A 143,262-nucleotide genomic window follows, 5' to 3' on the forward strand; every position below is an offset into this window, starting at 1 on the left:
TGGAAAAGAAGTTCACTGACAGAGCCTTGGTTTCTTCCAATATTTATAGGTCAGAGAGATGAGAAGGAATCAGCAAGAACATAGACACGTAGCAGCCAGGAAGGCAGGTAGATAACTAGGCCAGTCACAGGTCCTGGGAGCCATGTGGAGAGAGGGCTCAGAGCCAGAGAGAGCCATCAACTGTGTCCAACACTGCCGATGGGTCAGTGAGATGATGATGGAGAATTGACCTGTGGGTTTAGCAACAGGGAAGCTGTCACTATCCTTGACACAAATATATTCTGTGCAGTCGTGGGGTAAAAGCATTAACAGAGGGGATTCAGAAAAGAATAAGAGGAGAGAGATTTGCAAGTGTAGGCAATTCTTACCAAAGTTTTGCTCAGAAATGAAGGAGAGAAATGGGCTATAGCCCAAGGAGGAAGTGACATCAAGACATATTTTTTTCAAATATGGGATAAAATATAATAAGTTTGAATGCTGATGAGAAAGATCCAGGACAGAGAAGAAACTGAGATGCAGCAGAGATGGGGGTGTGATGACAGCGGTTCATCCATTATGCCAGGGAGGAGGTTGAGGGTTTGGGTTTACAGGCAAGTGGGCAGATAGGGTAGGGGCCCTTGGGGACATTCTCTTCCAGTTGCATCAATTTTCTCAATGAAACAGGAAGCCAGGTCATCATCAAAGGGTGAGTAGGTGGAAGGTGAAGAAGAAACTATGACAGTCACCTAGGAGAGCTGAAGAATGAGTGGACCGAGGGTGTGTAGCTTGCATGCTGTCCAGCAGTGACTGTCCTGAGCACTTCATATTTGCTATCTACTAAAGCCTCACAGCAGCCCTATGAAGTGGGCCCTACTATTTGCTCCCTTCCCATAGGAGAAAATTGAAGCACAGAGTAGTCAAGAAACTTGTCCAAAGTCACACAGCAAAATGGTAGAGCCGGGATTTGAATGCAGTCAATCTGGTTTCAGGGCCCAAATGCTGAATCGCTAGGTTAGGTTGACCAAGTTAAACATATGAAAGTCTGTCACAGAACTGAACTAAATAGAATAAGGGTTGAATTAACGTTGTGGTGAAGCCACTGTGTCAAGCTCTGTTCTAGATTCCTTTGCAAAAACTCTGTGAGTCATGATTACTGTCAACCCCATTTTACTGATGAGGACATGAGGCCCGGGAAGAATCAGTTGCTTGCTGAAAGTTGCAGAGCTAGGAAATGGCAGAACTGAGTTTTGAAGCCATGTTGGTTTGATTCTAAAGCGCACACCCTGCACACAGTACCAAAGAACCCTCACGTGGGCAGACCCTGCGTGGGTCAGCCCAGCTGAAGCTGATTTAGCTAAGGATGTCAAAACCCTCCTTACCTCAGGCTGGGATCACTTGCAACCTTTATCCTGAGCAAGCAGAGAACTTGCTATGTGGTCCTGATGGCAGGAAGAACTTAAAGGAAGGTGACTTTGGGGCAATGCTGGCTGTCGTTCTGACATCTGCATCTGTGGATGCTTGTTGATCTGTTAGGTGAGGAGGAGGAGAGCTTAGATTGATGTACATGGTGGGAGTCTTAGAATTTTCTTTTTCTTTTAATTAAAACTATAGCCTTTTATAACAAAAGCACTCATTCCAGTTTCACAAGCATTTCCAAAAACCATTTTCTCAAGAAAGAGTGTTCATAATGCATCATCTTCACTGAACAGCCACCCACTTCCTCAAATGCAAGGAAGCAGAAACAGTTAAGAAAAAAAAAAAAAAAAAAAAAAGCCAGAGGCGGCAGTTGTTTATCACGACCTTGCCTCAGCGAGGCCTGAGATTCTTTCAAATAGGAGCTTTGCTTCCCATCACGCAGAGGGAAGTATCAACCGGGATATTTCTGGTAAAACTGAAAGCAAGAAAAGCCAGTGCCAGCCCCCTGGGGGACCGTGGGGCTGGGGCAGCTTGGGTGCCATCCCCCAAGTGACAGATGGATGGACCTTTCAACTGAGAGAAAGGAGGAGACACGTTGGCAAATCAACCTCACACCTAAAATTGCTTGTGAAGCAATCGTAAGGGGGAACAAAAACAGACACCAGCTCGAAAAGACAAGAAGGGCGCAAACTTTGCCAGGCTCGCCACTTCACCAACTGCTCACCCAAACCAGAAGCAAAATGTCCTTGAAATTGCCAAGGAACTGGGATTTCAACCTGAAAGTGGAGGCTGCGAAAATAGGTATGGTCAGCGTTTTTCCATTGCCTCTGGGGTTCTCGTACTTCAGCACCCACCATTTGCATGTTGGTCTGCAGGGAGCACAGTCTACTTAAAAATGGATCTCCCAGCAAATCTGAGTTTGGGGGAAAATTTGCATTCAAACTGATGTGTTGGCTCAAAGTTCTAACAGGCTGGGAGGAGGGTCTCCTTCATTTGGAGGTGGCATTGGAATGGAGTTCCTTGGTGTGCGGGATCTGGGGTACGTCGGATGGTCTAAGGCTACAGAGCACACACAAAACTGTGAGTTTTTTTGCCACATGTCATGGAAGAGTCATTTCCCTCCTGTTTGGAAATTCATCCATGTTTTGAATGGTTTTCAACAGGAGCACAAAGACTGGAGTCTTTTGAAGTGCTCGATCTGTAAGTAAACTCAATGGGTATTCTGTTTAGTGAGCCCAGGCGGGGTCAAGGTGGGGCTACTTGTTGCAAAGAATAGACAGTGAGGACAAGACAGGAACAGAGAGACGGTTGAAGATATAATAAAGACAATTTTAAAGGAAAAGAATGGGAGAGAATTCTTAGAAGAGTTGGAAAAGAGATGCATTTTTGATTAATTATCTTAATACTAATTAAGATACTCTGGCCTTTAATCCACACCCTTTCCTTCTAATGATGGTGCTGACACATTCAGTTTAATCTGTTATACAATTGTTAGCATGAGGTTCTTTATGTAGATTTTTTTCTGCTGTTAAATTGATCGTAGTAATTTAGGGTAGAGCAATTGGGCTGAAAGTGATTGCCTATGTTTTATACAAATCTCACCCATATAATGAGATGACTTCCTCGATATTAGACATAGTTAAGTGTTAGGTGTTTCTAACAGCTTGGTGGAGTTTTACTTAGAATGAGGTCTAGATTTCAATCTCTAATGGTGGTTTGTGTGCTACTAAAGCAAGTGCCCACAAACAGGGAGTGTTAATGATGTAGGTCTGAGAAAGGATTTGAAAGAAAACTGGGTAATCAGAGAAGCCATTTATCTTGGTAATCAGAGGGGATTATTAATCCCTGGTTATCATTCCCTAACCAAGCTATTGTGTGCTGAGGTCAGTTCAGAGAAAAGGTAGTGTTCATATTTCTTACAGAAGCAAGACATTTTTCTCGTAACTACCATTGATATAAATGTACGCAGCTAATGCTCAATCTAGGTCATAAAAATTTCTTACAAGGAAAACTTCCGTGGTTTTATTCCTTTGAAAGTGTCGTGCTTCTACTTACATAAGGTCATTCTGCCCTCTCACCATCTGTGTTTCGACAGGTGTCAGAATGTTACTCTCTTAGGGTTTAAAAATTGGAAACTTGAGACAGTTGATAGTTAAATGATTTTTTTTCCAGGATGTAGGAAGTTACTACATTAGAGCTCAAGTCTACAAATGCTCAGCCTGAGGACTAAACTGGGTGGATTTCATGATTTTTAGCAGGGTCTCCTGAAGCGTGGTCCCATGGATAGCCTGCATCTGAGTGACCACAAGTGCTGGCTGAAAGTACATATTTCTGGGCATCATCCTTACAAAATCAGAATCTCTGGAGGTTGGCCCAGGATTCTGCACTTTAACAAGAACCCTCCCCTTCCACCCCCACCTGATGAAGAACTCCTGCTGTAGGTGCTGTGGTCTGAGTTCACTGGCCTCAGAGAGTTAGCATCCATCTAGCACAGAGCACAGCGCCTGGACTTACCGGGCACACAATAAATATTTGCTGGCTGAATGACTGTTTGCCTACAAGCAGATAATATTATTTAGTATTATTTAATATGAAAAAAGTAATAGTGTCATGATGAAATATAGAGGATCCTTTGTCGTTATCTATGCCAGCTACAAGTTTGTCACCCTGAGGGACTGAACTTCTGTAGAACACGTTTGTGAGTGTCACGTAAACTAGAATTCAGATTGTGAGCTGAGTACTCTGAGGGGGGAGAGTCATTGACTCAGTCACAGGACTTCTGGTCCCCTCTCCAGCGTCCTGTATCCAGATGCAACTGTAGGAACTGGCTGAACAATACATCAAAGAGGCTCACCTATTAGAAAGAAGTGTGGAACTGGAGTCATGTCAGGAAAGCCAGTGATCTGTGGGTTTTTTCAGCCCAGATAGTAAGGAGTAGATCAGGTTTTCTCAATCTGGACACCACTGGCATTTTGGCAATGGATACATCTTTGTTGCAGGAACTTATCCTGTGCATTACAGCATGTTTAGTGGCATCCTTGGCCTCTACCCACTAGATGATGATCCCACCTTCATAATACCACTAGTTGTGCCAACTAAAAATGTCCCCAGATATTGCCAAGTGTTCCCTGGGGGTAAGAGTGAGGGTAATATCTTCCTTAGTTGAGAACCACAGTAGTAGATGATCACTTAAAGGATGGATTTATAAGGTCATTGGGATGAGAACCCAAATATTAACTCAAGTTTCACTCTCTAGCTCAATTTTTAGGAGCTTCTTTTTGAGATATGACCTCAGAGGGATGGTCCATAACTTGGGAAGGACATCAGGATGGACATTTGCTAGGGAAATAGCAAGGCACTGACTCACAATGTGGCCCAGGAAGGGGACCCAGCTTTTTCTTTGTGAGCTGCACTTCTAGGTTCCCCTAAATCCTTTGGGTGCTGAGCCAGGGCTGATATGAAAGTGAAAGTCTCTGAGAGTAAGGGGAGGGACTCTCCACTGTACTTCCATCTCAGAGCTGAGGGGTCCTTGCTGGATGACAGGACTGACCCGAGACCACCACCATGGGCCTGCCAGCTCTTTGTGCTATGATGGGAGAACGTGACACAGACCATCTTGCATCTGAGCTATTGATCCTGGGCAGGGGTGGGGAGGGAGCAGGGGTTGGAACAAAAAGGGAATGCAGAGCAGAGTCTTGACTTGAGATGGGGCTAGGAGCACACACCTCTTCCTTTGATCCTTTACATCTTCAATTGTAGTCCATCAATTGAACAGTGACACCTTTTCACTGCATTCATGAACTATTACTCAAATATTTTACTCTTTCTGAATTGTCATCACAGGAGGGCAGTTTCTAGGACACAGCATCTTTTCTTGCATGCTCCCCGGGGGTCTGGCACACCTAGACCCTTGCATGCAGGTGGGCCATTGAGAGGGCAGTGACCATCCAAGGGGAGCGCCCTCTGCCCTGGGGTTTGGGGGCCTTTAGTTGGAAGATGATGGAGTGAATTGCAGGACCACCCATACTGCAAACCCATTTTTACTCAGTCTCCCTAAGACAAAATAGGGGAGAGGTAGGCTTAGTGGGTGTATGATTCTGACATACATAATGAAAGTGACTATGGAGGGGTAGTTGTTTTCAACTTTTTTCCTCCCTGAAATTTAACATTGAAAAAAAACCTATTCAGAAACAAAAATTCATTTATTATAGTCTTCAAGTAATGCCAATAGTGAGGGATTTTTACCACTTGATATATTTCCATTTGACCCTAACCTAATCATTATTTGGCCAACATGGGGTCTAGTTTTGCCTTTTAGAAAATTGGAGTAAGAAGAATGAAAACATTTGCTACTTAAGACTTTCCTAACTAGACCAACTTATAAAACCATAAGGCTTTATGCAATGTAGGTTATTATTCTTATAAAAAGAAGGAATTCGAGACCAGTCTGGGCAACATAGTGAGACCTGGTCTCTACAGATTTTTTTTTTTAAAAATTAGCCAGGCATGGTGGCATGTGCCTGTAGTCTCAGCTACTTTGGAAGCTGAGGTGGGAGGATTGCTTCAGCCCAGGGGTTTGAGGTTACAATGAGCTTTGACTGTGCTACTGCACTCCAGCTTGTGTGGAAGAGTGAGACCCTGTCTCTAAAAAAGAAAAAAAGAAAGATAGATAGATAGATTTGTAGGAAGATATATAGATACATAGAAATAGAATTGAATGTATAAAGAAATCCTACAAATTATTAAAAATTATTTTTTAAATAATTTTTTTTAAATGAGCAAAAGCCTGAATAGACATTTTACAGAACAGAAATAATACCTGGCCAATAAACGTATGACCGTATACTTAATCGCAAGAATCAGGGAATGCAAATTAAAAGCACAACAACATATTTGCTCTCACCCACCAAATTGGCTGAAATACCAAGTGTTTTCAAGGATGTGGATAGGCTTTCTCACGCTGGGAATACAACCATTTGGGAAGAGAATTCGGCATTGCCTAGTGAAGCTGATGCGGCACGAACTCTGCAAGCAGCTCTTCCACTCCTGTACCGTCCCCAGAGAACCGCCCCCCCCCCCCGCCCCCTGTGCATGTGAACCAGAATAAATGCACAGAATTTTCATGGCAGTATTGTTTGTAATGACAGGAGACAGGGAACAACTCGAACATCCATCAGTAACAGAATGGAAAGATAAACTGTAGCAACTTTATAAAATGGAATGTTACACAAGAGCAGGGAGTAATTAATTAGAGTTATATATTTAAATGAGATTAAACAGGTAAAACTTCATATTGAGCAAAAAAAGGAAGTCCCAGAAAAATAGAATGATATTCATTTATGTTAAGGTTAAAAATTATGTATGTATGCCTATATGGGAAAACTATAAAGAAAAGCAAGGAATTGACTGATGCAAAATTCAGGGTTGCTGATATTTCTGAAGGGGGAAGGAAGGCAAATGCATTTGGGAAGCTTCAAAGATACTTAACCTTAGTAGTAGGTACATGAAAGTTTATTTTAGTACTGTATGTCAAATGAGCAAAGAAACAAACATATAAGTAAGCCCTCAAAAATCTGGAGGGATATAAACCATTTGTTAATAGTTGTTAACTATGGGTGAAGGATTTATGGGTGAGACATACCGAAACATATGTATTATTATTTTGTGAGTATTTTCTAGGTTTTCTATAATGAGTAAGTATTGACTGTGTTATTAAAAATACCCAGAGCTAAGACACATTCCAAAGTGCAGGCCAGGCCTGGTGGCCTAGGGTTTTATAGAGGGCACGCACTCTTTGGTGACCCAGCAGCCAGCTCCGGAACCCTTGTCTGGCTGAAGAGATTCTAACAAGCCAGGCCCACACCTGGTCTTCAGGAGACTTTCTGGACCTCCCGTCCCGGGGCACAGGGCTTTCTTGAAAGAGCTACATGGCTTCCCAGTGACCAGGCCAGCCTGCTCGAGCCTATTTTGCACATAATCTGAACACGGAAGTACTGGTTCCCCAGGTTGGGAATCCCAAAACCATGTAGCCTGTGCTGAGCTGGTCTGTGTTTGGTGTTCAGCTTTGGTAAAAGTTTTCTTTACAACTCATTGCCAAACTTACTGTGTGCTAATCCAGACCATCCTGGGTTCTGGACTGAGCATAGTCTATTGGTTGTGGCCGAAACCTTTGCACTCCCTGAGTAGCTCCCAGTCCCTGATGGACAAAGATTCCCATACAAGCCTTCCTTAGACAGTGTGCACTGGCACAAGGGGGTGCTCCTTCCAAGGCCCACAGCTGACTTTATGCAAAGGTGAATAATTTCCTTGTTCCAGTAAAAATGTCTGTCCCTATGTTGTCATTGACTTAACCTTCAGGTTTAAATTAAATTCTTTCCACAAGGTGCATGCCCAGGTTGACAGCCTCCTGGCCACCTGGGGAACAAGGATTGATGTCATCTCTGGGCCTTCTGTGGCAGCAGCAGAGTGAGGACCAATCTAAGTGGTGATGGGAAGACAGAACCTGGTTTTATGCCCATTCATGCACAGAGGATCCCCTGCAGACACTAGGCGAGGTTGGCTTAGATTCTGTGCTTTGTGTTAGCCTGGGAGCCAAGTGCACTGGGATGGGCAGAGGCCAGCTCAGGTGGCTCTCGGTGCCTGTGTCTCTGAAAGTGGGTCTGGACTGAGTTGCCCTGTGGCCTGGCATGAGTGTACATCACCATACGCAGCTTACAGTAATGGTGGTGCCACCACCTCCCAGTCTCACCCACACAGTTTATAAAGCGTCTTCACAGACGGTCCGATGGGAAGACTCTATGGAGACTCCCCAGAGCTGCAGTGTGGTCCTTTGAGTAAGGAGTGCCCACTACGGGGGCATAGAAAGATCCTAGGAATAAGTTGGTGACAATGGTCCTTCACACACAAGACAGCTTGAAAGAAAAGACTCTTGCATGAGGCAGGACGCAAAGGGAGTTCAAAGGGAGATGGGAGGGTATAGAGAGCTGAAGCAAAGCCTCAGCTGCAGCCACAGCAATTGAAACCAACCCTGGTGAGACGCAGGGAGCCTGAGGCAGAGCCCCTCGGGCGAGGCACAGGCCGGCCACAGGGATTGCACCACAGCAGGGCATGGAAGTTTTGTAGAGTCCCCAGACAGGAACTGAGATACGAAACTTACAAAGAGGGATAATTTACATTTCTTGTCTTATGCTTTACTCATCATCATTTTTCCCTTTGAAATCTCGTTTAGAAACTAAAACTCATTTTACAAAAAAAAAAAAAAAATGATACCTGTAGGTCTGGCAGCCAAATGTAAAGACAGCCCTGCAGAGCCTGCAGGCAGGTGGGGGCACAGAAAGGACTGCAATGCAGGGACAGAAGTGCTGTTAGGGGAACGGCTATGGGAGCCCCAGGGGGGGCCTGTGAGGAGGAATTATGGTCCCGCCACCCTGTCCCCATCACTGTCATTCCCTTTCTTTAAGATACCGGTGTGTATATTCCTCAGTGAGTCCCAGACTTGCCATTTCTCTTACGCTGACTTTCCTGCACAGTCTCTGCTTCTTTGGAGAGGCAGAAAGCTTTATAATTTTGTACAGCTTCTCCTCTTGAAGGGATTAAATGGAAAGTCCTTATGATCCGGCCCTGCTCACCTGTCCTGTCTCTTGCCACGCCCCCTGTGAACACACACACACACACACACAAACACACACACGCACACACACACCGAGACTTGAGCCACATTGCACCTTCTGCAGCTCCCTGCTCTTTCTCATCTGCCTGGAGCCTTCTCCCACCCGCGGCTCCCTGACCACCACCTAATTCCTGCCCATGCTGTGGTCACAGTGCAGACAATTTGTCACTGGGAGTCTCTAAGTCCACTAAGCACTGGAAAGAGAGAATAATAATCCTTTCCCAAGCCACTTAAACGGAGACATTTACAGCTCTGGAAGATTTTGGACTCCATTAGAGGTGAGAGCTGTGAAGTGCTGCTGAATGTCCATGATCTGAGGCAACCTACCAACAAACTGATCCTTTAGGCTTTGAGCGAAAGGATGTGTCCTTAATAAAACATGTGACGCCGGCACTGTAGACCCTCACTGGAGAGAATAACCTTGATGTGTCTGACAAAAGTGGCGCTGGCAGAAGATTGCCTAAGGGCTGACTTGTGCATTGTGACTTCTGGACAGGAGTGGTGGAGGCAGGAAGGTGCGTGGTCCAGGAAAGACTGCGTGAGTCTGGGACCCTGGCTAAGCAGCCATGAACCTGGGGCAAGTGGCTCAGCTTCTACAAATAAGATTAACAGCACATGTGCTGAGAGGAAGAAAATACTTCACGCACACGGCGTATGTTGGGTGCTCAGCAAACATCTGTTTCCTTTCTTTGTAGATGATCTTATTTCCAACCTCAGATCAGACTAGAGGCTGTCCTTGGATGACATTATCTTGGTGCCCTCACAAAACAGGGCTCACTGAGCTGCGCTTTAACGTTACATCCTCGGTTTTTGTCTTTCTTGCAAGCAACAATTTCATGAAATCTCCGCTCCTAATTGTGTTGGAAAAATGAGAAGGAGGAGTGGACAATGCCAGTGACTCCTGTGTCTAACTCTCCGTGAGAAAGTTATTCAAGAATTCAGTGCTCAGAAATAACTTTGTTTTCTTGGAGGAACTGCTATGCTTCCTCAAAGACAGTAATTCAACTTACTGTGTTCCCCTCTTTGGCTGCCAGGAAGCTGAGCTAAATTGGAAGCTTAATCACAACTACCTCTGCCCATTGGATTAGCATACATATATTCTTTGTCTTTGATAAGAGTTTGTGTTAATGGCAATTAATTTTCTATTTCAATATGAAAGCCTCATTAAGTCTTTTCTTTGAAGAAGAGAGAATAAGTATATCAATACACAACGTATCAATACACAATGCCTCAGATATCCTGTGGGTAGACTTCATACTTTTTAGTAGCAACTGAACATTACAATTTTTTGATGAAAGTTTCAAAGAACATCAAAGTGCTGCGGATCATTTCTTTTATTTAAAAGTTCATAAATGAAAACACAATTCTGTGGTCACTCATATTCTTCCCCTGGATTACATACAATTATGGTATCTTCAGTACATTCAAACCAGTCATTTCATTTCATTCATTCATTCCTAAAACGTTTATTTGCCCACCTCTATGTGATAGGTACTTTTTAAGGATCATTCTGCTGTGCTTCCCATGTTGAGACCACCCCCTCACCCACACATCCAACTTTCAACTTTGCAATCACCACATATTCTCCATAAGCTGTGATGTGTCTGTCACCAGGACTGTGACTGACTCAGGTGACAGCTGCTTCACTCTTGCCCTTCAGCTCCACACTACCCACAATGTGCACACACAGATCTTACTTCTAGATGGGGCTGGCTGTTCTCTGCCGCTGGAGTTCTTGTGTATGTCTGCCGAACACTTGTGTGCTTCCTTCTGGTTTGGAGTATCAAAGTGAAAGAGGAAGCATACAGGATAGAGTTTCTGAGTCTGATGTGAATAACTGTTAATATTTTAAAATAATTTTATAATGCTTACAAAAAGAATTTTCTAACAAAGTCTAAACTAACTATAATGGAATGAGCTAGCTATAGTACAGTGGTTAGAAAGCTGGCTTTGGAGTCAGATTGCCTGAATTTGAATTCCAGTACTCTAACTGCCAGCTATGTGACCTTGGTCCTCAGGTTTTTCAACTGTAAAATGGGTGTAATCATAGTGCTAACTCGTGCGGCTACTGTGAAGATTAGATGAGATGATCTATGTAAAACCCTTACCATAATAGCTGGTGCATGGTAGGTGCTTCATAAACACTAGCTGGAATTATTACTGTCACGGGCAGTACTATAATCGAGGTCTGATATCAACTCCTTCAAATCAAGTCGTTGGTGAAAACCACGGCCAGCAGTGCTTGGGTTTTGTTTGTCGTGGTCAAGTTTAGTTCTTTCTTTTCTTTACACACACAGCCTCTACAACATCTGCAGACCCCCTTTCCTACCCCATGTCCATCCCTGGCTCACAGCAAACACACGGGTCTGTAGTTGGCTGGCCGTGTTTTGTTTCTTACCCTTTATACCTCCAATTGCCATGTGTTCAGTCCTTCCTTAATTCACGTGAATTTTATCTGTCATGCTTGCATAGCTATGCTTGTTTTCTTGTTTTGGGTTTAGTTTTGTTTGCCTGGTTTTGCCAGTTGTCTCCAAATCAACAAAATGCCAGAGTTGTGACTTTCCAATAAGGATAATGACAGCTTCTGATAAGTTTCCTGCAGACCCTGCTGAAGAAGTGTCATGGTCTCTGTGCTGTTATAGCAGGAGCAGCGCCTCAAACTACTTTCCTTACTTTGGGCAGGAAAACGGGGACTCTGGGTTGTACACTCCTCAGAAGACCTTCCTCCATGACTTAGGAGCCGCTTCCCCAGACTTGCTGACCCCTTTCCTACTGTCACGTGTCCTCTGGCTAGGAAGGGAGGCTGAAACTTGTTTGTTTGGGCCTCACTGGGGCTCAGTGGTTAACTGTTTGCGATCACTTCCATGTGGGTGGCAGCAGTAGCAGAGTAGGGTTTCCTGTTTGCTGTAAGAATCCTGCACCTGGCCTACGTTCAGATCATTATTTGTAGGGAATTGTGAAGGAACAACAGGACCTTTGAAATGAGGCTCGTGTCTTTCTTGCCCTCAATTCTGCTGTTGCTACCCAAGGATTCTTGTGTGCTCTTTCCCTCTAACTACTGTTCTACATTTTATCTCATGCACCTGGTCACTTTGCTAATAGGCAGGGAATCTTATGAACACAAGTCAGAGTTATGATGATAACAGATATTGAGTTGTCACCTCCAGTCTATTCTCAGCCCAGGCCCTTTGTGTGCTGCCATGAGACCAACCTCTTTGATATGCATTTTGGCGCTGATCTGTTCCCTCTGAGCAATCCAAATTCTCCCTCCCAGCTGGGGGAACGAGCTGGGAGGATTGGCCTGAGACTCAGGGAGCTCCTGGGACATGGAGCTCTCAGCGTGAAACTCAGAAAACTCACCCTAGAATCAGCTCTCAAGGCCTGAGAAAACAACATATTTTGAGAAAACAAATACCACAATGGTGATAGGTGCTCTGTATATTTCTTGAATTGAATTTTCCATGAGGTCACACAGTTTATAGGGTAAAAATTCAGTTGTAAGAAAACATTTTCAAACCCAGCCATGTTGTTCTTTCTTTCTAGTGCCCATGGTTCAAAGTCCTTCCAAATTCATTTTTGAGCCTACTTGAAGCTACCATTCTGGCTTCCTCCATCAGTTCTCCTGTGGAATCTTTTATTTGTGCTCACACTTTCTCCGGAAGGATTGGGGGCCACAGTTGTCAGTCAGCAGATTGCGGGGTACTTGCCAGAATCACACAGAAATTCTTGCCCTCGTGGATCCTATATCTCACTCCTAAGTTTGCATTCTACTTTCTGCATTTTATTTTTCAACTCTACCCCTCTCTCCCCATCCCCATGGCCACAACTCATTTCCTCCTGGGAAGCCTTTCTGAATCGCCCAGGTAGGATTAGCTGTTCCTTCTTCTGTGAAATTGTACTACTTTGTTTATTTTTCTTCTATTCTGATTGATGCATATTTATTGGACACCTACTAGGTACTGAGCACTGTAGAAGGCTCTAGATGTAAGAAGATTAAAAAAAGATTAAAATTCTGACCGTTTCATTAGAGACATTTTGAGGAAGCAGGGCTTTCCTGCTAAAGAGATAGACAATGCAGTGTAACCGATCATGACATTGAAAAAGCTGACAGAGGGTTTGTTCTATAACTAATGGGTTCCTTATTCCTCTTGAACCATAGCCCTTAAATATCTACAAGGGACAAGTTTTTGCATGTTAATTCAAGTCCCTGTGCTCCTTCCGAAAATCCACAAATCAAGTTTCCAATCCCAGGTTGCTATTCTAATTTACAGCCGGTAGAGTGCCCGCAGACAATGTAGTTGCACTGCCAATGATAAACGTGGTCTGTTTCAATTATTTCTCCCCAAAAGCCCTGAATTTAACCAATTCTCTGGTCAGTGCAAAATTATCCTCATATCACATCCTTCTGTGGCCTGAAATGCCCAGCATTATAAGGAAAGTGATTGATAACGTAGTCACCTTTGTGTCTTCACACATAAAAAGTAAGGGTCCAGAAAAAAAGTGTTTCTTGAAAGAACAAAAAAGGACTCTCGACTTAACTAAGAGGCTAGACCTGAGTATAGTGAGGAGATCATTGAGAAGGGGCCCTTGCAGGCAGATAAGCCTGGGTTTGATTTCCAGCTCAGCCTTTTACCACCCCTTTGACTTTGGACAAGTCACATTAATGCCTCTGTGCCTCAGTTTTCTCATCCGAAAAATGGAGGCAGTAGTTCTGCCTGCTTTACAGAGCTGTTAGGTAATGCGTGCCCCAATCAGCTCAGACACTCACAGTCATGAGTAAACTATGTCATCCCCTGTCACTGTAACATCTCTGAAATCTCACTTTCAGACATCCCACTCTGTGCCCACCACATCCTATGTGCCCAGCTCACCCACTCCAGCAATTCTCTGACATGATCTCAGTGAGCGACATTCCACTGGTCCTATTACTTTTTCACTATTAATCACCCCACTATGTCCTTCTTAACATAGATTCCTAAATCTAGCATTAAATCCACTGCTGAATAAGCACCCTTAAATCCTCTTGTCCTCTTTCCTCGTCACAACCACGTGGAAAACCCCTAACCCTGTTTAAACCCAACAATCCGCCTTCTCAGTGCCTGCATCTGGGCAGCTGGACATCACTGGAGAAAATCAGACCCCTGAGCTTCCTGGATTTACTTAAAATTTATGACCAATCACCTTAGATGGGCACTCAACAGAGCCCAACAAGCCTACTACATCTACTATCATAGTCCATTTGTGCTGCTATAACAAAATACCTAAGACTGGATAATTTATAAAGAGCAGAGATTTATTTTTTACAATTCTGGAGGGTGGGAAGCCCAGGATCAAAGCACCAGCAGGTTTGGTATCTGGTGCAGGCCCATGCCTCATAGACAGTGCCGTCTAGGGGACCTCGCATGGCAAAAGGTACGGAAGAAAGAAAGGGGATGGGCGCTGTGACCTCACATGGTGGAAGAGAGGAAAGGGGTGGACCCCATCCCTCAAGCCCTTTTATAAAAGTCTTAATGCCATCTGTGACTTGATGGCTTCACAAAGGCCAAACCTCTTAATATTGTTGCATTGGGAATAAAGTTTCAACATGAATTTTGGAAAGGACACCATCATTCAAACCATAGCACCTACTTAGTAAATTTACTTTCCTTTTCCCCAAAACTCTTATGCCTACACTTTTTCTCTTTTCAAGGCCTTAACACCTCCTCCTGTCATCACTCTCACTTACGTGTTTCATAGAGAAAACCATGTGCCACCAAGTGAGAATGACTTATTTTCCTCCCACCAAAGGCTTTTGTCTGTTCACTTCTTTACCTCCAGTACTCCCTGAGACATGGACAACAGGGTCCCCCATCTGGAGACCCGTATTTTAGAGGCTTCTGCTCTGGTCTTGCTCCAGATGTACTCCTCCCCATAGGCAGAGTCTGGCCAAGGGGACATGTCCACATAGACCCTGTGCCCTGCCTGCCCCCTAGACCAACTGTGATTGTGAAATACCTTACACAGATGGCCAGGGGCTGCACAAAAGCTTTCCTGAGTCCTCCCAATTTTTGTTCCCAGGATGGTCGATTGCAGAGAGGCCCAGAGTTTGGACATCTGCACTGGGGTGTCCACGTGCATTTGTGTGCAGCCCTCACTGTGAGAAATGGAGCTGGGGGTGGGAAGAGAAGGGACATGGACTTTAAGACAGGGACCTCCACGTGTTTTCTTGCCACAGGTTCTCAATGATCAGCGATGAACCTGATCACTTCTCATGCAGCAGCAGTAAAACTAATTAAGCATCAGCACATGCTCCTCCCCCAGGAAGGGTCTAATCAAAGTCATCAGTACGTCATCTCTTGCCAAGCCAAGGGTGAATCTTCCATGCTCATCTCACTCAGCTATCCTGTGGCATTGGACGCAGTCAGACATTTTCTCTTTGAAATGATTTCTTTTCAGACTTCCTTGACACCACACCCCGGCTTTCCCTCACCCCATTAGCTGCTCTCTCATGAAGTCTCCTTCACTACCAGAACTCTTAACAGGGAAGTGTCCCAGGCAGGACTGGCTACATCATTTGTGAGGCCTAGTGTGAAATGAAATTGTGGGGTCTCTTGTTAAAAATTTATTGGGAGTTTCAAGATGGTGATAGCAGAACATTAAACCAAGTAGGGGACCATCTAAGCCAGGGCCTCCGTATGTAGCCGGCCCTGGTCCCAGGGTTCAATCTCCAAATGCTCTTCTCTTCTCTTTATCCAACCTCAAAACCTAGGTGATCTCAGCCCTTAAATTCCACTTGCACTTCTGTACTTCGGCCTCCGCCCCTTTCTGGCTTCTGGACAGCTCAGCATGTCCACTCTGCTGTCCCCCAGGCTGCTCTCCCCGGTGTGGCCAGCACAGAGCCCTGCATCACCTCTCTTCCCACTCCTCCACCCTGGTTCCCTGACCTTAGTAAAAGGCTCTCCATTCACCAAGTGGCTCAGGCTAAGGTTTAAATAAGACCACAGCTTTTTTTTTTTTTTCCTTCCCTGTCCTTATAAGGATTGAGTAAGGGCTTGATCCAGAGATATTTCTGACTTTCTTATGGAGAGGGAAGTAGGACTCTCGGTTTCTGAAGCTGACTTGGAACAGCACGTGATGACTGAACATTGAGCTATTCCGGAGGGCAGTCAGGGCTGAACAGGGTCACAAGGGTACTTCTTCCTCCTCCCGTAGTCAAAGTCTTCTTTATGACTGAGACTGAAGCGTGGGCAACGAAGTCCTCAGACACAGGGGCGGGGCCGTCTCGCTGGCCCGCCTGCCTCCCTCCACCTGCCTCCCTCCACCTGCCCTCTCTGACCGAACGTCCGTTCTCTCCTTTACATCAGGGAGCTCCTAACTCAGGCACGTGCACATTTCCATACTGAGGGCTACAGGTAAAGTGAGAAATTTAATGTAGGGTTTTTTTTCCTCCTTATCCAACTCACATTTACTAAGAAGCATGAGAAAGGCAGCTCCAGGCAGAATGCAGACATGAAAGTGAAGCCTCGGTTTTGTACCGTGGGCAGTTAGGCTCCGTGGGTAGCTGTGATGCAGGTGGGGCTGGGTGAGGGGGGAGAAACTGACGGACGGAGAGGGCAAGCGAGAGACACCAGCCGTGCACGGGGCTTGTGGAGCAAAGGCAGAGGGAGGAGACACGGAGGAGGAGAGAGGGCAGAGTGATCGGTGGGGTGGGCGCAGGGAGGCGCCTCCAGGCGGTTCTGCTGTCGGGAGGACACCGTCTATAGCCCCGCAAGTACCCAGACCGAGCTTGTCACCTGCTCACTCAGAAAGTGATGCCACTGGTCGTCACTGGCTGATGAAACATGGTCTGTGTTCGTTACTCCGGACTTCAGTAGATCTCCATGCCACCTTCTCTCTACGTGGAGAGGTTGGAAAGCTAAAAATGAAACTTCTCAGTGGCTCAAAGCATCTTCCTGTAACTCCCTTCTGACGGCTGCTGCAGGTGAGCGAGGCCAGAGCACAGGAGGCTTCCCGGGAGCAAAGCCCCAGCGTCCAGTCTCCGTCATCCTGGGCACGAGGGCAGTGGCAGCAGCCTCTGTGGCGACGCCTTCCTTGTGGAATTTCCCCAGTTGTGGCCTCCAACGGGGTCGTTCCCTCAAAGAATCAGTCCTGTATGGCTTTGGGAGGTGTTGTAGAGCCTGCTCCTTCAGCCCCCTCAAATATTTTATAAGCACCTAAATCCCTGGGAGGTTGTTCCTAGTTCTTGCACTGAGCTCCGGCTGATATACTGGCTTATGTCATCATTGCAAAGTTTGCACATAACTTTGTTATCTCCACACAGATCAGCCCATTTCATAGACTCATCCACCAAATATTTCTCCAGAGTTTCTGATATCATCAACAGCCAGTTAGTGTCTGAGCAAACCACAGGCCTCAGGGACACACTTCTGTCATTCAAATATTCTACAGGAAGTTCACTGACTCGTGGGAAAATCTCCTGCAATAATCCCAGCTAGTGCTTCTGTGGGTCCTTCACTGACACAGAAGTCATCAGTCCGGTGGCCTTCCGTTTCCGGTCACCTCTCCACGCACCCCCTCTATCGTCCACTCCCCCTTGCTCTGTCTAGTGACCAAGCTCCCATTCTCAGGGCTGGCTGCGTGAATTTGCAACCTGTGCACAGCTTCACAGGGCCCCGCATTCAAAAGGGCTCCACGCTGAACTTAATGTTTTATTGTCACCAACTTGAAATTCTTAATGATTTTTGAACAAGGAGCTCCACGTTTTCATTTTGCACTGGGCTCTGCAAATTATGCAGCTGATCCTGCCGTTCTTCCACCTTGTATTGCAGGAACTAGGTCTTCTTTGAGCCAGCCTCAGGACCTCTTCACATCCCGACTAGTGCACCATCAGTCCTATCTACCTCCTGCCTGTATCTCAGATCCATCCACTTCTCTTATCTCAGGTTCAGGCCTAGATTACACTGCAAGCCTCTTCCCCATCCTCCAGTGTCCACGGCCTTTAATTTATTCTCTGCAAGCTCCCCAGTGCCTGCACATGTTGGTAGCGTCATTGATCAGAGGAGTCAACCCCAGGCTCAAGGGAATCACACAGAGGCAGCATCAGCTCTTGAGCTGAACATTCTCTGCCCCTCCTCTAATTCATTGGCTTTCAAACTTGGCTGTCCTGGGATGTTTGGAAAGAATTCTACTGCCTGTGTTCTACTCTGGAGATACTGATTGAAGTGGCAAGGGCTGTGGTTTAGGTACTTGGATTTTTATAAGCTCCCAAGGGACCAGATATGCAGCAAAGTTTGGGATCCACTTCTGCAATTGCTGCTAAGACCCAGAGCCACGGCACGAGGGCAACACCTATGTCAGATTGGAAGGGGGATCTGGAGCAGTGGTTCCAGAATTGCTTGGAATTGTGTTACTTTATCATGGTGGGTTTGAGTTTTGAAAATTTTTCTTTTCTAAATATGTACATTAAAACATTATTTAAGGTTCCAGTGTATAGCTTGGAGTGAGATATAATAGTTCATGAGATAAAAGTGATATTTTAGGGGGTTGCCAAAAACAAAGGTGAAAATTTTTTACTTATAATATCTGTGTGTGAGACAGGCACTAATAATAGTTATTGATGCCGTTTGTCAACAGACCCATGGAAAAGAGGACATTACATCTTTTTCTCCCAGCAAGTCCACCTGACATTTATTTCTCCTGCTGTAAGCATGAATTGCCTGTGAAGTATCCAAGAAGGACTTGCTTTTAGAATAACATTGCAGACTCCAAAAGTTGTATGCCACTCTGACTCTTTCACTGTTTCCCACCTGTACACAGTGTCTCATTCCATCCCCAAAGGGACTGAGGGACGCTGTCCTCATTCGGGGCCCAGAGAGAGTGCAGGACTCACTCCCTCGCTGGGGACATCAGGCTGCTGGCCTAATCCAGCCAGTCTTCTCAAACCTCACTGCTGGCCTGCCAGGGACTTTGGATGGAAACCAGAGGGGAGTGGGAAGGGCCAGGAAGAACTCAGGTGTGCAAAACAGGGAACCCATGTGCAAGGTGAAAAGACAAGATGGAGCATACACAGCTTGTATAGATGTGGCTGAAGAGCCATGGGCATTTGGCACATTTTAGAGGATGGTAAGACCTTGTTGTCCTCTGATTAGCAGTAGCTAGCCTCTTTCTTTTCTCGTGCTATTTCCCTTTTCTGTTCCAAACGGCTTCAAAGTGGCTTACAATTATGCCCAACTAACATCTCTGTGAGGCCTGCATTCCATGTCTTCCCCTTTGTGTTCATGGATTGGCTTCAGTAAACCCACAACTCTCCTGAAATTGTATTAAAAATATGTGTCCGTGCAGATTCTCAAAGGGGTCTGCAATCTTACAAAGGTTAAAATCACTGCTTTATATTTCCAACTACAGAAAACCCCTCAATAAGGAATCCTGTAATAATTAGTCCAGAAAGGACGTGATAGGCAAATGGCTTCCATCCTCTGCCCTGCCTGTTCTAAGCAAGGTGTTTCCTGGGTTTTGTGCACAGAGAGAAGTGGAGGAAAAGTTTAGGCCAGCTGAGAAACACAACGTGGGTCCCCTAGTTCACAGTCTTTCCCTGATTTAGGCCAATCTGAGAGTGACAACTAACTGGGAAATTCTTAGAATTGCTTCTTGCTGTGGCAGCCACAGGCTCTCAAGTGCTGCTCATCGATGTGCAAGCTGAAGCGGACAATGGCCACCAGATGGCAGCAAACTCAGCCAGGTTTGGGATGGATTTTGGTTGGAGCTGACCACTGACAAGATGTGCAGGTTCATGGCAGCCATTTCATTAGCTTCAAAAATAACGTGACCATGGGCAGTAGACAATTAGAATATAAACCCCACTTAAAACACTTTTGGACCCCACTTACTGTGTTGGGCAGCGATTTACTGTCATTTCAATTATCTCACTTGGCTCTTATATTAGCAAGGGCAGGCAGCAAAATTACCCTCTGCGTCCTGACATCGCTAAGCGGGTAAAACTTGGGACTACCATAAATGAGACTTGTTAAAGTTAATGAAATCAGCTATGCAAACGGTGGCACATGAGTAATGGTTCCGTTTGTTCTGCTGCAGTGCAAAAACCCTATATATATCAGGGTTTCCCAACCTCAACACTATTTTGAGCCAGATAATTCTTTGTTGCTGGGGGCAATTTTACGCATTGTAGGTTATGAGAAATGCCCCCAGATTTAACCCAATTGATAGCAGCAGCAGCCCTCCCAGTTGTGACAACTGAAAATATCTCCATACATTGCCAAATGTCCACTGGGGGTGGGTGACAGAACCATCCCCAGCTCAGAACTGTTATCTGTTTACCTAGATTAAACCAACTTAATTCAGTGTCTGTTTCTTGCAGCCACAAAACTGTTCACTAAGACACTGAAAAAATAAAGACATAGAGAAATTGTGTGAAATGCTCAAATACAAACACAGCAAGTTAGTGGAAGAACCAGGACTAATCAGATCTCTTGAACACCAGTGGGCTTTCTGCTACTTTCCCCAAGAGGACTCCTTTGCAGGGTCTTTAACCACATCAACTTGCCTAACATTTCACTTTCCTTTGTACTAAAACCCAGTACTACTTGAATTAGAGATTGTGTTCATGAAAGGAGACACTGCTGGCTACAGTCCCTTATCTGTCTGGGACACCGAAATGAATAATGTGGGTGAGGATCACAGGTGGAATTTCTTCGCAGGAAGCTAAAGCCGTGTGGGCTTATTGCTGAGGATGGCATTGCCATTGGCTTCCCCAGCACCTGTTACGGGGACTCGCTAAATGCAGGAGCACTATTGGCTGATTCTGAGCTCTGACTGAGATCACTGGGCTAAATTCAGCTTGATATTTATCTTGAATGTGGTCTTCTCACATTCCCTTGGTTCTGAGGTCACTTGCTTCACCCATGTCACGGGGAAATAGTAAACATCACTTATGTTTTTCTTTCAGAATTTGCATTAGCTATGGAAACATTTGAAGGTCAGGAGGAAGTGAGAACACCAGCTCTGTGTAACAAGTGTGAGCAGATGAAAAAATATTTATTTTAAAATTGTCATGCAGTAAAATTTATTCATTTTGATCGGCAATTAGATGAGTTTTGACAAATGCATAGAGTCATGTCACAACCACCACAATCAAGATACAGAAAGAGTTCCATCACTGTAAAAAATTTCCTCCTACTATCCATCTCTAATCAATTCCTCTTACCTCAACCTGTTCTCTGTTCCTATAGTTTTGCTTTTTCCAAAGCGTCATATAAATGGAATCATATAGTGCATAGTCTTTGGAGACTGGTTTCTTTTATGCAGCCTAATGCATTTGAGATTCATCCATGTTGTTGCTTGTGTTGATAGTTTTGTCCTTTTTATTGTTGAATAGTATTCCATCATATGGACATACCCATTCATCAGGTGAATGATATTGGGGTTGTTTCTAGTTTTTGGAAATTATGAATAAACTGCTGTAAATATTTGCTTATAGATTTGTGTGAACATAGTGTTTCATTTCTCTTGGGTAAATTTGAGGCATGTAACTGCGGGGTCATATGGTAGGTGTATATTTAACTTTATAAGAAACTGCCAAATTGTTTTCCAAAGTGGCTGTATCATTTTGTGTTCCCACCAGCCATGTGTGAAAGTTCCAGTTGCTTCTCATCCTTACCAATCCTGGATATTGTTAGTTTTTTTAAATTTATTTTAGTTATTCTAATATGTTTATAGTTGTATCTCATTGTGGTTTTTACTTTACATTTTTCTTATGATGAAAAATTTAGCATCTTTTCATTCAGTCAAGTTTCAGTTCAAATATTTTGCTCATTTTAAAAATTGGCTTGTTTGTTTTCTTACTGTTGAGTTTTGGGAGTTCTTTGTCTATTCTGAGTCCAACTCCTTTGTCAGATATATGATTGGCAAATATTTTCTCCCAATCTGTGGCTTGCTTTTCATTCTCTTAGTGTCTTTTATAGAGAAAAAGCTTTTAATTTTGATGAAGCCCAATATTAAGTTTTTCTTTTATGGATTATTCTTTTGGTGTCAAGAGTTATTTTTGATAATCCCAAACCAGGATATTCTGTGGCTATCAAATATGTTTCATAAATAATATAAACTCCTTGAGTCTTTCATTCAACTCCTGCTTGCAATGGTCTGCAAACATTTTCTTTCATTTTTTACCTCCAGCACTGCCCACATGAACACACCCACACACTTAAGCTTTACAAACACAGATTTCCTGTGTCACTGTGAACCCTCAGCCCTTCCTTTCCAGGCCTCCTCCCAAAGATCATAAAAGCCACATTTTCCAAAGTATATTTTATCACTCAGAGGAAAGTGCTGTAAGATTGGAGTTGCCAGCACTATTTTTATGGCAGAACACTCTGAAATGTCATTCTGGATGCTCTTTCTCAAAATTATGAAAGTTAACTGAGATGGAATTTTGAAAACTCTTCCCCCCAAAATACATCTGCCCCTGGTATGACAAAACTCATGCTATATATTAATGGAATTTAATGTTCAAGTCAATTAATTAGCTGTGTTTATCTATGTGTGTTTCGAAACATTTTCCTATATATTAAAAGGAATAGATGTTTTGGTGGCTTTTCTTTTTCTATTTTCAACTCCCTCTTACTTCTTTTTGGTCTGATGTGAAATTGGCTCATTTCACAGTTGATACAGTAAGGAAATGCCAAAAAAGAAAAGAAGGGAGGGGAATGGTTGAGTTGAAGGAGGAAAAATATGATTCCTTCTTGAGTACATGAAGTAATCTTTTTCTTCTTTCATTTTTTGAATTATATATTAAAATATTTATTATTTCTCTTATAAATGTACCATATGTCAGCTTATTATAAAATAGGTGGGTTATTTTATGTTTGATGAATCTCTATTTGGTGCATGCAATACAATTTAATGAAATTGTACTCTTAAACATAGCTCATAGACGATTCTGGGAAAACAGCAAAGTAGGAAGCATCAGAAATCTATCTCCCCACCTAGATAAAAATTGCCATTTCAGAGTCTGTCTGATATGAGTATTTTAGAACTCTGATGTTAGATGGAAGCTTGCAAATTCCAAGGGAAGGCTTAAGTTTGGTGAATTTCATCTCTTAGCACAACAGAAGTTAACCAGCCCCCACCACCAGCCCTGTAGCAGGCAGTGTGTGCTCAGCTTGCAGGAGCCAGGGTGGGCAAAATGAACCCTGTCCTCCGAATAATAGGGATCTATTCTGTGATCACTGATTGTTGCTTCTGATCACAAAGGTAAAAACAAAGAAATGGCAACCATAGTTGTTGCACCTCTCCCTATTTTTGTAAGCCCCCTCCCCTGCCAGCTGGATCAACTTCCAGGGGATTTAAAGGGCTAATGTTTTTCCCCCCATCTCTTTCATTTTTCTCCTTTTCTCCTTTTGGGAGTCAGACATTGAAGACTAAGACATTAAAACCAACCACATATATGGGGTAAATTAGAAAGACATTGAGCATACCCAGGGGAAGATGCAGCCTCAGAAAAGAGCCTAAGAAGACCTTAAGTTTATATCTCACTCTGATGCTTGGCATGGAGACAGCCTACAACAATCACAACAAACAAACAAAAAACAACAAACACTGGGGGAAGGGGGAGATTTTCATTTCCAGCATTATCACATCATTAGATTCAGATATCTAGTTTTTAGTAAAAAAATCACATGGCATGCAAAGAAACAGAAAAGTATAGTTCATTCAAAGGGAAAAAAAGACCAGCAGAAATTGTCTTTGAGAAAGACCTGATGGTAGCCCTACTAGACAAAGACTTTAAAAGAATGATCTTAAAGATGCTCCAAGAACTAAGGAAAGATATGGAGAAAGTCAAGAAAATGATATATGAGCAAAATGGAAATATCAATAAAAAGATAGAAAATCTGAAAAGAAACCAAAAGAAACTCTGGAGCTGAAAAATACAATAACCGAAATGAAATTTTCACTAGAGGGGTTTAAAGGCAGATTTGGGCAGGCAGAAGAAAGAATAAGCAAACTTGAACATAGAACAATGAAAATTATTGAGTATGAGGCAAAGAAAGAAAAATCATTGAAGAAAAGTGATCAGAACCTAAGAGACATGAGGGGCACCATTAAGTGGGCCAACTTACTCATTGTGGGAGTTCCAGAAGGAGAAGAGAGACAGAGAAAGGGGCAGAGAGAATATTTGAAGAAATAGTGACTGAAATCTTCCCAATTTGATGAAAGACATAAATATAAACATCCAAGAAGGTCAATGAATGCCAAGTCTGGCAAAGAGACTCACCCTGAGACAACATTATAATCAAACCGTGAAAAGCCAGAGATAAACAGAGAATTTTGAAAGCAACAGGAGAGACGTAATTTGTCACATACAAGGGATTCTCAACAAGATTATGAGCAAATTTCCCATCAAAAACTCTGGAGACCAGAGGCAGTGGTCAGACATATTCAAAGTACTAAAAATAATTTCCTTTTAAAAAAGCTGTCAACTAAGAATTTTATACCCAGCAAAGTTATCCTTCAAAAGTGAGGGAGAAAGTTGAGGGAGTTTATTACATGTTCTTGCAAGAAATGCTAAAGGGAGTCCTCCAGGTTGACATGAAAGGACCCTAAACAGTAACTTGAAGTCATATGAAGAAATAAAGATCTCAGTAAAGGTAAATACATATACAATTATAAAAGACAGAATTATTATAACTGTAGTATATAACTCCACCTTTTGTTTTCTGCATGATTTAAGAGACTAATACATTAAAAAACAATTATTAGTGTAGAATAGTATTATCGTAATTTTGGTTTGTAACTTTACATTTTTTATATAATTTAAGAGGCTAATACATTAAAAATTATTAATTATTTAATTGGACACACAACATATTAAGAAGTAATTTTTGACAAATACTTACAGATGAATGAAAATGAAAATGCAACATATCAAAACTATGGGGCATAAAGGCCAGGTGCGGTGGCTCACGCCTGTAATCCTAGCACTCTGGGAGGCTGAGGCGGGTGGATCGCTTGAGGTCAGGAGTTCGAGACCAGCCTCAGCAAAAGCGAGATCCCGTCTCTACTAAAAAAAATAGAAATTATCTGGCCAACTAAAATATATATAGAAAAAATTAGCCAGGCATGGTGGCACATGCCTGTAGTCCCAGCTACTCGGGAGGCTGAGGCAGTAGGATTGCTTAAGCCCAGGAGTTTGAGGTTGCTGTGAGCTAGGCTGATGCCATGGCACTCACTCTAGCCAGGGCAACAAAGCGACACTCTGTCTCAAAAAAAAAAAAAACAAAAAAAAAAAAAAAAACTATGGGGCATATAGAAAGCAGTACTAAGGGAGAAACTGATAGTCATAAATGCTTGCTTTAAAAGTGAAAAAGATCTCAAGTCAACAACCAAACTTTACAATTAAGGAACTTGAAAAAAAGGACAAATTAAACCCAAAGCCAGCAGAAGGAAAGAAATAATAAATATTAGAACAAAGATAAATGAAATAGAATAGAAAAATAATAGAGAAAACCACAAAACCAAAAGTTGGCTCTTCAAAAAGATGAGCAAAATTGACAAAATTTTAGCTAAAAGGTTTTTCATGGCTTATAAGAAAAGCAAAGAAGATTCAAATTACTAAATCAGAAATGAAAGTGGGGACATTACTACATATTCCACAGAAATATAAAGAATTTTAAGAGTACTTTGAGGAAATTTAGACCAACAAATATGCTAACCTAGATTAAATGGAAAAATTATTAGAAACACAAAACCTACCAAGGCTAAACCACAAAGAAATAGAATATATGAATATACATACCTACAATTAAGGATATTGAATCAATAATCAAAAATCTCCTGGTAAAGGAAAGACTTGATGGCTTCACCAGTGAATTCTATCAAGCATTTAAAGAATTAATACAAATCCTTTTCAAACTTTGGCAAAAAAATTAAAGAGAAGGAAAACTCCCTAACACATTCCACAAGATAGCATCATATCATCACTTTGCTATTAAAGCCAGACAAAAACACTACAAGAAAACTATAAACCAATATCCCTTATAACATCGATGCAAAAATCCTCAACAAAATTCTAGAAAATTAAATTCAACAGCACCTTAAAAGATTATACATTATGACCAAATAAGTTTTATTTCTAGAATACAAGGATGATTCAACATACAAAAATCAATCAACTTAATACACATCACTAACAAAATGAAGGGAAAAAAAACCACATATGGAGAAATTGGAATCTTACTATACTGTTGGTGGAATATAAAATTTTACAGCTGCTGTGGGAAACAGTATGGCAGCTCCTCAAAAAAATAAAAATAGAATTACTATATGATCTAGCAATTTCACTTCTGAATATATACTCACAGAATTTGAAAGCAGAGTCTTGGAGAGAGATTTGTACACCATGTTCATAACAGCATTATTCATAACAGCTAAAACATGGCAGCGACCCAAGTGTCCATCGACAAATGAATGGATAAAAAAAATGTGGTATACATTCAATAGAATATTATTCAGCCTCAAAAAGGAAGAAAATTCTGCAATATGCTACAGCATGAATGAACCTTGAGGGCATTAGGCTAAGTGAAATAAAGTAGTACAAATACTATATGATTCCACTCATATGAGGTACCTAGAGTAGACAAATTCATAGAGACAGAAAGTAGAATGGTAGTTACCAGGGAATGGAGGAAGGAGGATTGGGGACTTACCATTTAATGGGTACAGAGTGTCAGTTTTGCAAGATGTAAAAAGAGTTCTGGAAATGGTTGATGGTGATGGTTGCACTATATGACTGTACTTAACACTACTGAAATGTACACTTAAAAATGGTAGTAATTGATCAACACTTACATGCACATATGGAAGTAACATTCACTGGGTGTCAGGCAGGTGGGAGTGGGGATGAGGGGATGGGTAAATTCACACCTAACAGGTGCGATGCGCACCATCTGGGGGATGGGCATGCTTGTAGCTCTGACTTGGATGGGGCAAAGGCAATATATGTAACCAAAGTGCTTGTACCCCCCATAATAATCTGAAATTAAAAAGTCACATAATAAAAAAAATTTACTGCCAGCCTTGGAAAAAAAAAAAAGATAGTGACTTTTACGTTATGCATGTTTTACCACAACAAAAAATAATTGGGAAAAAAAAACCAAATCAAACATTACAAGCTATTTTTCACCCTAAAAAGATCTCTATTAAGATATCTACTAAATATGTGGAGCCAGAGGGATTCGGAATTGGGAGTGCATCCTGGGTGTTCTGACGTCAGCCTGCTGAGTCACTCGCTCATGCTTCACCTTCTTCCTCTTCCTGTTTGTCCATCATGGTTCTTGCCGCTTCAGCCTCAGCACCCACTCCTTCAAAGCTTAGTACGTCTTTCAACGATCATTGGCTAAAAACAAACAAAACGGATAAAGAAAAAAGAATGAAGCCAGATACAGAGGCTCACGCCTGTAATCTCAACACCTTGGGAGGCCAAAGCAGGAGGATTACTTGAGGCCAGGAGTTTGAGACCAGCCTGAACCACATAGCAAGACCTCATCTCTACAAAATATCACACAACTAGCCAGACACAGTGGCATGTGTCTGTAGTCTCAGCTACACGGGAGGCAGGAGGATGGCTTGAACCTAGTCGTTTGAGGCTGCAGCGAGCTATGATGGCTCCCCTGCTTTCCAGCCTGGGTGACAGAGCAAGACCTTGTCTCTAAAAAATACAAACTAAAAAAAAAAAATTTTTAAAGAAAGAAGAATGGTGTTCCTCTAGTCTTCTATAAGAACCATGAAGGAGTGTCCAGCCACAAAGACACATATCAGGGCAAGGGCCAGTGTGTGAGCACTAAGAAAGCCCAGGCCAGACAGAGGCACCAGGGCTGCTCACAGATGCATACAAAATAAGCCCTGACATTTTTGTGAGGACCTTGGACGATAAAAGGGAAACCCCCTAAAGCATTTTTCAGACAGCTGATAATGTTTGACAGCTTTGAAGAGGAAACAGAGCTGCCGGATGTCAGCGGCAGAATCACAGGGAAAATTCTGCATTCTGCAAAGCCTCACTCAAGTACTGTGAAGCATAGCTTGAAATTGATAGAAATGCTGGTAATTGACATAATTTTATGTAAAAGTAAAACCTCAATAACTTTTCACAAGTCAGTAGCTCTAAGCAAGGCTTTGACATTGTTTTTTTTTTTTGGTATTTGATTATCTTTCATGAATTTTAGAATGATTTCTTCTGTTAAATGCTAAAAAATTTTTTAACAGAATTGCAAAATGTAACAGCAGTGGAAATTTTTACATACTCTACAGCCTTCAATTATATGACACAGTAGAAGTGTCAGGAAGTTTCTGCTGTGTCATTTTCTGTTTCTTTGAGAAGTCTCACCTGTACTTCACTTTTCCCCTATACAGCTAAAACACCAAGAGAATACTTGGCCAGAGTCCTAAGAATTTACAATTCTTCCAATTTTCAGTAGTTGAATTTTCAGCAACATAAAGCATTCTTTCAATTTGCTTCAATTTTTTATTTGAGATAGATATTCTTTAACATCTAAGACTATAGCCTTCTAGTCTTGATAATTAACATTTCTAATACTTACGTTGCTTTTATCAAATGAAAGTTCACAATCTTTTGAAAACATATGGCTTTTTTTACTTATTGATAGGATAAACTATGTATTAGTTTTCCTAATAGTGAAACATCCTTGCATTCCTGGAATATACCAGACATTTGGGATGGAAGAGTGACAAAACAGGCAAAAGTCTCCAACTTCGTAGAGTTGATGGTCTATTTAACTTCATAAAATGTGTTGGAAATGATTCCCTTTTCAATGCAGAGAATATTTTGCTCCTCACTGTTTCTATTGTGGGATTTTTGTGTGTATGGTAACTATATATATTTATTTAGTGCTTGATCTTTCTTCTTAGAGCTTTATTTGGGTATAATTTATATACCTTAAATTCCCTCACTGTTAGTATACCAGTCAATGATTTTTAGTAAATTGATGGAGTTGTGTAACAATCACCATAAACCAGTTTTAGAACACTTTCATCAGCCCAGAAAGTTCTCTCCAGTCCATTTGCAACCAATCCCTGCCCTCACCCTCAGCCCAGGTAACCCTTGCTCTTATTTCCATCTCTATAGAGTTGCCTTTTCTGGATATTTCCTATCTAAGGAATCATATAATATGTTGTCTTTTGCATTTGGCTTCCTTCACTTAGCATACTATTTTTGAGGTTCATTATGTAGCATGCATTAGTCTTTCATTCCTTTTTACTACTCAGTAGTATTGCTTTGTTTGGTTACCCTGCATTTTGTTTAGCCAGTTATCTGTTTATGGCTTGTTTTCAGTTTTCACCATCATGAACAATGCTGCCAGGAACATTCACATACAAGGAATTTTGTGGACATGTGCTTTCACGTCTCCTGAGTGGATTCCCAGGAGTGGAATTTCTGGGTGGTATGGTAAGCTTACGGGTAACTTTTTAAGAAGAAGCCAGTTAAGGGAAGGTAGCTCTCCCTCTGTTTGCGGAGAGTTTCTTTTTCTTCTTGTCTTTCTCCTTGTGGTACCTCCAGGTTAGTTGGAAAAGTGTCCCCTGTTCTCACTGATATAGTGACTCAACTTAGGAGCCAGCAAGATAGGGCTGCCACTTTTTGTCTGGCCTAACTTTGGGCACTCAGAGTAAATTGGAAATAAAGTGCCCAAACAGCCCCCGTTCTGCACACACTTTGGGTTTCCGTCTGTTCCCTGCCTCCCATGCGCTGTTCTTCTCTGGGAGTTGCAGATTCTTCCTGGAGCTCTCTCCACTCCCTCAGGGGCGGGCTGTTGGCCATATGCATTGAGTTGGGGTTGGTTGGCTCTTTTCAGTTAGCCTTGCCTATCCTGTATCTTAAATCACCAAATGACATGCAGATAGTATCCTTCTTTAATTTTACTTTCATTTCAGATTTCCCCTTAATATTACTAAGATAGTCCTTTGGGCATGTCAGTGGAAGTTTGGAAATGGGAGCTGTTGCCATGAGGTGGGACCACCTAGAATTCCAGGCGGTCATTCCTTCCTGGGCTCCCTCAGAGGCCTCCCTCGGGTCCCTGCACCCTTTCTCCCTCTCCACCGTGAAGTGCTGGAGTACAATTTGACTTTACAGGAAATTCTATCCATACTGGAAGCATCAGGAGTCCCTTGTTTTTTCCCACTCATTAACTAACAAAATGACAGCGCAGGGGAGGGTGGGGCGGGTCGTCTGGAAGCGAATGCCTACATGTGTGGTATAACATCTGTGCAGTGTCATTCTGCGGAGTGACTAACAGGTCTGGAAATGCAGGCCTGGGAAAACAGGCAAGTTGAAGTTCAGGGCAATAGCTGATGTGTGAAAAAAAAAATATGCCTAATAGAATTTATTTTCTTAAGCCTAATAGAATCTGGAAAAGATTTTTTATTATACAAATGTTTCAAACATCAACATAGAAAGTATAATGAACCCCCATCTAGACTCATTACTGAAATGCAACAATTATCAAGATTTTGTCATATTTGCTTTATCTATCCCTTTGTGTTTCTTCCTCCACTCCTTTTCTTTGCTGAGATATTTTTAAAACAAATCCCAGACATGGCATATATTTTTTCCTCATGGTTAAGTGTGCATCTTTAAAAATATGGAAATTTTATTTCCTAACCACATTGCCCTGATCATGCCTAACAAAACCAATCAATAATTTATTGGTATCATTTATCTTATAGCTGTAATAAACTTGCCTCAATTGTTAATGGATTTTTTTAATCAGGTTGTAGACTAAGAAATACATATTATGACTTGGACCCTGGGCCCACCCTACTGCTAGCATTGTTCATTGTTCACGGTCTCAGTAGAGTTAGAGGCTACAATCACTATTCCCAAAGACCAGTGAAGGCTCCAGGAACTGACCGGAGTAGTGTCTGTTGGAATGGGCAATAGTTTGTGGCCTTCTCAAGGCCAGTGCTTGATCGTAGTTGCCAGTCCTTGAGCATTGCTCAGGCAGGATTCCTGCTGTGAAATACTGGGGCCATAGAGTCCATTCGTGCTTACTCAGTACAAATACTTCAACCACCCTGACGCACATGTTTATTTACGAATGCTGGTGACCAATGAAGCAAAACTTCTTACCTAAAATGAATAACTAGCTTTGACAATGGAAGAGTTAATACTTCTAATACTCTTCTTAATTTAACACACCACGAGTATGCCAGGCATAGCTTACTGTGCCAGGTATCCCACAGTCCTACATGATGAGAATTGTTCTTCCTAACATTCATGCCTGGGAAAGCAGGTAGCTTCCATAGGCAGTTTACCAGCCGCGCGGTCAACCCAGTGTAAGCTTACCATCTGATTGCCAAATCTCCACTTCACCTTGTGCTGAGGAAGAGGCAGCTCCAGGGCACAGTTTAGTAGGAAGCATTCACAATTCTGCAAGCTTCTTGTTATTACACGTGGCTTCCTGTTATGCAAAGATAGGCGGAGAAGGCCTGGTAAGCTGTTGCAACTGATGGAGACACAGGCAGACCTACAAGAGGCAACTAACTACACTCTAAATTCCTAAGAAACACAAAAGCCCCAAAATATGAACAACAGAGGGGTGGCCCTGGAGAGGCACCCTAGGCCAAGTGAATTTGCTAGATGAAGTGAAAAAAACTTGAAAGACTTATTGCTAGCTCAGGTTTCCAGATCTCTCTCTCTCTCTCTCTCATACACACACAGAATTTCTCTTTCTTTCTCTCCTGTTGCTACTCAGACAGCACCTTTACCTCCTCCTGCAGAAGACATAGCTATCTATGCTAAGCCCCTTTCCAAAGCAGAATTTATTCTGTTAGATTAAAATATTCACTTGTCAAACAATGAAGGTTGTTTCTAGAAGCTGCAGAACATGAGAAAATTAAACCTGCTCAATTCCTGGGGATTGAGGCAGGCATTTAGGGAATAACTTTTAGATATTTCTATGAATTAGGTTATGTAAATTTGTCTCGAGGGTGAGCATCCTGGGAAGGCCATGTGGTCTAATTTTAGGGTACAGAGAGAAAGCTCCTTTGCTGTCATCAGTCTCACAGTTTGTTGCCTTTTGAAGGAGCAATGTTTTTCATACCAAAGTTAAAACTGAAACTGAGAATAACAACAACAAAAGAAAATCCAGCAGAGAGAGTAATCACGGGATAAATTTGTCCTAAAGTCTCAATGCCCTGTTTTAAAAGTGGAAAAGTGGTAAAAGTCCTGCTAACCCCCTGTATGCTGGGTGCTTTGAAATGGAGGGCAGTTTGCTCTGGAGACAGAAAAGGGATAAAGAGAGTGAGCCCGGAGGTTCTGAAGCCAAATGTTCTAATTTTCTTCTGGGTGGAAACCGAAGGCTGTCATCCCACAGTCTGCTAGGTCGGCCTGTGCATGCGCGCGCGGAGGGACACTGCACGTGTGCGCATGTGCAGCGTGTGGGCAAGGGCAGTAGGAACTTGTTTGTCACTATCAGGAGGCAGTGATGGGGCTCTGTGTTTCAGAGGGCTCCCCAGCGGCCGCCTTCTCTGCTGTGGTGTGGGCCTGAGCGCTGGGCCCATGCTCGTTAGCTCAGTCTTGCTTCTTCCCATGCCTCGGCCACACTGGGTTTTGGCCAGAATCCTTAGGTCTCTTCAGATGGGCTCGGGTAGCGCGAGCTGGTCAGACGTGGCAGGATTACCTAATATGCCCACTTTGCAGTCGCGGCGTCAGCACAGCCTCGGTGGTGGCTTGAGGTTTCAGTGCTATTTCTCCGTCACTGTTTTCTCAAGGCCTGCTGAGCCTTGCAGAGCATACACTGGGCGGAAATGATAGCACCAAGTTGTTTATGCACGATAGCGAGGCAAAATGGGTGGGGCTGGGGCAGGTGCTTGGTGTGATGGGTTAGGAATTGTGGCTTTGTTCCCTGCCCAGAGGAAGGGTGGAGCCCTCTCTCCTGTCCGCTTCGCCCGCACTCTCTAACCTTGTGAATTACTGCACATCCATTCGATTCCCGGTGCAGACGCTGCTTTTTACCGCGAGAACACAGGCTCCTTTCTGGACTGTGTGGATACTGGACTTTGAAGTATGACTTCTAGCCGTTCATTGGAGCAAATCATTTCACCTCTGTGAGCTTCAGTTCCCTGTCTGAAACATGGGGGTGTTTACCATAAAGAGCATGAACATTAAATGAGAGTAGCCATGCAAAGCTTGCACTGTGGCTGGCGCATGGTAAGTACTCAATAAAAAAACACCAATGTGCATTATTACTAGATCAGGGATCATGTCTTACACCAGCCACCCTGCTTGAGTGGCCACAGTGAACATTTCTAGAAATCCCACAAATAGGTACATTTGTTAGTATTTGTTGCAAATACAAAATGCCTGGATGGTGGTTCACATATTATTCTAAAATATTTATATTCTTCACTCAACGAATATAAATAGCATCCTTTTCTGCCTTACATCTAGGTTTATCTCCATAGCCCCAAGTTACAGAGGCTTCCCTCAGTGCTAGCTTCCTCTTGTTTAGTTTCTGAATGTCTATGACGTCACTCTTCTGACCTGAGATTTTCATGTCACTGAAGTCTCCTGGCTTTCGCATGAACCTCTCCCCCACCCCATCTCTTTCTTAATCTATACATTTTACCCGTCAAAACCAGACTTCTGGGGAAACCTGAGGCCCTCAGTCCACCCTCACACTTCATCGTGTCCAGACCTGGGCTCACTTGCATGTTCACATGGGCCTTGTTCTCTGATTTCCTTCCCTGCTTCCACGAGTGGGTGTCCCCGGTCTCTCGGGGCTGTGTCTGGCTGACCCTACATGCCCAGGACCCTGTGTGGTGCCTGGAGGAGGCTGCCTCACCTGAGCCACTCAAACTGCAAAGATTGTGACAGTCTTTGGCACCTGCTCTTGCTCGTTCAGCCAGTCACCAAGGCCTGTCAGTCTGTCTCAGCGCTACCTCGAGTGTTCTTTCCTTTTCCGTAAGCACCGCCCTGGGGTATCATGCGCTGTCCTGCTGGTCTTCCTTTATTCCTCCTCTCTCCCTTCCTTCATCCCTCTCCTGCTTAATATCTTTTTCTTTTCTCTCTTTAACATATCATTGAGTCCATGCTATAATAATAATGTGAGGAATAATAGCTTCCATTTAATGCCCATGTTGTAAGAGGCAGGCTCTGGCTGGGACCTGTCCACTTATCGTACTCATCCTCTCAGATTAATCACCCCACAAAGTACATGAAATTATCACCATTTCACAGAGGAGGAAGCTGGTGCTCAGGGATAGAGCATGGCCTACCCAAGGCTGCACATGTAGGTGTCTGTGCACCTCTGCTGCTCTGTCCTGCCTTCTCTGTGCCAGGCACCGTGGCAGGTGCTGGGACATAAGGGTGAACAAGGCTGAACGTGAAGGCGGCAGTCTGTCTTCTTAGAGCACACGCGGAGAGGGAAGGTAGGGTACAAGAGCAGTGGGGATGAGGGCTACAACGCACGTGTACCCCTGATGAGGGGACAGGGCCAGGGAGCAGCTGCGTCTGGCTGGGCTGGGAAGGCTTCTCACAGGAGGTGTGGCCTGAAGTGAGTCTTGAAGGATGAATGAGAGTTTTCCACAAGGTTGAATTGGGTGTGGGTGGGCACAGAGTGGGGACAACATCGAAGCAGAGGGATGGCATATTGTCATGGGTAAGGTACAGGATGGGTATGGAGGAACAGCAGGAAATGAAGTAGGAAAAGCCATAAAGGACTCGAACTCCATGGCAGGGGGTTTAGCCTTCATATTTTAGGAGGGAAGTATTGGGGGCCATGGGAGGCTTTTAGGCAGGAGAGTAACATGATCAGATTTGTGTCATAAGTAATGTTGTCCGTGCTGGCTGCAAGATTGGGCCACTTTCTGTTTGGGTGGGTTTGCTGGGAGAGTGTCACTCACAGCACATCAGAGAGACCCGTGGAGGTAAAGCAGGTTTCAGAGTTTTTTGTCAGTGCAAGGCGGGAGAATGGCAGAAGGCCAGAAGGGGAAGGTGGTAAGTTTATTTAGCAACACTGTGAGCTCGAGATTCCCGTGGAAGTGCATCAGGCAGCTGGATCCACGGGTCTGCAGCTCAGGAGAGGGGCTGGGGGAAGCCGTGTAAATTCTACTCCCTTTTCAAATCCGTTTAAATGTGGTTCCCAAACTAATGCACTGCTCATCTCAAATATGGAGAAAACACCTGCAATAGTTCCCCCAGCTTTGAACGAACTACCCATACTTCACCCACACATTCACGGCCATCTAAAACAGAATCTACACGGAGGCAGAATTGAGAGCAGACAGAATCGAAGGTAGACCCTAGGAGATTTTGTGATTATACTGTGTGTTAGGGGTCAGAAGATGGGAAGATAAAGAAAGGAAGTGATAATGTTTCTCAGCTGACTTCTCCGTTTGTACTTCCTTCTTTAATTTTCTCTTGTTCCAACTTGGGGTAGAAAGTAGCTAACTTCTATTGCAGAAACCACATCCCTGGCAATGTGGTATTTCTTCCATTTCTCTTCTTTCCCTTCTAGAACCCTCCCTGAGCTGCAGACTAAAATTCAGCATAAACAGTCAAACTACATAACTTACCTATTTTTTATCGCAGTCCTCCCTTGCTCAAGAACATGAAATGGCTCCCTATTTCCTCTCAGACCAAGTTTGTATGCCTCACTCTGTGACCTAAAGCCTCTTCTTCTCTGGGCCCTCCAGCTTGATTTCTCTGTTTGATGAAATGCTGCCCCACCGTTATGGCCCATGTCATCCCATGCTTTGTATTGAGTTCACTCAGGTTCCAAGAAGTGGCAACCGATAGAGCTTTTTGTGATGATGGAACTGTACTCTATCTGTGTTGTCCAATACTGTAGCCACAAGCCACAGGGGACTACTAAGCACTTGAAATGTAGCTGGTATGACTGAGGAACTGAATTTTAATTTAATTTAATTCATTTAAATATACACAGCCACTCACAGCTGGTGGCTCCTGTACTGACAGTGCAGTGCTAGGACCTAATTCTTTCTCTCTCTGCCAGAGTGAGGGGGGTTTCTGACCTCACTGAGACCCTCATTTCCCACTCGCCCCAGAGTGTTCCGTAAACACTGAGCAACGGCCTTCCCGCCTTGCCTCCCTGATCCGCCTGCAGCCCCGTCTCCGGCCCACGGCCTGCTTCAGACCCCTCCCCGGAGGGCTGGGAACGTGCACTCAGTGCACAATGCCTGGCTCGTAAGCAAAGCTTATCACGGTTATTATTTTCATTATGAGAAACAGCTCCATTAATAGTAACAGATCTCTCTGTTTACTTTATCCGGAACAAGTCACACCCACAAAGAGAGGCAGTTCAAAGAAACTAACAAGGAAAGTTAGTCAAAACCAAGGCAGACTCAAGGCCCCCAGACTTTCTTCTCTGATATTTGAATCATCTCGTGCTAGGCCTGGGTGGGAGAGCGCTTTACAGATAGGACAGAAAGTGAAGCCCCTGCCTGATCACTGGCTCATCTGAGCCCCCAGCTGTCACCACTCCCCTCCCCCGTGTTTGGGCCTAATTCCAGAAGAGTGGAGATGGGTGCCGACTCCCCACTCCCCCACTTGTAAGGATGGCTCAGGGGCCACGGTCACATCAGCTCTGGTGGGATGATAACAGGCACTAAAGAAACACTGGTTGGATGTACAGTGAGTGGTTTGATTTATGGAATATGAAGTGCAGTCAGTCAAAGCCTTGATCAAATGTGGGCAAACTAGGTGGTTGTCCTCCTGCCACAGCGCCTCAAAACCCCTCCTGGCCAGGTCTGAGGGTGTAAGATCTTCACACCTACTCCTGCCTTTGCCAGGCCATTCTGCAGGGCATGGATGCTTCTAAGGGCATGTTTACGGTTTTTGTTTGTTTTCTTGTTGTTGTTTCTGCCATGATGAAGTGTGAAAAATTTCGCAGAATTAAGCACAAAATAATAGCCACTGTGAGTTCTTCCACGCTGAGCGAATTCTCTTCAATCCGCAGTATCCTTTTAGCTCCTGCGGGTGCCAGCCCATTCTTCAGTGCTGTGGGAGACCTCCAGTTTCTCCTGTCTTCCACAGGGGTCCTAACAGTGTCTGTGGGCCTCTGGGGGGGGCCCAGGAGGCCTAGGTCCTTATAGCCACCCTGTGGCACCTGCCTGACTTATGCTTCTCCTGAGTTGGTGGCATCGCTCCTGAAGTGAAGGTTTCTCATTGCACTGCTGCCAGGAAGAGGCCTTCTCTCTCATGCCTGATGTTTCTTCTGGGGGATGGTCACAAAAGTCACCCTGTGGTGGACCACACAGAGGCTGTTGAGGTGGGGAGAATGCCCCTTCCTTCACCAGAATGCCTCACTCTTCCATTTTCTCCAAAACTTTTGTATGTAAACCATCCTCTTCATTTCTGCCTACTCTCAGCCCTCTTTCTAGGACAGATAAGTGTCCTTGCAAGGTCCAGTCTCTGAGCTAGAGAGACACAGGGATACACACAGTCCTTCAAATTCCCTCCTTCCCACTGCCTTCCGCCAACACCCTTCCCTGGTTCCTGTGGATCATTTACACAGCCTTAGCCTTAGAGCAAGTGAATTTGAGTTATTCTCTTCTATCTACTTTGAAATGTACAATCGATCAATCAATTAATGTGACTGTAGTCACCTTACTTACCTATCAAACGTCAGGTATTATTTCTTCTAAGTGTATATTTGTACCCATTACATTTTGAAGTGAAGAGAGAAGTTGAAGAAGGTCTTGAAAATGGTCCCCTTCCTTGTAGTAGGAAGTAAACTCATCTGTTGATAAAAGTAATGAGTAATGTATGCTTACCTTTGACCAGGGACTGTGCTAAGGGGTTTGTATATGTTAGTTTGTTTGATCTCCACAACAATTCCATATAGCTGGGACCGTTATTATCATAGTTTAAGAAGCAAGGAAACTAAAGCTCAGGGAAGAGGCATAATTTATCCAAGGACAAAGAGCCAGGAAAGGAAGAACTAGTCTTCGGTCAGGTGAGACGGAACGGGGCTAGCGAGGCGTTGACAGCTTGGTTCAGCCATGTCCTGAAGGTTCTCGGACTGACAAAAGCTGACGGAAGGCCGGGCGCGGTGGCTCACGCCTGTAATCCTAGCTCTGGGAGGCCGAGGCGGGTGGATCGCTCGAGGTCAGGAGTTCGAGACCAGCCTGAGCAAGAGTGAGACCCCGTCTCTACTAAAAATAGAAAGAAATTATCTGGCCAACTAAAAATATATATACAAAAAAATTAGCCGGGCATGGTGGCTCATGCCTGTAGTCCCAGCTACTAGGGAGGCTGAGGCAGTAGGATCGCTTAAGCCCAGGAGTCTGAGGTTGCTGTGAGCTAGGCTGATGCCACGGCACTCACTCTAGCCCGGGCAACAAAGTGACACTCTGTCTCAAAAAAAAAAAAAAAAAAAAAAAAAAAAAAAAAAAGCTGACGGAAGGCAGTGGAAGATGGAGACCTTCTCCAGCAACACTTGGCAGAAAGAAAGGAATGCAGACACTGAGTACTAGCAACGGTGGAGGGTGGCACAAGGCCAAGGGGACAAGGAGTTCTAACGTGGGTTTAAGGTCACTGTTGAACTGGCTGGCAAAGTAGGAAGGTGAGGCTCAGAAGGAAGTGTGGAATAGGGACAGGATGACCAATGGAGCCCTGTAGGGGCAAGGAAAGGAGACAGTTGTCCTGGGTGGGAGTTACCATGGAGACAAGGTGTGGACGCACAGGCCTAGGTCTAATCCAATGACAGGCAGAACTTGTGTCTGACAACAAAAGCCATTTCCTGCAGGGGGCTGAGAGGTCTTGCTTCAAATGCTGCTTCTGAATTCTGTGGGCAGCAACGACCTGCCTAGAAAGGTAATGGGAAGTCCTTATCCAACATAAAGTGCTGTAAGCACTCTCAGCAAACAGGGGACAGGATGGCACTCGATGGCACTCGGCAGGAAAATTCAGGAGGTACTGACTCCCTGCAGGCTGGTCATGGGGCTGGGGAACAGGGTTTAGTGGGGTCTGTTTAGGACTCAATTCGACAGCAAGGTCAGAGCTAACACAACCAGCTCCTCCTCAGACGCGGCCGCTGTGGAAGAATGCCCAGGCCACTTCCGGCGGCCTCTGCAGCTGCGTGGGACTCACCCTGAACCCTCAGAGCAAGGCATTATTTTCTCCTCTCTCTTGTCAGATGCTGACTCCCACGCAGGAAAAAGGAAGCACCTTGTGTCAGATGCTGCGGCCACTTCCTCTTCAGAAGGCTCCAGCCAACCTTTCGCTTTGCAGAATGAGAGGGCAGCCTGCAGCGCTGGACCGCGTGGGCACGGGGCCGCTGGCGTCCCCCTCGCTTGGGGTCTTGGCCCGGCCCTGACCGGGAGCTGACCCCTGGCTGCCTCTCTGGCTCTCGGGGGATTCTCTCTGATACAGATCTGCACCCCTGAACTGGACCTGGCTGTGGCCTCACCCGCCTCTCGGCCCCCCCGGGGCTTCCCCTGTCGTCTCTCCACCCACTCTGTGCTTGCTGCCCCATGTCCCTCAGTCAGGCTGCCTGTCTGTTCCTCTCTACAGCTCGGTCAAGGAGCGTGATGACCGGCGAGCAGATGGCCGCCTCTCACCTGTCGTCCACTCCCAACCCGCTGGAGAGGCCCATCAAGATGGGCTGGCTGAAGAAGCAGAGATCCATTGTGAAAAACTGGCAGCAGAGGTACTTTGTGCTGAGGGCGCAGCAACTCTACTACTACAAGGATGAAGAGGACGTGAAGCCACAGGTACCAGCCTGGCTGTTTGTCCCCATTGATAATAAGGCTGTCCCTCTCCAGGCACGGAGGAGGCGGCCGCGAAGCCCACTCAGACTGCATTTAAACTCGCATGGGCCTTCTCAATAGGACTAGACACATCCAATGGAGAGAGGCCACTTTTGCCTTTTCACGATTTTCTAGCTAGATAAATGGAGTTGCAGAGATGACAGACTGGCCCTCCAGGAAGCGCGAGATGGGCACTGGGGAGTGTCTTGCCGGCAGCTCTAGTTCAAGGCTCCTGGCACGGCAGTGATGGTGGTGATCTGGCTGCAGGAAAATTGACTTGGTGGCTCATTGATTTGTTTGTTCAAAAATATTTATAGAGCATTTACTACATGTCGGTACTGTTCTATGTACTTGAAATAAGTCAGTGAGGAAAATAGATAAAAATCTCTGCCGTGTGGAGCTTAGTATATGGGGGAAAAGACAGAAAATAAGCATGATAAATAAGGGAAGTACGTGGTTTGTTAGAAAAAGATTAGAGCTATGAGGGAAAAAATAGAATGAGTTAAGGGGGGATCAAGAATTTGGGGAGGTGTTGCAGCTTTAAATAGGGCGGTCCAGGTGACCTGAGGAAGAGGATGACATCGGAGCCAAGACTAAAGCAGAGAAGGAATTAGCCAGGAGGATCCCTAGGAAAGAGAGTTCCAGGCAGAGGGACCAGCCAGTGCAAAGGCCCCAAGGGCAGCACGTCTGGCCTGTGAGGGGAGCCGCAAGGAGATCAGTGGTGGGAGCAGAGCTAGAGAGTTTGAGGATCAGAGGGGATGAGGTCAGAGAAGTGAAGGGGGTGTCAAGGCGCAGGGGCCAGATTGCCAGGGGCATTGTTGGCCCCTGTAAGGGCTTGAGCATTTACACTAAGGACCACAGAAAGGCATTGCAGGGTTCCAAGCAGAGAGGGGACGCTCTTTGGCTTATATCATAAAAAGATGGCTCTGGCTACTGTGCTCAAAAGCAGACCAGGGCTGGCGGGGGGTGATGCAGGGGTAAGCTAGGCAAGGAGTATGATGTTTAGAATCTCAGTGGGAGCAGTGGGCTGCAGCAAAATGGTCAGCTTCCAGATAGACTTTGAAAGTAGAGCAAGCAGGACTTCCTGAGGCAGTGCATGAGGCTGTGAGAGCTGGGCCCAGGTCTCTTCTCCCCACCTCGCTGATTCTCCACAGCCACTGTGGAGAGTGAAAGAGGGCACTATGAACAATTACCCTGGGACACCAGGTATAAACCGGAAGTCTCAGGTCAGCCAGCACAGCTGGTCACCTACCTGGGCTCACATCTGTGGAGATGGAAAGGTGGGCTGGGCCAGAAGGAATTTATTAAAGAAGACAGATTCTGGTGAGGATAAGAAGTATATGGGTGTTAGGGGTGGATGGGCAGGTGGGAGGAACTCACATGAAATGGTCATTTTGGAAGAGGACAGTTTAAGGGCAGGCTTGAGGGTCTGTTACATGGCAGCAGCACTGGGTTAGACAGGTCCTCCATTTGAGGGTTCTGAGTGTCTTCACTGCAGAGGGAAGGACCACAGAGACCCCACCAGTGTCCTGTGCGTGGTAACCCGACTTCCTTCTCTTTTTGAACAACCCAGTCCTTATCAGAGCCGTTTCAAGCAGTTTCAGGCTACGGCAGTACTGGTTGGTGCATGACATCTGTAGAGGGTAAGGGAGATGGCAATGAGGCTTTGCCCATCCCGAATCTACGGAAAGGGCAGCTGGGCTGTGTTTGTTTCCATGAAGTATAGAGGGTGACAGGTACTTGAGATCAAAGATCATGTTCTTTTCCTGGCTCTGCCACTGTCTGGCCATATAATTATTTAATTTTTCTGAACTCCTCTTTCTTCTTTTATAAAATGAGGCAATACTACCTGGCCTGAACTTGTCACAGGATCAAATGATAGGAAGCATGTGTAAAAAACTGCTTTGTAAAAACAAACTAATGTCAAAGGGTGAAATAAATATTTGAAGGGCTTTGCTTCTACCCCGTACTTCTGGGAAGAAGAAACTCAAGGCCTTCTCAGGATTAAATTAGCCTGGGATAATTAGGTAAAGCTTCTTCTAGGATGACAAGGATAGTTTATTTTTAGCACATCTATTAATGTCACACATCAGATCAGTAGGTCAAATAAGAAAAAACACACAACCCTCAACAGATAACTGAAAAAAGCGTTTGATAAAATTCAATTATCATTTCAGATATAAAAAATCAATCTTTTAGGAATAAGATGATAATTAATTATAAACAATAAGCATATTTTACTGTATGTTGATATGTAAATATCGATTACAAAAAAAGCTGTACCTGTGAATGGTAGGAAATTTGGAAGATGCAGAAAAGCACATAGTAGAAAATAAAAATTATTTACATTTCCCTCAGCAAGAAATTGCCACCTAAATCCCCACCCCTTCCACCCTTCCATATACATATATATTTAGAAATTCATCTATTGCAAGTGAAAATTTTGTATAATAACATTATTTAATTAAAAAATTAACAATATGTCAAGAATATTGCCCCTTAGCAGTAAATATGATTCTACAATATAATTCTTAATGGTGATAAAATAAACTATTGTGTGTACAGTCTATAATTTATTTAATTAATTTTCTACTGTTAGAAATTTGAGCTGATATTTATGTATTATTATCACAAATAAGAATTAAGTGGACAGCCTTATAGATTTTTCCTACACTCATAATTATTTAATTAAGATAAAGGAAAATCTATTTAAAATAAAATACTGTTATTATACCATAATTTAACCTTGTTGGGGAATTCCTAGACATTGCAAATATCTAGAAATAAAATGAAAGTTACAGACATGAGCTAAATTCTTGGGAAAGAGTAAAGGTACATTTATACATTACATTTTACACCATTCATTATTCTGGTTGGATTAAATACTTAAATGTAAAAAGTGAATTCATAAAAATACTAGAAGAAAATGTAGACATCTGCATGATCTCTGGGAAGTGGAATTAAGCATAACAACAAAGGTAGCACAAAGGAAAGATTAATTTAATTTCATAAATAAAAATGTACTTTAAAAACCAATATAATAAACTAAAAGGCAAATAATAAACAGAAAAAAATTGTGTATGTTCATATAGTGAACAAGTATTCTTAATGTTTAAAGTAGTCTTTCAAATCCTTAAGAAATGTTCAAACAGCTCAATAGAAAAGTAAACTATGATACAAATGAGCAATTTATCAAAGAAATGTAATGGCCAATAAGCATATAAAACAAAGTTCAATCTCAGTTATAATTAAGGAATACAGTATGAGCTAATGAGACATCATTGTCCCCTTATCAAATGGCAAACGTTTTCTAGAAATTTTGGTGGGTGAGGACTAGGAAACAGGAATTCTCGTGCACAGCTGGTGGAAATGAAAATTCATACAACCTTTCTGGAGGGCAATAATGCCTTTTTAAAAATACAAACCCATATTTCTAATTCTAGGAATTTTACCTAAGTGGATGGTTAAGGATGATGTAGATAATGGGTTTACACCACAGCATTGTCTGTATTAGTGATATGAAAACAATGCCCAGTAGTCGGGGTGAACTTCTATTAGGGTACATTCTATATCTATGCAATAGAATACAATTCAGACATTGATGTTCTAAATTAATACTTCTTGAAATGGAAAGATGTCCATAATATTATTGTCTTTTAAAAAAAACGTTTACAACAGAAGATGTTGTATATATTAATCCCATTCTTGAAAAAAATTATGAATCTGTATTATGGAAAAAGGCCTGGAAAGAAATACACAGAGATGTTAACTGGTTATCTTTGAGTATCGGGGTTATATATACAATTTTTAATTTTCTTCTTTTTTGTTTATTTTCTAATATTTTTACGATTATAATACTTTGTAAATTTAAAAAGAACACACACACATCCTATCCCTCAAGAAACCAAAAAACAGAAATATGCCAATAATCTTGGAGCAATCAGATGAAGAGAGCCCTCGCATACACTTACAATGTGTGTGTAAGTTGGTACAACCTTTCTAGAAAGTCAATTGGCCAGATTTGCTAAGAGCCAAATAGTTATCATACCGTTTGACTCAGTCATTCTGGTTCTAAGGTGCTATCCAAAAGAAATAGTAAGAGATATGCACTGCTATTTATGACAAGAAACCCTGGAACTAGTGTCCCACAAAGGAGAATGACTAAACAAATTATGGAATCCTACATTATAGACTTTTCTGTATGTGCTTTTAGGGAATCTTGTGGCTCTCTTTATAGAAAGCAATCTGTGCATTTTTTTCTCCAAGTTCTCAGAAAGATTCTATCTAGCTCTAATGGTATAATGCTCTGTAACTCTGTGAACTAGTTTTATATAACCCAGTCCACAAGGTTCTTTGTCAGGGAAGTTGTTTAAAATAGAATCTCAGAAAATTGCCCTCAAGTTTCTGCTATAATAACAGTTTCAGACAATCCTAGCTTAGTAGGGTAAACCCACTGTCCCACTATCTCATCTCCCTGCTTTCTGAAAAGTTACCCCAGGTGGTTGTCTACCAGTGTGCTGTGCTGATAAATGTTTAACAACCAGCTCTCTGGTGGGAGAGCTGATTCAAGTGCAGCATTTGCTAATTTCTGCAGTGCAGATACTCCATTGTGGCTGACGCAAAGCTACCAATGTCCTGTCACTGAACCCAGAGCTGAGAAGAGATGCGAAATAGCACAACATGATACAAAATTTCCACCACACGTACAGAATAAATGTAAATAACCACAACAGCAGAAGTAATAGGAAAATGTAGTAAGTAATTAGGAAGTTATACATTTTGAGTATCATTACCTTTCCAAATATAAAATATTTGATCATAAGTTTATAGAATTTAAATTTTAGCAATGGCCATGTGAAACAACTGGCTCACAGAGCTCCCAAAAATGTAAAAGTTAGTTCTCACAAGCCAATATATGCATTCTGAAAAACGCTTTAATTAGGAGCTGGGCTGTAACTGAGTTCTAGAGGAACTTATAATTGGATTTGAAAGTTGTATCTAGAGAATTCTAGATATTCCAGCACACCACTGCCATGGGTGCCTCCCCTGCTCTGTTGCTGTAGCACTCGTGGCCTCCAGTGTAAACCTCTCTCTCCTTCCGTCTTTACACAGAACCCACCCTTGTCAACCTGCGAAGTGGATGGAAGTGGCTCTGAGCAACTTGGGCCCTTCCCTTTCTGGGACAATTCTTCCTTCCCTGTCAGCATCCCCATCCTCACTCTGACTGGTGTCTGTTCCTCTCACCTCCCTTCCTTTATTCATTTATGAAGTTCAAGGCTCTCACAGTCAATGCGAGGAAAGTGCCTGCAGCTAGTCATGTATGCCTTGGTGTGAATAAGTTTAACTCTGACTGTTACTTCTTCCAGCAAGTGGGACTTGTCAGTCAAGCCCTTATTTGTAATTCTGGAATCACACTGACTGAGGTTTGAATCATAGCTTTCCTAATAGTTAATAACTAGCTTTGTGATGTTGGGTCAGCTAATTCACCTCTCTGAGCCTTACTTCCTCATCTCTCCAATGGCAAAAATAACAGTCCTTCTCTCATAGAGTTTTTAGGAAGATTAGATATGCTGGTACATTCAGGGCAATTAGCATGGAGTCTGACACCCAGTAACTGCTCAATAAATGGCATATATATATATATGTATATATATATAGTATTTTATTTTTACTACCTTCTGATGAAATGATTTGGGGTCTCAAATGGCAGTTTAGAGAAATACTTAGGGGAAGCAGGCACCTTGGAAATTACACCTTCCTTCTCTTCCTATGAGGTAGCTCTCCTTCCTGTCTGAAAGTAACATGGCCTTTGATTCTGGTGCCACAGCTCATCCAAAGTAGCTTAGCAGCACAAACCCAGAATCATTTCTTCTGAAGGCATTGATGTGATTTACTAAAGATGGTGAGGACCATGCAGGTAAATGGTATCTTTAAGTAATAAAATTAGAGGGATATAAAGGAATTCCAGAATGCCGTTTCTTAGGTTCTTTTTTTTCCTTCTCTTCTTGTTTTCCTCCTTTCCCCTCCCCTTCTCTCCATCCCCACCTTTCTCCTCATCCTCATTCTCCTCCTCCTTTTGTCCTTTCTCCTGTTCCTCCTCCTCCTCCTCCTTGTCTTCTCCTCCCTCCATCTTAGACATTTTTATTTCTAGACCTTCAAGAAACATTTATTGTTTCAGGCTCCTGGGCAGATCTTACTTCTGAGAATTCCTTAGGACCCTCTGCCTTTGCAGTGCTCTCTGTCACCAACCCCCTTTGTCCACATTTTATTCTGCAATGAAGACACACGCGTTTACTCAGCCCAGAAGTTGCCACCGTCGCCATCCAGTGAGATGTAAATGAGCAGTAACTAACTGCAGTGCAAATTAACTATGTCACTTTGTGCACTTAGCCTTTCGAAGTGCCAGTTTCCTCCTCCGCACAGTGGCAGTGACAAATCTTGCTGAGCTCTCTCTACGGAGCTGTTGTGGGGCCTGATGAGCTACCGCATGTGAAAGTGCACAGCGAGTTGCAAAGCACCTGTGAGCACAGACTGCAAGTGGCTTGTTTTTCCGATAACGTATTTGTATGTAAGAGGTCACATATCCCAGTGAACCCGCACACCCCTCTGTGGATTGGGGGTAGGGGTGGGGTTAAGGTGACATTTCCCGCTACCTCAGCTAAAGGTGGTGGAAGGAAAGGAGGGTTGCAGGAAGGACTACATGAATAATACGTTCAAGGTGGTTAGCCAAGGGGCAGGCTCTTGCTGCTACTGAGTGCCCTGTACCCTCAAATGGCTGCCTGCAGCCAGGCAGGTAGTAGAGTCTCCCCAGCTTCACAAAGGCCAACTGTCTGCTTTGCCCATGAAGTCAGGTCCCTAGAGAAGTGGGAAGAGGCAAGTGTTGGTGACGGTGCTCTGTCAGCCCATTCCCGTGCTGGGACCTGGACCTTCTCTCTCTCAGCACCTAGCTTGCTCTCAGAGAGCTGCCACTCAGCTTTCCCAGGGCCTGGGTTGCTAGCTTCCTGTGTTCCTCTCCACCTACCCTCTTCCCCATCCCATCTTTATCCTATCTGTTCTCCAACTTAATTTTAGTTCATAGGTGGTAAAATGGCTGCTTTTCTAAAGGCTTGACTTCTGATCTTTCAGGGCTGCCTGTATCTACCAGGAAGTACAATCAAGGAGATCGCCACAAACCCAGACGAAGCTGGGAAGTTTGTCTTTGAAATCATTCCAGGTAGGTGACAAAAGGTGGCACGGAAGTGCATTACAGTCCTGATTTACTTCTGGATCCTAGACATTAAGCTATCTTCAGTGATTCCTTCGACCAACTAACCAACCAATCTATTAAGAACGCAGTGTTTCTGTATATAGCTAATGAACCTATCCTAGTTCATTAAATAGTATCAAGTGCTTGAATAATACCCATGAACTAAGTGGGTATTCAGTTCAACTCTGTAAGCATTTCACGAGTGCATGCTTGGACCGAGGTAATAATGCACTAGGCACTGGGCCACTGATAACAAAGAAAAAGTACATCCTCTCTACTCACTAAAATGAGCTCTGTCTAGAGGGTGATTGGGTCGGACATTAATATTAGCTGTTAAAATATAAATTGAACGACATGAAATTGCCATTTGGGTGGGTCAAAAATGGTGAAAAGTCAGCCATCTCATGTGGTTCAATGTGACATAATGAGAAATGACAGCTCCAGCTTCCTGAGCACTTAGCAGGTGTCAGGTGCTGCATGTCGTCTACCGCACATTCGAGCGCCACACTGAGGACACTTATTCCCAATCAAGAGTTTACCTTTCTCCAGTGCATTTGGAGAAGGGAAGTTTGGCTCATGCTCCTGAATCTGCCACACTGAGCCACTTTTCCCAGCGTCCCCGTCTCTTGCTCCTACCCCAGCCCTAACCCTACCAAAATTAGGCCAAGAACTCCAGGACTGCCTATTTAGCTGTGCAGCCTTGGTGCTGTTGCCTTATTGACCACGGCAGGGGAGGCCACAACTCCCCTGAGTGCCCCTTCCCTTAAATCCCTCCTTCCCACCCACACAAGCTGTCTGTGTGCATAAGAAAGTTGATGGAGAAGGCAGCATAGCGTAGAGGTTACAAGTGCTCAGTCTATAGCCAGCCTGCCTTGGTCCATATCCTGACCCAGCCACTTACTGTTTGTGTAACAGTTTACTTAATTTCTCCCTGCCTCTGTTTCTTTGTCTGTAAAGTGGGGACAATGATGATAATAGTGAGAGTTAAATAAAGAAATCTATATGAAACATTTGGTACAGTGCTTACTATATAGTGAGTACCATATAAGTGTTGGATATCTTGGGGATAACTAGAGAGAATTATAATGCAGAAAAAAAATCCTAAACTTGGCTATGACTATTTATAGAAAACCAAGAAGTGAAACTTTTTTAATTCCTAGGTGGTCCCCTCATGAGGACCTTTTTTATCTTTTTTACCCTTTGCTTTTGTATCTGAATGTAAGATAAAAGAGGAAGAGCCTGCTTTTTCAATCTCTTCCCTCTGGGAAAATCCTACTCCTTTCCTATAAAGGTTCTTCTAGTCTTAGGATCCCTCTCCCAGTGCCATTTATGGGACACGACCATCCATGGCAACACGTATCCTAAATCCTGGGTTTTCAATCTAGGATAACCCTACTGAGAGCTGCAGCTGAAAATTCACTGTGGGCTTTCACCAAAAGTACACAACCCTCCCACACTGCTGTGCCAGGGTGGGAGGAAAATTTGTCCTCTTGTTATCACTAATGGTTGCAGCAGTCTCCTGGGCTACAGGGGGAATTCTTGAACAGATTCTGTCTCTCTCTCTCTCTCTCTCTCTCTCTCTCTCTCTCTCTCTCTCTCCCTCTCTCTCTCTCTCTCTCTCTCTCACACACACACACACACACACACACACACACACACACACACACACACACATCTCATAAGGACAAATCTAAAGCAACAGTAAGATAGGAAACCATTTTCCTAAAGTCACCATCATCTTCCAAGGCTCTGCTCAGCCTAAAGTGAGACACCCTTTATGTGATGATGTAGAGAATTGTTAGTTCCCCTTTTGTCATTCTCTTGTGCAAGATGATTCTCAGGGGCCACCGCTGGTGCAAGAAATGGGCTTCTTAGTCAGGGTCCTTTCTCTGTGATCACCGGTTTTAGTTGCAGAAAGGCCACATAGAAACCTTTAATTGTAGTTATGCTAGGTTTTTCTTTTCCTTTGGGACAGGCAACAATTTAGGACAGGCTTCCCTCTCCCTCCTGATCTCTAGCAGAATAACTATCTGTTCTCCTCCTACCCCAGGGAGTCACCAGGGATGGGGTTGTTCCTTCTGTTACATACATGATCTCATTTAATTCTCATAGCACCTGTTGTCACTCATGTATACAGCAAACTTATTGAGCACCTGCTCTGAGCCAGGTACTCTTGTAGGACGGGAGATCGCATGCGGCTTACAACCTAGTTGCGGGGAGGTGCAGAGAGACAGGCAACAAACCAAATAAATGAGTAAATCACATAGTTTTTCTTATGGGATAAGTACCATGGAAAAAATTAAAGCAAAGAGAGAAAAAGTGCCGGCTGAGGTGATTGATTTGTCATTTCAAACAGAGCCAGCAGAGTATGTGTCGTTGACAAGGTGACCTTTGGGCAAAGATCTGAAGGCGCTGACAGAGTGAGCTAAGGGCACATCTGGAGGAAGAGTGTTCCAGGAAGGGGGAACAGCCAGTGCAAAGCCCCAGGGCCTATTTTACACGTCAATGAGGCCAGTGTGGTTGGAGCGGAGTGATGTGGGGACAAGAGTGGGGGCTTTGGTCAGGGGTGCGCACAGGTTGTCAGCACTTGTAGGCAGTTGTAAGAACTTTAGCTTTTATGCTAGAAGGATGAGGTGTCATCTAAGGTTTTGAGCAGAGAAATAACATGATTTGACTCATGTTTTAAAAGTCTTTGGAGTTCAGAATAAAAAGTAAGTAGTGAGAACAAGGGCAGGGCAGGGAGACTAGTGAGGAGGCTCTTGCAAGAATGCAAGTCAGAGATGGCAATGAGAAGGGGCTGAGAAATAAGCAATTTCTGATCACATTTTGAAGATAGAGAGGACTTCATTTGCTGATGGATTGGATGTGGGAGAGAGACATCAAGGTCGACTCCAATGTTTTAGCCTAAACAATGGGAAAGGCAAATTTACTGGTATTTCCTAAGATCTGTTCATGTAGCAAGTTTTTTTGTTTTGTTTTGTTTTGTTTTTCTAGGGGTGAGGATTAGGTCTTCAGTTGTGGACATATCAAGCAATTATCTCAATTGTAATATAAGGAAACTGATGTTCAAGATAATTTAACTACTGCTGTGATAGAGGTAAAGACAGGATATAAGGGATTATAGAATAGGGACTCCGCATTCAACTTGGAGTAGGGGAAGGAGATGTAAAGAAAAGGTTCCTAGAGAAGATAACATTTGAGCCAGGTTTTAAAGAATGGGTAGGAGTTCCTTAGGCAGATTAAGAAAAGAAGGGAGGTCCATTTCTGACTAGGGAAACAGCCTCATAGGTAACACATGTTGCACAGGCTGTGTTAAAGTCAGAGAAAGAAAGCATGTGCTCAAGGGCAGAGTTCCTGTCCGTGGGCTTTGTATCAATGTCAGGCACTTTCCCTCAGAGAAAGCCTATCCTAGCACCCCAATTATGCTCAAATGTTTACTTTTTTGTAGGACAACAGAAGACGGTCATATCCCCTTTGGTTCTGGTCTCTTGTACCTATGTAACTATCACCTTCTTTCACCCTTTGGGGCAAGCTGATTCTGAGTCCATCTGGTCACCAGGTCATCGGCTCTCCTGACCAGAAAGATCAGTCCATGGAAGCCCTGGCCATTCAAGGACATCCTGAGAGCTGGGTGTTTCCCAGTGGGTTGCTCGTGACAGAACAAGAGCATCTTCCAGGAAACAGGGAAAACTAAGAAAGCATGTTTTGACAACATAGTAGACTGGAGTGTAGGCATTATGGGAAAGGATTCCAGGTAAATTTTGCCCAAGGTCAAATTTGGAAGCAATATGGGCTAGTGAAATGTCCTTTGGGAGCAAGGAAACAAGTGGCCCTGCCCTGCCTTTGGCAGTAACTCACTGGATAACAATGGGCAGGTACTTTCACAGCTCTGGGGTTCAGTTCTATTATCTGTAAAATGAAAATACTAACTTTCCCATTCTACTTCAAAAGAATATTGTAATTCCTAGGGGATCTTGTAGTTCTGTCCTGAGTACTTTTTACTTCCCATTTTACTTCTAAACACACCCAGCTCTTGGGATGTTCCTGAATGGCCAGGGCTTTCATGGACTGACCCTTCTGGTCAGGGGAGCTGATAACCCAATGACAAGATGGATTTAGAATCAGGTTGTCCCATAGGATGAAAGAAGGTGAAGCTCAGTGATATTAAGATAGGTGCAAGAGACCAGATTTGAAGTCTTTTCTTGCCCTGCAGAAAATATATAAGTTTGGGCACAACTGGCCAGCTAGAGCAGGCAGGTTCTCTCCGAAGGAGGTGCCCTGCCATTGTGAAAGCAATGGGTTAACTCTGTGGTCTAAGACCAATGTTTGATACTCTTTTTCTTCTCTTGCTTCTCGCGCCTTCATTTTTGTTTTTTGTTTTGTTTTGTTTTGGCTTGGTTTTGGGTTTTTGTTTTTTTTTTTTTTTTTTTGGTCACTTCCCCTTATTCTTTCTCTCAGCCTCCTCCTCTCTTTCCACTCTCCCCCCAGATCCCTCCTTCTCATTTATTTCACATTTTGTCCATTCGAGAACATCAACCCAGGAAACACTGCATGTCTATAATTTTAGGTTTAAAGCAAAAATGGTAAAGAAAGTCCTAACAAGTTTTATGTGTCCATTAATGGGGAATTGAGAACCTACCATTTGCAAGGGCTTATGTGGTCAGGAGAACAGTAATCTGAACAGGAAGCACCAATTTTGTCAGAAAGGCTCACCTATGTGCTCATTGTCCTCCCTCTGAGGTTGTCATCCCCTTCCCTCCCCTACAGCTGAGCTCAGGGCTAGCTTAGGAAAATGCCCATGATTGGCACGATGATCTGAGGTCTTTCAGCTTGTATGGGCTGATCCTGTCTCCTCTAATGCTGAACCTGCACCATGAACTTCTCTTCCTTTTGGTAGGAAATGGCTTCTGTCCTCTGTGGAAGCAGCTCTCAGCCTATCCCAATTGCAAACCACTGTGTCCAATGGTTTGTCCATAGAATTAGAGCTTCAGCACAAACAATGAGACTGCGTGGATGTCTGGTTCCACTGAGAATGATTAGATAAGGCTTTTACATTGTTTGACGGGTAGTGCTTCAATGAACCAGGGACTCAACTCAGGTTTGGCTTCCCTTCCCTTCCTCTTGCTCTGGACCGTTTGCCACTCTAAGACCTTCATAAGTACAACTTCTTCCTCCAGCCTCATGGGACCAGAATCGCATGGGACAGGACTCGTACGTCCTCATGGCCAGCTCGCAGACGGAGATGGAGGAGTGGGTGAAATTCCTCAGGAGAGTTGCTGGCACACCCTCTGGAGGTAAGGACCCCTGCAGGCTGTCCTGGGCAGGTGTCTGTGACATCTCAGGGATGAGAAGGAAGTAGCTCCAGGTGTGATACTTCCTTGAACAGTGTTTAAGGGAGACAACCAGAAGACAAACTCTGCATGGTCATGGCCAAGTCCTCTGTCAAATGTGGAGGAAAAGTGGGTTCAGAGATTTTAGCTTCCTTCCCTGGGTCATCTCAAAGAGCCAACCCGAGAGTAACTAGAGGGAGGGCAAGTCCTTTGCACGGATCAGCAAATGCATATGATACCCCAAAGCAGTCCTTTCTCCTCTCTGGGCCAAAGTGTTTTCATCTGCAAAATGAACCAGTTGGACCAGCTGAGCCCAGATCCCGCGGCACTAACTCACACAGCACCATGGGTCTGCCCAGTCACGGGCTTTGTGGGACCTGCGAGGACTCATGGCAAGAGCTATGCTGAAAGCACAAGTGAGGCTGGTCAGCACAGGACAATAAAACTTCTGTCCAGAAGAGGGGCAGTCAAGACTGGGGAAAGGTTCAGGGGTGGTGTCTGGAGTCTTGCAGGTATGCAGTGAATTCAGCTTTTTAGACACGCTCCTGGGTCACATACTCAAGTGTTTGAGTTCTCTGGGAATCCTGGTGATGTTTTCACACCTGGGGAGGGACCTGACTGCAGAAAACTGATACAAAAAAAAAATCTGAAATTAACAAACATATGAATCTAGTATGTTTCCCTCCTTTTATAAAAATATGAAAGAACTGACCTGAGTTCTCAAGTTAACATTTTCCTTCCACTTTTTAGGAACACACCTACTTGTGTCAACTCCAGTATAACTGTATAAAGATGTAACTATTTATGTGCTGCCTGTTATTTTGGAAATCACTTATGGAGGCTTTCATAGTTCAAATATCAAATATGTATTTGCCCAACAGCTTCTTTCAAAGATTATAAGAATACCACAATAATTTTGTGGAAATTTGGAAACAAAATCCCTTAAACCACCAGAGATATTTTTATGTTTTCCTTCCAGCGAGTGTTCTCTTCTACATACTTTTTCCAGAACAACAAACATAGAATATATAGGCAATTTAATAGCTTTTATAGCCTTTCCCCACATTGCAATAGAATCTTACTTGACACATTTCAGGGATTATTTGAATACAAGAAATAGAAATCCAATGATGTTAAACAACAAAGAGAGATTTACTGGGTAGATATAGGAGCTACTACTCAAAGAAACCAAGGGCAGGAACTGCCCAAGGCCTCACCAGGGACTGAGGCCAAGAAACGGGACAGCAGCATTGCTCTGGCCACACCATTTCTCGGTCTGCTTTTCTCCCCATGCCTGCCTGCTTTTGTCTAGTCAGCAGCCCCTCGGGTATGCGCTTGTTTCAGATATCACTGTGCCTGCCCCAGCTTTCCTCTGCTCCCCGCTTATGGAAAATGAGCTCAGCCTCCACAGCCCATCCCACACTCCTGACAAAGTTTCTCTACCTGGCCCAGCTGAGGTCAGGATGCCACCTGTGAACCCAGGACCTAGGGTGGGGAAGCAGTTGTGTGACCTACACAGCAGGGGGTTCAGGAAAAGAAGTGACCTGAAGGGGACAGGCAAACTCAGGAGTGCCTGCCACAGTCATCCTCAACATCTGCATCCTGTTCCAAAGAGAGTGGCATAGTTTCATTAACCATCTCCCAATCCCTGAACACTGTGCTAATTGGGCTGAGATGAGATGTTTGTTAAAACTTGGTTACACACTGTGTCAGCCTGGGTCATCTTAGCTGTGACCTTCCTTCCTGCCCTGGATCATGAGATTGTGAGCCGCCCTTTTCTGCCTTCCCCAGTCCGGTGCTTTAGGCTGTCTACATAGACAAGGCTAGTGGGTGCTGCCTAGTTATGCACCTGCTCTGGTTCAAAGTGCTGTTTATGTACTTTCACTAGGATCTGAGCCTCCCGTGATGCTTGGCTGAGCCTCTCGTGGTGAACTGCTGTATCTGTCATAACCCACATGGGGATTTCTCCCTCACCCCACCCCGAGAAGCAAGTCAAGCGTAAGTCCTGTAGGTGGTGGAAAGTCCAGGGAAGGGAAAATCAGAGTGTGACACCAGTTATTTATTCAAAGAACAGTGTTGGTTCTGATGTGGCATCTCAGATGTTTTTAAAGTTCCTCATTGAACCAAAATCATAGATCCCAAAATAAGAAGACATTTTAAGACAGCAGAGAGTCCCATCTAAGGCCACTTAAGAAAATCAGAAATTTGTTCTTCCTATTTGTAAGTCAAGGAGCTTTAGTCCTGAAGGAAAAAATGACCTGTTCATGGGGCCCAGCGGGTACAGGGCAGGGCCAGGGCTCCTTCGCCACGGCACATTACCACTTGCAAAGCACCTCTAACGCGGGTCTATTAGAGGGGCAGGGCATGGCCCCCCAATATTGTGAAGTCACTGAGATATGTTGCTGCTGCCTCTTTCTAGCTTCTTATGAAACTTTCTATGGCTTTTTTCCTCCCAGAACCTGCCCCCTTCTCACTGCCTTCACTACCACCATGGTTGAAATGGAATCCTTTCTTGTCCAAATTACAGTAGCAGCCTCTAAACTCATCCCCATGCTTTCCCCCCTGCCTTCTTCCAGTCTGTTTCCAACAGAGCAGCCAGAATGAGCCTGTTCGCCTGTCCTATCAAGACTCTTCTCTGCTCAACATTCTCCAATAGCCTCCCTTTCTCATGCAGAGTAAAAGTCAAAAGACTTAGAATGACGTATAGTGCACAATCTGCCCCCCATCACCTCTCTGACTTTATTCTCTAGAAGCTTCTGCCACGCTCATTTCAATCCAGCTTCACCAGCCTCTTCAAATGCCCTAGGCACACTCTGCCTCAGGGCCCTCGCACCTGCTGTTCCCTCTGCCTGGGATTCTCTTTCCCCAGGCAGCTGCATGGCTTGGTGCCTCGATTTCTTCAGGTCTTTGCTCAAATGTAACCTTGGTAAAGACTTCCCCTGATCATTCTGTTGAACTAAATCCCTTCCTGACCCCAGCCCAGCCCTTCCCGTTCCTCTGTGCTCCTTCATTTTTCTCTTTAGCATGTGCTTCCTTCAAATATACTCAATATTCTACTCATTTGTTTTGTTCATATTAGTCTCCCCTCCCTAGAATGAAAGTTTTATTATACTTGGCAGAAATTATTTTTCTCTGTTTTGGTCAGTACCATATCCCAGGATCTAAAGGGTGCTCAATACACATTCGCTGAGTGAATGGGTGAAGGAATGACCTCCTTGCCCATAGCATGGTCCCATACTACGTTCTCCCTTCCCAGCTTCTCCTCATCCTTAAATGATGTTCAGCTTATCTGAGAAATGATTCAGTAAATGGGTTGTTCTTGCTAGAATTATCTCCCTCCAAGCATGTCAGTGGTGAGCCTTGGTGAAGCTCTTTATGGTTCAAAGACCCCTTAGAGAATCCGACAAAAGCTATGGAAACTCTCTCCAGAAAAATATCTAGACACAATCAATTTTTCTTTCAGCTGCAGGATGTTTTCAGACCTGTAGTCCATCCGTACACCCTGGGTAATGAAACCCAAGTTTAAATGCTGAAAGGCTCTCTGGTGACAGTTCTGCAGAGCTGACACCTTTCCTGCTCCCGGTCCCCTTTCTGGCCCCTCTGTCCCACCGACTGGAGAAGTGCCCCACATAGTCTCCATGGCACTCCCGGCTCCCTGCTCTGGGCTCCTCCTGCCCATAGCTGGCTCTGAACCTTCCTCTCACCTTGGAGAGCAGCACTTCAGCCTTTCAGCCTTTTTCTTCTCAGCAGGCTAATTTTTCACAACTCTATCTTAAGGGCTTGGCTGGAAAGGTTAGACCACCTCTTTTCCCCAGAAGTTCATGTTTTCCTGATTTAAGAAAAAGAACAGAGACAATCACATCTCAACTTCTAACAACTCCTTCCCAGGCTGACTCCTGCCTCTTTTCTCTAAACCACTCCCTCTTTTTAGTAAGAGAGCCAGGCTTTCTCTGGGTTCCCACATTGAAGCTTGATCTCTGTCCCATCCCCAGGAGGAAGGCAATCCAAGTCACAAATTGTCATTCAGTCCAGACTTGCTTTCTCCCTCTTCCTCCTGAGGCTAGCCCTCTGAGGTTTTGCTCTGGCCACTGCTGGGCACGTAAGAGTGCATTAAACTGTGCATAGTTCTGCTCTGCCCAACCCAACTGTAAGGCCCTGGGGCAGGTGCTATGTTTTAAGCATCTTTGTGTGTTTGCCAGCAAGCGGAAGGCACATAGTATGTAAATATTAAATTTTTCTACATCTTGGGTTCCTTTCCTTCCTCTCATTCTTTTAAGTCCTCTGCATCCTTCAGAGCATGATTTTACAACCCACAGCACAGTTCAGCTCGGTGGGGTGTGTTGTGTCTTTGATCCATTGTTATTCCATGTGTTCTGGTTCTTTCTCACTACCTAAATGCAACATTAAGAGGGATGATTTTTACTTATTTCCACTAATTCCCTCATCTCTCCTTCCCACAGTCCCTAACACCAGATAGATATTTATTCATTTACTCCACAACTATTTCCTGAATATGTGCCATGTGCCAAACACCATGCTAGCACTGGGGGTACAACAGTGAGAGAGAGAGAGAGAGAGAGAGAGAGAGAGAGAGAAAAGAAAAGACAAAGTCCGTTCTCTCAAGGAACTCACAGGCTAGTAGAAGACACAGAAATTAAACAAAAATACCAAGGAAAAACATAAAGCTACAATTTTGAAAAGAGTCATGAAGGAAAGACACATGCCATGTGGAAAAACAATGTCTTTGTCAAGGTCAATGAAGGCTTCCCTGAGTTAGTGATGATTTAGCATAACTCTGAAGGGTCAGCAGAAGCTAACTAGACAGAGAAGGGGGGAGAGGAATGGTGTCTCTGTTACAGGGAACAGCTTGTGCAAAGGTCCTGTCACAGAAAGAACAATAGACTCCAGAGCGAGGGGAAGGTGGCAACTGTAGATGTAGCTTGGTTGAGGATGTTGGTCTTCATTCTGACACCAATAGGTAGCCATTTGAGGGTTTCAAGAAAGGTGATAAAATCATATTATATTTAGAAGATCATTCTCGTTGCTGTGTGGAGAATGGATTGGGCTGGAGGTAGCAGATCCGAGTAAAGGCAGGAGACCAGACATGAAACTCAAGCTGTCACCCAGGCAACAGAGGAGGGATGGTGGGTTGGATAAGGCGCTGGCAGTGGAGACGGAGAGAAGTAAACAGCTCTGCACAACGTTTTGGAGGTAACATTGCCAGAATGTGGGAGTGAATTCGACATGGAGCTAGAGTGTGGCATCAAAGATGAGTCTGAGATTCCTGCCTCTGAATAAATGGAGAGCCGAGCGCTACGTTGGCAGCATGAGACTGCCCCGGGGCCCTTCCTGACAACCCTGCTCTTGCTTGTCCCCCTGTGATGCTGGGAGTTCATTTCACTTCTCCTCCGTACGTCTGGAAGAGTAGCTGTGCTGTTTGCTAAATCTTCTCAACGGGAGGGGGACATCATCTCGGTCTACCCCACAACCCACCTCCAAGATCATTATCTCTAAAGGCCCCGGCTGAACCACGTGTGGCTCTGAAAGCATTTCCAAGGAAGGGTGGGCTGACTTCATAAACACTAAGTGAGATTCTGTGTTCCTGCCAGACACTTTGATATATGGAGCAGTGCTGGTAAGGGCTTGCGTGTGGGATTTTTTTTTTTTAACCCACCTCCAAGGTATCCTCTGAATGGCAGTTGACAATTAGCTGCTAAGTAAAAGGAGGCACTTATTTTTATTGCCAGCCCTGACAGCTTTATGTTCACTCTTTAAAAGCCAAGAGCCCTGTGTGTAAAGGTGAGTGGGGAGAGGACGTGGCATGGGAAGGAGGCCCGGGAGCGCCAGGGCAGGTGCTGACAGATCCCATGGTTTCCGTTCTGGAGTCAGAACCTGAGTATTTACAAGCATGTGCTGATCTGGAAGCAAGAGAAGAGGGCCTGGGGAGGAGGGAAGGTCTGAGACCGGCTCCGGGAGGCGGTGCGTCCTCGCCCCGCCATGCCTCATCTCCCCAGGATGCCGCGGTGGGAGCTGGGCTGCGGCTTTCCTGCCCTGGCACTGCTCCTCTGCTGGGATTTCAGGAGGAAAACCCCCAAGCTCCAAAAGAAAGGTATTTCTTCCCTATTTTTGCAATTCTTCTACTAAAGGACACTTTTCCCAGCTGCTCTTCCCTCTCCTGTCAGGGATGGGGACACTCCTGGAACCAAGCTCTGGGAGGCAGGTACCAGTGCTGGGCAGGTGGACGGTGCTCTCCTGAGCGCCTGGGCTGGGCGGGAGGTGGGGTGGGGAGGGGCTCCTGTTCTGATCCCAGGAGTGATTGAGTGATGACAAAGGAGGAGCAAGAAGGGGAAGGAGGTGACAGCTGAGCCTTCCATTTTCACTTCCCCAAACCAATCCAGTGTCCTGGGATTTCCTAGCCAATCTAGGGAGGGGACTTGTGGGACAAAGGGTGAAGGACGGTTGGTGAGCAGAGCCAGGCAGTTACCCAGTCTGGGAATGAAGTCTTCTGTGGTTGCTCAGGACGGGGCTTGTCGCCAAAGCATTAGGTCTGGGGGCTGGAGAAGAACAGGTGGACGTGGTAGGAGGGGAGGTGGGGATGGCATGGGCTGGCATGCGAGGACTATGTAAGAAGCACCAACAGCCCCCACCCCTTAGTCCCTCACCTTGAGACTTGATGCTGTCTGAAATTTTATTTCATTGACTTTAAACAAAAGAAATTAGAGCACTGAATATAGAATCACGGGGTAAATGTGACCTTGGACAAATTCCCAGTTATGGTCTCAGTTTTCTTACCTGAAAAGGGAACAATAGTATTTACTTTGTGAGGTTCTCATGAGGACTAAACAAGATAGCACATGTGAAAGCATCTAGGTCAGTTCTCAGCATAAAATTAACTTCATTAATTAAATTGGTTAATAGTGATAATTATATTATATATTATAATTAAATCAAATCACATTATAATTATGATATATAATAATTAAAATTAATTAAAATTTAGACCTATTAAGATGTAAATGCTTTAATGGTGACTGGCCCAAGGTGTGATGAGTTCCAAGCAACGGAGTTGATTAGACCCTATCCTGCTGCCCAAGGGTAGAAAGAGCCATGGAGCCCCAGTTTCCTGAGGGAGTGGGTGCAACCTAAGAGGGCAAGGCACAGAAGGGGAGCCTGGGTTTGCCCCTTGTCATTCAGATGGAGAATGTTCTTCAAGTAGCTCCAGCCCCAGTCTTCTTCCTTCACTGGCCCCCATCCCTAGTTCCCTGGGGATTTCTCTGTTCATCTCTTTCCCCACATCTAGGCTTTTTCATGTCCCTCCAGAATCAAGGGGGTGGCAGTAAGGACCCAGAGGTCAGAGATCAGTGGAACTCAGGATCAGGTCTTTGGATTTACAGGGATGTTTTGGACTCCTCGTATGTGATCTGAGATGAAGAGCAAAAAAACTTGACCTAGACGTGCTAATGAAAACAAGGATGCTCTTTCTCTCATGTAAGAAGGGATCCTGTTTGTCTTAATGTCTCCAGAGCATGCAGTGGTTAGCTCTTGTTGGAGGGAACAGTTGTGACTGATAGTTAGGCTGGAGATGTAAAGTTCAGAGTCTTCATCTTATGGGTGATATTTAAGGCCATGAGGTTATGAGAAAGTATGTGCGGATGAAGAAGGGAGGCCCTGGAACCCCCCAAAATTTTGAGCATAGTAAGAAGAGGAAGAATCATCAGAGGCTAAGTAGAAGCAGCTAATGAGATAAATGGAGAACCGAGAGAATAGTGGGTCAAAAGCCATGTGAGCAAGTGTCTCAGAAAAGAGGGTGGTTCTCTGTGTCGCATGCTGCTGGTAGAGAGCTAAGATGAAGACTGAGATTTAAAATGTGAAGGCCATTGATCTCCTTGACAAAATCAGGTTTGGAGAAGTGCTGGGCAGAGAGGAGGAGCAGAGGAGGGGAGGACTAGGAGACAGCAGGTAGTGACAGCTCTGTGATGGCCAGTCCATCATGTGCCAGGCTCTGTGCCAGGAGATGAAAATAGATGGTGAGCCAGACAGGCTGTCTGCCTTTGAGGAGTCCACAGTCCAGTGGAAGAGAGGGATGTTTCAATGAATCATCATAAAGTTACATGAAAAGTGATAAAATAGAGGTGCACCCAGGGAGCTCTATGGGCATGGAGATGACTGTGACCAATTCCCTCTAAGACATCTAAACTCAGAAAGACTGGGTTTCCAGGTGGGGAGTAGGAGGGAGGGCATTAGCTTGAGAGTTTTTAAGAGCAAAGACCATTTTTCATTCTTTCCATCATACTCTCCAGCTACCAAAGAGCCTGGCCCACAGCAGATGCTCAGTCTACATTCTGAAGGATTTTGTGAATTCTGGTGAAAGGAATTTTCAAGAAACAGAGTTGCAAAAGAAGCCATGACAATAATGTAGGCAGCAGAGGTGAGGAGGATAGAGAGCTGATGTAAAGCATGTTTAAAATGTCCCAATCCATTTGGAGGAAGAGAAGGTGTTGTGGATAATTCTCATGCTCACAACTTTGCTAATTGGCTTAGTTCTGTGCAGGTACCTTGTGTTAATGGCTTTGTATTCTCAGTGCCTAGGAGAGCAACTGGTACTTGACTGGTTGACTGAATGCTATTGCTTGCAAGGAAGAAGCAGTGATTTAGGGGCGGAGTGAGAGTGAAATTAGAGAAGATACTGGGAGAATTGCCATTAGATGTTGAATTTATAGGAATATAACAGAGGAGGGGGGAGAGAGATCTTGACCTTATATGCAGATTAATGAGTTATCAGTTTCTAGGTGATATCCAAATGTGTGGAATCATATGAACAATCCCAAGGAGGATGCCTAGAGTAGAAGAAAAGAAGTCTGGGTTGGAGTCCCAGGGAATGACACCAAAGGAGCAGGTAGGGGACAGAGTACAGTGAAGGAGACTGAAAGGCATCGTTGGGGAGACAGGACAAAATGAGAATAGAGGGATTTGTATCCACGCAGGGAGAAAGTCTTGAGGAGGAAGGAGAAGTAGCACCATCAGAGCCTTCAGAGAAGACCAGTAAGCAGGGTGTGGCGTGAGCATTAGGAGAGCACCAGAAATCTTTGTGGGCAGATTCAGAGGAGAGGTGCAGGGTAATGAAACCAGACTATGGTGGTCGAGAGGCTGGAAAGCGAGTGAAAAGTGAGGAAGTGGGGGCTTTGAGGGCGGATGACATTTTAGGAGTAGTCACATTTTTCTAGAGTACACCGGTAAAGAGGAAAAAGGCAAATAATTGATCATTTAAATAAGAGCTGATGTGGGAGATTATTCTTTCATAAAGTGGCAAAGATTCACATGGGGTCTTTCAGTTGAAAGAGAAAAACTTAAGAAACAAAGAGAAAGATAAGTCCTGGGAGAGGTGGAGGGGACAGAACCCACTATTTAGGGACATAGGAGAAAGAGGAGCCCAGGTCACCCACTGAGACAGGAAGGGAGGGCACGGTGGGGCTCAGGGGTCTGGTGAAGATTTGGAGCCAAGCCCTTGCGAAGACTGGAATGATGCATTTCCACGATGTGGTTGTGCATGTTCCCTCACAGCTCCCAGAGGCGTGATGAAGGCGTGGAGAGGGTCGTGGGAACTGGCAGGGTGGGGAATGTTGGAGGGAAAGAGTGCAGGGAAATGAGTGTCCTGGTGAGATTGACATGGAAAGGGTGGTGTGTGGCACATGGGAGGAAAAGGATGAATGCAGGATTGGGTTGATAACCTCAATAAGAAGAAGACTAGCCACACAGAGTGGTGTAAGAAGGAACTCGGTTCCAAATCACCTGCAAGGTGGAACATCAGCCTCGGGCCTTCGGACATGGAGCTCACATTTGAAAGCTCCGACTTCTCTGTGCACATCCTCACAATGTGTCTGGGCTGTCTTTGCCCATCAGGATCGGGCAGGCTCCTGGGGCCCAAGTTTCATCTGCCTTTCTGTTTAAGGGGCCTCTCCCTGGACCCGCAAAGGGAGTTTTCCAAATGCCATGTTTATGTTTTCAGTCAGATAACTTCAATTGTGTCATTCCAATATGGTGAAAATATCTACCCAGCTCCTTTTACAGACACGTAGAAACCTGGTTCTATACGGTTATTGACATTTTCTAATTGCTTCTCAACATTTTTTGTGTGTGGTCCTTTTATTTTCATAACTTGATGGTGAACTCATTGAGAGCAAGGACCATGTCATCCATGTCCCTTGTCTGTCTAGCCCATTCCACACGGCCTGCTGCTGGCACGTGGCAGGGCACTGGGTCAATGTTGGCATGAAGCTGAATTCATTTACTGAGCTGACCCTGACCAGTGTTTAAACTAAAGAAATGCCAAAATAACCACCAGTCATGGAAAATACTTGCTTAAAGAGAGATTCATTAACTATCTACTTTGTGCCAGGCATTATGCTAAACAATGGGGATGAAAAGAGCTCCTCCTCCTGTTCCCCGTATCAGGCAGGGTGCATACAAATCGTTACGGCACAGTGTGGCAAGGGATTGGAATATTTGAGAAGGAATGTGGGTGCACAGACATGTAGTCTGTCCATCTTGGGGTCAGGGAAGGCGTGGTGAGGTGATGGTATTTGAGAGGGCCAAGGAGGACACACAGAATTCCAGCAGATGGGGAGGAGAGAACAGACTGAACAGACTGTTGGAGGGCACGGAGAGTGCAGAGCGCTGTGCTTTAGAAACATGAGGGTGAGGTGCCTTTGGGGCCATGGCAGGATGTCAGGCCAGAAAGGCAGGTGGGTGCCAGGCCCATTGCCAACCTGGGGAATGCCAGCCTTGGTTCTCAAACTTTAGCCACAGAAATATTTAATCCAATAGTTTCATTGAGATGCAACAGTGAAACAGACAAGAGCCCAGCAGGTCTGGTTAGGGAGGACGGAGGCCCACCTACCCAGCTCCTGCTAGATCCGATACCCTCACCTCCCAGCACCAGGTGTGATGAGGGAGGGGGCTCTGAGGAACTCCCAGGGCTTTGAGGGGCAATTTGAAAAACATCACAGTGGCAATTGGGGAAGAAGTGGATGACTGTTGAAAACCAGGGAAAAGGTGCTCAGGCAGAGCAGTGGTTTAGAAAGGGGAGTCCCTGGGAGGGTTTGAACAGGTTGAGAGAAGAGACTGCAGCAGTTACAGGTGAGAGAGGAGGCCAGCCTAGGCCCGAGCAGTGGGTGGGAACAGAGAGGATGCAGAGGATTCAAGAGCCTGGTACAGCTCTTTACAGAAGGAATACGAGTTAAGAGACTGGCAGTAAGGTGCCAACCAGAGAGAGGGAATCATGGGAGAAAGGGACTTTGCAGACCAGTGTCCTTGGGATTGAAGTGCAGGATGCAGCAGGGCCCTGATTGTGACAGAGGGAAAGTCAGGCAGGACAGGACTGAAGCCACGTCTGTCTTGAACCTCCAGGACACCAAGGGCTGGGTGGGAGAATGGGTAGGAAATGATTGTCCTGATCTGTGAATTAGTCCTGTTACACGGCCGGGGTGGGGAAACTATAGAGCCAAGGCTGACGGGGCTGGGGTGGAGCTGGTCCACACTTGCTTTGCTGGAGGCAGCGTAATTTGGGAAAATATTTTTGGAAAGAAATTTGCATACCATTGAGTAACAAAATTGTTCAAACGACTTGACCCAGCAATCCTACATGTGGGATTTTGTCTTAAGGAAATAGTACAGAAGAACAAAATGTCTATGTTCATCCATCCAAATGTTAATTAATTAAGCAATTAGAAATTATGTATTGTCCTATATACATTCCAGGAACTCTGCTAGACGAATGGACATGTTTGCTGTGGCAATGTTTATAATTAGAACATAGTAAACAACCTAAATTATTTAAAATGCCACAAGGGTTCAGTACAGTATGAGACCTCCATGGGATAGACTACAGCAGTTCCCTTTATGCAGGGGCGGGGCAGATACGTTCCAAGACCCCAGTGGATGTCTGAAACTGTGTATAGTACTGAACCCGTATGTAGTACTAAACCCTGTATATACTGTTTGTTGGCTCTTGTAACCAAGACTGCATCTAAGTGAATACCAGGCAGTGTATACAGCGTGGATACACTAGACAAAGGGATGATTCATGTCCCAGGTGGGCCAGAGTGGAATGGTGTGAGATTTCATCACACTACTTAGAATGGCATGTAATTTAAAACTTATGAATTTTCCACGTAATATTTTCAGACCACGGTTGACCGTGGGTAACTGAAACCATGTACAGCAAACCCTCAGATAAGGGGGAGCATGTACTTACTGTATTATGCCTTCATGCTCCTGGGCACAAGCAGAATTCAAAGCAGCCTGCTTGCTACTGTGGTTAAATGCGCATTCTCGGGAGTTTGTATACTGCTGGGCTTGGATTTCCACTGTGCCAGGCCCTAAGCTGCCTGACCTTGGAAAGTTCCCCAGCGTTTCTGAGGCTCAGTGTCTTTAACAGTAAGGTGGGTATAACGTTACTACCGCCTCATGGGGTTGTTGTCAAGATTAAATGAGAAAAAGTGTACGAAGTGCTTGGCACAATTCCTAGCACAAAAGTACTCAGTAAAAGCCAACTGTTATTTTAAATATGTAAAAGCTGTGGGTCAATAGAAAAAGACTGACAGAGACTGCCCCAAATTTACAGCCCCAAATTTATAGCCCCAGGAAATATTATGAGTGACTTGTCTCCCATGTTTTGTTTCATATCATTGCACTAAAACCTTTGAAGTTACAGGTGACACAGAAAACCCAGAAATAGGCAAACCCTTTGACCCATCAGTTCATCCAGGGAAGGTGAGAATGATGGGCGGGTCCTGTGTCTCCTCTTCCCAGCGGTGTTTGGCCAGCGCTTGGATGAGACTGTGGCCTATGAGCAGAAATTTGGCCCTCATCTGGTGCCCATCCTGGTGGAGAAGTGTGCAGAGTTCATCCTTGAACACGGCCTGAATGAAGAGGGCATCTTCCGACTGCCTGGGCAGGACAACCTGGTGAAGCAGCTGAGAGATGCTTTCGATGCCGGGGAGCGGCCCTCCTTCGACAGGTACGCCGTCCTCGCCTGCAGGGTCCTGCCTGTGCCTTCCCCTCTGCCTGGCGTGGGCGAGAGGACCTCTCCATTGCAGTTGAGCTACGGGACTTGCACAGACACTTCTGAGAGCCCTGGCTTGCAACAGAAAGAGCTTTTGTTTTGCTTATACTTCTGAATCTGGGAGCCTGGAGCACAGTTAGGAGACAGACAGTGTGAACCGGCACTAGAGCCTTGCTGGGGAGATTCGGGTGAGGTTTAGGATATTGGGGAAGGGGATGTACAGAAGATGGGACCCAGCCTAAGGCCCACCCTTCAGGGCAGATGAGGAACATGGAAGTGCCGAGCTGGCTATACAAACACTCGGTGTGGTAGAGAATGCACCAGATCTAATCCAAGGACACCAGTGGTCTTCCTTGGGGTTCTAGAAGTGGCAAGAACCAGAACTTCTCATTAGTTTCCAAGACCACAGTACTGTGTGACTCTGACTCAGTTCTGAGCCCTTTTGGAGGGAGCACATACTGATATCTTGGCAGCCTAGTGTCCCCAAGTCTCCTCTGTTGAGGTTGCCCAGCCTTATCTGGGGCATATGAGGTGTAGTGACATTTCTTCCCACCATCCTTTCCCCGCCCCCCGCCCCGACCTCCTCCAGCCACTCAGCTGAGGCTCCCTTCTCTGCTGTGCTCTGCCAGTACAGTCCCCAATGTGCACCCCCCGCCTGTTGTGCAATATTTACCCAGGGTGCCTGTGTGTGCTTGTCCTACTGGCATAAGACAGACCGTTCTTTCCAAATTACCAAGGTTTAGTAAGATGGGCCTGAACTCTACCCAGTTTCCAAAAGTTGAAATTCTCCAGAGCTTATTTAGGCAAAAGGGGTAGGGCTGATTCTGGGAAAATTGTGAGTACCTAAGCATCATGCTTGTGTGGTCTCTCGCTCACCTCCCGCTCTAATCACCAACTCTGCCCATTCTTCCCCTGAAGCACGTCTGAGCTCCATCTCTTTCTCTCCGTGCTCATAACCAGTCTTAGTGCGGGCCACCACATGTGTGTTTTTCCTGCCCTTGTCATGTAGTAAGTTAATTTACCAAGGGTGCTATGTTTTAGCACCCTAGGGTCTCCTAGGGAAGCAAGGGGTGTGGAGTTGTTACTGGAACTATACCAGGATATGGGCAACAAATTTAGGGACCTTTCAGCAGCACCATAAATTGCATTTTATTATCAGGCACCTGTTGCATTACGCTCACCACCTTTATATTCAGTTTTCTTCTTACGTTTTTAATTAGCTTTGACTTGATCAAAAGATACAGGTGGGTTGTTGTTAAAGCCATGCAAACAGTGTGGCAAAAGGAGCAGAGGTGATTGCTGGGATTTGCCAAACAACTGCCTTAGGCCTTAGCTTACACGCCTATAAAGTCAGCATGGGTGGTGGTGGGAGTCTTTGATTCCTGTGAAATATTGGGGGCTGGAAAGAGGAGAGTTACCACACCTTGTCATGACATCTTCACCCCTAGAACTGAGGGGTAGAGCTTACACAGAAATAGGAAGGATCACCTGAGTCGGATCGCTCTTCAGGGTCCGCCCAGGGCTGACTCTTGGGTTCACAGGACTCTTGAGAGAACAAGTCTGATGTGGGAGGTGTGACTGGTTCTTATTGGATTCTTGTTATTTAGTTGCATTTGAACATATTTAGGAGCCAATGCCTCCTCTCAGAGCATGTCTCGGATTTAAGAGAAGCTTCTTTTCCACCTGTAGATTATCAGGACAGAGCATCCCGCGGGCCTTTTCCCGGGCAGGGCAGTAGAGTCAGCAGAGCCCGTCCCAGCACCCAACTTTCCATTTCTTTGTCTTCTGTGATGGGATATGAATGCCTAAGATCGCATTGAACTACAGAATTTTTAAATGACTTTCATACACATTTCTGATTTGACCCTCAAGACAAAGCTGGAGAACAGGGTTATTGCCATTCTACAGGTGATGAAGCAGGCTTGGCAAGAGTAAGCGATTAACAGGGTCAGGCAGCCTGTTCCTGGGCCCTGAAGAGTAGGCCGAAGGTCTTCTCACCCCTGGGCCGCTCACGACTCCAAATCGCCCCCTCCCCTTCTTTGTCCTTGGCACCCCCATCTACTCTCCTCCCTCCCACCTCCCCCCACACAATTCGGGTGACGCAGTCTCAAGGCGGATCTCTTCCCCTCCCACCCCCAAGCCAGACTCACTCTCGGGAAATCATCTAATGCTGGTCACTTTCACTTCAGAGTTAATTTGCCAGTTTTGTTGACCTCTCTTGGGTTTTGGCTTCATGAACCTTTACTGTGGCTGTAGAATTTTTGCCCCTTGTAAAAGAAATTCTAGGAGTCAGTGAGTGGAAGAAGGGGGTCTGGGAAGTGATGTCTGGTGCCCTGACATCACACTTGTGGGCACCTAGACCCTCTATGCTGGTCACATGCACAGTTCCACCCCAAGAGCCCCTCGTTGCCTCCTTAAAATAAAGGAAAACAAAGGAGCGTTTGTTTGATGAGATTTTAGTGTGGGTGTATCTGGTATCATTAAATATTAAATATTAAACTATATAAATATAATTTATATTAAATTATATAAAATCATATTAAATATATAAATATGAATTTTTAAATCTCCTTGTCAAGTTTCTGCTAGGATGGATACTGCCTGGCCACACAGCCCACACACTTCCCACACCTGTATTTCTGTGAGAAACGGACTTACAGACATGTCACGTTGCAAGCATCGGTGCCCCAAGGAAGGGCTGGCAGGGCCATCTGAGGGGCCCTGGGTAATCTCTGGTGCATCATCTGTGGAGCTCAGAAGCCACCTGGCTCCTGACTTGCTCTCAGCCCTTGATTTAAAAAAAAAATTCATTTAAGGATGTTCCGTTGTGTTGGAGGAACAGCAAACTCAGAAATAAAAATGCTGGAAACTTACAACATAAAATTGGCATCTGAGTCAGCTCTAGTACAGGGGCACCAACATCAAAACAAAACTTTACAGAAATAATTGTATAAGTTCCATTATGTTAAGTGCTAAAAATGAAACATGGCACTATGACAACTTAGAACAGGGGGCTTTTGACATTGTCTGGTGGATTTACGGATGTCCCCAAGAAAATGACATTTCAGCAGAGACCCAATAAACAAGAATGAGGAGTTAGCCAGGCCTCATAGACATGTTTGATCAGCATTATCTTTGGTAAAATGAATTGGGTAGGTTTCAGTGTTCTAAGATGATTTGTAGAGCTAATTGTGTTCTTTTATTATGACTTTGAAGTATCCATACTATATCTGTGGTTGTAACCCTGCTTCTTTTCTAATATTAGATATTTTTGCTGTTTTAATTTATCCAGATTGCACTGTCTAGTTGTTTTTTCTTTTCTTGTTGTTGTTTCTCTTCAAAAGATTCCATTTCTTGACTTATCATTTATGCTGTTTTTCTCATTTCAAATTGATTTTCTGGATTCATTCTCTGGGTGTGTTCTGAGTGCAGGAGCTCTGCACCCGGCAATGCATGGTGAATAGACTGGACACGAGGCGGGGCAGGCTGGGCAGAGTCCTGGCCAAGGACAATGACCTCCTGAGAGAGGGCAATGACAGGAGGGGAGAGGCTTAGAAGGCTCCACCCAACTTTGAGATAACAGAACTGAGGGGATTTGGGAGACTGATTGGGTGCAGGGTGAAGGAGGGGCCCCGATCAAACGGGAGCCCCAGGATTGTGACAGAGACAACTGGATGGACTATGACGTGGGGACTTCAGGAAAATGCCATTCCTGCAAATTGTCAAGCTGATTGTTTTTCTGCCACTTCCTTGGGAACTTCTCATCATATTTTGACATGAGTACTTTTCCCAGCCTGGCTTTGCCTGGGTATATTTTTAGATAGTGACTCAGCAGGGAAGGATTTTCTAGAATCCCCATGTTGTGAATGGCCCCCACCCTAGATTTCCTGAGGGCAGCCGTGGAGCACAGACAGGGCTCTGTGCCAGCCATTTCTCGTTTTGAGGTAGAGAGTTCTCAGGCTGCAAAGGGGGAGACTTTTCAGATGACAGCTCCAGCAACTGGCTGTCAAAAGAACAAACAAAACAAAAATGTACACAAAGTGCTAAGGCAGAGCTTTCAATCAGGCCCGGTGCTCTTCTTTCTGTTGCTTTAAGAGCCTCTGTTCTCCTCCTCCTGTTCAAATCCACCCCTGCCTTCCCTCCCAGGACCAGGAAGAGTATCTGCCCAGCCTACTCTATGTTCTTTCTTGCTGAAACCCAGATTCCCAGATTGTCTAGACCTGGTAACTTGAATCCTCACAGCTCTGTGGCTCAGGGAGGCCAGGAGTCCTGGGTGTCCCTCGGGTTGGGTACTGGGGTCTCAGTGCTTGGCAGAGTATCTTCCACCTAGTAGGCTCTCTCAATGCTTATTGGTTGAATGAGTTATTGAGTAAATATATCAATGAATCTCAGAACTATTTTAAACACTCTGGGAGACTAAAGAGATCCATGGACCAAGGACATAAAGGAGTTAACACATGCAAAATTAGGGACTAATTAGACAGTGCTAATTGTGAGACAATGACTTGAAGAAAGAAGAAAGCAATAAAGACTAAAATAATTAAAGAAGATTTAATTAAAACGTGGACCTTGAACTTACCTTTGAGGTAGTTGGGTGGAAGACATAGAGGAAAAAGCGTTCAGGGTTGTTATTCCAGAAGGGGGAATTAGCAAAAATGTTTTGATCTGATTCTTCTTTATAGACTTGACTCCTCTACAAAACTCTCCTGTGTAACTTATGGTTCTGCTCAATGGATCACCCGAGGGGAAGTAGGGAGTTTTCAGAGTTTCCCTTTCAAAGAGCGTGGCTTATTTTCTTCCAGAGACACAGATGTGCACACCGTGGCCTCCCTGTTGAAGCTCTACCTCCGAGACCTCCCGGAGCCAGTGGTTCCCTGGAGCCAGTATGAAGGGTTCCTGCTCTGCGGGCAGCTCACGAATGCAGACGAGGCAAAGGTATGTATCTCATCGGCGTTGGTTGTCCTGCTGTAGCAGAAAGTGATGGGTTTTCTGAACACTATTCTGGTAGGCAACAGGAGGTCAAGGTGCACCATATCTTTTGGTGAGATACTTTGTCAAACTGAGACTTCCTCAGCAATAAAAGGCAGATGAAGTCAGTTGTGGTGACTGACAAACCATAGCCTTCATGGAACTTAATAATACAATAAAAATGTGGACTATAATCAAATACCCCTGAGTCACATTAAACATAGTAAGAAAAGAAGGATACTTCTGAGAAGAGTTTCAAGCACTATGGCCTTGCGGAGACCTACTAAGGTGCTAAGACAAGCTGACCAAACTGGAGGGCAGGTGCAAGGTCAAATTGTTCAAGCTCTACAGGTGGCCAAGAGTGTCAGGTATGGTCGTTCAAGGAATGCATGTGCTGGGAAAAGGAAAGACAGGGAGATTTTCTCTGTTCTTTTCGGTCTGTAGTGTCTGTAATAACACTCTGCAATGTCATGCTTATGAGAGTAAACAAGTTCACCAGCAATGTTTTTGATCATGTATAAATTGTTTCTAGAGGAGCCTTATGGTCAACAACCACCACACTGGAGTCATGATGATAAACCAACTAACCAAAGAAAGAAACTGTTAAAAATCAACTAACAACAATAAAACCTTCATAGTTTTTCACTAAGATTTTCAAAATTACATGATCCATGAATACATTTGTGTTATGCTGCTAATATTGGGGGCTCTATCCCCCTTACATAGGTTGGTTTTTATCGCAACTATATTAAAAGCTCTTTCTGGCTAAGTGGTATACAGAAAAAAAATTCTTTATAGTTATTTATAGAACTAGATTGAATGTGGATTTTGCCATTAGGCAAATTATGCATCTTCTATGAAATTCCATTTATTTGCTTAGACCAACAGAACTTTCTACAGTCATGGAACTTTTATATATCTGGACTGTCCAATGTGGTAACCACCAGCTACAGATGGCTATTTGGCACTCGAAATGTAGCTAGTGCACCTGAGGAGCTGAATCCTTAATTTTATTTTAATTTATTTAAATTTAAATAGCCATGTGTGGCAAGTAGCTGCTGTATTGGACAGCACAAACTTAGACAATTTTCTTAATAATATCAGCTATGCCCAGGATTGTTTTGAGGACCAAGGAGTATGACACAGGTGAGTGACTTTTTAAAACTATTGGAATAAGGGAAAGTTTATTCTTTTCTGTACTTCAGAATTTGTTATACGTTCTGCTCCCCAGAATATTCATTTTAAAAATGAATGAAGAAATTTTTTCCAAAAGTAGGAAAGGAAGAGAACAATGACAATGCAGCTATGCTACAGCTATTGTAGCTATTTTCCAAACAAAAATTGGATTGCATGATCTGATGTAGACTATTTTGTACATGATTTATTAATGTGCTGGGGAGGGAGAAGGGGGCATGAAAAGTCAATTTACACAAAGTATATCAGCTCACCTTTGTAAAAGTAACAAAAATTTATGGAAGAAATTTTTAAAATCAGCTAAAAAGACGAGTGTTTCAGATATTATAGTAGGTCAGCCCTCAGCGCTAGGGAAAGTAAAGGAGGTGGCGGCACTGAGATGCTGTTCTGACCATAAGACTCCACTTCTGAACTTCCCTACTTCCTCCGGCCAGACCCCCTGGCTTAAGCTTGTAATCCTAGCACTTGGGACACCAAGGCGGAAGGATTGCTTGAGGACAGAAGTTTGAAACCAGCAAGAGGAAGACCCTGTCTCTACTAAAAATAGAAAAATTAGCCAGGCATGATGGCACACACCGGTAGTCCCAGCTACCCAGAAGGCTGAGGCAGGAGAATCGCTTGAGCCCAGGAATTTGAGGTTGCAGTGAGCTATGATGACACCACTGCATTCTAGCCCACACAACAGAGCAAGACCCTGTCTTAAAAAAAAAAAAAAAATCCTCCTTTTATTGCTAGTCTTAAAGTGATTCTGAGATATTTGATTATGGCCCAATTCTTTATTGGATTGCTACGTCTCAAGCATTCATTAAGCAAACAATTAGTGTATGAGCTGTCAAATAGCCCTGGACTTAGCCCTGGACTTAGAGTAGCTTGGGGTCAGAAGTGGGGCAGGGTGACATAATTAAAGACAAATAAAAAATACACTTTACCAAAAACTATGACCCTCTCTATGCTACTTTTTATAATTTTCTGAGAATTTACAGTTATTTCCAAATAAATTTTGGTTTTGAACCCACAAAACTACTGGATCAGGAGTGACTGCTGAAGCGTTTCTGCACAGATACACCAATTCTGTTGCAGGGTCTCCTAGCTGGCAAGTGGGCAGGCTCATTTACTGGTATTAAAAATCTCTTCCCAGGCTCAGCAGGAGTTGATGAAGCAGCTCTCCGTCCTTCCTCGTGACAACTATAGTCTCCTGAGCTACATCTGCAGGTGAGAGTCCCCTGGCATCAACACTACAGCTTTCAGCCACCTCAGAAAAAGCCTCTAGTTAGAGGAGGAGGGACCATTTCTGTGAACTCAGAGATTCTGGTCCAGCACATTGGAAGATCAACTCTATTCATGTAGCACTGAGGTAGCTTCCTGTTTCCACAAGACAATTTCAAGGATCCGGGAAAACCTGGTTGGCACACAGAACAAACATGCTGCCTCCTTCAGCCCTGCCCCAGCGATGCCCAGAGGCCTGGGACATGCAGGAGAACCCAGAATCCTCATAATGTTTCTAGACTTCTTGCCCATCTTCCTGACTCTAGACCATAATTTAGCACCTGGGAGATATTCCTTCTGGGCCACCCTTTTCTTCTTCCTTCAGCGCTTTCTGAGGCCCTGCTCTGACCTTCCCTATGGCAACATCTGGATGCAGGTAGACCCCAGTCTGGCTGGGCTGGGAATCCGGATCTTCATTCCAGACAAACCTGAGTTTTGTCTTTTGTTTTTAAAAAATAATTTGTCATAGTTTCCAGATTATAAAGGTGATACTTTACTTGATTTGGAAACCAGAAAGATACAGCAAACTGCAAATAAAAAATAAAAATTACCTACAATCCCTACAATTCCCTCATCCAGCAATAATTGCTATCAACACTCAGGCATTTCCCTTTCTGGATGTTTTCTCTCTGTGATAGAGCTTTTCATTCATCAGCATAAATATAAGAGAACAACTTTTTAATACCAAAATGAAATTATAATATATATAGAAAGGGTCATATCCTGCCTTTTTTGGTGTAATATTATATTGTGAGCATTTCCCTATGTTATAAAGTAGGATTATAAATGGCTCCATATTATTTCATAATATTTCATCATTTGGACACATCACCATTTAACAATTTCTCAGTATTTGGAATTTTATGTTGTTTCAATCTATTCACTTAAAAATGGTTTTTAGAGAGAGTATTTAGAAATTCCCTATTGATCTGTTTGGATTTTGTTGTTGTTATTGTTGTTGTTTGCAGTGAATCTGAGAGCATCTTGCCTCAAATGGGTAGAATTGTAGTAAAAATTCCATGTTAGTTATTGAGCACCTGCTGAGAATTAGCGATGCTTGGTGCTCTAATCAGAGGATGAGAGCCAGGAGGCACCATGGATTCCTTGTCTCTGGGACCTTCTTACCAATAAAGTTTTCCTCCCTGGAGACTTGGCAGGGTGGGTTCTGAGAGCTGGGAGACACACCTACAAAGGCAAGACAAGGGGGAGCCAGATACCTGCTTTGTCCTTCCGGTCTCCTCTTGGCTCTGGGAACTGGATCCTGCCTCCTACTTATGTGAGTTTCCACCTTGCTCCCAGCAGCTGTGCAGGCCCCTCTTGGTTTCTCTCCCTTTCTTGGCCTTGGGTCTTTCAGGACAAAGCTAAACTCTTGTGGGCAGAGCAGTCTGGCCCCATTCCTGAGACCAGGAGGACAGAGTTAGGATCCATCCCTGAGTGCTTGTGGGTACCTTGAAGTGCTTCCTCCTGACAACTTCCTGTTTTCTACGGTGGGGTTTCTTGGCTACCTGCAGGTTCCTACATGAAATCCAGCTGAACTGTGCGGTTAACAAGATGAGTGTGGACAACCTGGCTACCGTGATTGGTGTGAATCTCATCAGGTCGAAGGTCGAAGACCCTGCTGTGATCATGAGAGGTATGGCTGGTCCTGTGGTGAAGGCAGGTGCAGATGAAGGAACAATGACAACACTCCCCTTGACGTGTGTGCACTGCTCTGCAGTCTGCCAAGCATTTTCAGCTGACTATCTCATCTGAATCCTACAATAGCCCTGTGAGGTAGGCAGGGCAGGAATTACGTCCTATTTTCAGATCATGACAGCGGGGAGAGGTCAAGGATTTGCCCAATGGTCACACAGTACAGTAGGATAACACGGAAACAGCAGGTGTTTCTTAGCCTTTTATCACTTTTAAATAACCCTTAGCCAGATAGAGCAAAGGGGTTTCATTTTATAAGCAAGTTCACAAAAAGTCTGCTTTGTAAAGCTGTGTTGAGCAGGCTTCTGAGGCTGTGTCTTAGCTCAGTGGGCAAAAGTCCTGGCAGAGAAGACTAACATCTGCCATGGGGAAGCCAGTAAGCCTGGTAGGTATTTGCTATGTGTCTGATAAGAAAGCAGATGTCATATTGGGGACCACATCAGTAGAGAAAGATGTTTTCATTTTCTCTCCTATTATATTGCTTACTTTCCTGATCAAAAACTAATCCAGTGGACTATAGGCGGAAAACAACCTCAACAGCTCCTTCTTTTACCCCACTCACATAACTTTCTTCTATTCCATCCCTTTCACCATAATCTCCTACCCCAAGCGATTAAATAGGGTCCTGTGAGTAGCAAAATGAGGCCCCCTTTGGGCCATGTGGTTTTAGAGCCAAGTTTGGAGACACCCCCTGGGTGGAGACCCTTGAGGACTACCTGCCTCTCATCCTGTGTTTCAGAGCTACAGATCTCTTTCTTCTTTCTTTCAGGGACTCCTCAGATCCAAAGAGTGATGACTATGATGATCAGAGACCATGAAGTCCTCTTCCCCAAGTCCAAAGATGCACCCTTGTCACCCCCTGCCCCAAAAAACGACCCCAAGAAACCTCCAGTGCCCCGAAGCTCTGTGGGCTGGGATGCCACTGAAGACCCCCCAATTTCTAGAACAGACAGCTTCAGTAGCGTGGTAAGATGAGTCTGAGCCATTCCATGTAACAGCTGCTCTGGGGTGACAATTTGGGGAGCTTTGGATGGTGCAGTGGCAGTGGGCACAGCTGGTACACACACATTTGAACACATCTTGAAAGCCTGGCCTCTTTCAAAATCTAGTCCCTATTAGCATTCTGGAGGGGGGTTAGTGACATATGTGTCAGTCACCCAATGACTGAGCAATGAGGACCCCTCCAAAGCCCACTTTTCAAATACAGTCTGGGGAAGTTCAGTGGAAAAAGTATAGACCACATTGTAAATGTTCTGGTGAGAGTTGTTGAAAAATTCCTCATGAAAGTCTGGAGAGAACTGGCTTCCCGCTAATCCGTGAAACGTGATTCCTTCCTCAGAGTATGTGATATGTTTGTGTAATATTTCCCGTTCCCTGATAAGCCATCTCAGCAATGTCAGCCCCCTTGTTTGTACTGAAGAGTCGGAGCTCACGTTCCCAATGTCCAAAAACTCTGCTGTTTCCGAAATGTAGACTATGTGAGGGCAATAATTTATAAGGGTCAAAGATATTTATAGTGACAAATATTTTTAAAAAGAATGTGTGAACCTTACATAGCAGCTTGACCTTTATATGTGGCCAAGAAATAAATTTAAGACTTCTGGTTGACCAGATCATTTACCTAGAATACTGTTAAAGGTGAAAAAAAAAGGTAGGCAGTGGTGATGGTTGTGATTTTCTTCTTAGGTGAGGTCCATCTGGACACAATGCATCTTACTAACACTCTAAAACTAAATTAAAATTTTGACATGCTCACACTTCATGTACTAATATCATCCCAGCAGACCTTGAGAATAGCCATCGTTACACTCATTCACCAGGTTTCTGCTGTTTATTGTTTGTTATGGGCAGGCTCTGCACGGGGGTGTTTAAGTAGATCACTCCTCGAGTCCTCACCGTTACATTTCTGGGCAGAATTTCTCATCCACATTTTATGACTGAGGAGCTGAGGCTCAGAGAGGTTGACCAGCTGGCCCAAGGTGGCAGCATGTTCTCAAGTAGGACTCAGATCTGGTTCTCACTTCAGGCCCAGGTGCTTCTGACTCCAGACAAGGTTGGAGGGTGAGCTTGAGCCCTGATTTTCTAGTGCTACGTATAAGGCTCACGCTTGATCTCTTGCACTCTCTCACTTTCTTTATTTTTTCTTTTTCTTTATAATTTAATTTTAAGATATATAATATATACACATGGTTGAAAAAAATCAGGACGATAGAAAAGATATACATGGAGAGGCCCTGCTCCCTCTTCATTCTCACCCACTCCAACCCTCCTGTCCTTATTAGTTTCTTATTTGTCCTTCCAGTGTTCTTTATGCAAATATAAGAAGACATGAATGTAAATTATTTACCTCCCTTTTTACACAAAATGTAGTAGAATTTCTCTCTCTCTCCTTTCTTCTCCCTACACATACACACATACATACATACACACACCCCTACCTCTGTATATTGCATTTTTGTACTTAACGGTATACCCTGGAGACTTTTTCATGTCAATACATAGACAACTTCCTCCCATGACCTAATGTTTTTGGCAGGTGTGTGTATAGTGTTCCATTCTGCAGCTGTACCATAACCTACTCAGCCAGCCTCTATAGATGAGCAGGTTGTTTTCAGTCCTTTACATTACAAACAAGGCTGCAATGAGTAACCTTGATCAGACCTTTTGTACTCAGGCAGATGTATTTCTGGGATAAGTTTCCAGAAGAGGAATTTCTGGGTCAGAGGGTAAATATATTTGAATGTGTCATTTTGATAAAAATTCTTGGAATTTGTGCTTTGTATACTTCCAAAAACAATGCATGAAGGAACTTGTTTCCCCGCAGTTTCATCAACAAGAGAGTGTTGTCAAATTCTGGGGGTTTGCCCATCTGATAGGTGAGAACTGGCATTTCAGTAATTTTAATTTTGACTTGAGTTTCTCATGTTATGAGAGAGGCTGAACATCTTTTCTTATGTGCAAGGGCCAGTTGCATTTTTTCCTCTGTGAATGGTCTGATCTTGTTCTTTGCCCATAATTATACTGGTTGTTGGTTTTTTTCTTCTCAATTTTTATGAAGTTTATATACTAGGGAGAGTAGCCTATTGTCTGAGATATGTATGCAAATATTTTTGCCAGTTTGTCATTTGTTTTTTGATTTGGCATATGGTGATTTGTTTCTTTGTTTTATTTTTGTTCTTTTTAATTTTTTAGGTAATGGGAATTCACATAGGTTGAATTTTCCAAACTTTTCTTTGATGGCTTCCAGATATTGAGTCATAGAAAGACCTCCCCTTCTAAGGTTATATAAGAATCCTAGTTTAGGACTCTTTACCACAAACAAACTATTGATTTTAGTGAGCACTTCATCTCTAGAGTGTGAGTTCCTTTAAGTGCAATATCCTTTGGGGAAAAATGACATGCAGATAATCAACTAATGTGATAAATTAAGAGATCTGTTCTAATTAAGAGTTTCATAGGTGTACAACCAGGAAACATTTCCTGTCTTACATTGGGGTGGGGCGAAGCCCATGGGTTAAAACATCCATGTACATTTTTTTTCTAGACAAGCGACTCAGATGCAACCAGCCCCACTGGACAACAGCCGAGTGACGGGAATCTGGAGGACAGCAGCAAAGGCCCCAAGGAAAAGCCAGGAGATTGGAAGGTGGAATCTCGAAAAAGGACGCAAACGCTCCCTAACCGGAAATGCTTCTTGACATCAGCTTTTCAAGGTGCCAACAGCAGCAAAATGGAGATCTTTAAAAATGAGTTCTGGTCGCCTTCCTCAGAGTCAAAGGCAGGAGAAGGGCACAGGAGAGCAATGTCTCAAGATTTGCGCCACTTTGCTGACTCCCAGCGGACTTCCACCTACGATAATGTCCCTGCCTCACCAGGGTCCCCTGGGGCCGAAGCAGGTGCACTTTCTTCCCAGGCCTGTGACTCCAAGAGAGAGACTCTTCCCAGCCCAAACTCTGAAACTGGGCCTGGAAAAAAGAACTCTGAAGAAGAGGAACTTGATTCTTTGCAGAGGATGGTCCAGGAGCTCCGAAAAGAGATAGAAACACAGAAGCAAATGTATGAGGAACAGATTAAAAAGTAAGTCACATACAGAGAAGCACTGGGCAGCACTTGGCTTCCATCTTTAGAAACAATAGGGATTGTTTTCATCTGCCAAAGAAATCACATTATAGAACTTCAATTTGGGAAGACGGTAATCTACAGCAGTCAGCCCCACCATGGGTAAAGGGGATGATGAGGTGGCTAAATTAGTGAGTGCTTTATATTTGATTATGTTTATGAAGATTTAAATATCTAGCTTAAGTAGCTTAATCAACAATTCCCAAAGAATGGTTCTTTAAGGATCAATATGCTTTCATGCATTTAAAGGAACTTTAAAAATTTTTCATAGAAATGTCATTCATCGATTCTGCAAATATTTCTCAAGCCCCTGCTCTGAGCCAGGCACCCCTCCAGGTTTTAGGGAATAGTACTGAACAAAAGAGACAAAAGTCCCTGCATATACAGAGCTTTTATTCTAGTGGGGACAGATAGACAATAATATATATATATATATATATATATAACATAAAATATATGTTATGTCAGCTGGTGGAGAAAAATATTGTGAGTCAAGAGGTTGGAAAGTTCAAGGAGGGGACTCTAATGTCAAGTAGGAGGGCAGGGAAGGCCTTCCTGAGAAGGTAGCATGTAAGGAAAGGCCTGCAGGAGATGAGGGAACAGGTGTGTGGCCAGGGGAAGAGCATGGCAGGGCAGAGCAGAAGTGCAAGGCCAAGGCCAGGAGAAGGGGCAGGACCACCAGGGTCCTGCACAGGGAGCATGGGAGCAGCTGGCGCAGGGGAGAGTAACTGGTAGGAGATGAGGGCAGAGAAGTGCAGGAGGCCAGCGCACAGTAGGGTTTTGTCAGCCACTGGAAAGCCTGAGTGAAATGGAAGCTTCTGGACTCTTTCAACCTGGCTTATGCTTCATGGGACCCCTGGCTACAGGAGGCAAACAGAGGTGGGAGGCTGGTTGGGCAGCCATTACCACAATCACATGCAAATTCCCTAGATACTTAGACACAATTTGTTCTGTTGGGTAGGTAAAGTATTTCCTTGAAATCTTTTTCACACTAGTGATCGGTCCAGCCATGCCCATACCAACATTAGTCATGAAGCAGTGAAACGTGAATTTGTGGGGCTTTCCTATTTATGGATAGGGCTTGGTTCATTAAGACTCAGGTACCTGAACAAAAGACTTCTGTGAGTCTTCATCCAGTGTTCCCTACAGAGGGCTGCCATCTAGAAGCACGATGTAGCTGCTTTGTCTAAGAACCTGATATCAATCATCTGTAGAATTACAAGGCATCTGTGGCATCTTGGCAATGACCCAAGCAGGCCCAAAGAAGGCCATGCAGCACTCTAACAAAGAGTACTATTGACAGAGGAGGAAAAGACAGGCCACTGCAGAGGTGGCTGCCCCTCCCGAATGGCACAGAATCCACCTGTCAGGGAAGCCTCCCATGCCGGGCTCACAGCCCACAGAGCCTACCCCCAACTAGAACTGGTGGTCAGGGTCTAGCACACTGTCTCACTCGGGATTTCCCCCAGAGCCAGAGGGGTATGGAAAACTTGGAGAAGAAAACTCGATTTGTAATGAGAAGGTCAGAAGGCATGAGACCAGTTTAGCTTTAAGAAGAGATAGGCAGGGGTAGGCAAGGCTCTGCAGAGGGGCCATTACCTGCAAAATGGGCCAAGGCCTTGAAGATAGAACCCAAGGCACAGGCCCAAATGGGAGCGCAAGTCTCCATGTGGAATTGGGCAGGCCATCTGGGGAGAAGGGAGAGAGCACCCCACAGAATAAAATTCTAAAGCAAATTTCCAATGACACAATATCCCCTACAGGCCTAAAATCCCATTGTTTGTCTTAAAAAGTGTCATATGGTATGTACACTCATTTCTAAGGGTTAATTCTGCCTGGCCTGGTGGGGAGACAGCTGGGACTACGTTAGGATTTTGGCCAATAGCAATGAAAAGCCTGGGAATTCAGGAGTCCCGCAGACGTGCAAGTCTTTCACGTAGAGTGGAATTCAGAAGTGAGGGTGGGACTGCCAGGACCACTGTTCCCCAAAGGGCAGTTCCCTTTGCTTCTCCAGATCTCGATCCCCAGGAGGCCCTTACTAAGAGGGGGTGCTGGTCTGTTCTCGCCACTGAAGCAGGATGAGCAGGCACTTGTGTGCACAGAGGTGTGAGGGGTCTGGAATATGGGTGGAGCTGCCACAGTTTCCATTGAGCAGGGCTGGTACCAGGTGCTGCATGGGTGAAAATATATATATTAGACTGGAAGTTGTGAGCCAGGGTGAAGGAAGTGTCTGGAATTAATGCCCTGTCTTTCATTCTGTTCTTTCCTTCCTCTAGCCTCGAAAAGGAAAATTACGACATCTGGGCTAAGGTGGTGAGGCTCAATGAAGAACTGGAGAAGGAAAAGAAGAAGTTTGCAGCCTTGGAGATCAGCCTCCGCAACGTGGAGCGCTCCCGGGAGGACGTTGAGAGGAGGAACAAGGCCTTGGAAGAAGAAGTCAAGGCATTTGTCAAATCAATGAAGGAACCCAAGCCTGAGGCTTGAGAGTCCCAGGAATACTGCAGGGACAGCCCGAGAGAGGCCCAACTCTGCTGCCTTTCTCGGTGCTGCCTGACAACTGGGAAGCAAAATTACTCTCTAAGAGGGAAAGGACATTTTGGGGGAAAACATCACATTTCCCCGTAAATGAATCAATGGAGTGCAGGAAGATGGGGTGAGCACAGACAGGTGTGGACATCTGTGACTGCATATTGCTGTATTCAAAGGGATTGCATTATTGCACTGTGGTCTCAGGCGGAATGAGATGGAACCTTCCGTGGCTGGATGGCTATGTCCAATGGAGACATTGAAGTAGGCCACATCTCGGGACCCAGGCAACAGGCCGGCCTCAGCAGAGGCTGGGCTGAGGTGCTAGTTCTTTGTTTTCTGTATGGAACAACTCACCTTGTCAGACAGCCTCGGGGCATCACTGAGACACAGGGCAGAAAAGGATTTTCAACTTAAGAGTGCTCAAGCGTGGAGTGCTCTGTTTTGAGGGGCTGCACCTGCTGAAGCCAGAACCCCATTCTGCCGCCCCCACCACAGTGCACATTCTCCAGGGGTTCTCAAACATTTTTAGACTAAGACACACCAAACAATAAACTGTATTTATAAAAAGAAAATTGATAGAAAATTATATTCAAATAAAGCAAAAAAAAAAAATCCAAGGCTATTGCTAATCCACACAGCACCTTTGTGAGAATTAGTAAAAGACACCCCTTCCTTGGGGCAGATGCATCCATCTCTGGGCACATGGCTTAGTGAGCAGCGTACAGGCTGGATTCCAGTCCCCGACTTGCCTTTCAGTGGCCACAGCTGTGTGTGGTGGGGCTGGGAACAAAGGCTTCCTACTATGCTATGACCTCCTCAGAGACTAGTCGTGGGTGTAGATAGTAGTAGTCATGATCACAGCATTTGTTTTTCTGTTTAACCATAATGTAAGTGATTTCACCCTTTAAAGGGACATCAGGCACTAGACGACAGCTGGGAGAAGGGCCTTCCTAGAGGATGGCTGACTATTCCTCCTCAAAGTCTACTGGGAGAGGCCCCTGGTCAGGCCCCAAGCCCCTAGGTGGGCTGGTTGGCTCTTTCATGGTTTTTGTTTGTTTGTTTGCTTTTACCATTCTAATTAGGTGGTCTCTAAGCTCTCTTGACTGTGTACCTCATCAGTAGGAAATGTTTGTGCATACACCCCCCCCAATATAAGTATATTTATTTATTTATAAATTATATACAGGTACTACTATATTACTACATTGTGTATTTTGTAAAACATACATGGGACAGAAACAGAATAATGATAAGTCAAAAACAAAGATCAATGGTGTTCCCAAATGTGCTCTCAGCTCTGGAGACCCCTGGCCCAATTTCCCAGCAGGTGTCACCCGTGCCGAGTTTACATCTTTTAGCCCATCTCTCCCGTACATTTACCCGAAGCCCCGTGGCTTAGTTAGCGGTTTGAAATCTGTGGTTTCCACAGTGAGAGTTTAACCTTCCCCAGCACATGGGCCTCCTCTGTTCTTCCCTTTTCTCTCTTTGTCTTCTTCACTCTGGTTAGCCCCTTGCCTGTGGCCATGACTTATTACCCACAGTGTGACAGGGACAGACAGGAGGGTCAGTGTTTCTTGGTCCTGCTACTCAGGCCTTGCCCTGCCAACCCCAGCCCTGGGAGGACAGGATTGATGGGTCCTTTCCCAGGCCTGTTTGCAGAAGAGTGGGGGGGCGGAATTGATCTGGAACATTATTAAGAAAAGCAATAAAATATTTGATTTCCTGGGGTTACTTATATTTTAATTACAGAGTAGCAAACATGGAAGCACTTGTTGGCCACCTGATTCATCCCTGCAGTTCTGCCGGGCGTAGATTCCCGTGGATTCCTCACACTGATTCTTTGGCTGCTAAAACAGAGTTGAGAATGGAAGTGGCTGCCATCACGATTCCAAAGGAAACGCTTGTCAGAAGGTACAAAGAGGAGGCCTTGAAGTCTGTTTGCTTTGAGGCCCACGTTACAGGATCTTGCTGGGTCTGGAAGCCAGAGCTCAGGATAAGTGGACATGCCACGTTTGGATCCCCACCCCCTCCTGGTCTGGCCATGCCTCTCCTTCTGTCCCTGCCACCAGGATTACGAGGGAGCAGAGCAGCTGTTCCAGCTTCAGAAGCACTCGGCAGCCTGGGAGTGTCTGTTCCTCTCCACAATCAAGAGAAGAGTCTGGGTTGCTTAAACTGCTACTGCTCAGTCCTGTGCCACCCTGTATATAAGCAGAACACAAGAAACAGAGTTTTTCTAGGGCCCTCCATCCTCAAGAGTCCAAAGGAGGGCTAGGGAAGACGATCTGGGGTATGATGCCACTGTCCTCAGTGCCCCCAAAGGGCACGTGTGAAATGCATGGCAGGGTAGCTCCAGGCCTCACCTGGACCAAGTGGCCAGTTTCTGGAAGGGAGTACCTGGAGACTGACCTGTCAGGTGTGCTGTTGGACCCTGGGGCTCCCTTCCATGGACAGGACTCTACTAAATCTGCCTTTTCCCTGCCACACCCCCATCCCCTCCTCTCCCTCACCCCCTCTTCTATCGCTCACAGGCTGAGAACCTCAAAAGTTCTGCCATGTGCACTTCCAAACCCCTTTCCCCCTTCCCTACCAAGCTCCTTTTCCCTCATGGCCTCAAGCCTAGCATATATCAGGGCACTCTTAAGTTTGAGGCAGATGGATGGTTTTCTGATAAGTTTGTGTACCAGACAGGACAATTTGTATTAGGGGCCTGGCTGGGATGATCCCTTCTATTGGATTTTGATCGAAGTCTGTGGCCTGGAGAGACCAAGTGTGGCATTCCTAGGACAGAGACTACTGCACAGAATGTGAGCAATAAATGTTTGCTGTTGTTCTATCCAACTTCCTTAAGCTTTGCTCAGAGGTCCATCCCCTCAGAAAAGCACGAAGTAGGAGAGTTCTGAGGCCGCCCCAGGCTGCTGAGAAGGGGAGGACAAGGAGCACAGTGGCACGGCGACCGCTGGCTGGGCTCCACAGGCTCAGGACTGGAAGATGAGTGTACGCTAACGTCCTGTAAACTTCCACATTCCACCACTTCCTTTGCAGATACCAGCAGTGGTTAGGCCACGTGCTGGCCAGGGAGCGGAGAGAACCCTTGGAGGCTGCTGCTGCAATTAAAATGGGCTGCATTTACAAGAATCACCTGAAGCCCTTTATCCTGCTGGAGAAACAATAACTACCATTAATAAGCAACAAATACCATTTATTTTCTGGCAAACACTCTGCTAAGCCTTTTGCACCTGTCATCTCCATTAAATCTCGAATCAACTCCTTTCCAATCACAGTCAAACCTATTTTGCTGAGGTCTCGATGCAGCAGAGTTCGGAACTGAAGTGCATCTGTCCTGCTTGTCCAAGGCTATGTTGGCCTTGCCCTCACGCAGGGAAGGAGTGCAAGGAACATAGAAAACAACCTCTTAGTAGAGATGGACTAAAACAAAATTTCCAAGAACCTTTTTTTTTTTTTTTGTAAATAGAGAAGCCTTGTGGGGGTTCGGGCAAGAAAAGCACTAATTGTGCCTTTTCTGGCTCATCATCAAGGTGGAGAAAGATCTACAGGCAGACGCCTTCCCCACAGCACCAGGTTACACCCCCCTGCTTGCCCTGGGGTGGCTGGCAGGCCACCTATCTCCAGGTCCTTGCCTGCAGTCCATTCAGGGTCCCATGTCATCAGCTCCGCCCTCAAAAGACCTCTTGGGAAAAATTCCTCGGAGACTGAGGTGTCCTCAGAGTCTCTGGTTCTCAAGTGGGTAAGTTTGAAGGATGTTTTGCCAGGGAGACCTTTAAGAGAGAGTCCACATAAAGGACTCTGTGTGAAGAGCCCGGTGTTGGTGGGTGGCAATAGAGTCATGCATTCCCCATCCCTTCCTCATCTTAAGATGTGTCATAGGTTAAATATAGGCTCTGGCCCTGTGGGAGTTGACAGCCTAAGACAGCTGTCCTGACTGGGGGCTTGCAGCTTCTGAGCAGAGGGCACTGGAGTATCTTCAGCCTCTTTTACATGGTCCAGCTGTTTCCAAAGCACTTCTGGTGGGTCAGCCAGCAGAGGAAGAGTCGCCACGTGACAGCTTGGCAAACAAGGCCCATCTAAGGATGCACTGACATGGACTTGCCCTCGGCTGCTTGCGTTTTATCATTGCTGACTTTGGGTGAGGATAAAAAGCCCTATTTCTCATAGAAGTCACTCCTTCCCTGCCTGCAAAAGAGGGCAGTGGTTTGCCTGTCAGTCCCCTGTTAGGGAAAGAGCTGGGTGAGCACGTGGCCCAGCTGGCCTGGGGCCAGATACAGACAGAGTCTGTGGGAACTTGAACCAGATCACCAGGAAGCAGGTGATCAGGATTAGGCAGTGTGTCTATTTTAGGGCTAAATGTTACCTTCCGTGAACAACCAATCCCAATCACAAAAAAGCCAACACCACACTCCGTAATGCTGAGTTTACTCAACTATTGAAATGCTGGTTATTAACCAAAACTAATACCCTCAGAATTCCAGCTATCACCTTCAAGTTTCTCATGTAGGATGTCATAGCACTGGGCCTAATTGTGTGCACACCAATGGTTTGGCTTGCTATTCATGCCCCTTATTTACTCAGTGACAGTTACTCGTGTGTGTCTCTGTGGCTCTTCTGAAAGTATTAGAACACATTTCAGATTACATTCAGATACATTAGGATACAACTCCCAAAGAATTCGAGGGTTATTGGAGAAATGAAATACATAAAAACCATATGCTATCCAACAGCTGCCACGCCAGTCTTGACATGGTTGATCCCTATACACACTCATAACCTGGGTAGTTGTGTTTCCAATGTTATTTTTACTTAGTACAGATAGATTGCACCAAGGTATAGCAAAATGTTACAACACTGATTCTTCCTCCTACAGTTAAAGGCATTTTAGAAGAGCTACACTTGACTAAAGCCATTTTTATTTATTTTATTTTATTTTTTTATTTTTACTGTTCTGCCTTGGGTAGACATTTTTTAAAATAATTTAATTATTAAGCACTTTCTATTCCTTAAGCATGGTGTTCTCTCCTTTACCTTCAATGTCTTAATTAATTCTCACAGAAAACTATGAGATAGTTGCTAGTATCATTCCCATTTTACAGATAAGGAAACTGAGGCTTAGAGAGGTTAAATAATTTACCCAGGTTCATGGTGAGTATGCTATTTCTAAGAGACTATTATTTTCATTTACTTTTGAAATTCAGTATGTATTTTATAATTAATTGGTCCATTTAAAGTGGAACATCTTAAAAAACAGTGGCTACTTAGAACTAAGAAAATATAATAAGTGACAGAAGCGAACACTGAAACATCTACCTGATTCTATCACTGGATTACCCAATCACAATGGCATGAGTGCCAAAGGAAACATTCAGCCTGTGTGTGAGTAATGACCATAAAAATAATAACTAGCCCACATTTGAATAGAGGAGGATGACACATTGTGTTCCTCCATATTTGATACTATTACTCTATTAGAACCACTAACCAGTTTGGTCAGTTCAATGAGATTGATGTATTTATTCTTTGTAGAAAATCATCAGTTAAACCTGGAATCATTTAGAAAGCCTGAGGCTTTTCCATTCTCCAGTGAAGGTTTTTTCACAGCATATTTAGATAGTTGAGAGCTGAGACATCAGTATATCCACATGCAGGAGGGTCTGACAATCACTGAACTTTGCGTGCACAGGACTATGGCTCCTACCACGCTTGCAAGGAGAGAGCAGTCAAATCAGTTGCCTTGGCTCTTGTGTGACTGGGGAGAGACTCTCCATACATGTTTTTGGTAATGACAGCATGTTCTAGCGTGAGATTTTCTACCCTCTGATGATCTCCTTGTATTCCTTATAGAAGTGTTTCCCAAAGCTTGTCCTCGGAAGGCTTTTCTTTACATAATACACTCTTCCAACAATGGATTCCATGCTCAAGTAAGTTTGTGAAGTCTGGCACCCCCTCAAACATTCACAAGGCAGGGCAGCCATGTCATATTTGTAGCCTGATTCTTAATTCTATAAAATGAAATCCCCTATTGCCAAAATTACCCTTGAAAATCAATAAGAATTACTTATAAGGGCCATAATTTATAGCTCTATGTGTACACCCTGGTCACTGAGGTATAACTATAAAGCAAGGTAAATGAGACCAAGAATATGGACCCCTGAGTTGGCCCTAGTGATGGGTGTTTTCTTTTCCTGGCATCCCAATTTAAATTGTTATTTTTATTTTTTCATCTAGTGTACAGTTTGATTTATAGAATTTAAATCCATATTTGAAGTTAAAAGTAATAATTAACAATAATAATCACTAACACTTATTGGGAGCTGACTATTGGTTGCCAGACTCCTCTAAGCACTTAATTTGTATGAACTGAGTTAACTCTACGAAAATCCCCAGGGCTAGATACTATATTCCCTTTTTATAGCAAAGTAACTTGCTTCTGCTTTTGCTCCTGCCTTTGGTAATGCAATGACTCTGCAAACTGTCCTGCACCCAGAGGAAAACATTTTTCTGACAGCTTCTGGGGTTGGGGATGGAACTAGAACAGATTTAGGGCAAAGTGAAAACTTCAAAAAAATCTCCAGTAGTTAGGTGAACTTCTGGCTTTTAGGCAAATTAGTGTGTTTACACATATGAATAGCTAAGGTCGGCCAACTTGAAACATAGAGATATACTGGAAACCACAGTGAAATAAGGAGAGAGACAAGAGCATAACTGAAGTTCGTACCTGACAGGAAAAGAAAGAAGACTGGGCAAGGCAGAGGCACTTCCAGGATCACTCAGCTGAAGGGCACAGCCAGCAGTGAGGTAGGGTGGCCCAGCGGCTAGAAACCCCACAGAGAGGGTCAGAGAGAGGCTGAAGGCGGAGGGAGCATGCCATTTGGAACCCCATGGGGATGAGGGCCTCTGTGTGCCAGGTACAATTGTACTACTAGAGGCAGGAGGCCATCCCAGGCCAGCCTGCACTGCCCTCTCCAAGCCGTGCACCCTGACGGCTCGCCCAGGGGAGCAGTCAGCTCGCTAAGCCAGAGCCTGCAGGGCTGCATCGCCCAGGGGGGCAGTTTTCATCGCACACCCAGGAGCCATGTAGGCGGCTGGATGACTCTCCCACAGATGTCCCACTGGAGTAGAAATGACAGTGCAGCACATGGAGAACGAGGAATTTCAGGCACACCACAGTTATTAATAGTAACTACGTAAAAGCTCAGAGACAAGAGGGGATTAGGAGATTCTTAGCTCTCCAGACATTTTCCAAGAAGCTGATCTTAAGATAGCTCTTGATTAGTAAATGGAGCCATGATGATGATGATGATTACTTAGTAGATAAGAAGATCTTTTTGTAGATAAAGAACTCAACATCAAAAAGATTTGGTAACGCAGAGAACCAATAGGCTGCAAATTTAGAAGCACAGACTTCCACTTCTAAAATAACTTCCTTTCTCTAATCTAGGTGGTGGGTGATGTTGATTAAGTTAAACATGGGTATTATCTCAGAAACACTGCTCCAAGTTTTTAATTATTATTCTACTTCAAAATGTACTATACGTGTAATAGAACTATCACACTACTCTCTGCCTCGTAAACCTTTGCCTGCTCAGATACCCTCCCTGGGTGTAGTGAGTTCTTATAGAATGATCAGTCTGGGGGCCCTTCTATGGGACCTGTGCTCCTACCACATGCACATCTACTATACCCTTTGTCCCCGTGGGAGCTGCTGTGTTAGCTCAGCGTGTCCCTTGGCCCAAGCTTTCCTTTCTTCCCGTAAAACCCCAGGACAAATGTCATGACAATGCTGTAGCAGGAGTCGGCACCAGCTGCTTCACAGGGTGTCTCTCCTGTGCACATTTTTGTGCCATTACTTGACTGGCAGTGTAAGTGTCAGTCACGGTCATGCTGTGAGACATCACTGTCCTCACCTGTAAAACTAGGATAAAGGTGAGACCTGGCCTACTCACTGCACAAGGTGATCTTTAGGACAACATAGGCCAGCACGTGTTTAAGGACCGCACTGCCCCGGTGCTCACTGTTGCCATGAGTGTTTGGGTGTATTGCATTTCCCAGCCCCTGCAGTGAGGAGCTCTCCTGAAAGCAGGCTTTCCACTCCATTTCCCCGTCATCAAGCTGCTCTCACAGTGAGACCTGCCACCAGGCAGTCATCTCCCAGCAGGGTACAAATTCTTCCCAGCTCCTCTGCGTATGTGGGGTTCGAGTATGAGGGCCCATGCCACCGTGAGAGTATCTGGGCCCCTCATGCAGCTGAGAAAATGGGCTGTGGCTGCCCACAAAGCCACAATGGGAAGTTTCAGGTCCTTGACCCGATGTGCACATGACGAGCTTCCCGTGCAGCACCGACAGGACTGAGGCAGCCTGAGGACCTGGACCCTCCATTTTGCTCCCATGTTCACACCAGAGCACTTGGTGCAGAGGAAACACCTGGAAAGGATGCAGAAGCCAGACTTACGCCCTCAGCCAGAAGCCTAGTGTGCCACAACACAGGGGTGAAGTGACCCTAAAGCATTTAGAAAGCATTCTTCACTAAAAAAAACACAATTTTCCTCCAAAGTGTTCTTTAAAAGCCTTTTGAAAGCCATTGTTTCAAAACAGCCTAAAGTGGTGAACAACTAATATCTGCCATTTCCTTAGAGACTCTGGAGGAAGAATCACCTGAATTGGAATCCCAGTTCTACCTTATTTCATGGGATCATTTTGAATTCCTCATCATCCTTGAAATCGTCAGAAAAACCCCCAACATTAGTGTATTAGTTTTCTAGGGCTGCCATAACGAAGTGTCATAGACTTGGTGGCTTAAGCAACAGATATTTCTTTTCTCACAATTCTGAAGGTTAGAAGTCCAAGATCAAGGTGTGGGCACGGTTGCTTTCTTCTGAGGCCTCTCTCCTCGGCTCGTAGCCGGCCAGCTTCTCCTTGTGTCTTCACCTGGTCTTCCCTCTGTGTTCGTGTGACTCCTGATCTCTTCCTTATAAGGATACCAGCCACACTGGATTCGGGCCACTAATGAGACAATGACCTTTTACCTTAATTACCTCTTTAATGCTCCGTGTCCAAATACAGTCACATTCTGAGGCACTTGGGGTTCAGACACCAACATTTGGAGGGATGCAATTTGGCCCATAATATTTGGTAACCATTTTAGTACTATTAGTTCTCCAATGAATAGGGATCCCTATCTTTTAGAATTTCCTCTGCAAATCAGGCAAAGTCTTAATATCTTCATAAATAAAACCACAGGTAGTTGTTTCATTTTGTTTTAAATCTTTTCTCACAGGAGAAGAATAAGATCAGAACTCTAATGTCTTGCTGACCCACCAATGTCGTGAGAAAGGCACTGGATGGGGGTCAGGAAGCCTGGCTTTTAACTGTAACATTCAGCATTTTTTATTATGAGATTTTTTTATTAAGCTACTTTTTATTAGTTTGGTGTAATGAGGCAGTTTGTAACCTGACCCAGGAACCCTGAATGTCTGATTCAACACTCACCCAGCTATTACTGTGACAGGTTTGTAGGGCTATGCCAGACAGGCTTGTTCCTCATTACTATCAATACTCTGCGCAAACTGGTGTGATCCTTCAGGGACTTGGACTGGACCTCGAGGTAGCACAGGGGCCCCTTGCTCGTGGGCTTGGGGTGGATCTGCCACCTACACTCCGGGCAGGCTGAGTGGCCTTGCTCCCCCGTTCATGTTGGGCCCCCCCAATCTCAAACACCGTCTTCACCCCTGGGTACAGCTTTTCTGAGTCACTCGCTCCAGACCTCCCCAGCCACCTTACCTGTCTCCCTGATGGTGGGAGGAAGGGATAACATAAATCTGTGTGTGTGTATGTGTGTGTAAAAAAATTACAACATTTGATTCTGAACAACCCTCAGAAAAAGAAAGTAGGAGGAGGAAGGGGAAAGATGGTAGTAGGAGTGAGCTAACAAACTTCCCTCCTACTAACTGAGATTTTTGGAGTCAACAATGAAAAGACCTTTCTAAAGGCCTGGAGGCATCCATTGCTCCCTGAAAGTCCACAGAAAACTGCCAGTGTTTGGAGAAATGTCCCCATAAAGGTGGAGAGGGCATTTCTGGATGCTTCTGGTAGACCACAGGCCTGGCTGTTAAACCCAATATAAGGCAAGGAAAACTGAGAAATGTTGGTGACCCACTCCTGCCACTAGTAGGCACTCTAGGTTCATGCCTCTCCATCAACCCAAGGACGGGCTAGAATAAAGGGAGAGGATATTTTGAGGGGGCCTGGAGCTAGGGGTAAAAGGATGAAGTCAAAACTCTCCCCTATGATGTTACCTTTTGGGAGTCCTGTTACCCCACAAGACTAGTTTGCCAAAAGAGGCCTGGGGCCTTCCCCCACCTCTTCAATCCCTTAAACATCGTGAGTTTGACAAACAGAGATCTAGAGATGAAGACGGGGGCCCAAGGCACAGAGGCCCAGGAGGCCAGACCGCCCACTTCTCAGCTGCAGGCTTCAGCCAGCCTGGGACATGGACAAAAGGCACCCATCCTAAAGGCCCCAGGGGCTCAGCTTGACCCTACTCCTGGGATTTGTAGCAAAAGCCTTGTTGAAACAATGAAATGCTCTTTCATGGAGAGCCCCCTCTAAATATCTTCCCTGAAACCCAGGGGGAACGAGAGGAAGCTTATATAGGATATGGGCATCCTCCTCCCCAGCCAGACACACCTCATTAGTGTGGACACTGTTATTTTTAATTTGACAATTCCGTACATACCAGTTTTCTTTAAGATGGACACTGTTATTTTTAAGTTGACAATTCTGTACATACCAGTTTTCTTCCCCATCCAAGCCATTATTTTAGGAAGGGTGATGCTGAGTACAATTGGATGTTTGCTTCTGCCAATGGAAACACCTGCTGAGAACAAAATGAGGCTAGATGATTGTTCCCTCAGGCCTGAGAACAAGGCCCATCTGGCAACACCCTGGCTTGACTTCACTGCACTTATCATAGTTTGTGATAATGCATTTATTGGTAAGGTTATTTTATTCATGTTGGTCCCATCCACTAACCTGTAAGGCTCCTGGAGCAGAGACGGTGTCTGCCTGCTTTGCTGCATTAGACCCCACGCTTCACAGAGTTCTTGGCACACAGTAGTTGACTAGTCTGGTGGTTTCCAAACTGTGTGCCGAGGCACCCCACACCAGGAATTGCAGCATATTCACGAGGGCACCATGACATTTTATATTTTTTGAGGGAAACACAGCAATCTTTAATATCCTGGAAGCCAGAGGCAACTGTAAGCTTCAGGTAGTTCACAGCGTCAACATTAGTTTGCCTGCATTCCTTTCAATCACATCAAGTGTTTTGAAGCTGGGCTTTTGGTTGTTGCTGTGGCAAAATGCAAGCGCAGCACAAAAGTCAGTGTGGAAGAGGAAACGAGGGTGGCAGAGTCCCATCTGACTCCCAGGTTTGAGAAACCGCGCAGTACCCAACAAAAGCACATATTCCATCAGCAATTGTGGTTTATTTACAAATTAAATAAAAAATAGTATTGGTTTTCTTTCAATTTACGCATATTTTTTTTCCAAACAGCTACTATACTAAGCTATTAAGACATAAATGCTTACTAAATTGGACTTTACTAAACAAATGGCACAGTTAGGTATTTCTTTTGTCCCAGGAGCACCGGGAAAGGCTTATTGAGAAACTAAGGACACCGTGAACTGAGAAGGCTTGGGAACTTTGGACCTAGTCAGCAGCTCTGAGCCCACATCGGCCACTCTGTACAGCTTCTCTCGTCTCCGTATCGGATTGAAGACAGAGTGGAGAAATCAGAACTTTTTCTTAAAGAGAGGAATTCTTATATTTTACTTGTATCTTTTGAAACACCTCCAGCAGTAACTTTTCCTACCTCCAATCTTTCGAATTCCACCCTCACCGGAGTCGCAAAATCACTTTCTCCACCCTCACCCCAGAGGATCTGCCCATCCATGTGTTTGACCTTCATTTTCCTACCACTTCTCTGTGCCATCTCTTCATCAGCCTCTCTGTCTAACTTCTCTCGCTTCGTCCTCTCCTTGTTACTCCACTTTATCTGGTTCTCTTTCTTTGCCCATCATCCAACTCTGCATCACAGAAGACTAGGAACCCAGCAGCTGGAGAGAGAACCAGAAAGCAGGCCCTGGAAGTGAGACTCCCTCCTCACTGACCAGCCTTAAGGGCAAAGTCACCTGCCTTCTTCCCGTCTTGGTGTCTTCCCCAAGAGGGGGCTAATGATGGTGATGACCTGATTCAGTTAAGAGCATTTGACTGCAAATAGCAGCACACTCAACTAAGAAAGATCCGGACCATGAAGACAGGTAATTCTCTCTCCTAATGAGAGGCCTGGAGAGGGGTATGGATGTGGTAGGGCAGGTCCACATCATCTAACGGGCTTGGGCTCTTCCCCCGCTTCCCCTCCTGCACCTCCCCATCCTTCTGGCTCGTCTCATGCTGGTCACCTCACGTTTGTAAGATGACCCCTCCGCTCCAGGCCGCTTGACCACATTCAAAGTCAAGGAGTAGAGGACAAAAGCCTTGCTCCTGTTGAGGCACTGTCCTTGCCTCTGGAAAAGGAAGCGTCCCCAGGAAACTGGCCCTGGCTTCCCATTGCTCGGAACACAGGCATGTGGCCGTCCGTGCTGGGAAGGCAGGAGGGTGCGCGTACCTGGCAAAGCAGGGCGGAACACTGTGGTCTGCTCAGATCAGTCGTGAGCCACGCCGGTTTAGGGAGGGGACTAAATTGGGCTTCTCTTAGCAAAGAAGCATGAGTAAACAGGGATCTGTTTCTACCCACTTCATGATGTTGTCATGAGGATTAGATGAGGTGACACCCTTGGAGCACTGCCTGGCACTTAGTAAGGGTTTAGTAAGTGTGAGCTACTATTTTTTGTTTTTATCTTAATCATTTTTGATCCTGTCTCATCACCCCTTGTTGTGGCAGCCTGGAGTCTTATGTGTAGCCATTTCATGTTCACGCTTAGGTGTATACACCTGTGCTCTAGGCAACACAGAGACTCCTTCCTCACTGATCAGCCTTAAGGGCAAAGTCACTCACCTTCTTCAAGTCTTATTAATAGTTTCTTCTTTGTTTATGCTACATAAACAAAGGGACCTGATTTCCATGGGTGAAGCTGCAGATGGGTGAGATCCACAGGCAGGACACGGGGCCCAGAGCATGGAAGGAGAGTTAGGAATTTGGAACACTCTTGAACCAAACAGAACATGGAGACGGCTGGTGACACTTGAAAGGATTTTGGGACAGTCGAGTGGTCTGGAGACTGTGATACTATAGAGAGTCTGCGTCAATCTCTTTTCCGCGTGGTTTTCCCCACAGCAGTCCAAGAGCAGGAGTGAAGAAAGCAGGAGGTAATGTAAATCCAGGTTTGGAGCCTTGGCTTGTGGGTGAACTGAAAGCACAAGGAGACGAGGTGACTTGAGAATACAGGCCCAAGAGTGGATGGACTGATGGACGGTGGATCCGGGACAGATAGACACAGGAGTGGAGCTTGGAGGGGCTGGTAAATTAGGACAAAATGAAGGGAATGGTCAAAGGACCTAGTGTCTTTTTAAGTCCCAGAACTGGTACAGTCAGCGAGAGTGACAGAGAGAGAGTTAGGAGGATAGAAACTCGGCTGAGCATCCAGAGGAATGGATCAACCGAAATCCCTTATGAAATGAGGGCAGAATAAAGCTATTCCTGTCCTCCTGTGCCACACATCACAGTCTACCGTGTTTGACATATGTGTTTCTATAAAATTGTTCACAAGTTTCTATTTTTAGCTAGATTTTCCAATCCGCACGTACTTCTATCACATTTTCACTGATGTGCTCTATCTCCCGAAGCATCCCCAGCCCAGCCACGACTCACAGCGCTGGAACTCCTGCCTCCTCTGGGACGCTCAGGTGAATCTGCCACTGGAGCTGCACAATTCCAGTGCCTTGACCCACGTCTCCCATTGAGGCTGCCACAGCCACTGCCAGTTTGTCATGGTGACCCAGAGGCCACAAATTCCATGGCCTCTTACTGAGAGTGTGGATTCAGTAGGGGTCTGTACCTCCGGGGCTGGGGTAGAGACAGGTAGTTGACTGCGGGCAGGCCAGCCTTCTGGTGGTGACTAGCAGACCAGGGCCACCTTCCAGTTTCCCAGTTTGGGTCTTCATCTGTGACTGTTCTCCCATCTCCACATTCATAGTTGTAACTGCTGGGGACATGCACCACAGGGGTGGGCATCTCACACTCAATATCTTCAACCTGAAACCCTTGGTTTTCCCCTTCAGCCATCCTCCCCTCCCTCACCATTCTTAGTTAGTCATCATGTCGCCGTTCCACCAGCCACTCGGGCTAGAAAACACTGAACCATCTGGTGTTCCCCATGTGCTGCTCCCTGTTCCTACCATGTCCACTCCCTCACCAAACTCAGGCAGTCCTATCTCTGAAACTACCTCTTGAACTATCTTCTCCCCACCTCAAGCACTTACACTGCCTCAAACCAGGCTTTTTTATCAACATCCTTAATGGACTTCTTCCCTCTCTAGCTCTCAACAAGGAACTTCAAAATACATTGGACTTTAGAAATGTGTAGAAAGATTTTCATGTGACCACAATGTAACTGCTTCTCGGAGATCCTTGGTTTTAGCATCACCATGTTTTTTCAAATATTTCTGCTGATACATCTCTAATGGCAAAAGGGCCAATTGCAAACTGAAGTCTTTGATGAAATGTCACATTTTAGTTTTAACACTAATGTATTCCTCCATTCAACAAATATTTATTGATTACCTACTATGCCAGGCACTGTTCTAGGAGCTGGGGATACAGCAGCGTTGGCGATATGAAAGTTGTTTCAGTACCGGGCTTAGTGTAAAACTGAAGCTCTAGGAAGATGCTTCAAGTTGTATCCTGTAACTTTTGTGCACCTTGTGCACATGGCCAATCCAGGGGAGCACATGGACCCCAATTTCAAGAACCCTGGAGTAAGTAGTGAAAGGGTTATGGTTTGGGAGTTCTCAACCCAATCCTGCATCGAAAACACTTTCTGATCTCAGAAGTTGATTTAGCCTCTCCAGCTTCAGCCTCCATGTGGAAAATAAGAGTGTTGAACTATTAAAAAATATATGACTTCTGAAGCCGTTTCCAGCTCTACAAATGTACAGATTTGTACACTTACAAGTTGGAAGAGGCCCTAAAATTATCTTGCCAATTACCTATCAAGCCCTTAAATTGGTCATTAGTAGAATCTTAAGGAAAGAGCAGCAAGTGTCGAGACCACTTAGGAAGAAAAATGAGAAACCAAGAAGGTCCACTGGAGAGTGTTTACTCAGAGACTCACAAGCGTACGGAAGCTTTGCCATGAGGTCACCTTCGCTTATCTCTGCAGTGCTGATGGAATATACACATCTGTCAGAATTCTTCCCCAGCATCTGCAAGTCAGCTGGAAGCCAAGTCACAAATAGGTCCACAATTAACCCTAGAAATAAGTGCCTGTGCTGCCTTATCTTCCTACCACCCTCATTTCTCTAGTGATGCGAAAGTGAAAATCCTCTGGAGCTAAGGGGGAGATTCCACAAGGAGCAGAATACACAAATGTTAAGCCAACTCTTTCTTTCTGGAGGAGGAGAAAAAAGAAGGCATGACTGTGGTGTGAACTGCCAAATTTAGAAGAGACAGCACTCCTCCAAGATTCACCTCAAAAGCTTTTCAAATGCTTACTGTGGAAAAGTCTTGTCAAGGATGGTCTCTTACTTTTAATCTGGAATTTCCTTCTCAGTGGTCACTGGAAAATTACAAATAGTGGGAATTTCATTTTGGCCTGTTCTGTGGAACTTTCATTGCCAAAGGAGACTGTGTCAGACAAACCATATTCAACAATGTGTGTGGTCCAACCCTGCTGTGCCAGCCCTGTTGGCCTTGGGGAAATTTCTTCGCCTTCACTGGGAATACACACCAGGGAGCTCCCTGAGAGCTCTTTGCTGAAGCCAGGCAGGGTTATGAGATGCGGCTTCCCCCTTTTATACCCAACAACTCATGTGTACACGCAAAAGAAAGATAAAATCAGCTCCATGCACAGTCTTATGAGAAAAGAATAGAAAAATGTCACAGAGAAGGGTGAACATAACATCAAACGTGGCCGAGGGTTTCAGTGAAGCTTCCTGCCTTTCCTTAGTAGTGCTATTAGCTGACATTTATTGCCAAGTACTTTGAATGCATCAACACATTTAATCCCCAAAATAAGTCTGTAAAGGTAATGCTTTTATTCTTTTCACTTGGCAAATGAGGCAACTCAAGCATAGAGAGGTGAATTAACTTTCCAAGGTAACGCAGGCATAAGTTGCAAAGCTGAAATTCAAAGCCAGACAGGGTGGCTCCAGCACCCAGGTTTTTACCCACTGAGCAACACCAGGAGCAGGGAGGAGGCAGGGCTGACTGACGGATAAGTACATGGCCATCTATAGTTCCCCAAAGCTTCATGGGCTAAGGAGACCTTCGTGCAGGGGTGGGGAACCTTTTCATGTTGGAAGGTAGCATTAATTTAGCTGTAATCAAATAAGGCTGCATTTAGGAAACTTCAATTAGATATACTTAAAAATCTATATTATTTTGTAAAAATCTAACTACAATGTACCTAATAACTTCAAAAAATGAAAACTATTTGCTAATTTTAAAGTTAACTAACATTTCAGTGACTACGTTGCGTCTGCTTTTTGTTGGAAAGCGTTTGAATATTTTTGCTTGCAGCATATAGGTATGCAGTTTCAGTTGATCCTCTAGATGGGTGTCATCATTTGTGACCTTAAGGGTGTCTTGATTTAGGTTAGGTAGGAGAATGTATTAATAGATTCACAGCAATAAGTGGTGGAAAAGCAAGAAAGCATTTTTCAGGCATGTTGCTGAAGGTATGGATATTCTACTGCATTTTTCCATATTTCAATTCAATCTTTCTTAGCATCAAACAATGACTTTAAAATGTCATCTACAGAGAGCTCAATCAGTTCTATCGTAGTTCTTTAGATGCCTTGGTGATACCAACTAGGTGAGGCTGAAATTCTAATTTGAGTGTGATGTCATGATTCTCAAAGTCAGTGAAACTTTCATGGTATTTTCCAATTAATAGATCTATAACAGCTGTGCATTATTCAAATGATTCACATATATATCATCCTGCTCAGCAATGACCTTTGCTAAATGGTGAAAATGTTCATCTGAAATCTCCTTTTGAAGAAGAAGTGTTTTGAAGAAAAGTTAGCTTTTTTCAAAATGCTTGGATTTTTTGCCACATATCATACATAGACTTAGTTTTACTTTCCAAAGAAATATTCAAGTTGTTTTGATTTGACATGATATCACACAGAAATAATCTATTCCTACAGAAATCTAATGTCAATAATTAACATTGCTGATTCTGTTCTTCATAAAATTTAACTATCTGTTCTTGCAGAGGTAAAATTTTGACTAACACCTGTCCCTGTGAGAGCCAATGCACTTTAGAAGGATATGGCAAATCCACACTGAATCCCTCATCATTTAACTTTAGTATATTACAAAACTGACCATGCCATATTGCATTTGCATGAATATAGTTATAATAAAAATACTTACAACTTGTTGTAAAGTGTCACTTGAAATAGTAGCTTTAGCACAGAGATTTTGCTGATGCAAGATACAATGAAAAGAAATGAGAACATCTGGATCTGTTAATACTTTTTTTACCTGCACAATAAATCCTTCAAGTTTTCCTGTCATGGTAGAAGGTACACCAACTGTACGTACACTCACTAAATTGACCAAATTCAGTCCAACTTCACAGCATTTATCTTGGAAATTGTTGAAGATATCTGTTCTGTTCTCAAGAGTGTCCAAAGCGAGTAAGTCTTTGTAGCAAAGAAAATCTTGTTATGACTCAACTGAAGTATAAAACCTGCACCAAGTCAGTAATATCAGTGGATTCATCCAAAGCAACTGAATAATATGTATTTTCCTTTTGAAGTATTGCATGAAGTTGTTCTGTTAAGTTGAAGGCTAATTCATGCTGCCGATCAGTTAGGGGTCTCCTTGAAAGAGGCAGTTGTTTGTACTTTGAAACGTTATCGGGGTCTAAGCATCCTACAGCTTTCACAATGCATTCTTTCACAATCTCTACAACACTGAATGGCTTCCTTTTTTCCCCTAGTATATAAGCTACTTTATAACTTGCTTCCATGGCATTATTTCCAGGTCTTATTGCTTCTTGAAAGAACTGTCTTTGCTTTTGCTTTTCATCTTTTAATTTCTGCAATACAACCTTTTGTGCCTCTCCCTCTAATTTAAAGTATTTATGGTCCTCATCAGTGTTATAATGCTGATGGGCATTGAATTTCTTTAATGTTGATATTGCAGTATCACAAAGCAAGAAATCATCTTCTCTTTAGCAGAAACAAGATAATACTGCAATTCCCAATCCTCATTAAAAAATCCATTTTCTTCCTTCAGCGTTCTCTTGGTCTTCTTTGACATGAAGGGCTGTTAAGCAGACAGAATTAAAAAGTACTGTTGAGCTGTGCTATTCACAAATTCCACTTCAGACAGAAACACAGTGCACCATTGCCAAAAGATGATAACAGACCGGTGTACTCAATCCCCATAAACTCTCACCAACCAGCCTGGTGTGCTAGTGGCACCAGTCAGGTGGGGGAAGTTAGAACTAAATTAAAGTGTAGCAGCCGTCAATTTAGCCCTTATGGCTTACTAATGTTCTAGTTGTGCTGGTCAGTCTGGGTGGATAATTTTGCTGAAACTTATTTATTCTTTGGTATTTTATATAAGTTCATTTAAAAAATAAAATACAAATATAAAAGACAAACAAAAATGTATAGTAAAAATAAAAGGATTTGTTCTATAAAATTTGGATTCAGTCAAAAGGCCAAACTTAAGGACCTAGAAGGCGACATGTGGCCTTAAGGCCGCAGGTTCCCCACCTCTGCCTTAGCGCTTTCTTTCCACACCTCTGGTCAGCTGAACAGGGAAGGTGCAAAACACTATCAACTACTAAAAATTTCAAGAATCCTTAACTTGCAAAAATGTGTCCAGGAGAATATGAAGATTTTTTTTCTTCTATTTCTGTTTTCTCTTCCTTCCCCACCCCAGCTCTTCTAATTTTGTTACTTTCCACATAGTCACAAACATTTGGCCAAATCAAATATATCTAATAACATCTACAATACCTAAATAGATGTACAGCCATTGGCACATACACACCCCCCAAAAAATTCCAAATATGTTTCATATTTTTGGAAGTGGTCATTTTTCCATTTTTTAATAGAATTGGCTTCAGAATTGAAAAGGAACTTAAAATTCATTTAGTCCAATAGGTATCAACTAGAAGCAATATCACTCTCCAAATAATTCTCTCAAGGGCTTTGGGTTTTTACAACGGTTGAGGGTGGGGTGGGGTGCTACTTGTATTTAGTGGGAAAGGGCAGGGATATTAAATATCATATAATGTGAGGGACAGTACCTCACAACAACAGCTTTTTCTGCCTAAAATGCCAATCGTGCTCCCATTGATAAACATGAACTCAAGTTCAAAACTTCCATTTTACAATTGGAAAACTGAGTCATAGAAAAATGGAGCACCTTAGAAAAATGAAGGTCACTTAGCTAGTTAATAGCACAGCCTGAAGTTGAATCTATATTTATATAGTTCTTAGAAAGGGCTCTGTGGATCACACAGTCCATAGAGGTCAAAACTATTTTGATAATAATATCAAGACAGAGAATACAGTGGAGTTTTCCAGAGGCCACATGATATATGATGATACTGTGTAATGAAATGTGTCAACATTTATAAGGTCTGTGAACAAATATTTTCCAAATGACAAATATATGATGTTACAGAATCATGCTTAGGTAAAAGATCCACTAAAAGTGTAAGAGGACCAATGGATTTTAATGTAACCAAATACAAAGAATTCATTGATAGGACTTAAGATTTCACTTTGCAATTAACATGTAAGAAACTATCATTCATTGAGTTTTAGTGTAGTATCAAAGAAGAATATCCACAATTATCTGAACAGGCTACTAAAATGTCTTCCTTTTTCAACTACAAATTCGTAGAAGGCCAAATTTTCTTCATATACTTTGACCAAAACAGAATGTTACAATGGATTAAATGTAAAACCAAACAGGAGAATCCAGATGTCTTCTATTAAGCCAGACATTGATCAGATTTACAAAATTGTAAAGCAATGCTAGTCTTCTCATAACATCAATTTTGATTTGGAAAATATATTTATATTCACAGAAATGTTATTTTTATCAATGTGCAATGAGTTGGTTAATTTTAAAATGAATTAATAAATGTATACTTGAATTTTTTCAGTTTTGATTCCTAGTATGGTAAATATCAATACATATAACCCACATACATACAAACTCTTTGAGGCCACTAATTTTAAGGGGATAAACGGGATCTGAGAATAACATATTTGAGAACTGCCGCACTACAACATACCCATATGGCTAAGTCTGATTCTCCAGGGTGAAACCAGGGAATCTATTTTTTAAACTACTTTTTAGATGACTCTGATGCAGATGCTAGCTTGAAAACCATTGAAACAGAGTACTTCTTTGTTGAAGAAAGTCCCATTCTAGTGTTGAGCTGTAGGAACAGTGCTAGGATCAAAGGCAGTTCATAACAGGCTTACTGGGGACTTCAAGGATGGTGTTGGCTCTATATCAACAAGGAGCAGACATAAATTAGCCAGAACTGGGGGACAAGGAAGCACCCAACCCAACTCCTAATCAGTCTTAACCAAGACAGGCAGGTGAGAGTCCAATGGGAGAATGAGCCTGAAAAGGAATGATTTGAGTTCTGGACGCTGTTGGCAGAGCCGTGGGCCTAGTGGGAAAAGCCAGGGTCCCAGACAGGAGGAATGTGATTGTCCCAGTGTTGGTACTAACCTCAAGGCCAAAGAGGGCAGAGAGGTAGCTTCTGAGCCAAACTTTACTCCAAGATGTGCATTATTTATACTTCCCAGAATGTAAACACTTTCTGAAATCAGATAGAAAAATTCAAAAACCTTTAAATTCTATATTTCTAGTTTATCTTAAAAATTGGAAGATCTGACACCCACAGGTTTGAACCTCAGTGTGGTAACAGTTGTCCAGAACTGTACAGCTGCTGCTTCCAACAGCTGGAGCTGGAGCCCTGCAGTGGTCCCCAGCCCCTGGGCCACCTCGCTTGTTTATGCTACTTGCCTGGTCCCTGGGGTTGCCATCCTTGCTCTAGGGAGCTCAACTAGAACTCTGGGACCCTTTGGTAGTCTAAGAATAAGACAGAGACTGTGGTTGTATCAGTTAACAAGAAGATGGCCACATAGGCTCAGAGTGGCATAGAAGAGTCTGTAATCTGGCCTTGGGACTTCAGTTGGTCTAACTTGCTTGGAGCACAAGGGTTAGAGGCAAACAGATCAATCTTCCCGTTACTGATTTTAAATTATTGTGCCAGTAACAGTGCTAGTAATATCTCTGAAAGGCTCAAATTAGCTGCAGGTGGTTGATTAACTGCATCTTTTTGGTTGGTATCAGAGTTCAGAATAATCCGTATTTTCCACTCAGTGTCTTTTTTTCACATCACATGTTGTGACCATGAAAACAGCAGTTATAATAAACCTCATAACATCTTCCATATGGAGTCTCTTGTTCTGTTGCTGACTTTTCTTATTTGGTCTTTGTTTGTCAAGCCAGTTAAGGAAAGCCACTTCCTAGAGTGTCAGCTGTGGATCCAAAAACATCTCCCAAAGATAAGCAGTTGTCATGGCAAAAAACAACAAACCTAAAGGTGATAGATCATGGGACTTGGTTACTGTACGCACTGTGTGAATCCACACTGCCTTCAACCTTGACTTAACTCCACACGCAGCTTTTCAACACCATGTCCTGGGTTGCATCAAAAGCACTTTGCTTCTCACTTTGCAACCCCTCAAGCAAATAACATTCTACCACATCACGTGGATCCCTACTTATTAAATAACATTGCTTGGCAGTATTTATTTGCCAAAATCTGGCTTTTGTTCAAATGTATCATAAAGTTCGGAAAATGCAGAATATAGTCTAGTAAGATCTGGAACTTTTTCTTTATTTTCTGCTTCATTAAAACAAAAAAGTATGGAGGCAGATCTTAGGCTAAACTTCACTAAAAACATCTTGGTTGCAAGAGGTTGCGTCCGGATACCAGAAGCCGAGAAAATTTAGGTCTCGTGATTAATCCTTTCACTGATTGATAAGATGACTTTAGTTACATAATTTTTCTGAGTCCTTTGTCTAAAGAGCAAGCATTCCAAATAAAGCTTTAAATTATACTAATAAATAAAAATAACTGAAGAAGACCTATAGCTTTAGCTTAAACACGTTGTTTAGCATCTTAGATCACCAAGTTTTAAAAATCTATCATGTTTTGACTTAAGAAAAATTGTTATCCTATTAACGAAATATTTACCATGCCTACAAATACTCCTCAAAACTTGATTTTTAGGTGACTACTAATTCACTTTTGAGTGAATTTTAATTTTCTTAGCCAAACTCTGATTGTTAAAATTAAGGAGAATGAGGAGGATGCCTGTCTTTCATGTCGAGTGCAGTAAGAGTTACTTCAAATGGTATCCCTCATTTGATACCATTTGAATCTGATATGTGTTTCCTATGTTTGGAGACGGGGCATAGAGGACTCAAGTCCAAGTCCCAACCAGGAAGTCTGAGGTCAAGAGAGAGCCGACAGACAGAGTCTGGCGGAGAAGTGAAAAGGGTCCATTGCTGAGCAGGGACTGACTTGCACTCTGGGCTGATCAGGGCGAGGAGCACAGGCATGTTTCCCATGGACCCTGCATGACAGTGTGCAGAAGAGAGGGATTCCATTCAGAGGTTTCTTGGATCCTATCTGTTGGAGTTTTTAAAGATGACTGAAAATTCATCAACACATCTCCCATGAGCAGGTGGGGTTTAATTCCCCTTCGCTTGAGTATGCACTGGCCTCAGTGACTCACTCCGACCACGTTGGATGTAGAGGAAGAGACACTGCCTGGCTTTTGAGGTTAGATAATAAAAGGCAATACGGAGTCTGCCTCTTTCTCTCTTCTTCTCTCAATCTCTCTCTCTCCCTCTCTCCCTCTGAACACAAAGTCTGGTTACTCTGAGGTAGCCCTGTGGAGAGAAACAGCATGGAGAAACCAGACAGAGATCCAAGCAGTCCCAACTCAGATGTCTTGGAGATGATGACACCACTGCCACCATCTGCCCGTATGAGATTCCAAGGAAGAATCTCCTAGATGAGCCAAACCAACCCCCAGATTTATGAGCCAAGTGAATGATTATTATTGTTCAAAGCCCTGTTTGGGTATGGTTTGTTACATAGTGGTAAGTAATGATAATGGGACCCCATCCAGCAAGACAGGCTAGACTAGAGTCATGATGGGACATTAGCACAGAAGAACCTGGGCTGCACTGCACGTTCCCTGGACGTTGCAGAAGGAGTAGCAACCAGCATTCAGGTCATAGGAGCCACAGATTGAGAGGTTTTCAAAGAACTCACTAGAGAAAGTAAAGCTTTAAACTTCTTCCAGGCCCAGATGGTATGACATTGGCCTAGGATCATTCTAGGAAGATATAGAAATAGAAAGCAATTTCCTGTTCCATCTTTTCTTCTTCCTTTGGCTATTTTATTAGGCCAGGCCTAATAAATGACAGTTACTTTGCCAACAAAACATTTTGATAATTTTGAGGTGGAGGAACTATTTCTAAGCATGATATGCAAAGCCAAGAAGCCACAAAGGAAAAGACTGACAGATTTGACTAAATAAAAATGTGGAATTTTTGAGTAGCAAAACATACTATTTTTAAAACTAAAATATAAGCAACAAAGTGAGAAAACCATCAATAACGTATAGCAAAGGATGAACTGTGCACGACATAACAGAATGTCAATAAATTGACTAGAAAAATATAAACAATGAGTAAAAGATGGGAAAAGTTTAGTGACAGAATAAAGACAACAAAGAAGTATGGTATTTAGGCCGGGCGCGGTGGCTCACGCCTGTAATCCTAGCACTCTGGGAGGCTGAGGCGGGTGGATCGCTCAAGGTCAGGAGTTTGAGACCAGCCTGAGCAAGACCCCGTCTCTACTAAAAATAGAAATAAAAAATTATCTGGACAACTAAAAAATACATATAGGAAAAAAAAAATTAACCGGGCATGGTGGCGCATGCCTGTAGTCCCAGCTACTCGGGAGGCTGAGGCAGTAGGATTGCTTCAGCCCAGGAGTTTGAGGTTGCTGTGAGCTAGGCTGACACCACCGCACTCACTCTAGCCCGGGCAACAAAGTGAGACTCTGTCTCAAAAAAAAAAAAAAAAGAAGTATGGTATTTAGCATCATAATACTTTCTTAGGACTGCTGTGACAACTTATTACAGCCTGAGAGGCCTTATCAATAGAAATTTATTGTCTCGAAGTTTCAGATGGTAGAAGTTCTAGATCGAGGTGTCCAGCCAGGCTGGATCCTTCTGAGGACTGTGAGGGAGAATCTGCCTTTCCTGTAGCTTCTGGCAGTTTGCTGGCAATCTTTGGTGCTCTTTGACTTGTAGAAGCATCACCCCAATCTCTGCCTTCATGTTCAATGGCATTCTCCCTGTGTTCATATCTGTCTCTGTGTCCAAATTTGCCCTTTTTAAAAGAACGCCCGTTATGTTGGGTTGGAGTCTACCCTGATAAATACATTTAAACTTGATTATCTCTGTGAAGATCCTGTTTCCAAATAAGGTCACATTCTAATGTATTGAGAACTAGGGCTTCAGCACATCTTTTGGGGGCGCACAATTCAACCCTTAATAACATCCATTAAGAAAAACAATAGTATGAAATATTGGAAACTGCATAAAAACAGCAATCTTGTCCACAGCTGATGGATTATAATTTGGTATAACGTGCTGAAAAGTCATTTGGTAGTATCTCTCAGAACTGTATAATTTAAATGTGCATAGCCTTTTCTCCAGCAATTTCATTTTTATGAATATAACACAGTCTAAAGTAGACAAAGTCAACATAAAAAAGAGAACTTTTGAGGGTACGATTTTCAGGGCTCAGAGTTGGAGAGACTCCCAGGAAAGATAATGGAAACATCGGCAAGATCAGTTGAATCCTCTGAAGTTCCAGGGAAACATGCCTCTTCCCCAGCGGGGCAGAGAAGAAGAGGAAAACATCTCAGGGCAGGAGCCAGGGAGAGGGAGGGGAGAGAGAGTCTGCAAAGACGCAGCTGGCCAGGATGCTGGAGGAGTCTTTGGGGCATGGGGAGGTCGGCCAGCAGTGCAGCCTCGTTCCTCCTTGGCCCACGGGCCGAGCATCCTGGTCTCACATCCAACACCTTCCAGGCTCCCAGCCTTGAGAGAAACTGCTGGGCAACCCTGACGATGGGCCATCAAGACTCAGAGAGCAGAGGAGTTCCCCAGGGTCTCAGCAGGGTTGTCCAGCCTGTGCATGTGACCCCAGTCTGTCCCTTCCCTCACTCCATCCATGTCTGTCTCTTAACCGCAAGGGGGTGCACATGTTGGGAAAGGACGGGAAGAGGGAATAGCTGACTTGCAGGGAGAAAATTCTGAAAGATGAAGTAGTGAAGGGCAGCTCAGAGGAGGAAAGGAAAGCAAGCTGGAGGAGCCCCTGCGGAGGGACAGAAGAACTGCCCAGGTTGGCTTGCCTGGGGCTGTGCAGGAGCCTGGGGCCTGAAACAAGAGGCCCACTTGGGGTCTCCTCGTTAAGGCTTGAGGATTTCCAGTTTGCTGACAGGCAGCCTTCATAAAGAAATGGATGTGAAAGTTTGATACTTTTGTGGGCTGAAGTAGAAGGCCTCTAGTGTGTCTTATTTTGCGGTCTTAAGTATCGGATAAGTGCTTGATTGTGGGAAGTGAGCTGCTTGGGTTCAAATCCAAGTTCCACCTTTGTCTGGCTGTACGATTCCTAATGCGTGCCCACTCCCACTGTGACTCAGTTTCTCCACATATAAAATGGGGATGATGGTGGTGAGGTATAACTACTATCTTGAGCATTTGCAGATTTAATGGTCAAGTGGATTTCAACCTCAAATCTCAAAGCTGCTCTTCAATGATGACTCCTGTTAGACTTGATTTGTGATCTGCTGAATAACCCTTTTAGGATGGAGGAACAAACTACTTCATCCTTCTGTGGGTCTCTCCACTCACGTAACCTGAGCAAGACTTGATGTAGGCTGCCAGATTTAGCAGATAAAAACCACCAACTCAATTTTTTTTTTTTTTTTTTGAGACAGAGTCTCACTCTGTTGCCCGGGCTAGAGTGAGTGCCATGGCATCAGCCTAGCTCACAGCAACCTCAAACTCCTGGGCTTAAGCTATCCTTCTGCCTCAGCCTCCCGAGTAGCTGGGACTACAGGCATGCACCACCATGCCCGGCTAATTTTTTTCTATATATATATTTTAGTTGGCCAGATAATTTCTTTCTATTTTTTTTAGTAGACACAGGGTCTCGCTCTTGCTCAGGCTGGTCTTGAACTCCTGACCTTGAACGATCCACCCGCCTCGGCCTCCCAGAGTGCTAGGATTACAGGCGTGAGCCACTGTGCCTGGCCCACCAACTCAATTTGAATGTCAGGTATTCATTCTGACAACGAACATTTCTTAGTATAAGTATATCCCGTGCAATATTTGAGACATATTCATATTGAACAAATTATTCATTGTTTGTCTTAGTTTCAAATTTAACTGGGCATCCTGTAGTTTCTCCAGCAACTTGATGCTTGACCCTAACTGCACAAGGCAGGGGAGCCTGGCCCTTGGGAGCTAGAAGGCAACAATGTGACTCAGGCATGTTCTGTAATTGTGCTTTGCCAGGAACTTTTTAAAAAAGCGAAAAACCCCAAAGATCACAACATGTGACAGTTGCAGCAAAAGACGTAACAGGAGCTGGTCTCATGTAAATATTACGTTAATTAAAACAGATGCATAAACAAAGTTGTGCAGGGGGCTGCTTTTTGTTCTGGCTGGGTTTCCTAATATAGTAACTTGGTTCCCATCCTGTTAGCACTCTTTCCTTATCAAACACTGAACTGGGGCATAAGGAAGTTTAAATTACCAGCGATTGGAGATCCGTTTTCTAAACACTTGAAACAGATGGTTTATTGCCTGAAAAGCGTGCTTCTTTTCGGGGAATAGAGTGTTGAGCTTGGTTCTTTCAGGTTGTTGCAGCTCGTTTATTAACATGGGTTTGCCACGCTGATGAACACTTTCCCTTCGCCTCTGTTCCTTCCATCGGAATTTGCCTAGTGGGCAAAGACCTCGTTTCTAATGCTGCCTGCTTGCATCTTAGATACTGCATTGAGCCTAGTTACTCCCCCATAGAGCTTCTAGGAGCTTCAGAAAAAGAGCAATATCATGCAGAAGATTTTTTAAAATGAATGTCACTTGAGAGTCTACAATGGATAAAGTTGGACGCCACCAGCTGAGCACAGGAGGGAGCTTAACAAAAAGAGAATGTGTTTTTTGCCTATTTTGGGGGGCGGGGCGGGGAGGAGTGCCTAGGGTCCAAATTCAGGATCATATGTCGCATTCAGTTGTCCTGTCTCTTTAGTATCTTTTAATATATAACAGTTCCTCAATTTTTCTTTGCGTTCCATTCACTTTTTATTTAAAGAGTACAGTCCATTTTGTAGAATTCCTCAAATAGGTTCATCTGATGTTGCCTTATAATTGGTAAGGTCATGTGACACATTTTCAGCAGGAATACTAATAAGGCTTAGAACTAGATTTTCTAAAATGCTGCCACGCTGTGCAAGGAATTTGGCCCAGGTGTTCTGTGGCTGAAAATTTTCTACTGGACCCTGACGTGACAGTGGTGCTTCAAGTCTCCCATCAGAGAATCTTTTTCTGAACGGAGTGGCCTAAATTTTTTAAAAGATTCTCACAATCACACTTGAGTAAAAATGGATTGAGGTGTCCATGTATTTCAGGGCCTTGTTCTTGGGATGAGCTGAGCTACTTTGGGTCTGTGTGAATGGTCCGAGCAAGGTTCAGAGAGGGCAGGAACTGTTTCTTGTAACCTGACAGTTTGGGAGAGTGAGTTGGCAGATAACCACATAATCCATTTATAACCACCCAAGTTAACAAGATCTCACCTTCTCCAAATAGGCCCCTTATTTACAAATAGTCACTTCTGTGCAAAAGTGGGCTCTCATCCGTGTGACCAGAGTCACACTCAGCAATCTCATGGCATTATTGTCCCACAGTGCCCCAAAGAGCGATTAGCATTAGGAACATTATTAGAACATGTAACATATTGTTAAATGTGTAATATGAGCTTTGAAAATAATTTTTCTCTTACTTTGTAAACAAACCACCCCCAGAAGAACTTGCAGCCCCGTGTCTGCCCAACGCTGTGTCAGCAGAAAAGCAACCCCAGAACAAGGCGTCTGGACCAGTGTGGCCTGGTTGTGCTCAGGCCCGGCCACGTGTGGAGAATGGCTCCAGACCCCACACTGGGAGAGGCATCCATGAATGAAATTATTCATAGAAGAGAATGAACAAGTTGCTGAAGAATTCAAAATCAAGTTACAAGAATGGCTTTTCAGGCCTCTTAATCCAGCCCTGGGCTGTTTGGGTTCTCAGGTTCTGTCTCTCCGCGGCTACAACACTGTCTCACCCTGTGAGTGGTCACCGGGGGATAGGGGCTGGACTCCCTGCTGATGCACTTGCCAGACACAGCCCGCCGGCCGGAGCATCAGAGGATGCGCCTCGAGAGGGATGCAGGCTGACGGTCTGATGGGAGAAATTTTATTCTTCCTAGTGCTGTCCCTGCGCCCTTCAAATCCCACATTCTGCCCTGAGAATGAACTTCCTTCCAGAACAGGCAGCAGTGTCTGTCTATTGACCAGGCCTGTCACCCCTAATCTGCCTCATTCAGAATTCAAAGAAGAAATATTGTCCAGTTGTTGACAAAGAGGAGCCAGTTTGGGTTTCTGAGTATGTCTGTGGCATTTGTGGGATTTACACAAAGTCATGTAAAATGGGAGAACCACGTGACAACTGAATCCCACTGTCTAGTGTGATCACTTAGAAGCTCAAAACAACTTACTGTTTCTTCAGGCCATTCTTTACTAATGTCGGTTTTTATTCCATCTGGATATAACATGAAGAAGCAGAAACATTAAAAAAAAGAGCATGGGGTGCAAAAAACTATTTCATCTCAAGGAAAAATAAGCTGCAAATAATTATCACCAAAATAATTTTTCCATTTTATTTAACAAGACAACTTTGAATGTACACATTTAGCTTATGAACACAGGGTAAAACATTTATTTCCACCTTCCTTTTAGTCCTGTAATCACTACATCAATCTGGCGAACAAAGAATAGGTTTTACCCAAGAATGTGAAGGAGCTGATTCGGTGTGTTCGTGGTAAGAGCTGATTTCCCACATCCGCGGTTGCTTGTTAGGTGGACACTAGCTAACTGGTCACCCCACCACTGTCAGGCCAGGCGCTCACAAAACCAGTGCTCATGTGTGGCAGAAACATGTGGGTCACAACAAACAGTCATTCCTTGATGGAGTTATTAGCTTATGAAGAAAACATGTCCACATGCAGAAACACCTTTTTATGCTGCTAGTGCACAGTGCTATCTACCTTCCTTCCACTTAATATATGAAAGCAAATGTCCTTTTTGGGAAGCAAAAAATGCAGAATCAGGGTAGCACTTCCTTTTTCACCACATGTGAGCTTGCACAACTGCAAAGAGCTAAGGACGACCCACAGTGACTCTGGGAAGAGATCTACAGTCCTTAAAAAGAGCCACATCCCTTCTTCTGTGTTAGAAACTCACTGCAAATGGTTTTGCCAAAACACTGCTGGACTTCATGGTTTGTTGAAAATCCAGTAAGAAGTAACATGTAAAATTCCTTTTAGAATATCTTTTACTTGAAGAATATAAATCCTAAAGAATACTAAAACATTTAGTAATAGATGTAGGAAAAGTTTTTATCATTAATTTCCCAGACCAAAAATTATACACCAGGAATGAATTAGGCACTTCGAAGCTGACTCTTTTGGAAATCACTAAATTAACACTTTTGACACTTACAGAGTAATTGGTCCAGATACAAACAGATTTGTCCAATTGGATCTCTGAATTGGTGGGTCGGTGAAGGCCATAGATACATTCAGAGTACTTGCTTTGGGAGATTAAAAGAGCTAATCAACACTGCTTCTGCTCACTGAATAGCAGTCATATTCCCTCATAGCCTGACAATATTTGCTTCTCATCATAACATCACTTCATGGAACTTCATGACAATTTATTGGTGAAATATTTTCTGGAACATCTACACTTCAGTTAAAACTCTACTATTTACAAATCAGTAAATATATGAAGGGGCTCACAGCATGCCTACAAGACACAAATATACAAAATTATGGCAAGCTTATGGCAAGACTCCTTAAAATAACAGAATATTTTGATGCAAAAAGAGAAAGGGATGAAAATACAGACTATCTATTGCGAGTGGGCTATACTCTGAGGAAGCATTCTATTTGAAAAGCACAGAAGACTATTTTATCTGAGAGGGAAGCAAAGACATAAAAATAAAATATTTGGTATTCTACATTATATTACAAAAATAAATATATCCATCAATAAATAGTAGGAAGCCTAGAAACTTTTACATGAATATTTTGATTGTTGCCTGCCCAAGTCCCTCTGCTAAAATTTTCCTCAAGAGTCATAAGAGTCATTTAGGTTTATCAACTTCAATGATGATAATTCTGCCATAAAAGTGTAAAAAAAAAAAAAGATTGGCGTGGGACATAGCAGAAGGTCTATGACCAGAGGAGACATTAGGAAGCTCTACTTTCCTAAAGATCTGGCAGTTTTATAGCTTCCTCTCCACGCAGTGAAGCGGAAGCGTTGCAGGTGCTGCCGGAGGCTTGCAGGAGCAGGGAGAACTCCTCTAAGGTTTATGCCTTTTCACTTTTTGATAAGAAGAAAGCAGCAACAACAACAACAAAATACAAGTAGCAACATTTTGAATGACCGATATGTGGCTTTCTGCACTCCTTTCCATAGGGAAGAAGAAAATCACAGAAATGCAGCTTTACATCTGGACTGATAACAGAGAAAGAGCTATTTATATGCAGCCTAATCACCGACAGCCCAGATGTGCACATCTCTCTAACAGAATAGCGACTGTAAGTGCTCGAGACAAGGTTTCTGCAGAAGCCTGGTGAAGCCAGCAGTGTGCACGGTGGAAAGCCAGAGCTGGCACATCCTTAGCTTCTAATATCAGTGTGCTAATGTCAGCAGTGTGCTGCAGCCAGTGCATGGCTCCTGAGAGCTCACTAAGTTTTTGGGACTTCTGCAAGCAAGTTGGCATCACATTGGAAGCTTGAAACAGGCATTTACATCATTGAAATCCACAAATCAAGGCTTTTTCCCACCCCAAGTTGCCGATTGTAAGGCATTTACCAGCAGACCACTCTGTTATATATTTTAAACATAAAGAAAATTTTGTTCAATTTTTATCTAACCAGAATTATCCTGGTCAGCTGAGGTTTTACTTTATATGTCCTTTAAAAAGGACAAGAAGTACCATGGAGTCTGTGAGTACACATTGTGCACTATGCAGTATAAAGGATGCACCACATTCCACTGAGAGCGCAAAACATAACAATCCAAAGCCAGCCATGCAGATGCACAGACATCTGGGCACTCAGGTACATCGTGTTAAGTGGAGGCTATTCCACGTAGGAGTGATTCTGAGTTGCATGGCCTTCTCAAATTATCAATCATTGCAGACCCACTGATGACCCAAATATCACTCTTCCAGGGGCAATGAATTCCCTAGGATTTGCTCTCTGGATGCCAGCGGACAATAAATTTATGGAGCTGAGGTCCAAATTTGGCAATAAGCTATTTTGAAATAGCTTTCCTTGCCTCTGCTGTCTAGTGCAGTATGAGTTTATGACCTTAAGAGGTTTGGTAAAGGGAGGCTGATAGTTTCTCAGACTTCTTAAGGAAGCTTTCCTTAAGGTGAGCAGGGTGAGTGAGGACAATGTACTGGAAATCACACTCCCAAGTCTGGTGTGAACCTCCATGTGGTTTAGGAACTGCTGTGCTCTGGTTCCTCCTGCACAAACCAGGGATGTGCTAGGGGGTGGGGGAAGGATGGTGGAGGTGGAGACTGGAGCCGCAGTCTCTATGTCCTTCCAACCTGCCACCTGCTGGGCAGACCCACCAGACCGTTCCTGTGAGGAACACTTCCCAGCCCCTCAGTCCTGGCCGGTTGCAAAATGGGAAGATGCAAACTGAGAAGATGGGAGGGTTACTAGGTTTCTACCATGGAGCAAAGCAGATTTCAAAATTCAGGCTTAGCTTTCAAGTCATTTGCTTGGGTGTTTCTTCATTACTTTGTTTATTTAAATTGGACTCTGGTTCTCTTTTTCTAATACTTAAGTATTTCTGATAAACAAAATATTTCGTAAAGGATATCATTAAAATAAAATCAAATTTAATATCAAGGGAAATTTAGAAATTAGGACACTAACTACTTTCACCCTGAGAACATGGGCTTTTAGGAGTCTCTTTGCAGCCCAGAGTACAGGCAATGAGGGCCAAGGAAGACAGGGGACACGGGGACAGGAGAAGGATGTGAGGCACCAGGGTAAAGAAGAAAGAAGGGAGGAAGAAGAGGGAGAAGAGTAAGGCAGAGGTGGGGAAAATATTAACAAGTGAAGAAAAATATTAAGAAGTGAAGAGTCCAACAAACAGTTCCCTTCTGACTTTCCTCCTCTTGGTGTTTGATAATTTATTTTGTCCAGAAGATTTAATTCTCCATTTAGCCCTACTTGTGATTTTACAGACACATCTGAGGATAGCATCCGTATTCTTTCCCCTTCTCCCCTTTAAATACATCCTATCCTTCTACCCTTGGCAACAGTAACAGCCTACACCCAAGGTTGTGCTGTCCTATTGTCTCCCGATCACCTTTCATCCTGAAGTCCCTCCTGTTTTACTGTCTGGGCCAGGAACTGCCCTCTGGAGGCGTTGGTCCCCCATGGGCTCATTCTTTGCTATTGTACCTCTTAAGGCCTTTTGAAGCCGTTTGGTTTCTGTATGGAATAAGCCCTCCCTTCAGGCAAACTTTACCAGGTCCAGCTGCTCTGAGCAACAGCAGAAACTCAACTGACAAAAGCTACACTTAATTTCCAGGGTACTTAAGAAATGTAATACTTCCTAGGATGGTTAAAGTCCTGATTCAAACTATCTTGTCGTAAATCCTACTCAGAGAAGAGGTAACTGTGAACATACCACTGGCCTTTCATATATGCACACTGAGTGAGTCATGCATGTGTGTGAGTATAATCTGCCTCTATAGGACCAAGAGATTTGCTTAGGTTCTTGTATGTGCACATACACATACAAAAATGTCTTTCAACACTGCATTTTGCTTAGGGGTTGTTTTCAAAAGGACATGGAGTTGGCATTGCCAAGAAACGGCAAGAACAAAGAGAAACAGATTGGAAGGGACTAGAGTGGATAGCAAAATATGCATTTCCTACAACAAACTGACCTGCCCATTTCCCTCCAGCAGCAAGCCTCTGTTTTCTGTACACGCTTATTAAATAATCTCATTAAATAGGAACACCAAATATACACATTTACAGTTATTAAATAAGCCACAGGACTCCTCTTCTATCTACAGCCACATTCAGAGACGGCCATGCCTTCGTATTTAAACTTGTAGGTGACAACACCTTTGTCTAAATAGAGGATGGAGATGGGCTCTAGCTTTGTGGGCACACAGCAGGCTTTGGAAGCCTTCTGGGAATTCTTGAGGTGGACCAAGGCCTGGATAATCGCATGCTTTGTAGGGGTGAGGTGCTCTGCCAGGGGGTAGTTACAGACACCACGGCATTCATAGGCTTCGTATCCGGGCGGCGCGATGATCCAGGAGTCCCACCCAATCTCCTTGAAGTCGATGTAGAGCGGGGTCCTCTTGCAGTAGTTCCCTTTGGCGTTCCTTCTGATGCGCGCGGTGGAGTCATAGATGATGTTCGACCTCATCTGCAACAAAGCCTCTTCCCCAGGTCCGCTGGAAAAGCCGTCCAGGCCCAGGTTGTCCAGCTCTGGAAGTTGCTCATGGGCGATCATTTCATTCAATTCCTCCTTCCGCTCCTTTTCGCTGCTTTGGTCGTCAGAAAACACGATGAGCAAAGGGTTATGTTTATTCTGGGCTCTGGTGTCTATTTCCAGTCGTCCTCTGCTGGCATCCTCAGCTTCGTCGCGTCTGCTCTCGATGTGGACCTCCAGCTGGTGGGTGGATGAGCCTGCCTTTTGCCAGCGGCTCACGGCATGTGTGACGTCAAAAGCCTCCCACTCGCTGTTGGTCCCAAAGACCTCCTCGGACACCAAGACCTGCATCTTTCTTTCGCCCTCGTCCCCTCTGCTCTCTAGTACTTCAAAAATGGTAATTTTCCGGTCCACCCCGTCATACATCAAGCGATCTCTTTGCACCAGCGTGTACAACCTGAGTTCAGCCATGACGACCTCTTCGTGGTGAGGAATGGACACGTTGAAGAGGAGAGGGTATTTTCGGAGCCCATTAAAACTGGCTGGTTGGGAAAACAGATCTGGAAAAAAAAGAGAGAGAGAGAGATTTGCCAAAGTCAGAGTTGCAGTTTGAGAGAAAAACAGACGCTTATTTATGTAACAAGAGGGCCTGCCCCTGCGGGAAGCTTAATATAGAGAGAACGAGAGGAGAGGATCAATGAAAACAAACACAATGTCAGCATTCTGTGACACAGAAAACACTGAAAGGTCACTGGTAGAATGCCCAACTGAGCTAAGCTGCCAAGACCAAAATGGAAAATGAGAGCTAATGACTGGGTTAAAACTCACCCAGCCTTGCTTGAGTAGCTTATCAGCCACAGAATTACAGAACTGAGAGGGAACTTGGAAATTTTATGGACAAGTCCCTAATTTTTCTAACCATTGAAGAGCTATCAAATGGGACATGTGGAGGTTGTTCTTTTCCTGAAGCTTTTCAGGGATGAGGACTCCATGACTTTTCATATTTGTATTTGTAATGAGTGAATGGGTGGAAATCCCACACAATTGGCTGGGCACTAGTCTTCCTTCAAGAACGCTATTTAGACCAGGGGTTGATAAACTATAGCCCATAAGCCAAACTGTGCCTGCCACCTGTTCTTAGAAATAACTTTTTATTGGAACACAGCCCCATCCATTTTTTTTGTATTGTCCATGGCTACTTCTGCACTGCAATGGCCCAGTTAAATGTCACAACAGAGAACCTATGGTCTGCAAGCCTAAAGTATCTACTATCCCTCTGGCCCTTTATAGAAAAAGTTTGCTGACCCTTGCTCTAGGCAACAAAGCCTGACAAGGTCAATAAGACAGCCGTAAACCAAAAGGATCACAGCAGTTGACTTTTGGTTGTGTGGTCTTCTATAAGGAGGAATGGGAGAAATGAAACTTGGGGCTAGATTGGTTGCCTTAGTCTTGTGCCCTCTAGTACCCGGCATGGAGTTTGGCACATTCAAATGGTTCAAGAATGTTTATGAAACAACTTTTTAATGGTCATTTAGTCTCTTAGTAGCACACCTCCAATATTATCATCTTCACGTCCTGTCTGAGAATTTTACAGTGAGCACAAAGCTCCTATACATGTGCCTCAGGTAATATGTGTCTATAAGGAATCCCTGAGGGCATTTTCCATCAGATTATCCAAGGGTTTCATGACACTAAAAATGCAATTGATGGGTTCTCTGTCCTCTCATTGTTAGCAGCATTTCCCCATTATATACCTAATTAATGATTTCAGTGGGGTCCCTGTTCCAGATTACAATCTTTTAATATTTTTCTTTAACTTGATCTGATCATTTCACACTTATTACCTCTTTTAGACTGTCCTAAGCAACATGATTCATGAAAGAGGGGGGGGGTATTGATGTCATACTTATGTGCATTTTTTTAAATCTACATTAATAAAAATATAGAAGGATTTCACATGATTCATAGCTTCCTCTAGGTACCACCTAAAATCATCTTACACATTGCCAGTGGGAAATACTGACTATGGAATGAATTTAAACTCACTGGCATGCCTTTCAAAACCAAAGATGTACAAGTTTTAACCTCCTTATCCAGCCATAGTTTCCATTCATGCTCTACAGTACTTGGAACATTCCAATTGTTCAATTCATATTTGTTGAACAATTAAATGGTTTTCCAACTCCTCCTGTTTCAAGTACACTGATATCTTTACCACTTGCCAAAATATTCCTTTTTTTTTTTCTTGTACTTTGCACCTTTGGATATGTTCTTCTGACCCTTGGAAAGTCCTCTCACCTCACCCCCTCCTTTCCAGCTCTGCCCTCTCCCTGTGAGACTCTCCCTTCCTCACTTCTCTACCTGAAAGTTCACTCCTCTCCAAGTCGCATAAGCGCTTACTCTCTGTATCTCTCCTTTGACCCTGTCATTTACATCCTTGTATTTCACTTGTCTATTTATGAATGGATCTTCCCAACTAGATTATCATCATCCTGGTGATAGTTACCATGGCTCACTTCCTTCTATATCTCTGTCCTACCATGATGCCTTAAACAGAGGCAGTGCCTTAAAAATATTGATTAGTTTGTAATTCTGGGGACCAGACCAAATTAATTTATGGGCATGGCATATATTCTTACTATATCATTGACCTCTTGGGTAAGAAAGAAAAGTAGCTTGGGAGTTGTCCTCCCGCGATAAGAATCGAGGAGACTTGACTCTTCTTGGACAGGGAAAATGAGAAGACCAGAAGTGGGGAAGTGTGATGATTGCTCCAGTCATGAGAAAAGTATAGAATAAAAGCTCACTGTGGTGGGAGAAAGGAATTACAAAAGCAAACAAGGAAAACTTCTGATGGTAATAGATATGTTCACTGTCTTCAATGTGGTGATGGTTTCAATGGATGGTTTCACATGTCAAACCCTATCAAATTAAACACTTTAAATATGTGTGACTTTATATATGTCAGTTACACCTTAATAAAGCTGTTTAAAAAAGTAAGTTCACTGTGAAGTTCTGAGCATGTGCAAATTCAGTAAGCAATAGATGGAGGAATTCTATTTCAGGGCAAGAGAACTAATGTTTTTTCACAAATTTCACATGCCAGGTGCCTTGCAAGCATGGTCTTATTTGGTTCTCACAATGGTTCCATAATGTAGGCATTGATCTTCTGTTTATTTTGCACTAGAAGAAATCGAGCCTTGATGCAGAGAACTGACTTCCCCAGATGACAAGGGGAAGATGAAGCAGTGCTAGGAATTGAGTGCATGCTTTTCCCGCTTTGAGGGTGGCACTGGTTTTCCCCAAATGAGTTAGATTTGGGGTTTATTTTATTTTATTTTTTTTGGCCTTTGTTTCCTAGGAAGCTGCCCTGAACAGACCGAAAGGGTCAGAAGAGAGACAATAGCCGGACAAGACTTGTGCAAAGATTTCTGTCCTCAGGCTGCCTGTTTCCACCCTTGAACTGGCAGAGGTTGCCCAGTGAGAGGTGCAGACAGCTGGTTTGTCCATATGTTCCTGCCCTCACTGACCTCCAGTAATAACAAGCACCATAAACTCTACACCATGGCCCAGATCATCCCAATCCTCCATAAGAAAAGTGAGAACTGAAAACGGTTCTGTTTTCCCAGGGGATGCAAACAACATTTTCCCGCCCACACCCTGAGCCAGACACTTTGGGCTCAGTGCTGAGAAGTATTAGGGAGGGTTCCCACTGGAAGAGGTTGTTCAGTTTTAATTCAGACTCACCTCCAAAATAAATATGTAGTCTCAGCTTGCCAATTCCATTAGATATATGTTACCAAATAGAAATTTTGGCAGTCAACTAAATGTTAAAGGCAAGTAATATCTTAGAGATGAAATACCTACTCAACATTTACTCCAGTGCCTAGAACATTAAGTAACTCATTAATAATCACTAAAGTTTGTCCAGCACTTCACAGCAAATGGGGTGGTTTTTTATCAGTAACTTCTTTTGAACACTATGCTGTGTAGGTATGATTAGCCCCATTTTACAGATGAAATTGAGACTCAGAGAAATAAAACTAATTATCCACAACTACTAAGTCAACCAACTTTCAAAATTCCAAATCCTAAGCTATTTCTTCCACTGCCTTTCTGCTTTCAAGAACATCTGGCAAACATCAATAAAAAAAAAAAAAAAACTTCTTTATACCTGGTTAATGACCATAGAAGCATAATTGATAAACATTAAAGAATTTATTTCTTTGGACTCATAGCCTCTACTATAACCTAGATATCAGATTCTTTTTTAAAAATTGCCTACTAGCACCTTATTAAGCAAAGGATTACTTTGCTAGTTCATTCAATTTTGTTACTGAATTTAAAAATCTGAGGGAGGAAGACACACTTTTCTCACCAATAATTTAAAGCTTGTGCATTGCTCTTCATAAAGGCAGTAATCATAAGCTGGACTATTAACAGTCCATGCACACTTCCTGGAAACTATAAACAGTGCTTCAAGGATGCACATGACACATCAAACACAACACAACTTTAAGAAGAATCTCTAACATATTTCCATCCTCTTTGGCTATTCCTAAAATAAGGTTACAAAACAGAAACTCATCCAAAGTTTGAACAAAATACAAATCACACTTGCTAGTTTTTCAAAATCATTTTTATCATTTTCATTCTATGCAGAAGTTGACAAATTTTGTAGTCAATTAACAGCCAAAATGGAAATTGAGGCCTGTCTGGAAAATGGCAGACGAAGATACTACAATAGACCAACATTAATTCTTTACATTCCTTGGTGCCCAAATCAAAATTTTAAAAAGACCTAATTATGATGTCAAAATGATAGACATTTTGTGGCTTTGGATTAAAGATGTTTTTGAGTATCTTCTGAGATTCTGAAGTGACCGTATAGTTGGTATAGATCAAAATGCGCATTGATTTTGTGTATCTGTGTGTACACACACCCTTACACAGATACACGCGCCCTTTTCTATCTAGATCATTCCCACGCATTCTAAGATTACTCTTCTTGAAAAAGAGCCAAGACAAATTTCATCAGAGAAATGTAAACTTACCTTCATTCTTGAAACTCCTGATGATGTTGGCAGAGGGCATGGAGGTCCGATCTGTTGCGAATTTGTTGTAGAGTTCCAGCATGTACTCCGGTGGGTCAACCTTGGCCGAATCCTGCATGGGGATGTCAGACAGGTTCAATGTCTTCAGAAACTCATCCTTCATGCTCTGCAGCAGTGTGTTAAAGTCGACACCATCTTGCTCTGAGAAGACATCATCAAAGAGGGGCATATCTTCTTCCAGAGGCGACTGCTCAAGGCTCATGATGGGGCTGCCAGAAACTGAGTGAGCCACCAGGCAGAAAAGAGCACACAGCCGCAGGACTGGGGAACCCATGGCTCCGCTCGAGCCCCCAGGCCAACCCAGGAAGGTTTAGCGCTCCTGGGCTCTAAGTGGCAGTTTTATCTTGCGGAGCGTTAATGTCTCCTGTCACTGGAGACAAGTTTGGAAACTCTTTCTCTCTCTCCCTCCCCCTACCCACTCTTCCTCTACCCCCAAAAGTCAGGTTGCAGTAATTGGATAACAAAATCCCCTATAGGGGCCTAGCCTTTCTTATCTCCCTAGTGTAAACTTGTGCACCAGATTTTGTTTCTATCTTGCAATTCCTATTTCTTTTAATGAGCATTTTGTAAACATTTCCACATTCTGACACTGGTTGAGAGATAGGACAATTTTCTCCTCTGGAAGGATCTGCTTCTCTCCCTTTTAATTCACTTCCTTTCGGCAGGAATGCCCAAATTCTGCTCTTACGGAGTTCAGTTTCACATACGTATATAATAGGTATTAAGAATCAATATAATACACATCAATGATGACACATACTAATTTGAGTGATAAGACTTACATCCTTAAATAAACATTTCTGAAGACAGACAAAATATCCAGCATCCCCAAATTAATAGATATAAATGAATTTATATAAATTTTTAGAAGTGTACATTTAAGAAACAGGAAAATAACAAACTTCATGATCGATAGCCTTTTTCCTACAGACTTAATCTAGCTAAAATGGTTTTTGAGAAATAGGGCAAGTGCTTGGCAACTAAAATGCATTAGGTGCTTCCTACAAACAGGCATTGTACTGAGTGCTTTCCATATATTACCTAATGGGCTCCTATAACAAGCTACCATTATCCCCATCACATATACAGGCCACTGAGGTTTCATAGCTTGCCAGAGGTCACAAAGCTGCAAAGTGATGGAGCCACAATTTGAACCCAGGCAGTCTGACTCTAGAAAAAGCAATCACACATAAACCACTATGCCACTAGACCAGGGCGTGGGCAAAAATGCTGAAAGGCTTTATCTGGAGGTAGGAGGCAGAGAGGAATTTCCTGCACCTGTGCAGTGAATTGTTAATATGACTGAAATCTCTGCCAAATTCACCTTTATCACTAAACGTTGGTCACTGAGAAGCTTCAACAAAATCTCGGCAAACATTACTAGGCAGGTGACAAATGCCAAATACCTTGGTCTGAAAAAAGAATGGTAGAATTGATTGTATCGGTTAAGGAAAGACAAATCAGGTTCATCATATTTCCTGCCCTAATTAGTGGCAGTTGCAGCCCTGGTGCAGTCAAGGTGGCCCTGCGGACAATATCAGGGGGTGGTTTTCCCCCTGAGGTGGTGGTACTGATATTTCTCTGACTTGTTCAGTGCACACCCTGTGCGATTACTCAGGCATCCTGGCACTGTATTCAGAGGGCTGTACCTAGATATTCGCTACTCTAGAATACTCTCTTAGTTTCTAAGTAAAATTTTCCTACATTCACCCTAGTTGGTTAGCTACAATATATCCACTTAGCCTTTTCCTCTAGGTTCCCTAAGGTATCTAGTCATCTTCTGAGTCTTTCTTCTCCTAAAATGTAAAAGTTTACAGCAAGTTTTTGAATCACCATAGAAAGATATATTTTGTTTAGTAGTTGTTGATTTTAATTCAATGTTGAATTTTGATTCAGGCTTCTGCTCCTACAGTGAAAAGATAATTATAGACTGGTAATAAATTATACCCCGAAAAAGTCCACAAGTGAGTGAGTCCAAGAGCCATGCCGTTCTTCAGGTGGTACATTTTAACATGAGGTTTCTGACAACATACCAGCAAGGCTGCTGTATCATGTCCTGCATCAAAGCACACACCCGTTTATCCTCACACACACACAAATGTCAACGCACACTCCAAAACTCTGAATGGCAGGCATGTGCGCATAACTGCCACAGGACAGCAGCATAAGTGGGGGTACTTACAACCCCTGAGCACACTGGTTTCAGAGGTCAGGAGGAGAGACAGGCATCCCGCATTGCAGTTCTGGTTCTTTACATTCTCAGGCATGAAAACGTGTAACTGAGGCTTCACTGGCTTCCCTATACTTGATGATAGAGAAACTGTGGGGTTAAATATCTGGAGTGGTTTCTCCACCAAAATGTTTACATTTTTGGCTGATTAAGAGATATAATAGGAAAATGACCACGTCTCAGTACCTATAATATCTTGAAATGCATGCTTAGCAAAGGTGTTTAAACCCCACACCTGTGCTAGGGTGGATGAGAAAGGAGGTTGGCTTCATGCATACAGGAAGGGGACATGAGCTTCCTCCCTCTTCCACGCCCAGGACAGCTCACATTTTAGCTGCACAGTCTCTCTATCTTTTTTTATTTCAAAATATTAAAGGGGTACAAATATTTTTGTTACATGGCTTGAGTCAGGGCTATAAGTGTGCCCATCACCCAGATAGTGTTCATTATACCTGTTTGGTAGGTTTTTGCCCCTCCCTTCTTCCCTCCTCCCCCCTGCTTGATTTCCAATGACTTTTACTTCCTTCTGTGCACGTGTGCCCATTGGTTATTGCCAGTTTATCAGAGAGTACATGTGCTGTTTGTTTTTCCATTCTTGAGGTACTTTGCTTAGGATAATGGTCTCCAGTCCTATTCAAGTTGCTATAAAAGACATTATTTCATTCCTTTTTATGGCTGAGTAGTACTCCCTGGTATGCGTATACCACATTTTGTTAATCCACTCATGAATTGATGGGCACTTAGGTTGATTCCACATCTTTGCAATTGTGAACTGTATTGTAATCAACATTCAAGTGCAGGTGTCCTTTTGATAAAATGATTTCTTTTCCTTTGGGTAAATACTCAGTAGCAGGATTGCTGGATCAAATGGTAGGTCTACTTTTAGTTCTTTGAGAAATCTCCATACTGTTTTCCATAGAGGTTGTACTAATTTGCAGTCTCACCAACAGTGAATAAGTGTTCCTGTCTTTCTGCATTCACACTGGCATCTGTTGTTTCGGGACTTTTTAATAAAAGCCATTCTAACTGGAGTAAGGTGATAGCTCATTGTGGTTTTAATTTGCATTTCCCTGATGATTAGTGACATTGAGCATTTTTTCATATGTTTATTGGCCATCTGTCTATATTCTTTTGAAAATCTTCTGTTCATGTCTTTTGCCCACTTTTAATGGTTTTGTTTTGTTTTGTTTTTTGTCTTGCTTATTTGTTTGAGTTCTTTGTAGATTCTGGACAACAGCTCTTTATTGGATGTGTACTTTGCAAATATTTTCTCCCATTCTGTAGGTTGTCTATTTGCTCTGTTGATTATTTTCTTAGCTGTGCAGAAGCTTATTAATTTAATCAAGTCCCTTTTATATATTTTTGTTGTTGCTGTAATTGCCATTGGGGTCTTGTCATAAATTCTTTGCCTAGGCTGATATCTAGAAGAGTTTTCCCTACATTGTCTTCTAGAATTATTATGGCTTCATGCCTTAGATTTAAGATTTTTATCCATCTTGAATTAATTTTTGTGAATGGTGAGAGATAGAGGTTCTAGCTGCAAAGTCTTTTTATCCCCATGTTTTTCTCTAGAAGCTTTTCTTAAGGACTCTCATCTAATTCTAAAAGGTCCAATTATCTCCACATTCCTGTCCCTATTTTGATATTTCTGGATACAATCTATTCCATTATTTTGTACTGATCTCATTATTTTGGATCCCACCCATTTTGAATGTGTTACAATTCATTCAGAGTGCACTGAAAGTTACTATTTGGTAAGCCAAAGATATAAAAGTTATGTCTAGACATTTTAAGAGAACCCAAACATGTGGAAAGCAAAATATTAATTACACATCATGTTTTTCAATCCCACTACAAAATGCTCCAGACCATTCTTTACAATGTTCTGGGCCAATTTTTAAGACTAGTTCCATAACTCTGCTAACTAGAAGGATTCAACATCTAACTTCATTGGTTTTTCAAAGGGATCTGTGATTCAGACAAGATTAGAACTGCTGGACAGCATCCTGATGAATAGTGCAGAGATCCTGAATAAATGCAATCAATAATGTTCTCCTGAATGAAAAGAGGCCAATGCAGTTAGGAGGTCTTTGAACATGACCCTCAGTTCTTGGAACCCTCTCTTTCTTGGCTCCCACTTCAGTATTACATCACTCTTGCTACCTACTCAGGAATTTTCAAGACTTTGGGGTACACCCTTTCAAACCAGGTGTTATAAAAATATTTAGCAAACTATATGACAGGCTTTTCTTATTTTAATTTATATATAAATTGAATCATATTATAGGTGTTCTTGTGTGACTTGCTTTTTTGCACTCCTAATGTTTTTCAATGCCCACATGTTGGTGCATGTAGCTGTAGTTCATTGATTTTCACTATTGAATAATTCGTCAGCTTTATTAATACATAAGGATTTATTTGTCCATTATACTGGGGATAGATACTTGATTGTTTTTTTTCTCATTATATACAATACTATTATGAATAATCTTATTGTTATTTTCTGTTTAAGAGATTCTCTAGGAAGCGCTATCTAATAGAACTTTCTGTTACAATGGAAAATATCCTCTATCTGAGCTGTCCAAGGCAGTAGTCACTGGAACTGCACGTGAATTCAGCATTTGGAATGTGGCTAGGGCAACTGGGAAACTAAATTTTTCATTTTATTTAGTTTTCATTTATTATAATTCACATTTAAATAGCCACAAGTGGTTAGTAACTACCATATTGGACAGTGTAGGTATGAAGTTTATTTAATAAGAATAAATATCAGAATAGAATTGCTGGTTAGTAGTCAAGCAAGATTCTAAAAGACAACATTACGTAATGACAAATTATTTTCCCAAATGATTTTCTCATTTCTGTTCTTCCCAGCAAGAATTCTTATTGTTCTACATCCTTGCCAGTGCTTGTGTTGGTTGACTTTGGGGACTGTGATTGAGCCTTGGAGGATCTCTCTTCTGCTCTTATTCCTGAGATCTACAACAGAACCTGTAGATAATCTACTCAACAAGAGATTGTCTGGGCTGGGAATCGGTGCTTTAAGATACTGTTTTGGCTCCCACACTCTATGTTACATGGTTCAACCTATGTAGAACACAATACCCAGGTGCAAAAAAATTTTACTGAATGACAGGAAAGAAGACCTACATAAATGTAGCAACATTCCAAGTCTATTAATAGGAATATAATAAAGATGTCAATAATCCCCAAATCAATAAATAAATTCAATAAAACTTCGATCACAATCTTAACAAGACATTTTAGAGAACTTGAAAAGATTATTCTAAAATTTATATATAGGAGCAGAGGATTAAGAGTCGCTGGGATACTCTTGGAGAATTAGATGAGAGACTTTTCTTCCCAAATATTAAGATCTATTAAGATTCATTAATGACCAAGATAATGTGGTGGTGTCTTAGGAATAGAACTATAGCATAGAAAAGACCCTCACACAAATGAAAAAAATTGACATAGAATAGTTGCCATTGTAGATCAGTGGGGAAAAGATAGACAATTTCATAAATTATGCTGGGATCAGTTATTGTAAATACTGATAGCCTACTTCATGCTTTATGCAAAAAGCAAAATCCACATGGATTAGGGGCTTCAGATGAAAGAACAATTTTGAAGCTTTGTCTGGGAGAAGTCCTGGCAGGAGGCTTCCTTTTGCCCTAAGAACTGGTACCTCATATGCTATCTCTAACCCTAAAGGGTAATAAGGACATAAGAGATTATCCTATCCCCATTTTCTAAAAAAAAAAAGGAAAAAGAAAAAAAAGAAGGAGAAAAAGGCAGCTCACATTTAAAAAAGTACATGCATTGGTATTATCTATCAAATTCCAAGATAGCAAAAATATTATTATTATTATTATTATTAGCTTTAGAAAAAGCTTCACTAAGAGTTCCTTGGAATAGTGAATTCCTCAATTACATTTAAATCAAGTTTATTTCACTTACCCTCCTTTCTGAAACACATTTAAAGCATAGAGTGAGGCAACTTTTACACATTACAGAAGATTATATTATCTGTATGTTAAGTAAAATATTCATAGTTCTTAAAGCTAACAAAATCATTTTTGCATGTGCTTCTTAAGTACTAAATGTTAAAAATGAAAATGCTCACTGACCTAGGATATCCTAGGAGTGGAATAGACTCTCCATCAATGTGCTCTTAGAATCACCAGAGGTGTTTGACAGCTGTGCTAAGCAACAACACAGAGTGCAAAGACAAAGAAGTAAACCCAGCCAGGGCGCTCTGCCACCACCCTGAGATAAGTCAAGCCCTTTAACACCAGAGGCTGCTAAGGGTTTATTCCACACTCTCAGCAAGATAAGCTGCCATTCACGCCTCACAAGACACTCAGATCTGGAAAGCCGTTCAGAGAAAAAACTAAGAGATGCAAATAATTGCAATTATTTCAGTGAATAAAGTCAGCAGGTTTCAACTTGTTTGATTCCGGTTCCATCAGAAGCCATCAAGAGCATATTCCTCAGAACACTGGATTTTCCAAGCATGTTAGTGTGGACTAGGGGAGAGGAATAATCCCAGGGCCCCATGCTGAGTCTCAGTATTTGTCTGCCATCTTGCAGTGACTCTCTGAGTCTCACTGTGTTAGGTGGCATTTCCCCATTTTACAGATGAGCCTGAGGTACAAAGGGTTAAATGAATTGCCCCAAGATCACACTGCTGGGGAAACTTGGATCCAAATTCACACTTTTGCCACTGCTCTTTCCTAATCCTCTAAACAGTCTTTGTTAGACTTATAGTCCATATAGTTGGACTCTAAGAAGGTGGACAGGGCATGCTATACACACTTGACCATATAAACCCTTGATTATACAAGTAAGTTGGACATATTGGTGAGCCTCTGTGTGCTAGCTATTAATGGTGGTTTTCCTGAAGGCTGAATGAACCTTTTAATGTTTTTATTTATTATTTATTTTTTATTTCAGCATGCTACAGGGGTACAAATGTTTAGGTTACATATATTGCTTTTGCTCCACCTGCATCAGAGTTTCAAGTGTGTCCATCCCCCAGACAGTGCACACCACACTCATTATGTATGAATATACCCATCCTTTCCTCCCCCACCCACTTGCCCAACACCCAATGAATGTTACTACTATATGTGCACATAAGTGTTGATCAATTAATACCGAATTAATAGTGAGTACATGTGGCGCTTGTTTTTCCATTCTTGGGATATTTCACTTAGTAGAATGGGCTCCAGCTCTATCCAGGATGATACAAGAGGTGCCAGATCACCATTGCTTTTTGTGGCTGAGTAGAACTTCATGGTATACATATACCACATTTTATTAATCCTCTCATGTATTGATGGGCACTTGGGTTGTTTCCACATCTTTGCAATTGTGAATTGTGCTGCTATAAACATTCTAGTGCAGATGTCTTTTTTATAGAATGTCTTTTTTTCCTCTGGGTAGTTGGCCAGTAATGGGATTGCTGGATCAAATGGTAGTTCCACTTGTAGCTCTTTGAGGTGTCTCCATATTACTTTCCACAGAGGTTGTACTACTTTGCAGTCCCACCAGCAGTATATGAGTATTCCTATCTCTCTGCATCCACACCAACATTTATTGTTTTAGGACTTTTTGATAAAAAGCTATTCTCACTGGAGTTAAGTGATATCTCATTGTGGTTTTGATTTGCATTTCCCTGATGATTAGAGATGCTGAGCATTTTTTCATATGTTTTTTGGCCATTAGTCCATCTTCTTTGAAAAGTTTCTTTTCATGTCCTTTTCCCACTTTTTAATGGGGTTGTTTGATTTTATCTTGCTGATTTTGCTGATTTCTTTATAGATTCTAGTTATCAGCCCGTTATTGGATGTGTAGCATGCGAATATTTTCTCCCATTCTGTAGGTTGTCTATTTGCTCTTGTGATAGTTTCCTTGGCTGTGCAGAAGCTTTTTAATTTGATCAGGTCCCATTTATTTATTTTTGTTATTGCTGTGATTGCCTTTGGGGTCTTCTTCATAAATTCTTTCCCTAGGCCAATGTCTACAAGAGTTTTTCCAACATTTTCTTTTAGGATTCTTATAGTTTCATGCCTTAGGTTTAAGTCTGTTATCTACTATGAGTTGATTTTTGTGAGAAGTGAGAGATGTGGATCCTGTTTCAGTCTTCTACATGTGGCTATACAATTTTCCCAGCACCATTTATTGAATAAGGATTCTTTCCCCCAGTGTATGTTTTTGTCTGCTTTGTCAAAGATTAGATGGCTATATGAGGATTGTTTTATATCTGGGTTTTCAGTTCTGTTCCATTGATCTATGTCTCTGTTCTTGTGCCAGTACTATGCTATTTTAGTTACTATAGCCTTGTAGTATAGCTTGAAGTCTCAAGTATAATTTCAAGTATAGTATAGTCTCAACCTATACTACAAATATAGCTTCAAGTATAGCTTGAAATCTCAATCTAATGTTTTTAGATTCCCTAGGACAGATCCAATGTTAAATGTTCTGACCTATTTCCCCAGAAGTACCGGCAAAACATGAGTTCCCTGTCTTTTTTTCACCAAGAAAATGTAGTCGCCTTGTATGTACAATTCAGTGTACCTACGTTGTGAAGGAACAACACACATACCCTCTTTGAGTAATCACCACCAGGACCTTGCCTAGATAGCTGTAAGGTCAAAGCAAACCACACTCATGGTATTGAACTTGGAAAATGACTACAAGGTGAAGAATACTTGGAAGAAAAAGAATTGTGGTTTCATAAAAAAGATTCATCTCAGCCAAATAAATCTGTGAATTTCAGTGTCATAGTCTGAGACTGTATAATCATATAGATTGTTACAAAAGAAATCCCCTGCTGCCCAGTTTTATGATCCACTGAGTCAAACTCTATGACTTAAAATTATCAATTCTCAAAGCTGCAAGGAACACCAGAGGTCAGCTCAGCTGGCCTCCAACACTGCGGAAAGAGAGAAGGAAGGAGGGAGAAATAACTGGCATCTGCCTTATCAATGGGCAGCCACTTTTCTGACTACTTTCACTTGACAAGTTCAGAAAGTTGCATGCCAAAAGGGCTTCTTGGAGAAGGTCATGACAAAACTGTTGCTGAGTGTCATGCATTTCTTTGTGAAATCAGAATCTACATGTGACCCATCTTCATTCAATGCCATGCACAGAACAAAGGGAAAAAGAAACTTGAAGTCATTTGGTTTTAGGTAAGTTGGAATGGCAAATCTATTTACAGAAACAGCCTTCTGGTTCCTAAACAGAAACGAATGGTCACTTCTGCCTTAAAAGGCTAAGTTACCCCCAAGAAAATCTCTTTTTCTTTCTTCCCTTCAATGGAAAAAGGTCAGATTATAAGAGTCAAGTTCCAATCTAATCATATGATGTCATAAGACAACAATTCTGCTTAAGCAATCCTTACAAAACAATGTGAAATATATGACTGGAAATTGACAAAGTGAATTTTAGATAAGCGCCTTCCATTAAGCACATTCTGATGCAATTTACATTGTGCGGAAGTCCAGGGGAACAAAGACATTTATATGATCCTTCACATGCTCTTCAAAATTATTAGTTAATTATCTATCAGGGCTATGTGTTCAGGACTCACTGGTTAATTATCCTTGAGCATTTTGTGCAGTTGGGATTGATAACAGCACCTAAAAGGGATTCTTGTGAAGGATAACAACAGGATTCTTTAAATAGCCATGCAGACAGCTAAATGGAGCTCGGGTAGGTGAATTATAGAAAAATGTTGGACTATTTTTCAGGAGATTTCTGCAGTCGCCTAGATTCTACCACCCTTGCCACATAGCAATCATTGGCTTAGCTAAGATGAAACACTCGAGTGAACTTTGTAATAAAGCCAAATGACCAAATTTAGGATAAAAAGAATTCTAAAATCTACATCCCCAAGCTGTTATTCCAGGCACAAGAATGGTCATTCTCTGTTGCATGGTTGACATACTTGTGAGTTGTATCAGCTTCCCTGAGATAAGGTTAGAATGTCTGTCTTCTCAAATACCACGGACAACTCGAGGGCAGGGGCTATATTCCATTCATGTATTCCTGGAACTCAGTACAAGGCTTGACATATAGCACATGCTCAATGAATCAATAAACAAAGGTGTACATTTGTGACATGTCACTGTCACATATTCATCTACTTTTGGTTTCATAACTTACTCCACAGAGAATTAAGCTCAAATATGACCAAAGGAATCTTCACTGAAATTAAGGATACTAACCTACCTAAATGTCATCATCTTCCTCAAAACTGTAGGTGCAATCCAAACCCTAAAGGTATCTGTATCTCTTACCTCTTGCCATTCATCTTTTTCCCCTGACTCTCCTCCCTTGGGGGGTCTCCTTTGAAAATATTAAAGTTCCATCTCTGGCTATCTTTTTTGGATAGTGTTTTAGGAATACTGGCAAGGGCTTGACTCACAGGAATCCTGTTTCTCCAAGTGGCTGATGAGATAAGAAGGGTCGGGGCATCCTCCAGCTAGGAAGCCATATGCCCCCCAACCCAATAGTCCCTCCGTGAAGCCTTTGGGAGGCACTTCTCTGGACTCCTTTTTCCTACTGTGCTTACTTTAGAGTTATCTTTCTTTTTAAATGGATTGAAGTATTGTCCTAGAGAAAAGACACAGGAAGACAGCTAGTGCCCTTGAACCTGCTTATAGCCAAAGCAAATGTGTTCCTCTGCCTAGTCCAGTCCAGCTCATCAGCAGACTACATTAAGTTTGGGACAAAATCCCTACACAAATAAAGTGATTTTGCCTGGAGTGTCCCCCTTCTTACCTAATGTTGCTCTCTGGAACTTGTGGTGGTGATGTCAGTCAGCTCTGAGAGGAGCCTGGAATCTTGAGCCCCAGCCAGGGGCAACTTATCATGGCTACTAATTCATCATTCACCACCGCAACTAGAACAAATGTTTTTTAAGCACCTACACTGTGTAATGCACAGTGGCACTAGACTGGCAAGGAAAGACATGCAATACTAACCAAAATAAGAATAATGATGAAAGACTACCATTTATACAGATGCCAGGCACTGAACACCATCTCTATGCTCATTATCTCATCTATTCTCCCCCAAACCCTATGACCAAGGGGCTATCATTATCTCCATTTCACAGATGAAGGTGCTAATGGGAAAGACAGGAAGAAGAAGATCCAAGATTAACACCAGCTCTGTTCAATCCCAAAACCCAGTCACTCAGTGAAACACACTCTACTTCCCCCAAGAGGGGCTGATTCAATGGAGTGAGGACATGGCAGAGAGAACACAGTTGGGAGAAAGAGAACAAAGCATAAGAAATAAAACATCTTTGTCTGTAACAGAGGGAGAGAGAAAAAGACAAGATACATCCACATTTGAGGTGGTAGGAGAAGAAGTTGAGAAATGTCTTATCAATATCTTCATGTCCCTTGAGAAGTAAGAGGCAAAGTCATCTGGTTAAAAAAAAATAGTAAGTACGGGAATAGGATAGCGGCCAATGATAATAATAATGATAAAAATCATAGCAGCAAGTATTGAGTTACTATGTGTCTGACAATGCACTAATTTATTCACACAAGCCAGCACTTTTCATTCTCACAATTCCATAAGATAAACACTATTTTGCACCTGAGGAAACTGAGGTTCAAAGACATGAAATAATATGCCCACTGGGGAACACATACTAAACAGCAGATCTGGAATTTTAACCAGGAAGTCTGACTCCAGAAGAGAGTCAAACTCAAAGCTGCCGAAGAGAAAGTGAGCAAAACTGATTAGAAACATGTAAAAACAAGGCTTTTAATTGACTTTTCATTTAAAAGATAAAAATTGGAAAATTGGTAGTCTAAAAAGTGATTTGGAAGAAATTTTTAGCGTAGCATGTTTAAACAGAAAATGGGACAGTGAAGTCACCATGTCAAGGAGGTAAGTATGCTGAAACTAAAGTTCGAGAGCAAAACAACGTGTAGAGTTTTAATAGTAACAATACATCATCTATATATATATTTATATATACACCATTTATTATTAGCTCCAAAATTTTAACTTAGTGATACAATTTAAGACATATATAAATCCCAACATTTGTAGATATCATTAAACATATCATTTCCCCCTTTAAAATTTTAACCAACTTCTTTAGAATCTTAACCAATCTCTACAAGTAGGACTAGAGCCATTTTGATAGTATTGAAGTCAATTCTACTTTGCATTTCAGCAACACTGAAATAATAGTGTAAAGTTCAGTGGAAAAGTAAACTGTGCCTGAAGAACCAAAGAGGCATTGTGAGCAGCTCAGAACAAAAGCTGAGCATCTGGATGAAGAAAATAAATACTGGTCTGTAGCACCAGAATCAGTCGCCATACAGCATGACAAAAACTTCTGCAAAGACTTCATGCACAGGACTCTCAACAAACCTTTTGGTATTCTTCTTTATAGCATCTTTAATATTCATTACCCAGGCAGCAAATTGGTATTCCCACTTCAGCTATGAATTGAAACTGTAGATAAATTCCTATTCTTTTTATTCTCGGGAATTAAAAAAAAAATTTGAATATTTTTCTTCTCATCTTCATGGCTTGAAAATATCATTTAAAATGTATTGCCAGAATCAGATACAATCTAGACTAGGGTTTCCTATCATTCAGAGTGTGACCGTGTAGTCAGAAAACCGTGAAACTTGCTCTGATTAGGTGATTTTTCTTAACTTCTCAAAGCCTTACTTTTGTCATCTATAAAGCAGGGATAACAGTGCTTGGCATAATAAGGCTTAATAATCATTATTATGAAGATAGAGATCTATTAAGCTCTAGACTTCAAAATCATTCATTCTCCCTTTTAGATAAAATCTTGTTTTCAAATTTAATATCTTCTGTGTCTTTCACCATGTGCTAATCTGCAAATGATTCAAACTTCTGAAAACTGCTTACAAAATTTTTTAAATGATTTAACAAATACACATTAATTCTCATTCAACGAAAGAGTTTTAGTCATTGGAATGGTTCACTTGATTTATGCTGGCTAATGTAGCTATTAGAACACACTGTAAAACCCCGGCTTACAAACAATTTGACTTCTGGGCACTCATTTGTTGGCCATTTGTTTGGAATTCAGAATTCATTTTCTCATTACATCATACGTTGGTGGCTGGATTCTCAGGCTAGTTCACAAAAGTGTATTTAAACCACGATGAGGTTGAAAGCATATGATACCAATACCACAATTGACTATAACCAGAAACTAACAGAGATTACTGAAGATCAAATGAAGTCATATATTTGAAACATGCTGTGTAACCAACAATTTACATATAAATTTTAAACATTATAATTTTAAATATAATATTTAAATTTTAGAAATAAAGCTTATTATGTTTGAAAGAAAGAGACAGAAAGAAAAGAAAAAAAGAAAAAGAAAGAAAGAAAGAAAGAAAGAAAGGAAAGAAAGAAAGAAAGAAAGAAAGAAAGAAAGAAAAAGAAAGAAAGAAAGAAAGAAAGAAAATGCTATACAAGAAAAGATCAAAGCCTGAACTCCAACTAAGTCCCCATTAGTAGTAGTGTGCTACTCTCTGAGGAGTTCACTTTAATGTCATCTGACCCTCACAGTAGACTAAGCAGGGCAGACAAAATTGTCCCTTTTATATAAATAGGGAAACCAAACCCCAAAAGGTGAAATGACTCTTTCTAGATAAAGCCCTTGTAGTGGTGATGAAAATTGGGGCTGAGGTCTAGCAGTTAAACTAGGTCTCAGCTAAAGTGAACAAGGAAATAGGCAAAGGATTATTTTCAAATGGAAAATATGTTGGATGGCGTCAGAACAATAATATTGGTATAAGGGGAAGTTTATTCTCTTCTATACTTCAGAATTTGTTATACGTTCTGCTTCCCAGAATATACATTTTAAAAATGAATGAAGAAATGGTGTCCTAGCCCTGTAAGAAAACACAGTTGTGAGGACTTCCACCCTACCTGATAGCAGGGAGCCTTGTGATTTGAGTAGATCCTGGCGTGAGAGGAAAGGCGATTTGATATTCCAAAATTAGGAAAGGAAGAGAACAATGACAATGCAGCTATGTACAGCTATTGTAGCTATTTTCCAAACAAAAATTCGATTGCATGATCTGATGTAGGCTTTTTTGTACATGATTTATTAATTTGTTGGGGAGGAAAAAGGAAAATGAAAAGTCTTAATTTATACACATATATCAGCTCACCTTTGTGAAAGTCATAAACATTTTATTGAATAGTTCAGACAAAAGGAGCCACAATGACATCCAATATCCCTCATATGTATGTCACCTGACTCCTCTATGCTACTCTATGAATATTTAAGTCCCATATATGCCCAAAATAAGATGGTTCCCCCATTTTTCCAATGAAAGATTAAAAAGGAGATAGAGAGATTTGGGGGCATCTTGGATATATACCTTTTAAGAATGGAGATAAAATGGTCAAATGTTTATATATATTATTTAATTTAATAATATTATTAAATATATGTTTTTAAATGTTACATAAAATAAAATGTAAATTTAGAGTTTTTTTACTTTCACATTTTCTTAAAAAATCACATTCAAACCCATCAAGTGAATTTCAGCATCATCATTTGAGCCAGTTTTTGAGGCATTTAGCCCAGCTTCTAGACCTCATCATCTTCATTTCTCAGATTTTGCCACATCAGCCTTTCACTGGAAAACTGATCCCAAGCAGAAATATTTATGTCCTGTCTAATGTACCCACTTATTTTATTGCTTTTTAAGGTGATCTTTAAAAGACTGTTTTTGGAGGGTGGTTAACATTCAATAGTTGTGATTGGGAAGTCATTCTTCCAGGAATAATTGCAAAACATAGATTAAATTTCTTTGCCTCCTTTTTTCTTTATCAGTTCAATCAGATGGACCTCAATAAATATCCACTGAGCTTGTTGAGATTGATGTTTTTCCCAAGCAGAAGTAATTGAGACCGCAACTGTAGCATAAGACTTTGTGAGACCTGAAATGTAAGGTGACTTCTCTTTCCCGCAGAACTCTGGGGGAAATCCTTGCCTTTCACTCTTTTCGGCCTACGCAACAGCTGGTCTCTGAAGAGCTTTGTGCTCTGTGACTCCAGGAGAGGGTCTTTCCATCTGCATCTTAGCAGTTCAGTCTCTGACCTTCTCAGGGAAAGGGGCTGCCTACGTGCAGTTCTGGGAAGGCTGGAGAACTTCCAGTCGGGATGGAAATCTGTCAGTGGGATGAGGTATCAACCTGCGCACGTACTCCCGTGTATTTGAGACATCGCTTTACAAGGCCAGAACGCAGGCCTGGCTTCAGTATATGGCCACGGTTCTCTCCCTGGCTGCTTACGGGCAGTGGTGATAAGATTCCACAAAGTATCTGTTTGAAATGTTACACTCTCATTCACCATCAGAATTTCAGAAGCTTTTTTCGGAGCAGTTGACATTTAGACCTCTGAATGGGGATTATGTCAGGATGGGCCATGTATGGGGAAAAATGTGGATGATGACGGCTATTTCAGAGAAGGCAGAAATGAGGATCTCAGATTGGAAACTAATTTTAGTCACCCTGCACATGCTCACCCCCATCACCCTCCTCTATCTCTCCCCTCTCGCTGATTGGTGTGCTCATGCGGCAGGCAGTGCCTGATAGCACTCACGGGCATCTTCATCGTGCTCTTTCCAGAATGCTTTGGAAAAGCTTAGCTTTGCCCTTTGGTACCAATGACTTATGAGAACGACTTGTGTCATTCCATTGCCCAAAGAGCACTGATAGATATCAGGATTCTGAAATAGCCGCCGAAGCAGTTGCCAGCACACATTTTGCAAGTAAAACTTATAGGGTGGTGGATTACAATGACAGAACTTTGGGAAAGAGGGTTCATCACAAGATGGAGTCAAGTGGTTCACACATTGGCGTTTTACCGGTTGGTGACTGTTGTTAGTAAACTCAGAGGTATCCTGCCAGGCAGGTCACCTCTGCCCAAAGACTTCCTGAATCATAGATGCAATAGAATTCTGACTGGACTATATTAGGGCAGGACCCATTCATATTTCATATATTTCTTCTACTGATATTGATTTCACATTGCTATTCAATTTTCATGAGTTTATATCATATCTCCTCATTTATTAATGGTTGGAAACTGGAACTGTTTGGGCCCCATTAGAAAGACAGGAGCTTAATGTGGAAGTGAGATTCTTGCCCAACAGGTTGATGATTCTCGGTAGGGATCAGAGATGACTGACTAAAGGGGGATGGACTGGGGCCTGCATTTTTCCAAAACCTCTGGAAACAACAGCAGGTGGAGATGGAGCCCAGTGGGAGATGTTACAGCACGAGGGAGACTGGTCAGTGCCCTTTGGAATAGAAGAGAAGATGCAGAAAGGATTTCCTTTGTTTTTGTTTTTGTTTTTTTAATTAGCATTAACCTTTCCCTTCTCTTCTCTCCTGCTCATGTATTCCTCTAATGTTTATTAAGCATACACTATGTGCTAAAAAACTTGAAAAAGAACTTCTTCCTTCTTTTCTCTCCAACTCCTTTAACATTTTATTTAGTGCAATATTTAAGAGCATAGTCTTTTGTGTCACACAGACCTTTATGTGCATCACACAAGAAGATCGCTTATTCACCACATGAACTTGAACTGATTACAAAATCTCCCTGAGATTCTGTTTTCTTATCTTTAAAATAGAAATCAGAACACTACCTACCTCATGGGGTTGATGTGAGACTAAATCAAATGATGCCTATAAAATATCTTAAGCCCAATGCTGGTAAATTGTAAGCATTCATTACATTATTTAGTGCAAGTTTTTCTGTTTTTTATTACACTGAACCATTTGAAATTACCATTTTTATATGTCAAAAATAGTAGAATGTTGGTAACTTTATATAAATCAACTTAGCATAGGCTTTGTTTTCTAGATGGTTTGATATTGGTTGCCATCACAGTTAAAGAGACTGATCTCCTTAATATGTAAATGAGGAAACGAACATAGTGTCCAAAGACTGGAGGACCAGGCCTACAAATTGTTAAGTTTATTTAAGTCAGGATTATACTTTGTGTAATTGACCACTTAACTTGGGGCTCTCAACATAGGAGATGGTTAATAAACATCAGAGTAATGGCCAGGTATGGTGGTTCATGCCTATAATTCCAGCACTTTGGGAGAGCCAGGAGTTTGAGACCACCCTGGGCAACATAGCGAGACCCCGTATCTACAAAAATTTTTTTAAAAATTATCTAGGTGCGGTGGCATACACCTGTAGTCCCAGCCATGCAGGAGGTTAAAGCGGGAAGATCACTTGAAGCCAGAGGTTACAGTGAGTATGACTGTACCACTGCACTCCAGCATGGGCAACAGAGTAAAACACTGTCCCTAAATAAATAAACAAACAAATAAATATTAGAATAATGAATTCATATATATGAAATATTTGAACTTTAAGAAGTAGGCAATCGTTTTTTTAATCACTCCATTTTTCTTGGTTATAAAATTCCATTTCTGATACCTAAGGTTAAGTTGACACAATCATCTCAAAAATATGCATGACAAATATTTAGGACTTGAGTTGACCTAGCTGAGTTGGGAACTAGATCTATCACACGTAAACCATTTTACTTCAAACCAGTGATTCTTGGTGAAAAACAAGGCTGTGCAAATCATAGCATGCTATGTGCAAATCATAGCATGTTAAGGGAGAGAGTTGCAGTTATATCTCTGCCTCTTTTCAAAAATGAAAAGAGATCTGAGATCAGAAATAAAAGGAACTAGAAGTTGCAAATCTCTCTCTCCAGTCAGGGATGAGAGCACTTGGGAGGCCAAAGGAAGCTTGGGATGCTCACACCTTAACCCACACACTAAGCAGCATTACTGCCAAGCCTAAAAACCACCCATAATTGTAGCTGTAACTCAGGTCCCTGGTTTTGGTCCAGAGGAGACAATTAAGGGATAATTGTTTTGATGCACCACCGTTGGAAGGGCTCTCAGGCAAATTCCACTGAAAAATAAATATGAATTTAAAACATAAATTAAGAGGGTGTTTACAAATCCGTAGAGACAGTGGATTAGTGGTTGCAAGGAGATGGTGGTGGAAGGTGGGGACGGGGGTGACGGCTAAGGGGTGTGAGGTTTCTTTATGTAGTGATGACAAAGTGCTAAAATTGGTGATGGTTGCACAACTCTGAATATATTATACTAAAAGTCATTAAAGTATACATTTTAAATGGTGAGTTATGTGGTATGTAAATTATACCTCAATTAAGTTTTTAAAAAGAACAAAAGGAAAAAAAAGAAGAGAATTATTTTAAAAGTCTTTAATCCTACCATGAAGATATATAACCTCTGTAAGCATTTTGGTGTGTAACCTTCTGAACTTTTTTCATGTTATGGGAGCTGTTTAGCAAACTAGTTTTTAAACTTAGCAACATAATCTGAATATGTTTTTATGTCAGTGTACATCTATACAATCTTTATTAAGTGGCTGCATAACACTCGATTTATCTGCATATACCTAGGTTTGCTTAGCCAATCTCTTATTGTTAAATATTTAAATAGTTTCTTTTTTTACTATTAAAATACTACTTTGTACCTACAAAAAGAAAAATTACCAGGAAGAATTCCTAATAAATAGACTGAATGAACCAAAAAACATTGTCAGTGACACATTTAAAGGAGTTGACCTTTACCTTGCATTAAATTGAAGGCTTTCATTGTATAACATGTCTCTATGATACATAAACACCTACCGTGTGCCAGGTACTGTGCTTCGTGCTTGGGATTCTACAAATGACAGTAATTATCAGTCCTCAGCTCAGGCCTGAATTACTGCTTTACAAGCAATATTCCTAACTCTTTTTCGATAATAATTCAAGATAATAATATATCATGCACCAGGCTGTAGTGAATTTTCCAAAGCATATTTTACTATCAACAACCTAACCACAGAATCCAAGAATATTAGTGCCCACAGGGCTCTTGAAGCCCTACATTGTCAATGAGAAACCTCAGGCTTGAAGATGTTTAACGAATTTCTCCCGGGTGACATGGTGTCTAACAGAGCTAAGATTTGAACCCAACTCTCTGTGAACCCAGAGCATTTCCACCATATCACATTGGCATCCAATGCAAATCTCTCAATGTCACCTTCCTTGTAACCACCCAGCTCCAAAGCCCTCTCCCTATTAGCTTGTGGTGTGAGCTCAGTGGAAGCTTAACGTGAAACAACACTCTCATTTTTGCACTACTAATTCTAGTTAGGAATTCGGAGAAAACTATCTGTTAATGCAATTAACACTGAGGAGTGAATGAGAATAGGTTTAACCCTCTGGAAACATGCGTTTTAAAAGAGGAAGAGTGAACAATAGTAATTCTTTTTGCATATCTGTAGCCCTCTGCCTTCTGCCAACCTGCTGTCCTGCAGGAGCTGCATCATGGTAGGATGTTCACTGCATGGACAGAGAAGCTGGGGCTCAGGGCGCGGCTCCCTTTCCCTAGACAGAACCAAGAGGTGGCAAAGCTGGGAGAGAACACCCCGGTCTTTGGCCACTTAATACAGGGCTCTTTCCACCAGTGAATCATCCACATGAATGGATGGGATGCCTGAGCAGCAGTGTAATCTATCCCTTCCTCCTCCAAGAATAGGAGTCAACCGCTGGGCTCTTCAATTCTGAAATTGTCTCTCCTCCACACCCCCATCCCTCCACTGTTAAGCTGAAGAATCTGGGCTTTTTTGACTGCTGTTTCCTCATCTCCAAAGGGATGGTGCTCTTTATAAAGTTTATAAATGAGCACAAGCCCTGCTGTCAACTTTCAGCTTCCTTAAAACTCAGTTTTAAGGGAGGCCGGGTTGAAAGATTAAAGGGAAATGGATGTGAAATGTTGGACAAGGGGAGCAAGACCTCCTAATCCTCTCCACATTCTTCCCCGGACCCTCTCCCCAGCTTGCTGCCGGTGCAGCGATCACACCCTTTCCATCACGGTGAATCAGCCGCCCTGACACATCCTGGGATCTGCTTCTCCTTCCAGCCTTTCAGCACCAAATATTGGACACACATTCCTTCAGAGCCTGCGGCTGCCTCGTGCAACAAGTGGCCACACATCGCAGGCGCACAGCACAGTCCACCAGAGTGGTGGAACGGGTTATCTCAGATCAAATTCCTGCGGCAGCCACTTCCTCTCCTTATCGGGGAATCGGGGGTTTTTATGAGGGCGGGTGGATGTAAGCCCTGTCAGTGCACCAGCCGTCCTCATAAGCGTGACTTCTCGGCAGTACAATCTCTCCTCTGTGCTGAGGATAGAGCCATTCAAGCATGCATTCATTCACCCACGGAGGCCAGTTGTGTGCCTCTGCGTGCCAGACTCGCCTGGCACAGTGCAGACGGTGAGTGAGGCCCGCTTCTTGCCCGCAAGGAGGGAAGGCTGGGCCATGTGATACCTGTGCAGAGAGCTGTGACCATCCTGAGCTGTCCCACTGTAAGAAGACCCAGGGATTATCAGGTTGACTCACAAGGGGACTGACACTCAGAGGGTTAAGAATTCTTCTTGTGGTTCTCCATGAATGGGTTGTGCAGACAAAATTAGAAAACAGAGCTGATTCTCAGCCCACACTCCCCACGGTCCCCCCGCCCCCACCCCCCAGGAGCCTGAGGCTGAGGAGCACATGGCAAAGAGAGATTTTCACTGGGTCCTTATTCACAAACTGCTTCTGTCATTTCTGAGCCAGGACACTGTAGCTTGTTGAGGCTGTCTTTGAGCAAAGACGATCTACTTGAGAACACCTTTTCTTACAAAATTTTTAGGATATCATTTCCAGATTTATTCCCATCGACTTTAAGCCAGTTGGAATAATCACTATATAGAATATAAAAATGATATAGTGCTATGATAGAAGAGCTCTCCTCTCCTTTATCTTGCAAAAAAATAAATAAATGTTCTCTTTCTAGTCTCTTTCCTTCCCCTCCTGAACAACTTAATAATAATTGCCCTAAATCCATTAGGTGGGTCACAGGGAAGTAGGCACCCATGCCAGGGAGAATAGAGTGACAGTGGCAATCGTGGTAGCCCAGAGCAGGAGATCAGGGCTCAGAGCAGGCAGGCAAGGTGCCTGTACCATGCGGAGGGGGCAGCGGCCAGGGAGGACAACCAGAGCCTGAGTGTGGTAAGAAGGGCATCTGCGTGGGGGAAGGAGTGCTGATGGCAGTGGGGGATTGGTTGCATGCAGGATGATCAAATATCCTTAATATTAAGGATAGTGGGAGTCAGGTTCCTCACTGTCAGAGAAGGGAATTACAAATATGGAAAGTGAGAAACTAAAATGAACCATGGTATTGCATTTAAAATGGAGATATTGGCATGAGCTACAGTTTTCATTAGATATGGACATGAATGATATGTAATAAATTGATAACATACCAATATATAGTTATATAATGTGGCACATTTACATCTATGTCTCCACATATTCCTAAATATGTATGTATGTGTATGCATACATGCATTCCCTAGCTCTGTCCTCTCAGAAGGCCTAGAGCAGAGATACTCCAATAGAATGAGCACCTCTCAAGCTCAGATCTTGGCTTCTGAATATCATTCCCTAGTAAAAGGAACCTTGAAATGATTGATTCCAAGATTGGGGCAGGGAAATTACAAGATGAGCCTGGAAGATCTTCTTTTACCAAACAATAGGAATTGCTCAAAGAATATTGGGGGCATGTCAAAAGGACACAGAAGTCAAAGTGAAGCACTCCTTCTGGCCAAATGAAGGACAATTTGAGCATCAAAATAAATTATAGTAATGGATTACAACCCATCGAATAAAATAGGGTACCAAGAGTCCATGCCAATATAAATAAATACATGAATAAATTGAATATTTGATGAGAAATTGGATATTTACATAGTTCCCAAGTATCTCTCAACAAAATTCTTATTAAGTATAAAGAGAAAAAGTGTAACTACAGTGGAAAATCTTGGCAAGAGCCATCTTAATCAAGTGAGCAAAGTGAGCACCATCAACATTAGCACAAAACAGCACCATGTGCTGCCCAATGGGAGGCATGAGCACAGTGTCACTTCAGTGATGTTTCTGACAGCAGGAATCCAGCCATGAGGATACACCGACTCAGGGATAAACTCAGGTTTCCACAAAATCACTGGCCTGTGATCTTCAAATGCACCAAGGTCGTTAAAGTGAAGGAAAGACTGAGAAAGTTGCCAACTGGAGGGAACTAATGAGGCAGGGCAACTAAATGCAACTCGTGACTCTGAACTGGATCATTTTTTTATAAATGACACTAATGCGATAATTGGCAAAACTTGACTGGGGGCTTAAGGACTACAAGGCAACAATGTACCAATGTTCAGTTCCTGATCGTGTTGGTTGTTTTGTGATTATCTAGAAAAATGCCCTGGTTTGTAGGAAATGTGAAAAAGGATTCAGGGGTAGTGGGTACCAGGGTGTCAATTAACACTCAAATGGGTCAGGAAAATAAGGCTTTTTTCATCCTACTTGCAACTTTTGTATAAGTTTGTATTCGGGTCAAAATAGAAATAAGTTATAC

General features: G+C 43.2%; 2 protein-coding genes across 7 annotated transcripts; one reads left to right on the top strand and one right to left on the bottom strand.

Moving 5' to 3' along the window:
• Nucleotides 1-1,745: 1,745 nt before the first annotated feature.
• On the top strand, nt 1,746-82,445 carry ARHGAP25 (Rho GTPase activating protein 25). Of its 6 annotated transcripts, none has more exons than XM_045549761.1 (11): nt 1,746-2,196; nt 39,603-39,802; nt 46,964-47,051; nt 52,262-52,378; nt 65,225-65,432; nt 70,280-70,412; nt 72,778-72,851; nt 74,417-74,538; nt 75,367-75,563; nt 78,142-78,674; nt 80,993-82,445. In XM_045549761.1, exons 1-11 carry the CDS (start codon nt 1,956-1,958, stop codon nt 81,198-81,200), a joined length of 2,121 nt encoding a protein of 706 aa, XP_045405717.1. In that variant the 5' UTR covers nt 1,746-1,955; the 3' UTR covers nt 81,201-82,445. The 6 variants fall into 6 exon arrangements, with proteins under 6 accessions (XP_045405717.1, XP_045405719.1, XP_045405720.1 ...); XM_045549763.1 differs by lacking the exon at nt 1,746-2,196 and adding an exon at nt 38,477-39,002; XM_045549764.1 differs by lacking the exon at nt 1,746-2,196 and adding an exon at nt 38,477-38,903.
• Nucleotides 82,446-114,741: 32,296 nt separating this feature from the next.
• On the bottom strand, nt 114,742-120,981 carry BMP10 (bone morphogenetic protein 10). Its single transcript, XM_045548880.1, has 2 exons — nt 120,422-120,981; nt 114,742-115,927 (listed from the first exon to the last, which is right to left on the bottom strand). The coding sequence occupies exons 1-2, from the start codon at nt 120,753-120,755 to the stop codon at nt 114,990-114,992; spliced, it is 1,272 nt and encodes a 423-aa protein (XP_045404836.1). The 5' UTR covers nt 120,756-120,981; the 3' UTR covers nt 114,742-114,989.
• Between the last annotated feature and the right edge of the window lie 22,281 nt (nt 120,982-143,262).

Source organism: Lemur catta, chromosome 4 (genome assembly GCF_020740605.2).
Source record: "Lemur catta isolate mLemCat1 chromosome 4, mLemCat1.pri, whole genome shotgun sequence".
Classification (NCBI taxonomy): domain Eukaryota; kingdom Metazoa; phylum Chordata; class Mammalia; order Primates; family Lemuridae; genus Lemur; species Lemur catta.

Bases quoted from the DNA above. Each gene is read 5' to 3' on its own strand.
- ARHGAP25 (XM_045549761.1), top strand. From the start codon at position 1,956: ATGGACCTTTCAACTGAGAGAAAGGAGGAGACACGTTGGCAAATCAAC. The intron at 75,564-78,141 runs GTAAGATGAGTC...TTTTTTTTCTAG, and splicing joins CAGACAGCTTCAGTAGCGTG to ACAAGCGACTCAGATGCAAC. The intron at 78,675-80,992 runs GTAAGTCACATA...TCCTTCCTCTAG, and splicing joins TATGAGGAACAGATTAAAAA to CCTCGAAAAGGAAAATTACG.
- BMP10 (XM_045548880.1), bottom strand. From the start codon at position 120,755: ATGGGTTCCCCAGTCCTGCGGCTGTGTGCTCTTTTCTGCCTGGTGGCT. The intron at 115,928-120,421 runs GTAAGTTTACAT...TTTTTTTTCCAG, and splicing joins CAGGAGTTTCAAGAATGAAG to ATCTGTTTTCCCAACCAGCC.